Here is a 144,179-nt window from a genome sequence, read left to right on the forward strand (position 1 = left end):
CAGGCTCTGGCTAGGCCATTCAAGGACATTTAGAGACTTGTCCCGAAGCCCATCCTGCATTGTCTTGGCTGTGTGCTTAGGCTCGTTGTCCTATTGAAAAGTCAACCTTCGCCCCAGTCTGAGGTCCTGAGCGCTCTGGAGCAGGTTTTCATCAAGGATCTCTCTGTACTTTGCTCCGTCCATCTTTCCTTTGATCCTGACTAGTCTCCCAGTCCCTGCCGCTGAAAAACAACCCAACAGCATGATTTTGCCATCAGCATACTTCACCATAGGGATGGTGCCAGGTTTCCTTCAGACGTGACGCTTGGCATTCAGGCCAAAGAGTTCAATCTTGGTTTCATCAGACCAGAGAATCTTGTTTCTCATGGTCTGAGAGTCTTTAGGTGCCTTTAGGCAAACTCCAAGCGGACTGTCATGTGCCTTTTACTGAGGAGTGGCTTCCGTCTGGCCACTCTACCATAAAGACCTGATTGATTAGTGGAGTGCTGCAGAGATTCTTGTCCTTCTGGAAGTTTCTCCTATCTCCACAGAGGAACTCTCGAACTCTGTCAGAGTGACCATTGGGTTCTTGGTCAAATCAAATCAAATTTGTCACATACACATGGTTAGCAGATGTTAATGCGTGTGTAGCGAAATGCTTGTGCTTCTAGATCCGACCATGCAGTAATATCTAACAAGTAATCTAACAATTTCACAACAACTACCTTATACACACAAGTGTAAAGGAATGAATAAGAATATGTACATAAAGATTAATGAATGAGCGATGGCCGAACGACATAGGCAAGATGCAGTAGATGGTATAGAGTACAGTATATACATATGAGATGAGTGATGTAGGGTATGTTTAAAGTGGCTAGTGATACATTTATTAAATCCATTTTTCATTATTAAAGTGGCTAGAGATGAGTCAGTATGTTGGCAGCAGACACTCAAAGTTAGTGGTGGCTGTTTAACAGTCTGATGGCCTTGAGATAGAAGCTGTTTTTCAGTCTCACGGTCCCCGCTTTGAGGCACCTGTACTGACCTCACCTTCTGGATGATAGCAGGGTGAACAGGCAGTGGCTCGGGTGGTTGTTATCCTTGATGATCTTTTTGGCCTTCCTGTGAAATCGGGTGCTGTAGGTGTCCTGGAGGGCAGGTAGTTTGCCCCCGGTGATGCGTTGTGCAGACCTCACTACCCTCTGGAGAGCCTTACGGTTGTAAGCGGAGCAGTTGCTGTACCAGGCGGTGATACAGCCCGACAGGATGCTCTCGATTGTGCATCTGTAAAAAAACAAGCCAAATTTCTTCAGCCTCCTGAGGTTGAAGAGGCGCTGTTGCGCCTTCTTCACCATGCTGTCTGTGTGGGTGGACCATTTCAGTTTGTCCATGATGTGTACGCCGAGGAACTTTCCACCTTCTCCACTACTGTCCCGTCGATGTTGATAGGGGGCTGCTCCCTCTGCTGGTTCCTGAAGTCCACAATCATCTCCTTTGTTTTGTTGACATTGAGTATGAGGTTATTTTCCTGACATCACACTCCGAGGGCCCTCACCTCCTCCTTGTAGGCCGTCTCAGCGTTGTTGGTAATCAAGCCTACCACTGTAGTGCTGTCTGCAAACTTGATGATTGAGTTGGAGGCATGCATGGCCACGCAGTCATGGGTGAACAGGGAGTACAGGAGAGGGCTGAGAACGCACCCTTGTGGGGCCCCAGTGTTGAGGATCAGCGGGGTGGAGATGTTGTTTCCTACCATCACCACCTGGGGGCGGCCTTAATGACGAGTTTGGAGGGTACTATGGTGTTAAATGCTGAGCTGTAGTCGATGAACAGCATTCTTACATAGGTATTCCTCTTGTCCAGATGGGTTAGAGAAGTGTGCAGTGTGATTGCGATTGCGTCGTCTGTGGATCTATTGGGGTGGTAAGCAAATTGGAGTGGGTCTAGGGTGTCAGGTAGGGTGGAGGTTATATGGTCCTTGACTAGTCTCTCAAAGCACTTCATGATGACGGAAGTGAGTGCTACGGGGCGATAGTCATTTAGCTCAGTTACCTTAGCTTTCTTGGGAACAGGAACAATGGTGCCCCTCTTGAAGCATGTGGGAACAGCAGACTGGGATAAGGAAATCTTGAAGCGTGGAATCCGATTGGTCAGACCAGCGTTGAACAGAAATGAGCACGGGCGCTTCCTGTTAAAGTTTCTGTCTGTAGGCTGGGAGCAACAAAATGGAGTCGTGGTCAGATTTTCCAAAAGGAGGGCGGAGTCACCTCCCTGACCAAGGCCCTTCTCCCCCAATTGCTCAGTTTGGCCGGGCGGCCAGCTCTAGTGTTGGTGGTTCCAAACTTCTTCCATTTAAGAATGATGGAGGCCACTGTGTTCTTGGGGACCTTCAATGCTACAGAAATGTTTTGGTTACCCTTCCCCAGATCTGTGCCTCAACACAATCCTGTCTTGGAGCTCAATGGAAAATTCCTTCGACCTCATGGCTTTGTTTCTGCTCTGACATGCACTGTCAACTATGGGACCTTATATAGGCAGGTGTGTGCCTTTTCAAATCATGTCCAATCAATTGAATTTACCACAGGTGGACTCCAATCAAGTTGTAGAAACATCTCAAGGATGATCAATGGAAACAGGATGCATCTGACCTCAATTGTGTGTCTCATAGCAAAAGGTCTGAATACTTATACGTAAATAAGGTATTTATATTTTTATCTGTAAAACATTTGCAAAAATTTCTAAAAACCTGTTTTCGCTTTGTCATTAGGAGGTATTATGTGTAGATTTATTTATTACATTTTAGAATAATGGTAACAAAATGTGGGGGAAAATCTAGGGGTCCGAATACTTTCCGAAGGCACAGTATATATATATATATATATATATATATATATATATATATATATATATATATATATGTATATATGTATATATATATATGTATACAATTATACTGTATGTATGTGTGTGTGTATATTGATTTTAAAATATATAAATAAAAAAGTGGGATGCTAAAACATTTTCAGTGTAAACTTAAACTACTAAAAAAAAAAATATTATAACATAACACAACATAAACCATGGGAATTGCAGGAAATTAGCTCTGAAACTGCAATTTTTCTCTCAGCCCCATGACAAAATGTGTAAAATTGCAGGAAATTTGCTTTAAAACAGGGCCTCCAAAACTGTGCCATTGGCCACGTCTACTATCATCCTAGGCGAAACACTGTTCTGAGTATTTTGGTTAGCAATTTTAATCTCATTTTCAATTACCTATTTTGCCCCATTAATTTAATCTAGCCTGTCGGCCTACTCATGGAATTGAAGGCCTACTTCCAAGAACCTATGCCAGTCCCAAGACGGACGAAAAGGAGATGGCCACGGGTCAACAACAAGATACGTAGCAACTGTATGATTTTCAGGCATTCATAACAAATGGAATGTACTGTACAGTTGAAGTCGGAAGTTTACATACACTTAGGTTGGAGTCATTAAAACTAGTTTTTCAACCACTCCACAAATTTCCTGTTAACAAACTATAGTTTTAACAAGTCGGTTAGAACATCTACTTTGTGCATGACAGAAGTAATTTTTCCAACAATTGTTTACAGACAGATTATTTCACTTATAATTCACTGTATCACAATTCCAGTGGGTCAGAAGTTTACATACAGTAAGTTGACTGTGCCTTTAAACAGCTTGGGAAATTCCAGAAAAGGATGTTAGAAGCTTCTGATAGGCTAATTGACATCATTTGAGTCAATTGGAGGTGTACCTGTGGATGTATTTCAAGGCCTACCTTCAAACTCAGTGCCTCTTCGCTTGCCATCATGGGAAAATCAAAAGAAATCAGCCAAGACCTCAGAAAAAGATTTGTGGACCTCCACAAGTCTGGTTCATCCTTGGGAGCAATTTCCAAACGCCTGAAGGTACCACGTTCATCTGTACAAACAATAGTACACAAGTATAAACACCATGGGACAACGCAGCCATCATACCGCTTAGGAGGGAGACGCGTTCTGTCTCCTAGAGATTATTGTACTTTGGTGCGAAAAGTGCAAATCAATCCCAGAACAGCACCAAAGGACCTTCTGAATATTCTGGAGGAAACAGGTACAAAAGTATCTATATTCACAGTAAAACGAGTCCTATATCGACATAACCTGAAAGGCCGCTCAGCAAGGAAGAAGCCACTGCTCCAAAACCGCCATAAAAAAGCCAGACCACGGTTTGCAAAAGATCGTACTTTTTGGAGAATTGTCCTCTGGCCTGACAAAACAAATAGAACTGTTTGGCCATAATAACCGTAGTTATGTTTGGAGGAAAAATGGGGACGCTTGCAAGCTGAAGAACACCATCCCAACCGTAAAGCACGGGGGTGGCAGCATCATGTTGTGGGGGTGCTTTGCTGCAGGAGGGACTGGTGCACTTCACAAAATAGATGGCATCATGAGGTTGGAAAATTATGTGGATATATTGAAGCAACATCTCAAGACATCAGTCAGGAAGTTAAAGCTTGGTCGTAAATGGGTCTTCCAAATGGACAATGACCCTAAGCATACTTCCAAAGTTGTAGCAAAATGGCTTAAGGACAACAAAGTCAAGGTATTGGAGTGGCTGTCACAAAGCCCTGACCTTAATCCTATTGAAAATGTGTGGGCAGAACTGAAGAAGCGTGTGTGAGTAAGGCCTACAAACCTGACTCAGTTACACCAGCTCTGTCAGGAGGCATGGGCTAAAATTCACCCAACTTATTGTGGGAAGCTTGTGGAAGGCTACCCGAAATGTTTGACCCAAGTTAAACAATTTAAAGGCAATGTTACCAAATACTAATTGAGTGTATGTAAACTTCTGACCCACTGGGAATGTGATGAAAGAAATAAAAGCTGAAATAAATAATTATCTCTACTATTATTCTGACATTTCACATTCTTAAAATAAAGTGGTGATCCTAACTGACCTAAAACAGAGAATTTTTACCAGGATTAAATGTCAGGAATTGTGAATCTGAGTTTAAATGTATTTGGCTAAGGTGTATGTTAACTTCCGACTTCAACTTTATATGGACTTAAAACAGTCTATACCAAAACTGTCTACCGATAATGACGATTGGTTGTATTTTGTCTGTGCTGTATACTTAATCATCTCATCAACATCTACCCTCCTTACATTGGAAGAGGAAAACGGCCTTGTAAGCCGTACGGCTACAGGTAAGTATTCCACTCCGGTAAAACAGCATAGCATTGCTACACACTCACTCCTTTCTAAAACGTTAATGACAGTTGCTACAGTTACCTACCATGCATGGCTCTTCCTCACAGGACCACTCGTCCAAGAGCAACGTTGATCGCCTTGTGACCAAAGACCGCCAGCGCCTGTCCATTCAGGTAAAACAACATTGCGATTGAAATTGCATGAACTTAGAAGGTAGACTGACACCATAAAACAGTGGGGAATTGGTCACAGAAAGGACTTGATCTCTCAACCTTTGTGGCAAAAGGTAACTGCAATGATCACTTAGCCATCCTAGAAATTGGCATGTTTTTAGGTTAAATGGGAATGTAGTTCCTCAACAGGTTAGATATCTGGGGTTGGGGGGTGTTTAAAGCCACCGTACAATATCTTTATTTCTGGGTGCCTAACAGACTCATTCGGTCACATTTTCAAAAAATGTGGTATGGCTTGGTCAAGACCGAACATCCAACCTTCAAAACAGAAACTCTTACCACAAAACTATAGGGTAGGCTCAATATATGGGAGCAATATCAAAGTACAGGTTAGCTGTCTTCTCTTTTTCATTATTCACCTCCTGCATTTGTCTTTCTGTTCCACTGTCTGTTTCTTAGTGATCTGCCTGCCTTCATGTTAACACTAGGGCTATAAGCCTTCTGACCTGGATATCTGTTGTGATCTGCCTTCATGTTAACACTACGGCTATAAGACTCCTTCTGACCTGGGAATGTGTTGTGCTTACTGGGAGACAACGCAGCTGGAGACAACACAGATGGACAAGGCGGGGACATCAGAAATCAAGTCAGAGGACAAGTAGGTGGGGAGAAAAAAAGCTACATCTATCCAAATGCAAAAAAAAATGACTGAAGATGAGTCTCTGCTCTCAATGCTCTGCTATGCTCTAAGACACACAGCCAATATAGCTCTAAGTGATTTATTGGACATTATACATCTCCATTGTACAGAGGGGACAAAAGATGTCCCCAACAATCTTTTGACTGTAATGATATTTTTGAAATGCAGTACTTTTGTCCAACATGCCAGTATTTCTTTGGCAGTGAAGTGCCAGATCATTGCACATCATGTGGTTGCCTCCCTGGGGACATACCATCTCTTGTCAAGAGTGGATCAGTGTTCATTAAATTATCAGTCAAAACTAAAGGAAAAGTTATCAGACTCCAAATTCTGTGAAGCATTAGAACATAAGTGTTCTAGGTCCAAGGGCAGCCCAGATAGTACAAGGAACATTTATGATGGTGCATTATACAAGTCAATACATGGCCTTAATGGCACTGATTTAATTAACCTTTAACTCTCACGGAATGTTCAAGTTCAAATAGTCAAGTCCTCTCCCTTACAAGTCACAGATAATGAACTTCCCCCGAACCTAAGAGTGAAGCACATCATTCCTGTGGGGCCAAAGAGCCCAGGAATGAATTATTTCCTTTGTTCAAGATTGTGTTACGCTTGAGGGTGAGGGCTTGACATGCCAGTTGAGAGGGACACCCACAAATGTGTGTGTTGTACAGTTTATTATGTATTTGCTCGCTGGAAAAGTACAGGATATCTGTCACGTTGGTATGAATGATTCGGGAGACAGGCGCAGGAATGCATCATCTTTTTTTAAATTACACCCAAATTACGGCGTGCCGTGTAATGGCACGGGGACGAAGACCAAACAAACACGTACACAAAACATAGGGTTGAAACACAAACAAAAGAGCGAGGAGTACCTCGAATAAGTACACACGCGCATAATGATTAACACATGGGACGAGACCCGTAATCATCTGCACAATCCACAAGGGCACGAAAGCCCAAACCACACAGCACAGGTACTCACACGCACCAACAGACATTGTAACAATAATCGACCGCCCAATGGAAACCAAAGGGCACACTTATACAAGTACTAATCAGTGGGAATAGAGGACAGGTGTGCGTAATGAAAGTTCTGGAGGGATCCATGACAATATCAAACAATGCAATGGTGAACAACTGGTGCTATCACAAAGGAGAAGTGGTAGAAAAGGGAAATGGGTTCAATAGAGTGTATATGCTTGAGAGAGCCAGAGCCACTCACAAACACTGAACAGCGCAGAGAGGTTGACCACGTGGTAGAGTGCACCCATCTCCATTAATGTTCATTACTGTTTTCAACATGATTGCAGGGTTTGCTTTTGATTACATGCATGGCATCTTACTTGGCAAATGACTACATTGTGGTTTGAGTCCAAATATCACCCTGAGTCCTTCTACCTTGGAAGAGAAATCGAGTGAGTAAACAAAAGGATGCTTGCCATAAAAACCATGATTAATGTGACAAGACCACCATGCTCAATTCATTTACAAAAATATTTGAAAGCCACAGAGTTCTGACACTTCCTGCTATTCTATAGCCTCCCCTGTTTAAATGGGATTTTACAGGCAATACTTCCACCATTTACTGCTACTGGTGCCTCGCCTGGTTCACCAACTACTTCTCAGATAGAGTTCCGTGTGTCAAATCAGAGGGCCTGTTGTCCGGACCTCTGGCAGTCTCTATGGGAGTACCACAGGGTTCAATTCTCGGGCTGACTCTTTTCTCTGTATATATCCTTGATCCACCTCTAGGCAGACAACACCATTCGGTATACATCCGGCCCTTCTTTGGACACTGTGTTAACAAACCTCCAAACGAGCTTCAATGCCATACAACACTCCTTCCGTGGCCTCCAACTGCTCTTTAGTAAAACTAAATGCATGCTCTTCGACCGATCGCTGCCCGCACCCGCCCGCCCGACTAGCATCACTACTGTGGAGAGTTCTGACTTGGAATATGTGGACAATTACAAATACCTAGGTGTCTGGCTAGACTGTAAACTCTCCTTCCAGACTCATATTAAGCATCTCTAATCCAAAATTAAATCTAGAATCGGCTTCATATTTTGCAACAAAGCCTCCTTCACTCACGCTGCCAAACACACTCTCGTAAAACTGACTATCCTACCGATCCTCGACTTCGGCGATGTCATTTACAAAATAGCCTCCAACACTCTACTCAGCAAACTGGATGCAGTCTATCACAGTGCCAACCGTTTTGTCACCAAAGCCCCATATACCACCCACCACTGCGACCTGTATGCTCTCGTCGGCTGGCCCTCGCTACATATTCGTCGCCAGACCCACTGGCTCCAGGTCATCTATAAGTCTTTGCTAGGTAAAGCTCCACCTTATCTCAGCTCACTGGTCACCATAACAACACCCACCCGTAGCATGCGCTCCAGCAGGTATATCTCACTGGTCATCCACAAAGCCAACACCTCATTTGGCCGCCTTTCCTTCCAGTTCTCTGCTGCCAATGACTGGAAGAAATTGCAAAAATGTTGTTGGAGAGTTATATCTCCCTCACTAACTTTAAGCACCAGCTGTCAGAGCAGCTTACCGATCGCTGCAACTGTACACAGCCCATCTGTAAATAGCTCATCCAACTACCTACCTCATCCCCATTGTCACGGGAGACTAGGTGCGTGAGGAAGAATCAGGCGCAGAGAGCATAAGTTCCACAGGAAGAAGTGCACTTTAATAACGCACCAAAAAACACTGCCCACAACACAGGGCGCGGAAAAAATGTGGACCAACCCAAACACACAGGGTACCAGGTCCGGGAGCACGAACACCAAATATCATACACACGTAACATAAAAATAATCCCGCACAAAACAAGGGCGGGTAGCCTAGCTATAAATAAGGAAGCCCATCAAGCAAAACCAAAAGACACAGGTGCAACTAATAAGACAAAACAAACAGAAAACGAAAAAGGGATCGGTGGCGGCTAGTAGGCCGGTGACGACGACCACCGAGCACCGCCCGAACAGGCAGGGGAGCCAACTTCGGCTGATGTCGTGACACCCATATTGTTTTTATTTACTTTTTCCTCTTTTGCACACCAGTATTTCTACTTGCACATCATCTGCACATCTATCACTCCGGTGTTAATTTGCTAAATTGTAATTACTTCGCTACTATGGCCTATTTATTGCCTTACCTCCTTACTCCATTTGCACACACTGTAAAAAGCCCACTTGTGCTTTCTCCCGATCACTTTCCTTGTATTCCCACGACTATGATGGTCAAGTGGTTTAAGCGTTGGAATTGAAATCCAATGTAGTCTTCCCGTGCAGTTTTTAACCCTACTTACAGCGCAATGATAAAATAGTCCTTTAAATATTTGAACTATGTCCTCTGAATTGAAATTGTCCTTATTTTATGGGCTCGTCCAATGATTGAAGTGCTTAGAAAAAGGTTTATTTTAGTTCGCTTGAAAATTATTTAAATTATGCTTTTGAATTGGGATACTGTAGTTTTTGTGTGAGCTAATTCAGCAAGCTGTGATGGCTGAGTGGTTAAGTCCAGTGGTGTCACACCGCGCCGGTTCAAACCCTGTGTGCATCTTCCTTTACAAACAGTTCAAATAGGCTATGCAGTACAGATACTCTTATTTTTGTAGTGGTCAAGCTGAGTTAACCGACTGGTTAATAATACCTTGGACTTGAAATCCAATTAGGTCCCCCTGTGCATATTTGAATCTTATTCTCAGGACATAGCCCACTTTTACTTTCTCTGCACATTGTTTTTTGACTTGAACATTAAACTGGCCAACCTTCACAGCTTTGGAAAGGATCGAAATGATTTGGCACACTTGTCCCAATTGCAATGTCTCACCTGAGCCCCACCACAACTCTTGCTATGTCTTGTCCATTTGTCGACCAGTATACCATCAACATGAGAAGCTTTGGAACGGATCTCTCTCCATGCTCACTCCACGTGGACTTCTTTTGTACTCCGGATAGAAAAGGCACGAGAGAATAGGCAGTTGATAGCTTCAACTAGATGCTCTTTTCACCTGTTGCTGGCTTAGACTCAGGTCTCTCGATATAAGTGATGCAGGCCATGTGAGTAATGTGTAAAAACAACACTGCAAATCAAATTCAAATTACTACCCTTGACTCCATAAAAATTGTACCCATAAGTTGATTCAAGAAATAATAAAAATAGACTAGAGACATTTAATATCCTTCACATGGTCCTATTAATTATAAACTTCTCCGTAATTATCAGTATTACAAATTACCTTCAAATCATCATCCAACCATCTCTCAGCTTTCCAGTGAGGGCTATCAAACCACACTAGAAATTCAGGGCAGAGGTCATTCTAACCTTTCAAAGAAATGTTTATGTTTTTACATGTATTTATGTGACCTTTATTTAACTAGGCAAGTCAGTTAAGAACAAATTCTTATTTACAATGACGGCCTACCAAAAGGCAAAAGGCATCCTGGGATTAAAAATATAAAATAAAGACAATATAAATATAAAACAAAACACACATCACAACAAGAGACAACACAACACTACATAAAGAGAGACCCAAGACAATAACATAGCAAGGCAGCAACACATGACCACACAGCATAGTAGCAACACAACATGGTAGCAGCACAAAACATGGTACAAACATTAATGGGCACAGACAACAGCACAAAGGGCAGAAGGTAGAGACAACAATACATCACACAAAGCAGCCACAACTGTCAGTAAGAGTGTCCATGATTGAGTCTTTGAATGAAGAGATTAAGATAAAACTGTCCAGTTTGAGTGTTTGTTGCAGCTCGTTCCAGTCGCTAGCTGCAGCGAACTGAAAAGAGGAGCGACCCAGGGATGTGTGTGCTATGGGGACCTTTAACAGAATGTGACTGGCAGAAAGGATGTTGTATGTAGAGGATGAGGGCTGCAGTAGATATCTCAGATAGGGGGGAGTGAGGCCTAAGAGCATTTTATAAATAAGCATCAACCAGTGGGTATAGAGTGCAGTGATGTGTCCTATAAGGAACATTGGTGACAAATCTGATGGCAAAATGGTAAATAACATCTAGCCGCTCGAGAGCACCGTTACCTGCCGATCTATAATGTATGTCTCCGTAACCTAGCATGGGTCGGATGGTCACCTGAATCAGGGTTAGTTTGGCAGCTGGGGTGAAAGAGGAGTGATTACGATAGAGGAAACCAAGTCTAGATTTAACTTTAGCCTGCAGGTTTGATATGTGCTGAGAGAAGGACAGTGAACCATCTAGCCATACTCCCAAGTACTTGTATGAGGTGACTACCTCAAGCTCTAAACCCTCAGAGGTAGTAATAACACCTGTGGGAGGAGGGGCATTACTTCTTACCAAACCACATGATCTTTGTTTTGGAGGTGTTCAGAACAAGGTTAAGGGTAGAGAAAGCTTGTTGGACACTAAGAAAGCTTTGTTGTAGAGCATTTAACACCAAATCCGGGGAGGGCCAGCTGAGTATAAGACTGTGTCATCTGCATATAAATGGATGAGACAGCTTCCTACTTCTGAGCTATGTTGTTAATGTAAATTGAGAAGAGTGTGGGGCCTAGGATCGAACCTTGGGGTACTCCCTTGGTGAAAGGCAGTGGCTGAGACAGCAGATTTTCTGACTTTATACACTGCACTCTTTGAGAGAAGTAGTTAACAAACCAGCCCAAAGACCCCTCAGAGACACCAATACTTCTTAGCCGGAATGGAAGAATGGAATGGTCTACAGTATTAAAAGCTTTGGCCAAGTCAATAAAAATAGAAGCGCAATATTGCTTAGAATCAAGGGTAATGGTGACATAATTGAGGACCTTTAACTTCTTTAACTTCTTAGGCTAATGCGATTAGCATGAGTTGTAAGTAACAAGAACATTTCCCAGGACATAGACATATCTGATATTGGCAGAACTCCTAAATAATTTTTTATCTAACTGCACTGTCCAATTTACATTAGATAGTAAAGAGAAAGAATACCATGCTATTGTTTGAGGAGAGTGCACAATTTTGAACACGAAAAGTTATTAATAAACAAATTAGGCAAATTTGGGCAGTCTTGATACAACATTTTGAACAGAAATGAAATGGTTCATTGGATCAGTCTAAACCTTTGCAAATACACTGCTGCCATCTACTGGCCAAAATCTAAATTGCACCTGGGCTGGAATAATACATTATGGCCTTTCTCTTGCATTTCAAAGATGATGGTCCAAAAAAATACAAAAGAACGGTTGGTTAAGGTTGCAGTTCTTTCTCTATTAGACAAATTATTTTAAAACAGTCAAACATTTCATACATTAATACACTTACATTAAGTTTCTTCAGTACATTTCTTATCAAAATAATTCACATGTTTAATTAAATGTGTGTGCCCCTTTAAGATACCTCACTAGTCTACATCTCTGTTTCCTTAAACTCAGAAATCCCTCTACAATCTCTACCTCTGTCTTTCCGTCTAACATTACTATACCAGGTGAATTATTTTTCTTCTTCATTATAGTCAAAACAAACATAACTTCTGTTCACAGGAAGGCCACTTTAATTACTATGTTCTCTCTTGTTTCGCTGGTTGTACTTTCCCATATGATGCCTTGTGACCCTGCTCTACCACATAGTTTACTAATGTGGTGATGTTTGGCATACGAGTGAATTTGTCTTTTTACGCCGCCAAATTCACTACATCTTGTATCAACACAGAACCCTCAAATGTACATCTTTAGCGATTGTTTAAATGTGGCGTGATACAACGTTTGACTATTTGTAAACATAATTCGTGCTCTCTGTAATATTTTACCTAATACCCACTGTCCTTGATTCTGACAAAGATTATTCCCAAAATCTGCCAAGGGGCATCGTTGATCCAAGCTTTCTGATTCATAACGCATAATACTTTTCTTGCCTCACAAAGGCAGTCAATCATTCAAGCTAACTGGCTAAAGTTGGCTAGCTAACTGGCTAACGCTACTTCCAGACACAAGAGACACGAGAACACATCTTTACTCTGCATTCTACTCATCCAGCAGAGCTGGTTAGAATTTTTAGCATGTTATTCAAAGTGTTGGTGACTAACTTTGCTGCTGGCAATAATTTATATTACATTATTTTCCATAACTACTCGTCTGAATGTACCAGAGTGCCGAATAACTGATGAATTTACCAACGCTCAACACCCATTGAAATTCGAACAAATGGCCAGAGCGAATTTACAAAGCACCCCATTTAACAATGTCGCACAACGACTATACCATTTAGCTAAGCTAAGAATGACGTGAATAGTCAAGTCGATATGAACGTTAGGTAGTTGGACAGCAAAGTTAAATATATTATCAAGTTCGATGCAATGATATGCTATGCGGTTCATAAGGATACCGCAACCAAAAATATGTCATAATTAGTTAAAACAAAGAATTTGTATCTACTGTACATACTCAAATTACTTTTAACAAATAGTTAGTTAGTGAGATTACGCTGAGTACATCTACTAATCTTTATTTTATCGGTTTTATCTTTTATGTCATTGTGCAAAGTCACAATTATATCCCTGAATTCGCTATTAGATTGGAATTTTCCTATCAGCGAGGAGATGCTGCCGAATTATATCCATGATTTTATTTGCTTTTCCCATATTCGAGTCAAATTGGTAGAATGCTCATGCGCTTCTTTTAGTATGCTCTTCTTTTAGTATGCGCTTCTATTAGTGCCTCTATGGCTTTGCTGTAGTTTACCTCTTCTTGTAACATCTGCTTCCAACTCACACCCTCAAACACATAGATCCCCTGAACACAGCTCACTTTCCATGCTCACACTCTCAAACACCTAGATCCCCTGAACGCAGCTCACTCTCCAGATCCCAATCACCTGAATTCTAATCGCCTGTTCACATACCTGTATTTCATTATCACACACTACTTAGTTCAGTTCTTTGCACCCCATCACTGTGAGGTATTGTTTGTTTTGTGACACACGTCTTTCAGAGCGCTGGTTTTCCCGTGATGTACTCCTGTGTAGGATAGTTTTTTCCTGCCTCACTAATGACGCCTTTTGCCTATTCCCTGCCTGTACTTTAGCCTATCGGATTTCCTGTTATCTACCTATTGCTTGATCTCCCGGACTACGTTGCTAGCCTTTTCCCTGCCTGTACTGTTGCCCTTTTGGACCCCCCTGTGTATGACCTTCTGCCTGCCCCTGTGGTCCTTTGCAATAAACACCTGCTGCGCCCTGCGTTTGAAACCAGCTCTCTGTCTCCCCTCGTGTTCATTATACTTCTGTGATGGTTATTTATGTTCCTCTCTGCACGTGGTTTTAATATATGCCATATCTTTTTTCTGAGACTATAACTCAGTCATATAATGCTTAACATTAACAAATGATCCATAAAGAGAACATTCTGAACCATTCTGAATACTTTGTACACCCGTTTTGTACGTCTACGTATGGGTGCACAAGTTTATATATTATCACTATCAAATTTCTAATAAACGATTATACACATACCATTTATAAAAAAATATATATCTTCACAGAATCCATGTATAACGTAGGAAATCTTAGGTACTCACATTAATTAATCACTCCGTGTGCGTTTCCAACGACTCTCCGCTGCTACAAAGTGTCAGCTGTGCCTCCATGCTCCCAACGGAAACCCGGACGGGTCATAGGAATAATGCTCCACATGTATCCTCAATGCTTCTTTAGACTTCCAAAAATTATAGATTTGCCTGCTACTTTCTGAAAACAACATCAAGCTCTCAATACCACCCCCGTGATATTCTGATGGGCAGTGATGGACGGAACCCCACGATAATGCGACATATCTAAACCTATTATCCGAATTGTAAATAATCCTTACATTTCTATATCTCATTATCCAAAACTTCAGTTTAACCCTTATTTCCACACTCACACAACTCTCATTCACATTCACACAGTACTGTTCCCAAAACATGAATGTTCCCAAAACAAAAAATGTATTGTTTTCTACATTTTTATAACCTGCGGGAATATTTTCTAATTTCTATCTCAAGGTTAGTTCCTTGCATAACACAACTCATACATTTTACATTTGGTACAGGATCTCATAACCTTAAAACGGTAGTAACTTCACAATTTATTTCTAAAATGGGGTTTGGTTTAAAACAATTACATTTGCACCTTATTATTTTTATACTATATCATTATAATGCATTGTCTCTTATTTCTATAGCGCTTTTCTCAAACCACACAGGCCTGTTGCTTTAAGGTCTTAAAGTAGCTCAAACAGATTATAGTTTCATCCAGTTCACACAGATTCTGGATGCTAATGTTAATTAATCTTAACTAGTTCACACAGATTTTAGTTTTAATCCAGATCACACAGATCTGAGCTTTAATCCAGTTTACACAGATTCTGGATGTTAACGTCAGATGGCAGCTCCCTCAGAACTCCATTTTCAAAAAATAAATAAAGAATAATTGTTTCCAAGAAATGTCAGTCTCGCCCTATTTATCTGTCTCAGTTTGGAACACCGTAACCACCCGCATGACACCCTCCTTCAGATCTTAGGCAGGTCCATGGCTTCTCCTTCAGTGGAGAGCGGGTTTCCCTTGAGCCAGTTGGTGTGGCCCCCGTGAAACCAAGGTCCTCAGGAGCAGTCAGTATATGGAGATTGGTGTCCAAATCTGGGTCGCCAAATAGAGAGGACAATCTATGAGTAGGGTGACTGGTGTCTTTGACAATTTTTAGGGCCTTCCTCTGACACCGCCTGGTATAGAGGTCCTGGATGGCAGGAAGCTTGGCCCCAGTGATGTACTAGGCCGTTCACACTACCCTCTGTGGTGCCTTGCGGTCGGAGGCCGAGCAGTTCCCATACCAGGCAGTGATGCAACCAGTCAGGATGCTCTCGATTGTGCAGCTGTAGAACCTTTTGAGGATCTGAGGACTCATGCCAAATCTTTTCAGTCTCCAGCGAGGGAATAGGTTTTGTTGTGCCCTCTTCACGACTGTCTTGGTGTGCTTGGACCATGTTAGTTTGTTGGTGATGTGGACACCAAGGAACTAGAAGCTCTCAACCTGCTCCACTGCAGCCCCGTCAATGAGAATGGGGGCGTGCTCGGTCCTCTTTTTCCTGTAATCCACAATCATCTCCTTAGTCTTGGTTACGTTGAGGGAGAGGTTGTTGTCCTGGCACCACGCGGCCAAGTCTCTGACCTCCTCCCTATAGGTTGTCTAGTCGTTGTTGGTGATCAGGCCTACCACTGTTGTGGCAAACTTAATGATGGTGTTGGAGTCGTGCCTGGCCATGCAATCATGAATGAACAGGAAGTACAGGAGGGGACTGAGCACACACCCTTGTGCTGAGAATCAGCTTGGCGGATGTGTTACCTATTCTTACCACCTGGGTGCGGTCCGTCAGGAAGTCCAGGATCCAGTTGCAGAGGGAGGTGTTTAGTCCCAGGGTCCTTAGATTATTGATGAGCTTTGAGGGCACTATGGTGTTGAACGCTGAGCTGTAGTCAATGAATAGCATTCTCACATAGGTGTTCCTTTTGTCAAGGTGGGAAAGGGCAGTGTGGAGTGCAATAGAGATTGCATCATCTGTTGATCTGTTGGGGCGGTATGCAAATTGGAGTGGGTCTAGGGTTTCTGGCATAATTCTGTTGATGTGAGCCATGACCAGCCTTTCAAAGCACTTCATGGCTACAGACGTGAGTGCTACGGGTCGGTAGTTACCTTAGTGTTCTTGGGCACAGGCACTATGGTGGTGTGCTTGAAACATGTTGCTATGAGGTTGAAAATTTCAGTGAAGACACTTGCCAGTTGGTCAGCGCATGCTCGCAGTACACGTCCTGGTAATCCGTCTGGCCCTGCGGCCTTGTGAATGTTGACCTGTTTAAAGTCTTACTCACATCGGCTGTGGAGAGCGTGATCACAGTCTTCCAGAACAGCTGGTGCTCTCATGCATGTTTCAGTGTTATTTGCCTCGAAGCGAGCATAGAAGTAGTTTAGCTCGTCTGTTAGGCTTGTGTCACTAGGCAGCTCTCAGCTGTGCTTCCCTTTGTAGTCTGTAATGGTTTTTAACCTTTCTCGCCCAGGGGTTCCACAAGCGGAACACCCACAACATTCCGCTGAAAAGGCAGCATGCGAAATAAAAAAAATAAAAATCAGAAATATGTAACTTTCACACATTAACAAGTCCAATACAGCAAATGAAAGATAAACATCTTGTTAATCTACCCATCGTGTTCGATTTTTAAAATGTTTTACAGCGAAACACAACATATATTTATGTTAGATCGCCACCAAATCCAAAAAACACACAGCCATTTTTCCCAGCCAAAGATAGTCACACAAAAGTAGAAATAGATATAAAATTAATCACTAACCTTTGATAATCTTCATCAGATGACACTCATAGGACATCATGTTACACAATACATTTATGTTTTGTTCGATAATGTGCATATTTATATCCACAAATCTCGGTTTACATTGGCGCCATGTTCAGAAATGCCTCCAAAATATCCGGAGTAATTACAGAGAGCCACGTCAAATAACAGAAATACTCATCATAAACTTTGATGAAAGATACATGTTTTACATATAATTAAAGATACACTTGTTCTTAATGCAACCGCTGTGTCAGATTTTTTTTAAACTTTAGTAAAAAGCACACAATGCAATAATCTGAGACGGCGTTCAGATTTAACAAAATTTCTCCGCCATGTTGGAGTCAACAGAAATACGAAATTACATCATAATTATTCCCTTACCTTTGATTATCTTCATTATCATTATCTTCAGCATTATCCATATCAAGTGCCCAATGATATGTTACAAACAAAGACTGGTTTGTCAAATCGCTGTGAGCAGGGTTCGAACCTGCGCGGGGAGACCCCATTGGATTTCGAGTCCAACGCCTTAAACTCTCGGCCATCACAGCTTCTTCTGTTACGTACAAAGCCTTAACCAGTCTGCTATTTCGTTCTGACCATTTTACCTCTAAAATGACCAGATTATCGCTACTGAAGAGCCTACTTGAAATGTTTGTTATGGAAGATATATTCTGAGCACTTGAATCAAAGGACAAGTCCACGGTTTAAGGACATTATCCATATCAAGTCCCCAATGACATGTTACAAATAAAGACTGGATCGTCAAAGCGCTGCGCTCAGGGTTCAAACCTGCGCTGGGAGAACCCATTGGATTTCGCGTCCAACGCTTTAACCACTCTGCAATCAAAGCTTGCTGAGGTAGATCACACAAGGACAAAAGTATCCAAATTCAACTGCCTAAATGAAATATTTTTCAAGCAAAGTAAAATAAGCTATTTTCTGAGCACTTCAATCGTTGGACGAGCCCACAAAATAAGGACAATTTAACTTCTCTAGGGTAGGGGGCAGCATTAGGAATTTTGGATGAAATGCATGCCCAAATTAAACTGCCTGCTTCTCAGGCCCAGAAGATATGATATGCATATAACTGGTAGATTTGGATAGGAGACACTCTAAAGTTTCCAAAACTGTAAGAATAGTGTCTGTGAGTATAACAGAACTGATTTGGCAGGCGAAAACCTGAGAAAAATCCATTCAGGAAGTCGTTTTTTTGTTGTTTTGGAGTTTTCTATTCAATGCCATTACAGTATCCATTGACTTAGGACTCAAATTGCAGTTTCTATGCCTTCCACTAGATGTCAACAGTCTTTAGAAATTGTTTCAGGCTTGTATTCTGAAAAATTAGGAAGTAAGAGCAGTTTGAACGAGTGGACCCTAAAGTGTCACAGAGCTTTTTCATGCGCGAGACCCAGAGAGTGCGGTTCTTGTTTACCTTTTAAATTGACGACGTTATTGTCCGGTTGAAATATTATCGATTATTTAGGCTAAAAACAACCTGAGGATTGAATATATACATCGTTTGACATGTTTCTATGAACTTTACGGATACAATTTGGATTTGTTTGTCTTCCTGTTTTGACTGCATTTGAGCCTGTGGATTACTGAAGAAAACGCGCGAACAAAAGTGAGGTTTTTGTATATAAAGAGACTTTATCGAACAAAACGAACATTTATTGAGTAAATGAATGTCTGCTGAGTGCAACCATATGAAGATCATCAAAGGTAAGGGATTAATTTTATCTCTATTTCTGACTTGTGTAACTGTTCTACTTGGCTGGTTACTGTTTGTAATGATTAGTCTAGTGGGCTATGTTCTCAAATAATCGTAAGGTATGCTTTCGCCGTAAAGCATTTTTTAAATCTGACACCGTGGTTGGATTCACAAGAAGTTCATCTTTAAACCTATGTAAAATATGTTTTGTTTTCTGAATTTTTATAATGAGTATTTCTGTATTTGAATTTGGCGCCCAGCAGTTTGAAGAGGTGGGACGCTAACGTCTCACGTACCCAAGGAGATAGATCCAATTATTAAAGGTCTACTTTACCATCGCCCTGTAAGCAGAGTTGAAAACTGTACAGGGAGAACAAATTGGATTTCAATTCCAATGCTTAAACCACTTGGCCATCGCAGCAGTAGGAATCTAAGGAAAGTGATGAGGAGAAAGCAGAAGTGGGCTATACGCTTCGAGCAAGGTAAGAACATGGGTGGGGAGACCCCATTGAAATTCAGGTCCAACGTCGAAAGAACTCGGCCATTGAATGCTGTTGGAATGCAAGTAAAGGGATTGGGATTTGGAAACAGACATCATTGGTGTAAAATGGTCAACTTGATGGCACGACATATTGATCTTGTTGCGCCAAGTAACCTCGGTCCTTTCCAAAGCTGTGAAGTTTGGAAGTTTAATGTGCAAGTCAAAAAACTATGTGCAGAGAAAGTACAAGTGAGTACAAGTACAAGTTATTCACTGAGAATAAGATTTTAAAAAGGACAATTCCATGTATTAAGGACATTATCCATATCAAGTCACCAAGTATATGTTAAAAATAAAGACAGGTTTGACATAGCGATGTGAGCAGGGTTCGAACCTGCGCGGGGAGACCCCATTGTATTACAAGACCAACGCCTTAACCACTCGTCCATCTCAGCTACTTCTTTTACTTACGATGCCTTACCCAGTCCGCTATCTCATTCTGACCATTTTACCTCTAAAATGACCAGATTATCGCTACTGAAGAGCCTACTTGAAATGTTTGTAATGGAAGATACATTCTGAGCACTTGAATCAAAGGACAAGTCCACGGTTTAAGGACATTATCCATATCAAGTCCCCAATGACATGTTACAAATAAAGACTGGATCGTCAAAGCGCTGTGTGCAGGGTTCAAACGTGCGCTGGGAGATCCCATTGAATTTCGAGTCCAACGCTTTAACCACTCGGCAATCAATGCTTTCTGAGGTGGATCACACAAGGACAAAAGTATCCAAATTCAACTGCCTAATTGAAATATTTTTCAAGCAAAGTAAAATAAGCTATTTTCTGAGCACTTCAATCGTTGGACGAGCCCATAAAGTAAGGACAATTTAACTTCTCTAGGGTAGGGGGCAGCATTAGGAATTTTGGATGAAATGCATGCCCAAATTAAACTGCTTGCTTCTCGGGCCCAGAAGATATGATATGAAAACTGTACAGGGAGAACAAATTGGATTTCAATTCCAATGCTTAAACCACTTGGCCATCGCAGCAGTAGGAATCTAAGGAAAGTGATGAGGAGAAAGCAGAAGTGGGCTATACGCTTCGAGCAAGGTAAGAACATGGGTGGGGAGACCCCATTGAAATTCAGGTCCAACGTCTAAAGCATTCGGCCATTGAATGCTGTTGGAATGCAAGTAAAGGGATTGGGATTTGGAAACAGACATCATTGGTGTAAAATGGTCAACTTGATGGCACGACATATTGATCTTGTTGCGCCAAGTAACCTCGGTCCTTTCCAAAGCTGTGAAGTTTGGAAGTTTAATGTGCAAGTCAAAAAACTATGTGCAGAGAAAGTACAAGTGAGTACAAGTACAAGTTATTCACTGAGAATAAGATTTTAAAAAGGACAATTCCATGTATTAAGGACATTATCCATATCAAGTCACCAAGTATATGTTAAAAATAAAGACAGGTTTGACATAGCGATGTGAGCAGGGTTCGAACCTGCGCGGGGAGACCCCATTGTATTGCAAGACCAACACCTTAACCACTCGGCCATCTCAGCTACTGCTTTTACTTACGATGCCTTACCCAGTCCGCTATCTCATTCTGACCATTTTACCTCTAAAATGACCAGATTATCGCTACTGAAGAGCCTACTTGAAATGTTTGTAATGGAAGATACATTCTGAGCACTTGAATCAAAGGACAAGTCCACGGTTTAAGGACATTATCCATATCAAGTCCCCAATGACATGTTACAAATAAAGACTGGATCGTCAAAGCGCTGTGAGCAGGGTTCGAACCTGCGCGGGGAGACCCCATTGGATTTCGAGTCCAACGCCTTAACCTCTCGGCCATCACAGCTTGCTATGTTAAATACACTATCTCATTCTGACCATTTTTCCTCTAAAAAGACCAGATTATCAATATAGAAGAGCCTACTTGAAATGTTTGTTATAGAAGATAAATTCTGAGCACTTGAATCAAAGGACATGTCCACGCATTATCCATATCAAGTGCCCAATGACATGTTACAAATAAAGACTGGATCGTCAAAGCGCTGCGCTCAGGGTTCAAACCTGCGCTGGGAGAACCCATTGGATTTCGCGTCCAACGCTTTAACCACTCTGCAATCAAAGCTTGCTGAGGTAGATCACACAAGGACAAAAGTATCCAAATTCAACTGCCTAATTGAAATATTTTTCAAGCAAAGTAAAATAAGCTATTTTCTGAGCACTTCAATCGTTGGACGAGCCCATAAAGTAAGGACAATTTAACTTCTCTAGGGTAGGGGGCAGCATTAGGAATTTTGGATGAAATGCATGCCCAAATTAAACTGCCTGCTTCTCGGGCCCAGAAGATATGATATGAAAACTGTACAGGGAGAACAAATTGGATTTCAATTCCAATGCTTAAACCACTTGGCCATCGCAGCAGTAGGAATCTAAGGAAAGTGATGAGGAGAAAGCAGAAGTGGGCTATACGCTTCGAGCAAGGTAAGAACATGGGTGGGGAGACCCCATTGAAATTCAGGTCCAACGTCGAAAGAACTCGGCCATTGAATGCTGTTGGAATGCAAGTAAAGGGATTGGGATTTGGAAACAGACATCATTGGTGTAAAATGGTCAACTTGATGGCACGACATATTGATCTTGTTGCGCCAAGTAACCTCGGTCCTTTCCAAAGCTGTGAAGTTTGGAAGTTTAATGTGCAAGTCAAAAAACTATGTGCAGAGAAAGTACAAGTGAGTACAAGTACAAGTTATTCACTGAGAATAAGATTTTAAAAAGGACAATTCCATGTATTAAGGACATTATCCATATCAAGTCACCAAGTATATGTTAAAAATAAAGACAGGTTTGCCATAGCGCTGTGAGCAGGGTTCGAACCTGCGCGGGGAGACCCCATTGGATTTCAAGTCCAACGCCTTAACCACTCGGCCATCACAGCTACTTCTGTTACCTACGACGCCTTACCCAGTCCGCTATCTCATTCTGACCATTTTACCTCTAAAATGACCAGATTAGCCTACTTGAAATGTTTGTAATGGAGGATATATTCTGAGCACTTGAATCAAAGGACAAGTCCACGGTTTAAGGACATTATCCATATCAAGTCCCCAATGACATGTTACAAATAAAGACTGGATCGTCAAAGTGCTGTGTGCAGGGTTCAAACGTGCGCTGGGAGATCCCATTGAATTTCGAGTCCAACGCTTTAACCACTCGGCAATCAAAGCTTTCTGAGGTGGATCACACAAGGACAAAAGTATCCAAATTCAACTGCCTAATTGAAATATTTTTCAAGCAAAGTAAAATAAGCTATTTTCTGAGCACTTCAATCGTTGGGCGAGCCCATAAAGTAAGGACAATTTAACTTCTCTAGGGTAGGGGGCAGCATTAGGAATTTTGGATGAAATGCATTCCCAAATTAAACTGCCTGCTTCTCGGGCCCAGAAGATATGATATGAAAACTGTACAGGGAGAACAAATTGGATTTCAATTCCAATGCTTAACCTGTTATGGCTGCAAGGGGCAGTATTGAGAAGCCAGTTAAATCGTGCCCATTTCAAACGGCCTCGTACTCAATTCTTGCTCGTACAATATGCATATTATTATTACTATTGGATAGAAAACACTCTCTAGTTTCTAAAACCGTTTGAATTATTTCTCTGAGTGAAACAGAACTCATTCTGCAGCACATTTCCTGACCAGGAAGTGGAATGTCAGAAATCGATGCTCTGTTCAACTTCCTGCCTATACATGGGCATGATACGTAAGAGTCTACGTACACTTCATACACCTTCCCCTGGTTGTCAAGAGGCGGTGAGAGAAGAAATTTCGTGTTTATCTTGGTCTGAGGTGGAATTAAAGCTCTTTGTATGACGTGACCGTCCATTTCCTGTTTCTGGAGCGCGCGAAAGGGGACATGGATTTGCCTTCTGTTTAGCTGTCGTTATGGACGACTAACATCTCCGGTTTAGATTTTATTTGATACATGTGACCATATCATCGTAAAGTATGTTTTTTCAATATAGTTTAATCAGATTATTGAAATTTTTTCGGGAGTTTTGCCGTGTTCCGTTCTCTGACTTTGTTGACGTTGGAGAGATCCGTGCCACTTGGCAAGTGCCCATGCTAAATCAAGAGGGAAATTTGCCATTCCAGATCCAAACAACGACTGTTCTGGACAAAGGACACCTTGTCCAACATTCTGACGGAAGATCACCAAAAGTAAGAAACATTTTATGATGCTATTTCTAATATCTGTCGTGCATGTGAACTGGTCGTCGGCGCCCAAGTGTTTCTGGCTATTGTGGCTACGCTAATATAACGCTATATTGTGTTTTCGCTGTAAAACACTTGATAAATCGGAAATATTGTCTGGAATCACAAGATGCCTGTCTTTCAATTGCTGTACACTATGTATTTTTCAGAAATGTTTTATGATGAGTATTTAGATATTTGGCGTTGGTGTCTGTAATTTTTCTGTCTGCTTTCGGTGCAATTTCTGACTGTAGCTGCAATGTAAACTATGATTTATACCTGAAATATGCACATTTTTCTAACAAAACATATGCTATACAATAAATATGTTATCAGACTGTCATCTGATGAAGTTGTTTCTTGGTTAGTGGCTATTTATATCTTTATTTGGTCGAATTTGTGATAGCTACTGATGGAGTAAAAAACTGATGGAGTAAGAAAAGTGGTGTCTTTTGCTAACGTGGTTAGCTAATAGATTTACATATTTTGTCTTCCCTGTAAAACATTTTAAAAATCGGACATGTTGGCTTGATTCACAAAATGTGTACCTTTCATATGCTGTATTGGACTTGTTAATGTGTGAAAGTTAAATATTTAAAAAAATATATCTTTTGAATTTCGCGCCCTGCACTTGAGCTGGATGTTGTCATAAGTGTACCGACGTCGGGCTGCAGCCAAAACTGGTTAAACCACTTGGCCATCGCAGCAGTAGGAATCTAAGGAACGTGATGAGGAGAAAGCAGAAGTGGGCTATACGCTTCGAGCAAGGTAAGAACATGGGTGGGGAGACCCCATTGAAATTCAGGTCCAACGTCGAAAGAACTCGGCCATTGAATGCTGTTGGAATGCAAGTAAAGGGATTGGGATTTGGAAACAGACATCATTGGTGTAAAATGGGCAACTTGATGGCACGACATATTGATCTTGTTGCGCCAAGTAACCTCGGTCCTTTCCAAAGCTGTGAAGTTTGGAAGTTTAATGTGCAAGTCAAAAAACTATGTGCAGAGAAAGTACAAGTGAGTACAAGTACAAGTTATTCACTGAGAATAAGATTTTAAAAAGGACAATTCCATGTATTAAGGACATTATCCATATCAAGTCACCAAGTATATGTTAAAAATAAAGACAGGTTTGCCATAGCGCTGTGAGCAGGGTTCGAACCTGCGCGGGGAGACCCAATTGGATTTCAAGTCCAACGCCTTAACCACTCGGCCATCGCAGCTACTTCTGTTATCTACGACGCCTTACCCAGTCCGCTATCTCATTTTGACCATTTTACCTCTAAAATGACCAGATTAGCCTACTTGAAATGTTTGTAATGGAGGATATATTCTGAGCACTTGAATCAAAGGACAAGTCCACGGTTTAAGGACATTATCCATATCAAGTCCCCAATGACATGTTACAAATAAAGACTGGATCGTCAAAGTGCTGTGTGCAGGGTTCAAACGTGCGCTGGGAGATCCCATTGAATTTCGAGTCCAACGCTTTAACCACTCGGCAATCAAAGCTTTCTGAGGTGGATCACACAAGGACAAAAGTATCCAAATTCAACTGCCTAATTGAAATATTTTTCAAGCAAAGTAAAATAAGCTATTTTCTGAGCACTTCAATCGTTGGGCGAGCCCATAAAGTAAGGACAATTTAACTTCTCTAGGGTAGGGGGCAGCATTAGGAATTTTGGATGAAATGCATGCCCAAATTAAACTGCCTGCTTCTCGGGCCCAGAAGATATGATATGAAAACTGTACAGGGAGAACAAATTGGATTTCAATTCCAATGCTTAACCTGTTATGGCTGCAAGGGGCAGTATTGAGTAGCCAGTTAAATCGTGCCCATTTCAAACGGCCTCGTACTCAATTCTTGCTCGTACAATATGCATATTATTATTACTATTGGATAGAAAACACTCTCTAGTTTCTAAAACCGTTTGAATTATTTCTCTGAGTGAAACAGAACTCATTCTGCAGCACATTTCCTGACCAGGAAGTGGAATGTCAGAAATCGATGCTCTGTTCAACTTCCTGCCTATACATGGGCATGATACGTAAGAGTCTACGTACACTTCATACACCTTCCCCTGGTTGTCAAGAGGCGGTGAGAAGAAATTTCGTGTTTATCTTGGTCTGAGGTGGAATTAAAGCTCTTTGTATGACGTGACCGTCCATTTCCTGTTTCTGGAGCGCGCGAAAGGGGACATGGATTTGCCTTCTGTTTAGCTGTCGTTATGGACGACTAACATCTCCGGTTTAGATTTTATTTGATACATGTGACCATATCATCGTAAAGTATGTTTTTTCAATATAGTTTAATCAGATTATTGAAATTTTTTCGGGAGTTTTGCCGTGTTCCGTTCTCTGACTTTGTTGACGTTGGAGAGATCCGTGCCACTTGGCAAGTGCCCATGCTAAATCAAGAGGGAAATTTGCCATTCCAGATCCAAACAACGACTGTTCTGGACAAAGGACACCTTGTCCAACATTCTGACGGAAGATCACCAAAAGTAAGAAACATTTTATGATGCTATTTCTAATATCTGTCGTGCATGTGAACTGGTCGTCGGCGCCCAAGTGTTTCTGGCTATTGTGGCTACGCTAATATAACGCTATATTGTGTTTTCGCTGTAAAACACTTGATAAATCGGAAATATTGTCTGGAATCACAAGATGCCTGTCTTTCAATTGCTGTACACTATGTATTTTTCAGAAATGTTTTATGATGAGTATTTAGATATTTGGCGTTGGTGTCTGTAATTTTTCTGTCTGCTTTCGGTGCAATTTCTGACTGTAGCTGCAATGTAAACTATGATTTATACCTGAAATATGCACATTTTTCTAACAAAACATATGCTATACAATAAATATGTTATCAGACTGTCATCTGATTAAGTTGTTTCTTGGTTAGTGGCTATTTATATCTTTATTTGGTCGAATTTGTGATAGCTACTGATGGAGTAAAAAACTGATGGAGTAAGAAAAGTGGTGTCTTTTGTTAACGTGGTTAGCTAATAGATTTACATATTTTGTCTTCCCTGTAAAACATTTTAAAAATCGGACATGTTGGCTTGATTCACAAAATGTGTACCTTTCATATGCTGTATTGGACTTGTTAATGTGTGAAAGTTAAATATTTAAAAATATATATCTTTTGAATTTCGCGCCCTGCACTTGAGCTGGATGTTGTCATAAGTGTACCGACGTCGGGCTGCAGCCAAAACTGGTTAAACCACTTGGCCATCGCAGCAGTAGGAATCTAAGGAACGTGATGAGGAGAAAGCAGAAGTGGGCTATACGCTTCGAGCAAGGTAAGAACATGGGTGGGGAGACCCCATTGAAATTCAGGTCCAACGTCGAAAGAACTCGGCCATTGAATGCTGTTGGAATGCAAGTAAAGGGATTGGGATTTGGAAACAGACATCATTGGTGTAAAATGGTCAACTTGATGGCACGACATATTGATCTTGTTGCGCCAAGTAACCTCGGTCCTTTCCAAAGCTGTGAAGTTTGGAAGTTTAATGTGCAAGTCAAAAAACTATGTGCAGAGAAAGTACAAGTGAGTACAAGTACAAGTTATTCACTGAGAATAAGATTTTAAAAAGGACAATTCCATGTATTAAGGACATTATCCATATCAAGTCACCAAGTATATGTTAAAAATAAAGACAGGTTTGCCATAGCACTGTGAGCAGGGTTCGAACCTGCGCGGGGAGACCCCATTGGATTTCAAGTCTAACGCCTTAACCACTCGGCCATCGCAGCAAATTCTGTTACCTACGACGCCTTACCCAGTCCGCTATCTCATTCTGACCATTTTACCTCTAAAATGACCAGATTATCGCTACTGACGAGCCTACTTGAAATGTTTGTAATGGAAGATATATTCTGAGCACTTGAATCAAAGGACAAGTCCACGGTTTAAGGACATTATCCATATCAAGTCCCCAATGACATGTTACAAATAAAGACTGGATCGTCAAAGCGCTGTGTGCAGGGTTCAAACGTTCGCCGGGAGATCCCATTGAATTTAGAGTCCAACGCTTTAACCACTCGGCAATCAAAGCTTTCTGAGGTGGATCGCACAAGGACAAAAGTATCCAAATTCAACTGCCTAATTGAAATATTTTTCAAGCAAAATAAAATAAGCTATTTTCTGAGCACTTCAATCGTTGGACGAGCCCATAAAGTAAGGACAATTTAACTTCTCTAGGGTAGGGGGCAGCATTAGGAATTTTGGATGAAATGCATGCCCAAATTAAACTGCCTGCTTCTCGGGCCCAGAAGATATGATATGAAAACTGTACAGGGAGAACAAATTGGATTTCAATTCCAATGATTAAACCACTTGGCCATTGCAGCAGTAGGAATCTAAGGAAAGTGATGAGGAGAAACGAGCAAGGTAAGAACATGGGTGGGGAGACCCCATTGAAATGCAGGTCCAACGTCTAAAGCATTCAGCCATTGAATGCTGTTGGAATGCAAGTAAAGGGATTGGGATTTGGAAACAGACATCATTGGTGTAAAATGGTCAACTTGATGGCACGACATATTGATCTTGTTGCGCCAAGTAACCTCGGTCCTTTCCAAAGCTGTGAAGTTTGGAAGTTTAATGTGCAAGTCAAAAAACTATGTGCAGAGAAAGTACAAGTGAGTACAAGTACAAGTTATTCACTGAGAATAAGATTTTAAAAAGGACAATTCCATGTATTAAGGACATTATCCATATCAAGTCACCAAGTATATGTTAAAAATAAAGACAGGTTTGCCATAGCACTGTGAGCAGGGTTCGAACCTGCGCGGGGAGACCCCATTGGATTTCAAGTCTAACGCCTTAACCACTCGGCCATCGCAGCAAATTCTGTTACCTACGACGCCTTACCCAGTCCGCTATCTCATTCTGACCATTTTACCTCTAAAATGACCAGATTATCGCTACTGACGAGCCTACTTGAAATGTTTGTAATGGAAGATATATTCTGAGCACTTGAATCAAAGGACAAGTCCACGGTTTAAGGACATTATCCATATCAAGTCCCCAATGACATGTTACAAATAAAGACTGGATCGTCAAAGCGCTGTGTGCAGGGTTCAAACGTGCGCTGGGAGATCCCATTGAATTTCGAGTCCAACGCTTTAACCACTCGGCAATCAAAGCTTTCTGAGGTGGATCACACAAGGACAAAAGTATCCAAATTCAACTGCCTAATTGAAATATTTTTCAAGCAAAGTAAAATAAGCTATTTTCTGAGCACTTCAATCGTTGGACGAGCCCATAAAGTAAGGACAATTTAACTTCTCTAGGGTAGGGGGCAGCATTAGGAATTTTGGATGAAATGCATGCCCAAATTAAACTGCCTGCTTCTCGGGCCCAGAAGATATGATATGAAAACTGTACAGGGAGAACAAATTGGATTTCAATTCCAATGCTTAAACCACTTGGCCATCGCAGCAGTAGGAATCTAAGGAAAGTGATGAGGAGAAACGAGCAAGGTAAGAACATGGGTGGGGAGACCCCATTGAAATTCAGGTCCAACGTCTAAAGCATTCAGCCATTGAATGCTGTTGGAATGCAAGTAAAGGGATTGGGATTTGGAAACAGACATCATTGGTGTAAAATGGTCAACTTGATGGCACGACATATTGATCTTGTTGCGCCAAGTAACCTCGGTCCTTTCCAAAGCTGTGAAGTTTGGAAGTTTAATGTGCAAGTCAAAAAACTATGTGCAGAGAAAGTACAAGTGAGTACAAGTACAAGTTATTCACTGAGAATAAGATTTTAAAAAGGACAATTCCATGTATTAAGGACATTATCCATATCAAGTCACCAAGTATATGTTAAAAATAAAGACAGGTTTGCCATAGCACTGGGAGCAGGGTTCGAACCTGCACGGGGAGACCCCATTGGATTTCAAGTCTAACGCCTTAACCACTCGGCCATCGCAGCAAATTCTGTTACCTACGACGCCTTACCCAGTCCGCTATCTCATTCTGACCATTTTACCTCTAAAATGACCAGATTATCGCTACTGACGAGCCTACTTGAAATGTTTGTAATGGAAGATATATTCTGAGCACTTGAATCAAAGGACAAGTCCACGGTTTAAGGACATTATCCATATCAAGTCCCCAATGACATGTTACAAATAAAGACTGGATCGTCAAAGCGCTGTGTGCAGGTTTCAAACGTGCGCTGGGAGATCCCATTGAATTTCGAGTCCAACGCTTTAACCACTCGGCAATCAAAGCTTTCTGAGGTGGATCACACAAGGACAAAAGTATCCAAATTCAACTGCCTAATTGAAATATTTTTCAAGCAAAGTAAAATAAGCTATTTTCTGAGCACTTCAATCGTTGGACGAGCCCATAAAGTAAGGACAATTTAACTTCTCTAGGGTAGGGGGCAGCATTAGGAATTTTGGATGAAATGCATGCCCAAATTAAACTGCCTGCTTCTCGGGCCCAGAAGATATGATATGAAAACTGTACAGGGAGAACAAATTGGATTTCAATTCCAATGCTTAAACCACTTGGCCATCGCAGCAGTAGGAATCTAAGGAAAGTGATGAGGAGAAACGAGCAAGGTAAGAACATGGGTGGGGAGACCCCATTGAAATTCAGGTCCAACGTCTAAAGCATTCAGCCATTGAATGCTGTTGGAATGCAAGTAAAGGGATTGGGATTTGGAAACAGACATCATTGGTGTAAAATGGTCAACTTGATGGCACGACATATTGATCTTGTTGCGCCAAGTAACCTCGGTCCTTTCCAAAGCTGTGAAGTTTGGAAGTTTAATGTGCAAGTCAAAAAACTATGTGCAGAGAAAGTACAAGTGAGTACAAGTACAAGTTATTCACTGAGAATAAGATTTTAAAAAGGACAATTCCATGTATTAAGGACATTATCCATATCAAGTCACCAAGTATATGTTAAAAATAAAGACAGGTTTGCCATAGCACTGTGAGCAGGGTTCGAACCTGCACGGGGAGACCCCATTGGATTTCAAGTCTAACGCCTTAACCACTCGGCCATCGCAGCAAATTCTGTTACCTACGACGCCTTACCCAGTCCGCTATCTCATTCTGACCATTTTACCTCTAAAATGACCAGATTATCGCTACTGACGAGCCTACTTGAAATGTTTGTAATGGAAGATATATTCTGAGCACTTGAATCAAAGGACAAGTCCACGGTTTAAGGACATTATCCATATCAAGTCCCCAATGACATGTTACAAATAAAGACTGGATCGTCAAAGCGCTGTGTGCAGGGTTCAAACGTGCGCTGGGAGATCCCATTGAATTTCGAGTCCAACGCTTTAACCACTCGGCAATCAAAGCTTTCTGAGGTGGATCACACAAGGACAAAAGTATCCAAATTCAACTGCCTAATTGAAATATTTTTCAAGCAAAGTAAAATAAGCTATTTTCTGAGCACTTCAATCGTTGGACGAGCCCATAAAGTAAGGACAATTTAACTTCTCTAGGGTAGTGGGCAGCATTAGGAATTTTGGATGAAATGCATGCCCAAATTAAACTGCCTGCTTCTCGGGCCCAGAAGATATGATATGAAAACTGTACAGGGAGAACAAATTGGATTTCAATTCCAATGCTTAAACCACTTGGCCATCGCAGCAGTAGGAATCTAAGGAAAGTGATGAGGAGAAAGCAGAAGTGGGCTATACGCTTCGAGCAAGGTAAGAACATGGGTGGGGAGACCCCATTGAAATTCAGGTCCAACGTCTAAAGAACTCGGCCATTGAATGCTGTTGGAATGCAAGTAAAGGGATTGGGATTTGGAAACAGACATCATTGGTGTAAAATGGTCAACTTGATGGCACGACATATTGATCTTGTTGCGCCAAGTAACCTCGGTCCTTTCCAAAGCTGTGAAGTTTGGAAGTTTAATGTGCAAGTCAAAAAACTATGTGCAGAGAAAGTACAAGTGAGTACAAGTACAAGTTATTCACTGAGAATAAGATTTTAAAAAGAGCAGGGAGACCCAATTGGGTTTCAAGTCTGAGGACTTAACCACCTGGCTCTCAGTATTTCCATCGTAAATCTAACACAAACAACAGTATCTGTACTGAAGAGACTATTTGAACTGTTTGTCAAAGCAGAATATATTCTGAGCACCTGAGTCACTGGACAATTCCATGTATTAAGGACATTATCCATATCAAGTCACCAAGTATATGTGAAAAATTACAACAGGTTTGAAATTGCGCTGTGAGGAGGGTTCGAACCTGCGCGGGGAGACTCCATTGGATTTCAAGTCCAACGCCTTAACCACTCAGCCATCGCAGCTTGCAATGTTAAATACACTATCTCGTTCTGACCATTTTTCCTCTAAAAAGACCAGATTATCACTATAGAAGAGCCTACTTGAAATGTTTGTTATAGAAGATCAATTCTGAGCTTGGATCATTTACCAGTCATTGTTTCGCAGCCTTGAAATGTGTGGATAGAGTCCAGGAGCCAAGATGATTTGGATGGACTCAATCATTCCTGTAGAGTATCTTCTGTTTCCCGAAGGTGTCAAAGTTATCAATAAAAGTGACTCCAGCAGAGCTACAGTAGTCTTTTAGCCAGATGTGTCATGCCAGCAGTCTGCTGAATCTTTCACACCCGCGGCCCAACGATGGTACTGGACCTGAAATTATTGGCCATTTTTGCAGTCTTTTAATGATAAAATCAGTTCTTTAAAATCCATTTTCAAATGTTCCGAGCTAGCTCTCCTGATGTCGTTTGTCCCCACATGGACTACGACAGTGTCAGCTCCCGGCATCTGTGGTAGAACAGTTGGAAGCAACCTTGTTATGTCCTGTACTCATGCTCCTGGATAGCACAGGGTTTTCGCCTTGGGGCCCGAGATGTTTCTCACCATAGAGCTGCCTATGATGACAGCTGGTGATGTTGAATGGGCCGGTCTCTCAAGCAGCCTCACAGTCTGTTGAGCTCCGAGGATCTGAACCCGAGGTAGAAGCCACCGGAGAGGGAGACAGAATCGAGGACGAAGACACAGGTACCTCCGCATCCGATCTTGATTGGGAAGCCACCACTATAAATAAGGAATTGTATGGGCTACATTTATGAGAATAAGACATGTATTTACTTACCTTATCAATCTTGAAGACGCTACACTCATGTATCACTCAAAGTATTGTGAGTGAGTGCATCTTTCCAGGGTGTTGATGCATCCTCCTGCCAATACAGCCTTTTCCAATACCACGGGTAGGTTTTGCTCTGATGTCAAATCAACTCATATTGTTGCAAGCTAGCTACCTTAGCTGTTGTGCTAGCCAACATGCTACTGATCCGTGACACTAGCATATTGACATGCATATAGGTATTAAAAGACAGCAACATATTCACCTAAAATTATAAATGTTTAGGCAAATCCTTAGTTAACTAGCCACCTATCACATGAATTGTGCAAAAATATTATAGCTAACATTAGTTTGCTAAGCGCTAGCCAGTCAGTCAGTGGCGCTGACAGAATGAAACTGGTATCAACAAAATGTGTTTCATTCTATCCCATAAAACATGTACATTGCTAACTTGGCATCATTTAGCTAATAACATGTTAAAGTTTATTAGGAGGTTTAAATAATAAGTTAGACACTCACTGGACAACTGTAGATAGCTTGGTTTCCATTTTCCAAAATATGTTCTAATCCCCTTGATTGGTCATCAACGGTTACTGGTCTTGAAACTCATGTGTTCAGCATAAACTGCTTCTGGTAAATTGTTTGCCACTGGTGGCAGTACATATTATTGTTGCCAAAGGTCAAAGTTTCACCACTAGTGGCAAATGTTTGCAAACTTCTGGTGATATTTTGTGGCACACTATTTAGTTTGCAGCAAATTTGCCACAAACTTGTGGGAAGTTTGCAGCAACAAATACATCTTTGTAAGTTTAAACTGGCCAACTTTCCAACTTTGGATAGAACTGAGGTGATTTTGGACAATACGCTCAACAAGTGGTGCCATCTAGCACCAATGATGCCTGTGTTCAAATCGCATTCACTTTACTTGTGATATCTGAGATATTTAGTGGGTCTCCCCACACAGGTTAGAATCCTGTTCGCAGTGCTATGACAAAATAGTCCTTCAAATATTTGAACTACACTATATATACAAAAGTATGTGGATACCCCTTCAAATTTGTGGATTTGACTATTTCAGCCACACTGACAGGTTGCTGACAGGTGTATAAAATTAAGCACATAGCCATGCAATCTCCATCGACAAATGTTGGTTTACTGAATAGCTCAGTGACTTTCAACGTAGTACCGTCACAGGATGTCACCTTTCTAACAATTCAGTTCGTCAAATTTCTGCCCTGCTGCCAACTGTATGTCCTGTTATTGTGAAGTGGAAACATGTAGGAGCAACAATGCCTCAGCTGCGAAGTGGTAGGCAACACAAGATCACAGAATGGGACCGTCGAGTTCTGAAGCGCGTAGTGCATAAAAATTGTCTGTAACACCCACTACCGAGTTCCAAACTGCCTCTGGAAGCAATTTCAGGACAATAACTGTTTGTTGGGAGCTTCATGAAATGGGTTTCCATGGCCGAGCAGCTGCACACAAGCCTAAGATCACCATACACAATGCCAAGCAGCGGCTGGAGTGGTGTAAAGCTCACTGCCATTGGACTCTGGAGCAGTGGAAATTCATTCTCTGGAGTGATGAATCACGCTTTACCATCTGGCAGTCCAACGGACGAATCTGGGTTTGGCGGATGCCAGGAGAACTCTACTTGCCTGAATGCATAGTGCCATTTGTAAAGTTTGGTGGAGGAGGAATAATGATCTGTTTTTCATGGTTCGGGCCCCTTAGTTCCAGTGAAGATAAATCTTAACACTACAGCATAAAATGACATTCTAGACATTCAGTTATTGCAGCTTGTTTGATAAAAAGGTCACACGGCTGTGTTGGCTGAATGGTTAATGTGTTGGTCTTGAATCACAGCAAAATTGGAAACTTGACGGCATCACATGTTGAGCCTATCATTCCAAAATCTCTAAATTCTATCTAAAGCTGTGAAGGTTGGCCAGTTTAAACTTCCAGTCAAAAAACAAGGTGTGGGGAAGTGCTCAAAACTAATGCACTACTGCACATAATTCCTGCATTTTCTCAGACATTGACAGTGACTTCATATCTACAATTCTTTGGATCACAATGGGACACTTTTTTGGGTTTGAACTCTGTGTGAACTCAATGTGACCTTATCACAATCTCAGTGCCTTCACAACAGACCCCCTGGAACACACCTAGTGTCTTCCCGCATCCTATGCTTCTTACCCTTTGGCAGGTAGATCTATACCTTGGAGACTAAAAAACATTGCTACTGAAATGAAAACCAACTGCTCCCCCAGAATTACAACCATCTTCCACCACCTAGGGGAGACTCGCCTCAAGCTTCCTGAACTCCTGCGGAGACAAAGTGGCTGCATCTGGACACAAGCACTGCACCTTGGGTAACTCATCAAACCCTGCAAACTAGACAACTCAAATGTCAGCATGTCCGGCCAAGGATTGAGGTTAGGCCTGTCAGCAACCATTCATCTCCCCCTCAATCCCACCTCCTAAATAGCAACGCCAGTCATACAGTCGAAAACAGAATGGTATTATGTTCAGTTTGAGCAGTAAATACTATTACAAGACTAAATACATTTTGTTCTGTGGGAGTTATTATTTTGTTGACCTTTTTATGTATTATGAATCATCAGTTTAATGGTTTATGGTTTTTGTCATTGTAATTGTCATAACACACCAACATATCCCCAGTTCCTGTTGTATTAAATGCCATAATCCTAACTTTAATTAAATAGTTATGACTTAACCTGTTATGGCTGCAAGGGGCAGTATTGAGTAGCCAGTTAAATCGTGCCCATTTCAAACGGCCTCGTACTCAATTCTTGCTCGTACAATATGCATATTATTATTACTATTGGATAGAAAACACTCTCTAGTTTCTAAAACCGTTTGAATTATTTCTCTGAGTGAAACAGAACTCATTCTGCAGCACATTTCCTGACCAGGAAGTGGAATGTCAGAAATCGATGCTCTGTTCAACTTCCTGCCTATACATGGGCATGATACGTAAGAGTCTACGTACACTTCATACACCTTCCCCTGGTTGTCAAGAGGCGGTGAGAGAAGAAATTTCGTGTTTATCTTGGTCTGAGGTGGAATTAAAGCTCTTTGTATGACGTGACCGTCCATTTCCTGTTTCTGGAGCGCGCGAAAGGGGACATGGATTTGCCTTCTGTTTAGCTGTCGTTATGGACGACTAACATCTCCGGTTTAGATTTTATTTGATACATGTGACCATATCATCGTAAAGTATGTTTTTTCAATATAGTTTAATCAGATTATTGAAATTTTTTCGGGAGTTTTGCCGTGTTCCGTTCTCTGACTTTGTTGACGTTGGAGAGATCCGTGCCACTTGGCAAGTGCCCATGCTAAATCAAGAGGGAAATTTGCCATTCCAGATCCAAACAACGACTGTTCTGGACAAAGGACACCTTGTCCAACATTCTGACGGAAGATCACCAAAAGTAAGAAACATTTTATGATGCTATTTCTAATATCTGTCGTGCATGTGAACTGGTCGTCGGCGCCCAAGTGTTTCTGGCTATTGTGGCTACGCTAATATAACGCTATATTGTGTTTTCGCTGTAAAACACTTGATAAATCGGAAATATTGTCTGGAATCACAAGATGCCTGTCTTTCAATTGCTGTACACTATGTATTTTTCAGAAATGTTTTATGATGAGTATTTAGATATTTGGCGTTGGTGTCTGTAATTTTTCTGTCTGCTTTCGGTGCAATTTCTGACTGTAGCTGCAATGTAAACTATGATTTATACCTGAAATATGCACATTTTTCTAACAAAACATATGCTATACAATAAATATGTTATCAGACTGTCATCTGATGAAGTTGTTTCTTGGTTAGTGGCTATTTATATCTTTATTTGGTCGAATTTGTGATAGCTACTGATGGAGTAAAAAACTGATGGAGTAAGAAAAGTGGTGTCTTTTGTTAACGTGGTTAGCTAATAGATTTACATATTTTGTCTTCCCTGTAAAACATTTTAAAAATCGGACATGTTGGCTTGATTCACAAAATGTGTACCTTTCATATGCTGTATTGGACTTGTTAATGTGTGAAAGTTAAATATTTAAAAAAATATATCTTTTGAATTTCGCGCCCTGCACTTGAGCTGGATGTTGTCATAAGTGTACCGACGTCGGGCTGCAGCCAAAACTGGTTAAACCACTTGGCCATCGCAGCAGTAGGAATCTAAGGAACGTGATGAGGAGAAAGCAGAAGTGGGCTATACGCTTCGAGCAAGGTAAGAACATGGGTGGGGAGACCCCATTGAAATTCAGGTCCAACGTCGAAAGAACTCGGCCATTGAATGCTGTTGGAATGCAAGTAAAGGGATTGGGATTTGGAAACAGACATCATTGGTGTAAAATGGTCAACTTGATGGCACGACATATTGATCTTGTTGCGCCAAGTAACCTCGGTCCTTTCCAAAGCTGTGAAGTTTGGAAGTTTAATGTGCAAGTCAAAAAACTATGTGCAGAGAAAGTACAAGTGAGTACAAGTACAAGTTATTCACTGAGAATAAGATTTTAAAAAGGACAATTCCATGTATTAAGGACATTATCCATATCAAGTCACCAAGTATATGTTAAAAATAAAGACAGGTTTGCCATAGCGCTGTGAGCAGGGTTCGAACCTGCGCGGGGAGACCCCATTGGATTTCAAGTCCAACGCCTTAACCACTCGGCCATCACAGCTACTTCTGTTACCTACGACGCCTTACCCAGTCCGCTATCTCATTCTGACCATTTTACCTCTAAAATGACCAGATTAGCCTACTTGAAATGTTTGTAATGGAGGATATATTCTGAGCACTTGAATCAAAGGACAAGTCCACGGTTTAAGGACATTATCCATATCAAGTCCCCAATGACATGTTACAAATAAAGACTGGATCGTCAAAGTGCTGTGTGCAGGGTTCAAACGTGCGCTGGGAGATCCCATTGAATTTCGAGTCCAACGCTTTAACCACTCGGCAATCAAAGCTTTCTGAGGTGGATCACACAAGGACAAAAGTATCCAAATTCAACTGCCTAATTGAAATATTTTTCAAGCAAAGTAAAATAAGCTATTTTCTGAGCACTTCAATCGTTGGGCGAGCCCATAAAGTAAGGACAATTTAACTTCTCTAGGGTAGGGGGCAGCATTAGGAATTTTGGATGAAATGCATGCCCAAATTAAACTGCCTGCTTCTCGGGCCCAGAAGATATGATATGAAAACTGTACAGGGAGAACAAATTGGATTTCAATTCCAATGCTTAACCTGTTATGGCTGCAAGGGGCAGTATTGAGTAGCCAGTTAAATCGTGCCCATTTCAAACGGCCTCGTACTCAATTCTTGCTCGTACAATATGCATATTATTATTACTATTGGATAGAAAACACTCTCTAGTTTCTAAAACCGTTTGAATTATTTCTCTGAGTGAAACAGAACTCATTCTGCAGCACATTTCCTGACCAGGAAGTGGAATGTCAGAAATCGATGCTCTGTTCAACTTCCTGCCTATACATGGGCATGATACGTAAGAGTCTACGTACACTTCATACACCTTCCCCTGGTTGTCAAGAGGCGGTGAGAGAAGAAATTTCGTGTTTATCTTGGTCTGAGGTGGAATTAAAGCTCTTTGTATGACGTGACCGTCCATTTCCTGTTTCTGGAGCGCGCGAAAGGGGACATGGATTTGCCTTCTGTTTAGCTGTCGTTATGGACGACTAACATCTCCGGTTTAGATTTTATTTGATACATGTGACCATATCATCGTAAAGTATGTTTTTTCAATATAGTTTAATCAGATTATTGAAATTTTTTCGGGAGTTTTGCCGTGTTCCGTTCTCTGACTTTGTTGACGTTGGAGAGATCCGTGCCACTTGGCAAGTGCCCATGCTAAATCAAGAGGGAAATTTGCCATTCCAGATCCAAACAACGACTGTTCTGGACAAAGGACACCTTGTCCAACATTCTGACGGAAGATCACCAAAAGTAAGAAACATTTTATGATGCTATTTCTAATATCTGTCGTGCATGTGAACTGGTCGTCGGCGCCCAAGTGTTTCTGGCTATTGTGGCTACGCTAATATAACGCTATATTGTGTTTTCGCTGTAAAACACTTGATAAATCGGAAATATTGTCTGGAATCACAAGATGCCTGTCTTTCAATTGCTGTACACTATGTATTTTTCAGAAATGTTTTATGATGAGTATTTAGATATTTGGCGTTGGTGTCTGTAATTTTTCTGTCTGCTTTCGGTGCAATTTCTGACTGTAGCTGCAATGTAAACTATGATTTATACCTGAAATATGCACATTTTTCTAACAAATCATATGCTATACAATAAATATGTTATCAGACTGTCATCTGATGAAGTTGTTTCTTGGTTAGTGGCTATTTATATCTTTATTTGGTCGAATTTGTGATAGCTACTGATGGAGTAAAAAACTGATGGAGTAAGAAAAGTGGTGTCTTTTGTTAACGTGGTTAGCTAATAGATTTACATATTTTGTCTTCCCTGTAAAACATTTTAAAAATCGGACATGTTGGCTTGATTCACAAAATGTGTACCTTTCATATGCTGTATTGGACTTGTTAATGTGTGAAAGTTAAATATTTAAAAAAATATATCTTTTGAATTTCGCGCCCTGCACTTGAGCTGGATGTTGTCATAAGTGTACCGACGTCGGGCTGCAGCCAAAACTGGTTAAACCACTTGGCCATCGCAGCAGTAGGAATCTAAGGAACGTGATGAGGAGAAAGCAGAAGTGGGCTATACGCTTCGAGCAAGGTAAGAACATGGGTGGGGAGACCCCATTGAAATTCAGGTCCAACGTCGAAAGAACTCGGCCATTGAATGCTGTTGGAATGCAAGTAAAGGGATTGGGATTTGGAAACAGACATCATTGGTGTAAAATGGTCAACTTGATGGCACGACATATTGATCTTGTTGCGCCAAGTAACCTCGGTCCTTTCCAAAGCTGTGAAGTTTGGAAGTTTAATGTGCAAGTCAAAAAACTATGTGCAGAGAAAGTACAAGTGAGTACAAGTACAAGTTATTCACTGAGAATAAGATTTTAAAAAGGACAATTCCATGTATTAAGGACATTATCCATATCAAGTCACCAAGTATATGTTAAAAATAAAGACAGGTTTGCCATAGCGCTGTGAGCAGGGTTCGAACCTGCGCGGGGAGACCCCATTGGATTTCAAGTCCAACGCCTTAACCACTCGGCCATCACAGCTACTTCTGTTACCTACGACGCCTTACCCAGTCCGCTATCTCATTCTGACCATTTTACCTCTAAAATGACCAGATTAGCCTACTTGAAATGTTTGTAATGGAGGATATATTCTGAGCACTTGAATCAAAGGACAAGTCCACGGTTTAAGGACATTATCCATATCAAGTCCCCAATGACATGTTACAAATAAAGACTGGATCGTCAAAGTGCTGTGTGCAGGGTTCAAACGTGCGCTGGGAGATCCCATTGAATTTCGAGTCCAACGCTTTAACCACTCGGCAATCAAAGCTTTCTGAGGTGGATCACACAAGGACAAAAGTATCCAAATTCAACTGCCTAATTGAAATATTTTTCAAGCAAAGTAAAATAAGCTATTTTCTGAGCACTTCAATCGTTGGGCGAGCCCATAAAGTAAGGACAATTTAACTTCTCTAGGGTAGGGGGCAGCATTAGGAATTTTGGATGAAATGCATGCCCAAATTAAACTGCCTGCTTCTCGGGCCCAGAAGATATGATATGAAAACTGTACAGGGAGAACAAATTGGATTTCAATTCCAATGCTTAACCTGTTATGGCTGCAAGGGGCAGTATTGAGTAGCCAGTTAAATCGTGCCCATTTCAAACGGCCTCGTACTCAATTCTTGCTCGTACAATATGCATATTATTATTACTATTGGATAGAAAACACTCTCTAGTTTCTAAAACCGTTTGAATTATTTCTCTGAGTGAAACAGAACTCATTCTGCAGCACATTTCCTGACCAGGAAGTGGAATGTCAGAAATCGATGCTCTGTTCAACTTCCTGCCTATACATGGGCATGATACGTAAGAGTCTACGTACACTTCATACACCTTCCCCTGGTTGTCAAGAGGCGGTGAGAGAAGAAATTTCGTGTTTATCTTGGTCTGAGGTGGAATTAAAGCTCTTTGTATGACGTGACCGTCCATTTCCTGTTTCTGGAGCGCGCGAAAGGGGACATGGATTTGCCTTCTGTTTAGCTGTCGTTATGGACGACTAACATCTCCGGTTTAGATTTTATTTGATACATGTGACCATATCATCGTAAAGTATGTTTTTTCAATATAGTTTAATCAGATTATTGAAATTTTTTCGGGAGTTTTGCCGTGTTCCGTTCTCTGACTTTGTTGACGTTGGAGAGATCCGTGCCACTTGGCAAGTGCCCATGCTAAATCAAGAGGGAAATTTGCCATTCCAGATCCAAACAACGACTGTTCTGGACAAAGGACACCTTGTCCAACATTCTGACGGAAGATCACCAAAAGTAAGAAACATTTTATGATGCTATTTCTAATATCTGTCGTGCATGTGAACTGGTCGTCGGCGCCCAAGTGTTTCTGGCTATTGTGGCTACGCTAATATAACGCTATATTGTGTTTTCGCTGTAAAACACTTGATAAATCGGAAATATTGTCTGGAATCACAAGATGCCTGTCTTTCAATTGCTGTACACTATGTATTTTTCAGAAATGTTTTATGATGAGTATTTAGATATTTGGCGTTGGTGTCTGTAATTTTTCTGTCTGCTTTCGGTGCAATTTCTGACTGTAGCTGCAATGTAAACTATGATTTATACCTGAAATATGCACATTTTTCTAACAAAACATATGCTATACAATAAATATGTTATCAGACTGTCATCTGATGAAGTTGTTTCTTGGTTAGTGGCTATTTATATCTTTATTTGGTCGAATTTGTGATAGCTACTGATGGAGTAAAAAACTGATGGAGTAAGAAAAGTGGTGTCTTTTGTTAACGTGGTTAGCTAATAGATTTACATATTTTGTCTTCCCTGTAAAACATTTTAAAAATCGGACATGTTGGCTTGATTCACAAAATGTGTACCTTTCATATGCTGTATTGGACTTGTTAATGTGTGAAAGTTAAATATTTAAAAAAATATATCTTTTGAATTTCGCGCCCTGCACTTGAGCTGGATGTTGTCATAAGTGTACCGACGTCGGGCTGCAGCCAAAACTGGTTAAACCACTTGGCCATCGCAGCAGTAGGAATCTAAGGAACGTGATGAGGAGAAAGCAGAAGTGGGCTATACGCTTCGAGCAAGGTAAGAACATGGGTGGGGAGACCCCATTGAAATTCAGGTCCAACGTCGAAAGAACTCGGCCATTGAATGCTGTTGGAATGCAAGTAAAGGGATTGGGATTTGGAAACAGACATCATTGGTGTAAAATGGTCAACTTGATGGCACGACATATTGATCTTGTTGCGCCAAGTAACCTCGGTCCTTTCCAAAGCTGTGAAGTTTGGAAGTTTAATGTGCAAGTCAAAAAACTATGTGCAGAGAAAGTACAAGTGAGTACAAGTACAAGTTATTCACTGAGAATAAGATTTTAAAAAGGACAATTCCATGTATTAAGGACATTATCCATATCAAGTCACCAAGTATATGTTAAAAATAAAGACAGGTTTGCCATAGCGCTGTGAGCAGGGTTCGAACCTGCGCGGGGAGACCCCATTGGATTTCAAGTCCAACGCCTTAACCACTCGGCCATCACAGCTACTTCTGTTACCTACGACGCCTTACCCAGTCCGCTATCTCATTCTGACCATTTTACCTCTAAAATGACCAGATTAGCCTACTTGAAATGTTTGTAATGGAGGATATATTCTGAGCACTTGAATCAAAGGACAAGTCCACGGTTTAAGGACATTATCCATATCAAGTCCCCAATGACATGTTACAAATAAAGACTGGATCGTCAAAGTGCTGTGTGCAGGGTTCAAACGTGCGCTGGGAGATCCCATTGAATTTCGAGTCCAACGCTTTAACCACTCGGCAATCAAAGCTTTCTGAGGTGGATCACACAAGGACAAAAGTATCCAAATTCAACTGCCTAATTGAAATATTTTTCAAGCAAAGTAAAATAAGCTATTTTCTGAGCACTTCAATCGTTGGGCGAGCCCATAAAGTAAGGACAATTTAACTTCTCTAGGGTAGGGGGCAGCATTAGGAATTTTGGATGAAATGCATGCCCAAATTAAACTGCCTGCTTCTCGGGCCCAGAAGATATGATATGAAAACTGTACAGGGAGAACAAATTGGATTTCAATTCCAATGCTTAACCTGTTATGGCTGCAAGGGGCAGTATTGAGTAGCCAGTTAAATCGTGCCCATTTCAAACGGCCTCGTACTCAATTCTTGCTCGTACAATATGCATATTATTATTACTATTGGATAGAAAACACTCTCTAGTTTCTAAAACCGTTTGAATTATTTCTCTGAGTGAAACAGAACTCATTCTGCAGCACATTTCCTGACCAGGAAGTGGAATGTCAGAAATCGATGCTCTGTTCAACTTCCTGCCTATACATGGGCATGATACGTAAGAGTCTACGTACACTTCATACACCTTCCCCTGGTTGTCAAGAGGCGGTGAGAGAAGAAATTTCGTGTTTATCTTGGTCTGAGGTGGAATTAAAGCTCTTTGTATGACGTGACCGTCCATTTCCTGTTTCTGGAGCGCGCGAAAGGGGACATGGATTTGCCTTCTGTTTAGCTGTCGTTATGGACGACTAACATCTCCGGTTTAGATTTTATTTGATACATGTGACCATATCATCGTAAAGTATGTTTTTTCAATATAGTTTAATCAGATTATTGAAATTTTTTCGGGAGTTTTGCCGTGTTCCGTTCTCTGACTTTGTTGACGTTGGAGAGATCCGTGCCACTTGGCAAGTGCCCATGCTAAATCAAGAGGGAAATTTGCCATTCCAGATCCAAACAACGACTGTTCTGGACAAAGGACACCTTGTCCAACATTCTGACGGAAGATCACCAAAAGTAAGAAACATTTTATGATGCTATTTCTAATATCTGTCGTGCATGTGAACTGGTCGTCGGCGCCCAAGTGTTTCTGGCTATTGTGGCTACGCTAATATAACGCTATATTGTGTTTTCGCTGTAAAACACTTGATAAATCGGAAATATTGTCTGGAATCACAAGATGCCTGTCTTTCAATTGCTGTACACTATGTATTTTTCAGAAATGTTTTATGATGAGTATTTAGATATTTGGCGTTGGTGTCTGTAATTTTTCTGTCTGCTTTCGGTGCAATTTCTGACTGTAGCTGCAATGTAAACTATGATTTATACCTGAAATATGCACATTTTTCTAACAAAACATATGCTATACAATAAATATGTTATCAGACTGTCATCTGATGAAGTTGTTTCTTGGTTAGTGGCTATTTATATCTTTATTTGGTCGAATTTGTGATAGCTACTGATGGAGTAAAAAACTGATGGAGTAAGAAAAGTGGTGTCTTTTGTTAACGTGGTTAGCTAATAGATTTACATATTTTGTCTTCCCTGTAAAACATTTTAAAAATCGGACATGTTGGCTTGATTCACAAAATGTGTACCTTTCATATGCTGTATTGGACTTGTTAATGTGTGAAAGTTAAATATTTAAAAAAATATATCTTTTGAATTTCGCGCCCTGCACTTGAGCTGGATGTTGTCATAAGTGTACCGACGTCGGGCTGCAGCCAAAACTGGTTAAACCACTTGGCCATCGCAGCAGTAGGAATCTAAGGAACGTGATGAGGAGAAAGCAGAAGTGGGCTATACGCTTCGAGCAAGGTAAGAACATGGGTGGGGAGACCCCATTGAAATTCAGGTCCAACGTCGAAAGAACTCGGCCATTGAATGCTGTTGGAATGCAAGTAAAGGGATTGGGATTTGGAAACAGACATCATTGGTGTAAAATGGTCAACTTGATGGCACGACATATTGATCTTGTTGCGCCAAGTAACCTCGGTCCTTTCCAAAGCTGTGAAGTTTGGAAGTTTAATGTGCAAGTCAAAAAACTATGTGCAGAGAAAGTACAAGTGAGTACAAGTACAAGTTATTCACTGAGAATAAGATTTTAAAAAGGACAATTCCATGTATTAAGGACATTATCCATATCAAGTCACCAAGTATATGTTAAAAATAAAGACAGGTTTGCCATAGCGCTGTGAGCAGGGTTCGAACCTGCGCGGGGAGACCCCATTGGATTTCAAGTCCAACGCCTTAACCACTCGGCCATCACAGCTACTTCTGTTACCTACGACGCCTTACCCAGTCCGCTATCTCATTCTGACCATTTTACCTCTAAAATGACCAGATTAGCCTACTTGAAATGTTTGTAATGGAGGATATATTCTGAGCACTTGAATCAAAGGACAAGTCCACGGTTTAAGGACATTATCCATATCAAGTCCCCAATGACATGTTACAAATAAAGACTGGATCGTCAAAGTGCTGTGTGCAGGGTTCAAACGTGCGCTGGGAGATCCCATTGAATTTCGAGTCCAACGCTTTAACCACTCGGCAATCAAAGCTTTCTGAGGTGGATCACACAAGGACAAAAGTATCCAAATTCAACTGCCTAATTGAAATATTTTTCAAGCAAAGTAAAATAAGCTATTTTCTGAGCACTTCAATCGTTGGGCGAGCCCATAAAGTAAGGACAATTTAACTTCTCTAGGGTAGGGGGCAGCATTAGGAATTTTGGATGAAATGCATGCCCAAATTAAACTGCCTGCTTCTCGGGCCCAGAAGATATGATATGAAAACTGTACAGGGAGAACAAATTGGATTTCAATTCCAATGCTTAACCTGTTATGGCTGCAAGGGGCAGTATTGAGTAGCCAGTTAAATCGTGCCCATTTCAAACGGCCTCGTACTCAATTCTTGCTCGTACAATATGCATATTATTATTACTATTGGATAGAAAACACTCTCTAGTTTCTAAAACCGTTTGAATTATTTCTCTGAGTGAAACAGAACTCATTCTGCAGCACATTTCCTGACCAGGAAGTGGAATGTCAGAAATCGATGCTCTGTTCAACTTCCTGCCTATACATGGGCATGATACGTAAGAGTCTACGTACACTTCATACACCTTCCCCTGGTTGTCAAGAGGCGGTGAGAGAAGAAATTTCGTGTTTATCTTGGTCTGAGGTGGAATTAAAGCTCTTTGTATGACGTGACCGTCCATTTCCTGTTTCTGGAGCGCGCGAAAGGGGACATGGATTTGCCTTCTGTTTAGCTGTCGTTATGGACGACTAACATCTCCGGTTTAGATTTTATTTGATACATGTGACCATATCATCGTAAAGTATGTTTTTTCAATATAGTTTAATCAGATTATTGAAATTTTTTCGGGAGTTTTGCCGTGTTCCGTTCTCTGACTTTGTTGACGTTGGAGAGATCCGTGCCACTTGGCAAGTGCCCATGCTAAATCAAGAGGGAAATTTGCCATTCCAGATCCAAACAACGACTGTTCTGGACAAAGGACACCTTGTCCAACATTCTGACGGAAGATCACCAAAAGTAAGAAACATTTTATGATGCTATTTCTAATATCTGTCGTGCATGTGAACTGGTCGTCGGCGCCCAAGTGTTTCTGGCTATTGTGGCTACGCTAATATAACGCTATATTGTGTTTTCGCTGTAAAACACTTGATAAATCGGAAATATTGTCTGGAATCACAAGATGCCTGTCTTTCAATTGCTGTACACTATGTATTTTTCAGAAATGTTTTATGATGAGTATTTAGATATTTGGCGTTGGTGTCTGTAATTTTTCTGTCTGCTTTCGGTGCAATTTCTGACTGTAGCTGCAATGTAAACTATGATTTATACCTGAAATATGCACATTTTTCTAACAAAACATATGCTATACAATAAATATGTTATCAGACTGTCATCTGATGAAGTTGTTTCTTGGTTAGTGGCTATTTATATCTTTATTTGGTCGAATTTGTGATAGCTACTGATGGAGTAAAAAACTGATGGAGTAAGAAAAGTGGTGTCTTTTGTTAACGTGGTTAGCTAATAGATTTACATATTTTGTCTTCCCTGTAAAACATTTTAAAAATCGGACATGTTGGCTTGATTCACAAAATGTGTACCTTTCATATGCTGTATTGGACTTGTTAATGTGTGAAAGTTAAATATTTAAAAAAATATATCTTTTGAATTTCGCGCCCTGCACTTGAGCTGGATGTTGTCATAAGTGTACCGACGTCGGGCTGCAGCCAAAACTGGTTAAACCACTTGGCCATCGCAGCAGTAGGAATCTAAGGAACGTGATGAGGAGAAAGCAGAAGTGGGCTATACGCTTCGAGCAAGGTAAGAACATGGGTGGGGAGACCCCATTGAAATTCAGGTCCAACGTCGAAAGAACTCGGCCATTGAATGCTGTTGGAATGCAAGTAAAGGGATTGGGATTTGGAAACAGACATCATTGGTGTAAAATGGTCAACTTGATGGCACGACATATTGATCTTGTTGCGCCAAGTAACCTCGGTCCTTTCCAAAGCTGTGAAGTTTGGAAGTTTAATGTGCAAGTCAAAAAACTATGTGCAGAGAAAGTACAAGTGAGTACAAGTACAAGTTATTCACTGAGAATAAGATTTTAAAAAGGACAATTCCATGTATTAAGGACATTATCCATATCAAGTCACCAAGTATATGTTAAAAATAAAGACAGGTTTGCCATAGCGCTGTGAGCAGGGTTCGAACCTGCGCGGGGAGACCCCATTGGATTTCAAGTCCAACGCCTTAACCACTCGGCCATCACAGCTACTTCTGTTACCTACGACGCCTTACCCAGTCCGCTATCTCATTCTGACCATTTTACCTCTAAAATGACCAGATTAGCCTACTTGAAATGTTTGTAATGGAGGATATATTCTGAGCACTTGAATCAAAGGACAAGTCCACGGTTTAAGGACATTATCCATATCAAGTCCCCAATGACATGTTACAAATAAAGACTGGATCGTCAAAGTGCTGTGTGCAGGGTTCAAACGTGCGCTGGGAGATCCCATTGAATTTCGAGTCCAACGCTTTAACCACTCGGCAATCAAAGCTTTCTGAGGTGGATCACACAAGGACAAAAGTATCCAAATTCAACTGCCTAATTGAAATATTTTTCAAGCAAAGTAAAATAAGCTATTTTCTGAGCACTTCAATCGTTGGGCGAGCCCATAAAGTAAGGACAATTTAACTTCTCTAGGGTAGGGGGCAGCATTAGGAATTTTGGATGAAATGCATGCCCAAATTAAACTGCCTGCTTCTCGGGCCCAGAAGATATGATATGAAAACTGTACAGGGAGAACAAATTGGATTTCAATTCCAATGCTTAACCTGTTATGGCTGCAAGGGGCAGTATTGAGTAGCCAGTTAAATCGTGCCCATTTCAAACGGCCTCGTACTCAATTCTTGCTCGTACAATATGCATATTATTATTACTATTGGATAGAAAACACTCTCTAGTTTCTAAAACCGTTTGAATTATTTCTCTGAGTGAAACAGAACTCATTCTGCAGCACATTTCCTGACCAGGAAGTGGAATGTCAGAAATCGATGCTCTGTTCAACTTCCTGCCTATACATGGGCATGATACGTAAGAGTCTACGTACACTTCATACACCTTCCCCTGGTTGTCAAGAGGCGGTGAGAGAAGAAATTTCGTGTTTATCTTGGTCTGAGGTGGAATTAAAGCTCTTTCTATGACGTGACCGTCCATTTCCTGTTTCTGGAGCGCGCGAAAGGGGACATGGATTTGCCTTCTGTTTAGCTGTCGTTATGGACGACTAACATCTCCGGTTTAGATTTTATTTGATACATGTGACCATATCATCGTAAAGTATGTTTTTTCAATATAGTTTAATCAGATTATTGAAATTTTTTCGGGAGTTTTGCCGTGTTCCGTTCTCTGACTTTGTTGACGTTGGAGAGATCCGTGCCACTTGGCAAGTGCCCATGCTAAATCAAGAGGGAAATTTGCCATTCCAGATCCAAACAACGACTGTTCTGGACAAAGGACACCTTGTCCAACATTCTGACGGAAGATCACCAAAAGTAAGAAACATTTTATGATGCTATTTCTAATATCTGTCGTGCATGTGAACTGGTCGTCGGCGCCCAAGTGTTTCTGGCTATTGTGGCTACGCTAATATAACGCTATATTGTGTTTTCGCTGTAAAACACTTGATAAATCGGAAATATTGTCTGGAATCACAAGATGCCTGTCTTTCAATTGCTGTACACTATGTATTTTTCAGAAATGTTTTATGATGAGTATTTAGATATTTGGCGTTGGTGTCTGTAATTTTTCTGTCTGCTTTCGGTGCAATTTCTGACTGTAGCTGCAATGTAAACTATGATTTATACCTGAAATATGCACATTTTTCTAACAAAACATATGCTATACAATAAATATGTTATCAGACTGTCATCTGATGAAGTTGTTTCTTGGTTAGTGGCTATTTATATCTTTATTTGGTCGAATTTGTGATAGCTACTGATGGAGTAAAAAACTGATGGAGTAAGAAAAGTGGTGTCTTTTGTTAACGTGGTTAGCTAATAGATTTACATATTTTGTCTTCCCTGTAAAACATTTTAAAAATCGGACATGTTGGCTTGATTCACAAAATGTGTACCTTTCATATGCTGTATTGGACTTGTTAATGTGTGAAAGTTAAATATTTAAAAAAATATATCTTTTGAATTTCGCGCCCTGCACTTGAGCTGGATGTTGTCATAAGTGTACCGACGTCGGGCTGCAGCCAAAACTGGTTAAACCACTTGGCCATCGCAGCAGTAGGAATCTAAGGAACGTGATGAGGAGAAAGCAGAAGTGGGCTATACGCTTCGAGCAAGGTAAGAACATGGGTGGGGAGACCCCATTGAAATTCAGGTCCAACGTCGAAAGAACTCGGCCATTGAATGCTGTTGGAATGCAAGTAAAGGGATTGGGATTTGGAAACAGACATCATTGGTGTAAAATGGTCAACTTGATGGCACGACATATTGATCTTGTTGCGCCAAGTAACCTCGGTCCTTTCCAAAGCTGTGAAGTTTGGAAGTTTAATGTGCAAGTCAAAAAACTATGTGCAGAGAAAGTACAAGTGAGTACAAGTACAAGTTATTCACTGAGAATAAGATTTTAAAAAGGACAATTCCATGTATTAAGGACATTATCCATATCAAGTCACCAAGTATATGTTAAAAATAAAGACAGGTTTGCCATAGCGCTGTGAGCAGGGTTCGAACCTGCGCGGGGAGACCCCATTGGATTTCAAGTCCAACGCCTTAACCACTCGGCCATCACAGCTACTTCTGTTACCTACGACGCCTTACCCAGTCCGCTATCTCATTCTGACCATTTTACCTCTAAAATGACCAGATTAGCCTACTTGAAATGTTTGTAATGGAGGATATATTCTGAGCACTTGAATCAAAGGACAAGTCCACGGTTTAAGGACATTATCCATATCAAGTCCCCAATGACATGTTACAAATAAAGACTGGATCGTCAAAGTGCTGTGTGCAGGGTTCAAACGTGCGCTGGGAGATCCCATTGAATTTCGAGTCCAACGCTTTAACCACTCGGCAATCAAAGCTTTCTGAGGTGGATCACACAAGGACAAAAGTATCCAAATTCAACTGCCTAATTGAAATATTTTTCAAGCAAAGTAAAATAAGCTATTTTCTGAGCACTTCAATCGTTGGGCGAGCCCATAAAGTAAGGACAATTTAACTTCTCTAGGGTAGGGGGCAGCATTAGGAATTTTGGATGAAATGCATGCCCAAATTAAACTGCCTGCTTCTCGGGCCCAGAAGATATGATATGAAAACTGTACAGGGAGAACAAATTGGATTTCAATTCCAATGCTTAACCTGTTATGGCTGCAAGGGGCAGTATTGAGTAGCCAGTTAAATCGTGCCCATTTCAAACGGCCTCGTACTCAATTCTTGCTCGTACAATATGCATATTATTATTACTATTGGATAGAAAACACTCTCTAGTTTCTAAAACCGTTTGAATTATTTCTCTGAGTGAAACAGAACTCATTCTGCAGCACATTTCCTGACCAGGAAGTGGAATGTCAGAAATCGATGCTCTGTTCAACTTCCTGCCTATACATGGGCATGATACGTAAGAGTCTACGTACACTTCATACACCTTCCCCTGGTTGTCAAGAGGCGGTGAGAGAAGAAATTTCGTGTTTATCTTGGTCTGAGGTGGAATTAAAGCTCTTTGTATGACGTGACCGTCCATTTCCTGTTTCTGGAGCGCGCGAAAGGGGACATGGATTTGCCTTCTGTTTAGCTGTCGTTATGGACGACTAACATCTCCGGTTTAGATTTTATTTGATACATGTGACCATATCATCGTAAAGTATGTTTTTTCAATATAGTTTAATCAGATTATTGAAATTTTTTCGGGAGTTTTGCCGTGTTCCGTTCTCTGACTTTGTTGACGTTGGAGAGATCCGTGCCACTTGGCAAGTGCCCATGCTAAATCAAGAGGGAAATTTGCCATTCCAGATCCAAACAACGACTGTTCTGGACAAAGGACACCTTGTCCAACATTCTGACGGAAGATCACCAAAAGTAAGAAACATTTTATGATGCTATTTCTAATATCTGTCGTGCATGTGAACTGGTCGTCGGCGCCCAAGTGTTTCTGGCTATTGTGGCTACGCTAATATAACGCTATATTGTGTTTTCGCTGTAAAACACTTGATAAATCGGAAATATTGTCTGGAATCACAAGATGCCTGTCTTTCAATTGCTGTACACTATGTATTTTTCAGAAATGTTTTATGATGAGTATTTAGATATTTGGCGTTGGTGTCTGTAATTTTTCTGTCTGCTTTCGGTGCAATTTCTGACTGTAGCTGCAATGTAAACTATGATTTATACCTGAAATATGCACATTTTTCTAACAAAACATATGCTATACAATAAATATGTTATCAGACTGTCATCTGATGAAGTTGTTTCTTGGTTAGTGGCTATTTATATCTTTATTTGGTCGAATTTGTGATAGCTACTGATGGAGTAAAAAACTGATGGAGTAAGAAAAGTGGTGTCTTTTGTTAACGTGGTTAGCTAATAGATTTACATATTTTGTCTTCCCTGTAAAACATTTTAAAAATCGGACATGTTGGCTTGATTCACAAAATGTGTACCTTTCATATGCTGTATTGGACTTGTTAATGTGTGAAAGTTAAATATTTAAAAAAATATATCTTTTGAATTTCGCGCCCTGCACTTGAGCTGGATGTTGTCATAAGTGTACCGACGTCGGGCTGCAGCCAAAACTGGTTAAACCACTTGGCCATCGCAGCAGTAGGAATCTAAGGAACGTGATGAGGAGAAAGCAGAAGTGGGCTATACGCTTCGAGCAAGGTAAGAACATGGGTGGGGAGACCCCATTGAAATTCAGGTCCAACGTCGAAAGAACTCGGCCATTGAATGCTGTTGGAATGCAAGTAAAGGGATTGGGATTTGGAAACAGACATCATTGGTGTAAAATGGTCAACTTGATGGCACGACATATTGATCTTGTTGCGCCAAGTAACCTCGGTCCTTTCCAAAGCTGTGAAGTTTGGAAGTTTAATGTGCAAGTCAAAAAACTATGTGCAGAGAAAGTACAAGTGAGTACAAGTACAAGTTATTCACTGAGAATAAGATTTTAAAAAGGACAATTCCATGTATTAAGGACATTATCCATATCAAGTCACCAAGTATATGTTAAAAATAAAGACAGGTTTGCCATAGCGCTGTGAGCAGGGTTCGAACCTGCGCGGGGAGACCCCATTGGATTTCAAGTCCAACGCCTTAACCACTCGGCCATCACAGCTACTTCTGTTACCTACGACGCCTTACCCAGTCCGCTATCTCATTCTGACCATTTTACCTCTAAAATGACCAGATTAGCCTACTTGAAATGTTTGTAATGGAGGATATATTCTGAGCACTTGAATCAAAGGACAAGTCCACGGTTTAAGGACATTATCCATATCAAGTCCCCAATGACATGTTACAAATAAAGACTGGATCGTCAAAGTGCTGTGTGCAGGGTTCAAACGTGCGCTGGGAGATCCCATTGAATTTCGAGTCCAACGCTTTAACCACTCGGCAATCAAAGCTTTCTGAGGTGGATCACACAAGGACAAAAGTATCCAAATTCAACTGCCTAATTGAAATATTTTTCAAGCAAAGTAAAATAAGCTATTTTCTGAGCACTTCAATCGTTGGGCGAGCCCATAAAGTAAGGACAATTTAACTTCTCTAGGGTAGGGGGCAGCATTAGGAATTTTGGATGAAATGCATGCCCAAATTAAACTGCCTGCTTCTCGGGCCCAGAAGATATGATATGAAAACTGTACAGGGAGAACAAATTGGATTTCAATTCCAATGCTTAACCTGTTATGGCTGCAAGGGGCAGTATTGAGTAGCCAGTTAAATCGTGCCCATTTCAAACGGCCTCGTACTCAATTCTTGCTCGTACAATATGCATATTATTATTACTATTGGATAGAAAACACTCTCTAGTTTCTAAAACCGTTTGAATTATTTCTCTGAGTGAAACAGAACTCATTCTGCAGCACATTTCCTGACCAGGAAGTGGAATGTCAGAAATCGATGCTCTGTTCAACTTCCTGCCTATACATGGGCATGATACGTAAGAGTCTACGTACACTTCATACACCTTCCCCTGGTTGTCAAGAGGCGGTGAGAGAAGAAATTTCGTGTTTATCTTGGTCTGAGGTGGAATTAAAGCTCTTTGTATGACGTGACCGTCCATTTCCTGTTTCTGGAGCGCGCGAAAGGGGACATGGATTTGCCTTCTGTTTAGCTGTCGTTATGGACGACTAACATCTCCGGTTTAGATTTTATTTGATACATGTGACCATATCATCGTAAAGTATGTTTTTTCAATATAGTTTAATCAGATTATTGAAATTTTTTCGGGAGTTTTGCCGTGTTCCGTTCTCTGACTTTGTTGACGTTGGAGAGATCCGTGCCACTTGGCAAGTGCCCATGCTAAATCAAGAGGGAAATTTGCCATTCCAGATCCAAACAACGACTGTTCTGGACAAAGGACACCTTGTCCAACATTCTGACGGAAGATCACCAAAAGTAAGAAACATTTTATGATGCTATTTCTAATATCTGTCGTGCATGTGAACTGGTCGTCGGCGCCCAAGTGTTTCTGGCTATTGTGGCTACGCTAATATAACGCTATATTGTGTTTTCGCTGTAAAACACTTGATAAATCGGAAATATTGTCTGGAATCACAAGATGCCTGTCTTTCAATTGCTGTACACTATGTATTTTTCAGAAATGTTTTATGATGAGTATTTAGATATTTGGCGTTGGTGTCTGTAATTTTTCTGTCTGCTTTCGGTGCAATTTCTGACTGTAGCTGCAATGTAAACTATGATTTATACCTGAAATATGCACATTTTTCTAACAAAACATATGCTATACAATAAATATGTTATCAGACTGTCATCTGATGAAGTTGTTTCTTGGTTAGTGGCTATTTATATCTTTATTTGGTCGAATTTGTGATAGCTACTGATGGAGTAAAAAACTGATGGAGTAAGAAAAGTGGTGTCTTTTGTTAACGTGGTTAGCTAATAGATTTACATATTTTGTCTTCCCTGTAAAACATTTTAAAAATCGGACATGTTGGCTTGATTCACAAAATGTGTACCTTTCATATGCTGTATTGGACTTGTTAATGTGTGAAAGTTAAATATTTAAAAAAATATATCTTTTGAATTTCGCGCCCTGCACTTGAGCTGGATGTTGTCATAAGTGTACCGACGTCGGGCTGCAGCCAAAACTGGTTAAACCACTTGGCCATCGCAGCAGTAGGAATCTAAGGAACGTGATGAGGAGAAAGCAGAAGTGGGCAGAAGCTATGGAAGCTATGGCAAACAGAAGTTTACATTGCAGCTACAGTCAGAAATTGCACCGAAAGCAGACAGAAAAATTACAGACACCAACGCCAAATATCTAAATACTCATCATAAAACATTTCTGAAAAATACATAGTGTACAGCAATTGAAAGACAGGCATCTTGTGATTCCAGACAATATTTCCGATTTATCAAGTGTTTTACAGCGAAAACACAATATAGCGTTATATTAGCGTAGCCACAATAGCCAGAAACACTTGGGCGCCGACGACCAGTTCACATGCACGACAGATATTAGAAATAGCATCATAAAATGTTTCTTACTTTTGGTGATCTTCCGTCAGAATGTTGGACAAGGTGTCCTTTGTCCAGAACAGTCGTTGTTTGGATCTGGAATGGCAAATTTCCCTCTTGATTTAGCATGGGCACTTGCCAAGTGGCACGGATCTCTCCAACGTCAACAAAGTCAGAGAACGGAACACGGCAAAACTCCCGAAAAAATTTCAATAATCTGAATAAACTATATTGAAAAAACATACTTTACGATGATATGGTCACATGTATCAAATAAAATCTAAACCGGAGATGTTAGTCGTCCATAACGACAGCTAAACAGAAGGCAAATCCATGTCCCCTTTCGCGCGCTCCAGAAACAGGAAATGGACGGTCACGTCATACAAAGAGCTTTAATTCCACCTCAGACCAAGATAAACACGAAATTTCTTCTCTCACCGCCTCTTGACAACCAGGGGAAGGTGTATGAAGTGTACGTAGACTCTTACGTATCATGCCCATGTATAGGCAGGAAGTTGAACAGAGCATCGATTTCTGACATTCCACTTCCTGGTCAGGAAATGTGCTGCAGAATGAGTTCTGTTTCACTCAGAGAAATAATTCAAACGGTTTTAGAAACTAGAGAGTGTTTTCTATCCAATAGTAATAATAATATGCATATTGTACGAGCAAGAATTGAGTACGAGGCCGTTTGAAATGGGCACGATTTAACTGGCTACTCAATACTGCCCCTTGCAGCCATAACAGGTTAAGTCATAACTATTTAATTAAAGTTAGGATTATGGCATTTAATACAACAGGAACTGGGGATATGTTGGTGTGTTATGACAATTACAATGACAAAAACCATAAACCATTAAACTGATGATTCATAATACATAAAAAGGTCAACAAAATAATAACTCCCACAGAACAAAATGTATTTAGTCTTGTAATAGTATTTACTGCTCAAACTGAACATAATACCATTCTGTTTTCGACTGTATGACTGGCGTTGCTATTTAGGAGGTGGGATTGAGGGGGAGATGAATGGTTGCTGACAGGCCTAACCTCAATCCTTGGCCGGACATGCTGACATTTGAGTTGTCTAGTTTGCAGGGTTTGATGAGTTACCCAAGGTGCAGTGCTTGTGTCCAGATGCAGCCACTTTGTCTCCGCAGGAGTTCAGGAAGCTTGAGGCGAGTCTCCCCTAGGTGGTGGAAGATGGTTGTAATTCTGGGGGAGCAGTTGGTTTTCATTTCAGTAGCAATGTTTTTTAGTCTCCAAGGTATAGATCTACCTGCCAAAGGGTAAGAAGCATAGGATGCGGGAAGACACTAGGTGTGTTCCAGGGGGTCTGTTGTGAAGGCACTGAGATTGTGATAAGGTCACATTGAGTTCACACAGAGTTCAAACCCAAAAAAGTGTCCCATTGTGATCCAAAGAATTGTAGATATGAAGTCACTGTCAATGTCTGAGAAAATGCAGGAATTATGTGCAGTAGTGCATTAGTTTTGAGCACTTCCCCACACCTTGTTTTTTGACTGGAAGTTTAAACTGGCCAACCTTCACAGCTTTAGATAGAATTTAGAGATTTTGGAATGATAGGCTCAACATGTGATGCCGTCAAGTTTCCAATTTTGCTGTGATTCAAGACCAACACATTAACCATTCAGCCAACACAGCCGTGTGACCTTTTTATCAAACAAGCTGCAATAACTGAATGTCTAGAATGTCATTTTATGCTGTAGTGTTAAGATTTATCTTCACTGGAACTAAGGGGCCCGAACCATGAAAAACAGATCATTATTCCTCCTCCACCAAACTTTACAAATGGCACTATGCATTCAGGCAAGTAGAGTTCTCCTGGCATCCGCCAAACCCAGATTCGTCCGTTGGACTGCCAGATGGTAAAGCGTGATTCATCACTCCAGAGAATGAATTTCCACTGCTCCAGAGTCCAATGGCAGTGAGCTTTACACCACTCCAGCCGCTGCTTGGCATTGTGTATGGTGATCTTATGCTTGTGTGCAGCTGCTCGGCCATGGAAACCCATTTCATGAAGCTCCCAACAAACAGTTATTGTCCTGAAATTGCTTCCAGAGGCAGTTTGGAACTCGGTAGTGGGTGTTACAGACAATTTTTATGCACTACGCGCTTCAGAACTCGACGGTCCCATTCTGTGATCTTGTGTTGCCTACCACTTCGCAGCTGAGGCATTGTTGCTCCTACATGTTTCCACTTCACAATAACAGGACATACAGTTGGCAGCAGGGCAGAAATTTGACGAACTGAATTGTTAGAAAGGTGACATCCTGTGACGGTACTACGTTGAAAGTCACTGAGCTATTCAGTAAACCAACATTTGTCGATGGAGATTGCATGGCTATGTGCTTAATTTTATACACCTGTCAGCAACCTGTCAGTGTGGCTGAAATAGTCAAATCCACAAATTTGAAGGGGTATCCACATACTTTTGTATATATAGTGTAGTTCAAATATTTGAAGGACTATTTTGTCATAGCACTGCGAACAGGATTCTAACCTGTGTGGGGAGACCCACTAAATATCTCAGATATCACAAGTAAAGTGAATGCGATTTGAACACAGGCATCATTGGTGCTAGATGGCACCACTTGTTGAGCGTATTGTCCAAAATCACCTCAGTTCTATCCAAAGTTGGAAAGTTGGCCAGTTTAAACTTACAAAGATGTATTTGTTGCTGCAAACTTCCCACAAGTTTGTGGCAAATTTGCTGCAAACTAAATAGTGTGCCACAAAATATCACCAGAAGTTTGCAAACATTTGCCACTAGTGGTGAAACTTTGACCTTTGGCAACAATAATATGTACTGCCACCAGTGGCAAACAATTTACCAGAAGCAGTTTATGCTGAACACATGAGTTTCAAGACCAGTAACCGTTGATGACCAATCAAGGGGATTAGAACATATTTTGGAAAATGGAAACCAAGCTATCTACAGTTGTCCAGTGAGTGTCTAACTTATTATTTAAACCTCCTAATAAACTTTAACATGTTATTAGCTAAATGATGCCAAGTTAGCAATGTACATGTTTTATGGGATAGAATGAAACACATTTTGTTGATACCAGTTTCATTCTGTCAGCGCCACTGACTGACTGGCTAGCGCTTAGCAAACTAATGTTAGCTATAATATTTTTGCACAATTCATGTGATAGGTGGCTAGTTAACTAAGGATTTGCCTAAACATTTATAATTTTAGGTGAATATGTTGCTGTCTTTTAATACCTATATGCATGTCAATATGCTAGTGTCACGGATCAGTAGCATGTTGGCTAGCACAACAGCTAAGGTAGCTAGCTTGCAACAATATGAGTTGATTTGACATCAGAGCAAAACCTACCCGTGGTATTGGAAAAGGCTGTATTGGCAGGAGGATGCATCAACACCCTGGAAAGATGCACTCACTCACAATACTTTGAGTGATACATGAGTGTAGCGTCTTCAAGATTGATAAGGTAAGTAAATACATGTCTTATTCTCATAAATGTAGCCCATACAATTCCTTATTTATAGTGGTGGCTTCCCAATCAAGATCGGATGCGGAGGTACCTGTGTCTTCGTCCTCGATTCTGTCTCCCTCTCCGGTGGCTTCTACCTCGGGTTCAGATCCTCGGAGCTCAACAGACTGTGAGGCTGCTTGAGAGACCGGCCCATTCAACATCACCAGCTGTCATCATAGGCAGCTCTATGGTGAGAAACATCTCGGGCCCCAAGGCGAAAACCCTGTGCTATCCAGGAGCATGAGTACAGGACATAACAAGGTTGCTTCCAACTGTTCTACCACAGATGCCGGGAGCTGACACTGTCGTAGTCCATGTGGGGACAAACGACATCAGGAGAGCTAGCTCGGAACATTTGAAAATGGATTTTAAAGAACTGATTTTATCATTAAAAGACTGCAAAAATGGCCAATAATTTCAGGTCCAGTACCATCGTTGGGCCGCGGGTGTGAAAGATTCAGCAGACTGCTGGCATGACACATCTGGCTAAAAGACTACTGTAGCTCTGCTGGAGTCACTTTTATTGATAACTTTGACACCTTCGGGAAACAGAAGATACTCTACAGGAATGATTGAGTCCATCCAAATCATCTTGGCTCCTGGACTCTATCCACACATTTCAAGGCTGCGAAACAATGACTGGTAAATGATCCAAGCTCAGAATTGATCTTCTATAACAAACATTTCAAGTAGGCTCTTCTATAGTGATAATCTGGTCTTTTTAGAGGAAAAATGGTCAGAACGAGATAGTGTATTTAACATTGCAAGCTGCGATGGCTGAGTGGTTAAGGCGTTGGACTTGAAATCCAATGGAGTCTCCCCGCGCAGGTTCGAACCCTCCTCACAGCGCAATTTCAAACCTGTTGTAATTTTTCACATATACTTGGTGACTTGATATGGATAATGTCCTTAATACATGGAATTGTCCAGTGACTCAGGTGCTCAGAATATATTCTGCTTTGACAAACAGTTCAAATAGTCTCTTCAGTACAGATACTGTTGTTTGTGTTAGATTTACGATGGAAATACTGAGAGCCAGGTGGTTAAGTCCTCAGACTTGAAACCCAATTGGGTCTCCCTGCTCTTTTTAAAATCTTATTCTCAGTGAATAACTTGTACTTGTACTCACTTGTACTTTCTCTGCACATAGTTTTTTGACTTGCACATTAAACTTCCAAACTTCACAGCTTTGGAAAGGACCGAGGTTACTTGGCGCAACAAGATCAATATGTCGTGCCATCAAGTTGACCATTTTACACCAATGATGTCTGTTTCCAAATCCCAATCCCTTTACTTGCATTCCAACAGCATTCAATGGCCGAGTTCTTTAGACGTTGGACCTGAATTTCAATGGGGTCTCCCCACCCATGTTCTTACCTTGCTCGAAGCGTATAGCCCACTTCTGCTTTCTCCTCATCACTTTCCTTAGATTCCTACTGCTGCGATGGCCAAGTGGTTTAAGCATTGGAATTGAAATCCAATTTGTTCTCCCTGTACAGTTTTCATATCATATCTTCTGGGCCCGAGAAGCAGGCAGTTTAATTTGGGCATGCATTTCATCCAAAATTCCTAATGCTGCCCCCTACCCTAGAGAAGTTAAATTGTCCTTACTTTATGGGCTCGTCCAACGATTGAAGTGCTCAGAAAATAGCTTATTTTACTTTGCTTGAAAAATATTTCAATTAGGCAGTTGAATTTGGATACTTTTGTCCTTGTGTGATCCACCTCAGAAAGCTTTGATTGCCGAGTGGTTAAAGCGTTGGACTCGAAATTCAATGGGATCTCCCAGCGCACGTTTGAACCCTGCACACAGCGCTTTGACGATCCAGTCTTTATTTGTAACATGTCATTGGGGACTTGATATGGATAATGTCCTTAAACCGTGGACTTGTCCTTTGATTCAAGTGCTCAGAATATATCTTCCATTACAAACATTTCAAGTAGGCTCGTCAGTAGCGATAATCTGGTCATTTTAGAGGTAAAATGGTCAGAATGAGATAGCGGACTGGGTAAGGCGTCGTAGGTAACAGAATTTGCTGCGATGGCCGAGTGGTTAAGGCGTTAGACTTGAAATCCAATGGGGTCTCCCCGTGCAGGTTCGAACCCTGCTCACAGTGCTATGGCAAACCTGTCTTTATTTTTAACATATACTTGGTGACTTGATATGGATAATGTCCTTAATACATGGAATTGTCCTTTTTAAAATCTTATTCTCAGTGAATAACTTGTACTTGTACTCACTTGTACTTTCTCTGCACATAGTTTTTTGACTTGCACATTAAACTTCCAAACTTCACAGCTTTGGAAAGGACCGAGGTTACTTGGCGCAACAAGATCAATATGTCGTGCCATCAAGTTGACCATTTTACACCAATGATGTCTGTTTCCAAATCCCAATCCCTTTACTTGCATTCCAACAGCATTCAATGGCCGAGTTCTTTAGACGTTGGACCTGAATTTCAATGGGGTCTCCCCACCCATGTTCTTACCTTGCTCGAAGCGTATAGCCCACTTCTGCTTTCTCCTCATCACTTTCCTTAGATTCCTACTGCTGCGATGGCCAAGTGGTTTAAGCATTGGAATTGAAATCCAATTTGTTCTCCCTGTACAGTTTTCATATCATATCTTCTGGGCCCGAGAAGCAGGCAGTTTAATTTGGGCATGCATTTCATCCAAAATTCCTAATGCTGCCCCCTACCCTAGAGAAGTTAAATTGTCCTTACTTTATGGGCTCGTCCAACGATTGAAGTGCTCAGAAAATAGCTTATTTTACTTTGCTTGAAAAATATTTCAATTAGGCAGTTGAATTTGGATACTTTTGTCCTTGTGTGATCCACCTCAGAAAGCTTTGATTGCCGAGTGGTTAAAGCGTTGGACTCGAAATTCAATGGGATCTCCCAGCGCACGTTTGAACCCTGCACACAGCGCTTTGACGATCCAGTCTTTATTTGTAACATGTCATTGGGGACTTGATATGGATAATGTCCTTAAACCGTGGACTTGTCCTTTGATTCAAGTGCTCAGAATATATCTTCCATTACAAACATTTCAAGTAGGCTCGTCAGTAGCGATAATCTGGTCATTTTAGAGGTAAAATGGTCAGAATGAGATAGCGGACTGGGTAAGGCGTCGTAGGTAACAGAATTTGCTGCGATGGCCGAGTGGTTAAGGCGTTAGACTTGAAATCCAATGGGGTCTCCCCGTGCAGGTTCGAACCCTGCTCACAGTGCTATGGCAAACCTGTCTTTATTTTTAACATATACTTGGTGACTTGATATGGATAATGTCCTTAATACATGGAATTGTCCTTTTTAAAATCTTATTCTCAGTGAATAACTTGTACTTGTACTCACTTGTACTTTCTCTGCACATAGTTTTTTGACTTGCACATTAAACTTCCAAACTTCACAGCTTTGGAAAGGACCGAGGTTACTTGGCGCAACAAGATCAATATGTCGTGCCATCAAGTTGACCATTTTACACCAATGATGTCTGTTTCCAAATCCCAATCCCTTTACTTGCATTCCAACAGCATTCAATGGCTGAATGCTTTAGACGTTGGACCTGAATTTCAATGGGGTCTCCCCACCCATGTTCTTACCTTGCTCGTTTCTCCTCATCACTTTCCTTAGATTCCTACTGCTGCGATGGCCAAGTGGTTTAAGCATTGGAATTGAAATCCAATTTGTTCTCCCTGTACAGTTTTCATATCATATCTTCTGGGCCCGAGAAGCAGGCAGTTTAATTTGGGCATGCATTTCATCCAAAATTCCTAATGCTGCCCCCTACCCTAGAGAAGTTAAATTGTCCTTACTTTATGGGCTCGTCCAACGATTGAAGTGCTCAGAAAATAGCTTATTTTACTTTGCTTGAAAAATATTTCAATTAGGCAGTTGAATTTGGATACTTTTGTCCTTGTGTGATCCACCTCAGAAAGCTTTGATTGCCGAGTGGTTAAAGCGTTGGACTCGAAATTCAATGGGATCTCCCAGCGCACGTTTGAACCCTGCACACAGCGCTTTGACGATCCAGTCTTTATTTGTAACATGTCATTGGGGACTTGATATGGATAATGTCCTTAAACCGTGGACTTGTCCTTTGATTCAAGTGCTCAGAATATATCTTCCATTACAAACATTTCAAGTAGGCTCGTCAGTAGCGATAATCTGGTCATTTTAGAGGTAAAATGGTCAGAATGAGATAGCGGACTGGGTAAGGCGTCGTAGGTAACAGAATTTGCTGCGATGGCCGAGTGGTTAAGGCGTTAGACTTGAAATCCAATGGGGTCTCCCCGTGCAGGTTCGAACCCTGCTCACAGTGCTATGGCAAACCTGTCTTTATTTTTAACATATACTTGGTGACTTGATATGGATAATGTCCTTAATACATGGAATTGTCCTTTTTAAAATCTTATTCTCAGTGAATAACTTGTACTTGTACTCACTTGTACTTTCTCTGCACATAGTTTTTTGACTTGCACATTAAACTTCCAAACTTCACAGCTTTGGAAAGGACCGAGGTTACTTGGCGCAACAAGATCAATATGTCGTGCCATCAAGTTGACCATTTTACACCAATGATGTCTGTTTCCAAATCCCAATCCCTTTACTTGCATTCCAACAGCATTCAATGGCTGAATGCTTTAGACGTTGGACCTGAATTTCAATGGGGTCTCCCCACCCATGTTCTTACCTTGCTCGTTTCTCCTCATCACTTTCCTTAGATTCCTACTGCTGCGATGGCCAAGTGGTTTAAGCATTGGAATTGAAATCCAATTTGTTCTCCCTGTACAGTTTTCATATCATATCTTCTGGGCCCGAGAAGCAGGCAGTTTAATTTGGGCATGCATTTCATCCAAAATTCCTAATGCTGCCCCCTACCCTAGAGAAGTTAAATTGTCCTTACTTTATGGGCTCGTCCAACGATTGAAGTGCTCAGAAAATAGCTTATTTTACTTTGCTTGAAAAATATTTCAATTAGGCAGTTGAATTTGGATACTTTTGTCCTTGTGTGATCCACCTCAGAAAGCTTTGATTGCCGAGTGGTTAAAGCGTTGGACTCGAAATTCAATGGGATCTCCCAGCGCACGTTTGAACCCTGCACACAGCGCTTTGACGATCCAGTCTTTATTTGTAACATGTCATTGGGGACTTGATATGGATAATGTCCTTAAACCGTGGACTTGTCCTTTGATTCAAGTGCTCAGAATATATCTTCCATTACAAACATTTCAAGTAGGCTCGTCAGTAGCGATAATCTGGTCATTTTAGAGGTAAAATGGTCAGAATGAGATAGCGGACTGGGTAAGGCGTCGTAGGTAACAGAATTTGCTGCGATGGCCGAGTGGTTAAGGCGTTAGACTTGAAATCCAATGGGGTCTCCCCGTGCAGGTTCGAACCCTGCTCACAGTGCTATGGCAAACCTGTCTTTATTTTTAACATATACTTGGTGACTTGATATGGATAATGTCCTTAATACATGGAATTGTCCTTTTTAAAATCTTATTCTCAGTGAATAACTTGTACTTGTACTCACTTGTACTTTCTCTGCACATAGTTTTTTGACTTGCACATTAAACTTCCAAACTTCACAGCTTTGGAAAGGACCGAGGTTACTTGGCGCAACAAGATCAATATGTCGTGCCATCAAGTTGACCATTTTACACCAATGATGTCTGTTTCCAAATCCCAATCCCTTTACTTGCATTCCAACAGCATTCAATGGCTGAATGCTTTAGACGTTGGACCTGAATTTCAATGGGGTCTCCCCACCCATGTTCTTACCTTGCTCGTTTCTCCTCATCACTTTCCTTAGATTCCTACTGCTGCGATGGCCAAGTGGTTTAAGCATTGGAATTGAAATCCAATTTGTTCTCCCTGTACAGTTTTCATATCATATCTTCTGGGCCCGAGAAGCAGGCAGTTTAATTTGGGCATGCATTTCATCCAAAATTCCTAATGCTGCCCCCTACCCTAGAGAAGTTAAATTGTCCTTACTTTATGGGCTCGTCCAACGATTGAAGTGCTCAGAAAATAGCTTATTTTACTTTGCTTGAAAAATATTTCAATTAGGCAGTTGAATTTGGATACTTTTGTCCTTGTGTGATCCACCTCAGAAAGCTTTGATTGCCGAGTGGTTAAAGCGTTGGACTCGAAATTCAATGGGATCTCCCAGCGCACGTTTGAACCCTGCACACAGCGCTTTGACGATCCAGTCTTTATTTGTAACATGTCATTGGGGACTTGATATGGATAATGTCCTTAAACCGTGGACTTGTCCTTTGATTCAAGTGCTCAGAATATATCTTCCATTACAAACATTTCAAGTAGGCTCGTCAGTAGCGATAATCTGGTCATTTTAGAGGTAAAATGGTCAGAATGAGATAGCGGACTGGGTAAGGCGTCGTAGGTAACAGAATTTGCTGCGATGGCCGAGTGGTTAAGGCGTTAGACTTGAAATCCAATGGGGTCTCCCCGTGCAGGTTCGAACCCTGCTCACAGTGCTATGGCAAACCTGTCTTTATTTTTAACATATACTTGGTGACTTGATATGGATAATGTCCTTAATACATGGAATTGTCCTTTTTAAAATCTTATTCTCAGTGAATAACTTGTACTTGTACTCACTTGTACTTTCTCTGCACATAGTTTTTTGACTTGCACATTAAACTTCCAAACTTCACAGCTTTGGAAAGGACCGAGGTTACTTGGCGCAACAAGATCAATATGTCGTGCCATCAAGTTGACCATTTTACACCAATGATGTCTGTTTCCAAATCCCAATCCCTTTACTTGCATTCCAACAGCATTCAATGGCTGAATGCTTTAGACGTTGGACCTGAATTTCAATGGGGTCTCCCCACCCATGTTCTTACCTTGCTCGTTTCTCCTCATCACTTTCCTTAGATTCCTACTGCTGCGATGGCCAAGTGGTTTAAGCATTGGAATTGAAATCCAATTTGTTCTCCCTGTACAGTTTTCATATCATATCTTCTGGGCCCGAGAAGCAGGCAGTTTAATTTGGGCATGCATTTCATCCAAAATTCCTAATGCTGCCCCCTACCCTAGAGAAGTTAAATTGTCCTTACTTTATGGGCTCGTCCAACGATTGAAGTGCTCAGAAAATAGCTTATTTTACTTTGCTTGAAAAATATTTCAATTAGGCAGTTGAATTTGGATACTTTTGTCCTTGTGTGATCCACCTCAGAAAGCTTTGATTGCCGAGTGGTTAAAGCGTTGGACTCGAAATTCAATGGGATCTCCCAGCGCACGTTTGAAACCTGCACACAGCGCTTTGACGATCCAGTCTTTATTTGTAACATGTCATTGGGGACTTGATATGGATAATGTCCTTAAACCGTGGACTTGTCCTTTGATTCAAGTGCTCAGAATATATCTTCCATTACAAACATTTCAAGTAGGCTCGTCAGTAGCGATAATCTGGTCATTTTAGAGGTAAAATGGTCAGAATGAGATAGCGGACTGGGTAAGGCGTCGTAGGTAACAGAATTTGCTGCGATGGCCGAGTGGTTAAGGCGTTAGACTTGAAATCCAATGGGGTCTCCCCGTGTAGGTTCGAACCCTGCTCCCAGTGCTATGGCAAACCTGTCTTTATTTTTAACATATACTTGGTGACTTGATATGGATAATGTCCTTAATACATGGAATTGTCCTTTTTAAAATCTTATTCTCAGTGAATAACTTGTACTTGTACTCACTTGTACTTTCTCTGCACATAGTTTTTTGACTTGCACATTAAACTTCCAAACTTCACAGCTTTGGAAAGGACCGAGGTTACTTGGCGCAACAAGATCAATATGTCGTGCCATCAAGTTGACCATTTTACACCAATGATGTCTGTTTCCAAATCCCAATCCCTTTACTTGCATTCCAACAGCATTCAATGGCTGAATGCTTTAGACGTTGGACCTGAATTTCAATGGGGTCTCCCCACCCATGTTCTTACCTTGCTCGTTTCTCCTCATCACTTTCCTTAGATTCCTACTGCTGCGATGGCCAAGTGGTTTAAGCATTGGAATTGAAATCCAATTTGTTCTCCCTGTACAGTTTTCATATCATATCTTCTGGGCCCGAGAAGCAGGCAGTTTAATTTGGGCATGCATTTCATCCAAAATTCCTAATGCTGCCCCCTACCCTAGAGAAGTTAAATTGTCCTTACTTTATGGGCTCGTCCAACGATTGAAGTGCTCAGAAAATAGCTTATTTTACTTTGCTTGAAAAATATTTCAATTAGGCAGTTGAATTTGGATACTTTTGTCCTTGTGTGATCCACCTCAGAAAGCTTTGATTGCCGAGTGGTTAAAGCGTTGGACTCGAAATTCAATGGGATCTCCCAGCGCACGTTTGAACCCTGCACACAGCGCTTTGACGATCCAGTCTTTATTTGTAACATGTCATTGGGGACTTGATATGGATAATGTCCTTAAACCGTGGACTTGTCCTTTGATTCAAGTGCTCAGAATATATCTTCCATTACAAACATTTCAAGTAGGCTCGTCAGTAGCGATAATCTGGTCATTTTAGAGGTAAAATGGTCAGAATGAGATAGCGGACTGGGTAAGGCGTCGTAGGTAACAGAATTTGCTGCGATGGCCGAGTGGTTAAGGCGTTAGACTTGAAATCCAATGGGGTCTCCCCGTGCAGGTTCGAACCCTGCTCACAGTGCTATGGCAAACCTGTCTTTATTTTTAACATATACTTGGTGACTTGATATGGATAATGTCCTTAATACATGGAATTGTCCTTTTTAAAATCTTATTCTCAGTGAATAACTTGTACTTGTACTCACTTGTACTTTCTCTGCACATAGTTTTTTGACTTGCACATTAAACTTCCAAACTTCACAGCTTTGGAAAGGACCGAGGTTACTTGGCGCAACAAGATCAATATGTCGTGCCATCAAGTTGACCATTTTACACCAATGATGTCTGTTTCCAAATCCCAATCCCTTTACTTGCATTCCAACAGCATTCAATGGCTGAATGCTTTAGACGTTGGACCTGCATTTCAATGGGGTCTCCCCACCCATGTTCTTACCTTGCTCGTTTCTCCTCATCACTTTCCTTAGATTCCTACTGCTGCAATGGCCAAGTGGTTTAATCATTGGAATTGAAATCCAATTTGTTCTCCCTGTACAGTTTTCATATCATATCTTCTGGGCCCGAGAAGCAGGCAGTTTAATTTGGGCATGCATTTCATCCAAAATTCCTAATGCTGCCCCCTACCCTAGAGAAGTTAAATTGTCCTTACTTTATGGGCTCGTCCAACGATTGAAGTGCTCAGAAAATAGCTTATTTTATTTTGCTTGAAAAATATTTCAATTAGGCAGTTGAATTTGGATACTTTTGTCCTTGTGCGATCCACCTCAGAAAGCTTTGATTGCCGAGTGGTTAAAGCGTTGGACTCTAAATTCAATGGGATCTCCCGGCGAACGTTTGAACCCTGCACACAGCGCTTTGACGATCCAGTCTTTATTTGTAACATGTCATTGGGGACTTGATATGGATAATGTCCTTAAACCGTGGACTTGTCCTTTGATTCAAGTGCTCAGAATATATCCTCCATTACAAACATTTCAAGTAGGCTAATCTGGTCATTTTAGAGGTAAAATGGTCAAAATGAGATAGCGGACTGGGTAAGGCGTCGTAGATAACAGAAGTAGCTGCGATGGCCGAGTGGTTAAGGCGTTGGACTTGAAATCCAATTGGGTCTCCCCGCGCAGGTTCGAACCCTGCTCACAGCGCTATGGCAAACCTGTCTTTATTTTTAACATATACTTGGTGACTTGATATGGATAATGTCCTTAATACATGGAATTGTCCTTTTTAAAATCTTATTCTCAGTGAATAACTTGTACTTGTACTCACTTGTACTTTCTCTGCACATAGTTTTTTGACTTGCACATTAAACTTCCAAACTTCACAGCTTTGGAAAGGACCGAGGTTACTTGGCGCAACAAGATCAATATGTCGTGCCATCAAGTTGACCATTTTACACCAATGATGTCTGTTTCCAAATCCCAATCCCTTTACTTGCATTCCAACAGCATTCAATGGCCGAGTTCTTTCGACGTTGGACCTGAATTTCAATGGGGTCTCCCCACCCATGTTCTTACCTTGCTCGAAGCGTATAGCCCACTTCTGCTTTCTCCTCATCACGTTCCTTAGATTCCTACTGCTGCGATGGCCAAGTGGTTTAACCAGTTTTGGCTGCAGCCCGACGTCGGTACACTTATGACAACATCCAGCTCAAGTGCAGGGCGCGAAATTCAAAAGATATATTTTTTTAAATATTTAACTTTCACACATTAACAAGTCCAATACAGCATATGAAAGGTACACATTTTGTGAATCAAGCCAACATGTCCGATTTTTAAAATGTTTTACAGGGAAGACAAAATATGTAAATCTATTAGCTAACCACGTTAACAAAAGACACCACTTTTCTTACTCCATCAGTTTTTTACTCCATCAGTAGCTATCACAAATTCGACCAAATAAAGATATAAATAGCCACTAACCAAGAAACAACTTCATCAGATGACAGTCTGATAACATATTTATTGTATAGCATATGTTTTGTTAGAAAAATGTGCATATTTCAGGTATAAATCATAGTTTACATTGCAGCTACAGTCAGAAATTGCACCGAAAGCAGACAGAAAAATTACAGATACCAACGCCAAATATCTAAATACTCATCATAAAACATTTCTGAAAAATACATAGTGTACAGCAATTGAAAGACAGGCATCTTGTGATTCCAGACAATATTTCCGATTTATCAAGTGTTTTACAGCGAAAACACAATATAGCGTTATATTAGCGTAGCCACAATAGCCAGAAACACTTGGGCGCCGACGACCAGTTCACATGCACGACAGATATTAGAAATAGCATCATAAAATGTTTCTTACTTTTGGTGATCTTCCGTCAGAATGTTGGACAAGGTGTCCTTTGTCCAGAACAGTCGTTGTTTGGATCTGGAATGGCAAATTTCCCTCTTGATTTAGCATGGGCACTTGCCAAGTGGCACGGATCTCTCCAACGTCAACAAAGTCAGAGAACGGAACACGGCAAAACTCCCGAAAAAATTTCAATAATCTGATTAAACTATATTGAAAAAACATACTTTACGATGATATGGTCACATGTATCAAATAAAATCTAAACCGGAGATGTTAGTCGTCCATAACGACAGCTAAACAGAAGGCAAATCCATGTCCCCTTTCGCGCGCTCCAGAAACAGGAAATGGACGGTCACGTCATACAAAGAGCTTTAATTCCACCTCAGACCAAGATAAACACGAAATTTCTTCTCTCACCGCCTCTTGACAACCAGGGGAAGGTGTATGAAGTGTACGTAGACTCTTACGTATCATGCCCATGTATAGGCAGGAAGTTGAACAGAGCATCGATTTCTGACATTCCACTTCCTGGTCAGGAAATGTGCTGCAGAATGAGTTCTGTTTCACTCAGAGAAATAATTCAAACGGTTTTAGAAACTAGAGAGTGTTTTCTATCCAATAGTAATAATAATATGCATATTGTACGAGCAAGAATTGAGTACGAGGCCGTTTGAAATGGGCACGATTTAACTGGCTACTCAATACTGCCCCTTGCAGCCATAACAGGTTAAGCATTGGAATTGAAATCCAATTTGTTCTCCCTGTACAGTTTTCATATCATATCTTCTGGGCCCGAGAAGCAGGCAGTTTAATTTGGGCATGCATTTCATCCAAAATTCCTAATGCTGCCCCCTACCCTAGAGAAGTTAATTGTCCTTACTTTATGGGCTCGCCCAACGATTGAAGTGCTCAGAAAATAGCTTATTTTACTTTGCTTGAAAAATATTTCAATTAGGCAGTTGAATTTGGATACTTTTGTCCTTGTGTGATCCACCTCAGAAAGCTTTGATTGCCGAGTGGTTAAAGCGTTGGACTCGAAATTCAATGGGATCTCCCAGCGCACGTTTGAACCCTGCACACAGCACTTTGACGATCCAGTCTTTATTTGTAACATGTCATTGGGGACTTGATATGGATAATGTCCTTAAACCGTGGACTTGTCCTTTGATTCAAGTGCTCAGAATATATCCTCCATTACAAACATTTCAAGTAGGCTAATCTGGTCATTTTAGAGGTAAAATGGTCAGAATGAGATAGCGGACTGGGTAAGGCGTCGTAGGTAACAGAAGTAGCTGTGATGGCCGAGTGGTTAAGGCGTTGGACTTGAAATCCAATGGGGTCTCCCCGCGCAGGTTCGAACCCTGCTCACAGCGCTATGGCAAACCTGTCTTTATTTTTAACATATACTTGGTGACTTGATATGGATAATGTCCTTAATACATGGAATTGTCCTTTTTAAAATCTTATTCTCAGTGAATAACTTGTACTTGTACTCACTTGTACTTTCTCTGCACATAGTTTTTTGACTTGCACATTAAACTTCCAAACTTCACAGCTTTGGAAAGGACCGAGGTTACTTGGCGCAACAAGATCAATATGTCGTGCCATCAAGTTGACCATTTTACACCAATGATGTCTGTTTCCAAATCCCAATCCCTTTACTTGCATTCCAACAGCATTCAATGGCTGAATGCTTTAGACGTTGGACCTGAATTTCAATGGGGTCTCCCCACCCATGTTCTTACCTTGCTCGTTTCTCCTCATCACTTTCCTTAGATTCCTACTGCTGCGATGGCCAAGTGGTTTAAGCATTGGAATTGAAATCCAATTTGTTCTCCCTGTACAGTTTTCATATCATATCTTCTGGGCCCGAGAAGCAGGCAGTTTAATTTGGGCATGCATTTCATCCAAAATTCCTAATGCTGCCCCCTACCCTAGAGAAGTTAAATTGTCCTTACTTTATGGGCTCGTCCAACGATTGAAGTGCTCAGAAAATAGCTTATTTTACTTTGCTTGAAAAATATTTCAATTAGGCAGTTGAATTTGGATACTTTTGTCCTTGTGTGATCCACCTCAGAAAGCTTTGATTGCCGAGTGGTTAAAGCGTTGGACTCGAAATTCAATGGGATCTCCCAGCGCACGTTTGAAACCTGCACACAGAGCTTTGACGATCCAGTCTTTATTTGTAACATGTCATTGGGGACTTGATATGGATAATGTCCTTAAACCGTGGACTTGTCCTTTGATTCAAGTGCTCAGAATATATCTTCCATTACAAACATTTCAAGTAGGCTCGTCAGTAGCGATAATCTGGTCATTTTAGAGGTAAAATGGTCAGAATGAGATAGCGGACTGGGTAAGGCGTCGTAGGTAACAGAATTTGCTGCGATGGCCGAGTGGTTAAGGCGTTAGACTTGAAATCCAATGGGGTCTCCCCGTGCAGGTTCGAACCCTGCTCACAGTGCTATGGCAAACCTGTCTTTATTTTTAACATATACTTGGTGACTTGATATGGATAATGTCCTTAATACATGGAATTGTCCTTTTTAAAATCTTATTCTCAGTGAATAACTTGTACTTGTACTCACTTGTACTTTCTCTGCACATAGTTTTTTGACTTGCACATTAAACTTCCAAACTTCACAGCTTTGGAAAGGACCGAGGTTACTTGGCGCAACAAGATCAATATGTCGTGCCATCAAGTTGCCCATTTTACACCAATGATGTCTGTTTCCAAATCCCAATCCCTTTACTTGCATTCCAACAGCATTCAATGGCTGAATGCTTTAGACGTTGGACCTGAATTTCAATGGGGTCTCCCCACCCATGTTCTTACCTTGCTCGAAGCATATAGCCCACTTCTGCTTTCTCCTCATCACTTTCCTTAGATTCCTACTGCTGCAATGGCCAAGTGGTTTAATCATTGGAATTGAAATCCAATTTGTTCTCCCTGTACAGTTTTCATATCATATCTTCTGGGCCCGAGAAGCAGGCAGTTTAATTTGGGCATGCATTTCATCCAAAATTCCTAATGCTGCCCCCTACCCTAGAGAAGTTAAATTGTCCTTACTTTATGGGCTCGTCCAACGATTGAAGTGCTCAGAAAATAGCTTATTTTATTTTGCTTGAAAAATATTTCAATTAGGCAGTTGAATTTGGATACTTTTGTCCTTGTGCGATCCACCTCAGAAAGCTTTGATTGCCGAGTGGTTAAAGCGTTGGACTCTAAATTCAATGGGATCTCCCGGCGAACGTTTGAACCCTGCACACAGCGCTTTGACGATCCAGTCTTTATTTGTAACATGTCATTGGGGACTTGATATGGATAATGTCCTTAAACCGTGGACTTGTCCTTTGATTCAAGTGCTCAGAATATATCCTCCATTACAAACATTTCAAGTAGGCTAATCTGGTCATTTTAGAGGTAAAATGGTCAAAATGAGATAGCGGACTGGGTAAGGCGTCGTAGATAACAGAAGTAGCTGCGATGGCCGAGTGGTTAAGGCGTTGGACTTGAAATCCAATTGGGTCTCCCCGCGCAGGTTCGAACCCTGCTCACAGCGCTATGGCAAACCTGTCTTTATTCTTAACATATACTTGGTGACTTGATATGGATAATGTCCTTAATACATGGAATTGTCCTTTTTAAAAACTTATTCTCAGTGAATAACTTGTACTTGTACTCACTTGTACTTTCTCTGCACATAGTTTTTTGACTTGCACATTAAACTTCCAAACTTCACAGCTTTGGAAAGGACCGAGGTTACTTGGCGCAACAAGATCAATATGTCGTGCCATCAAGTTGCCCATTTTACACCAATGATGTCTGTTTCCAAATCCCAATCCCTTTACTTGCATTCCAACAGCATTCAATGGCCGAGTTCTTTCGACGTTGGACCTGAATTTCAATGGGGTCTCCCCACCCATGTTCTTACCTTGCTCGAAGCGTATAGCCCACTTCTGCTTTCTCCTCATCACGTTCCTTAGATTCCTACTGCTGCGATGGCCAAGTGGTTTAACCAGTTTTGGCTGCAGCCCGACGTCGGTACACTTATGACAACATCCAGCTCAAGTGCAGGGCGCGAAATTCAAAAGATATATTTTTTTAAATATTTAACTTTCACACATTAACAAGTCCAATACAGCATATGAAAGGTACACATTTTGTGAATCAAGCCAACATGTCCGATTTTTAAAATGTTTTACAGGGAAGACAAAATATGTAAATCTATTAGCTAACCACGTTAGCAAAAGACACCACTTTTCTTACTCCATCAGTTTTTTACTCCATCAGTAGCTATCACAAATTCGACCAAATAAAGATATAAATAGCCACTAACCAAGAAACAACTTCATCAGATGACAGTCTGATAACATATTTATTGTATAGCATATGTTTTGTTAGAAAAATGTGCATATTTCAGGTATAAATCATAGTTTACATTGCAGCTACAGTCAGAAATTGCACCGAAAGCAGACAGAAAAATTACAGACACCAACGCCAAATATCTAAATACTCATCATAAAACATTTCTGAAAAATACATAGTGTACAGCAATTGAAAGACAGGCATCTTGTGATTCCAGACAATATTTCCGATTTATCAAGTGTTTTACAGCGAAAACACAATATAGCGTTATATTAGCGTAGCCACAATAGCCAGAAACACTTGGGCGCCGACGACCAGTTCACATGCACGACAGATATTAGAAATAGCATCATAAAATGTTTCTTACTTTTGGTGATCTTCCGTCAGAATGTTGGACAAGGTGTCCTTTGTCCAGAACAGTCGTTGTTTGGATCTGGAATGGCAAATTTCCCTCTTGATTTAGCATGGGCACTTGCCAAGTGGCACGGATCTCTCCAACGTCAACAAAGTCAGAGAACGGAACACGGCAAAACTCCCGAAAAAATTTCAATAATCTGATTAAACTATATTGAAAAAACATACTTTACGATGATATGGTCACATGTATCAAATAAAATCTAAACCGGAGATGTTAGTCGTCCATAACGACAGCTAAACAGAAGGCAAATCCATGTCCCCTTTCGCGCGCTCCAGAAACAGGAAATGGACGGTCACGTCATACAAAGAGCTTTAATTCCACCTCAGACCAAGATAAACACGAAATTTCTTCTCTCACCGCCTCTTGACAACCAGGGGAAGGTGTATGAAGTGTACGTAGACTCTTACGTATCATGCCCATGTATAGGCAGGAAGTTGAACAGAGCATCGATTTCTGACATTCCACTTCCTGGTCAGGAAATGTGCTGCAGAATGAGTTCTGTTTCACTCAGAGAAATAATTCAAACGGTTTTAGAAACTAGAGAGTGTTTTCTATCCAATAGTAATAATAATATGCATATTGTACGAGCAAGAATTGAGTACGAGGCCGTTTGAAATGGGCACGATTTAACTGGCTACTCAATACTGCCCCTTGCAGCCATAACAGGTTAACATATCAGAGGTACAGTATTTCTTTACTTAAACTCAGCCTCCCCTAACCGGAGAATGTACTGAACTCACACTATGGATATGCAAAGTACAAGGTAAGCAGCTTTAAAAAATAATAATAATTTCAAAGTGCTAGGGATACAGTTTTGCACAGTTTTATGATGGATGTTTTTAATGTTTCACTGATGATAAGAGGCAAAGGGAAATCATGTCTTAGTCTTCACAGGAACCCAAGCAATTATTTCTGCAATATGATGATAGCCCGTATGATGGGCAGGGTGTGAAATGAAATCATTAGAAGCCATAGTCCCCACTGTGCACTCAAAGACTTGCTGGAGACAGACAATTCATAATTATTCCACTCCAACCTCTGTCGCAACTCTCGTTGAAACATGTTAGTACTTGTATTCATTAAATGAAATACTGAAGTAGTGTTTGAACTGGTATTGTGGGATTACTATTCTGCCCTACCAAGCAAAAAAGACAGTAACTGCTCGTAGCATAGAACTGAGAAAAATGGCTTTTATTTTCCTCGGTTTCACAGTAACTTTATGCAGTTACTGCTAACATGACCCACATTTTCTCCAAAACGCAATACAATAGAGGCAGGATACTTGTCCACATGATTTGACATGTATTTAATGTAGCACAAATGACATTAACCAAGCCTTTTTGCTTAGTAGGGCAGTATTGCTGTGCTAGTTGTGTGATAATACTGGTGATTGTAGTAGTAGTAGTAGGTAAAACTACGTAGCGTGGTAGTAATTATGAAAAATATTGGAAGAGTATCTGTGTAGTAAATTTACCTCATCCACAGGAGAAAATCTGTGAAGTAAAGACAGAGATAATAAACTCTTCCTATGCACATGTTCAACTCAAAGTGCAGCAATCCCCAAAGTAGCTTCACTTTTAAAATCAGTCGGAGCAACAGTCGTAAATTCGTAACTGGGTCATTGTGAGTTTTTGTTTGGTGGGCACTTCATCACTCTGTGGGGAGCGTGTCAATGATGACCATAGGGCCTGCGTCACATGATTTACAAGGATGATAGCGGTGCATGTGATAATACAAATAATACCGTTTTATTGGACATTTAAGTAGGTCAACCTGAACAGAGTTATTCCGTGTCAGACAAAAATGGGGGCCTTCGGAGAGCACAAACAAACACACTCATCCATCAAACCCATTCACCCTGAAGTTGAGCCGCTGTCTTCCGCTGTGGAGATATAATTTAGGTGCGGAAATGGCTATTGACATGGCATGAATGCATTTTAATCCAATTCAACTTTTCACTGTGAGTTTGAAGGTGCAGATGTCGGATCTTAACTTGACCACTTTTTTGTTGCGTAGAATTTTCCTGATGCATCAAGAAATTCAAATGAGCCTTGTGATTAACCAAAAATGTGCCCGTTTTCTTTCTTTCCGTTCGGGGGCAATTGAGTCATTGGGATCAGGGCTCGCTATCTTAAAATAATGTTCTCTCTCGCTCGCTCAAACGCTATAGACCAAGGTCCTATTACTGCAACATTCAAATGTAAAAATAATTATCTGAAATTCATCCATACACATCAACAACCATCGTTATATATAAAGTTGAAGTCGATAGTTTACATACACCTTAGCCAAATACATGTAAACTCATTTTTAAACTACATTTAAACTACGTTTTTCACAATTCCTGACATTTAATCCTAGTAAAGAATTCCCTGTCTTAGGTCAGTCAGGATCATCACTTTATTTTAAGAATGTGAAATGTCAGAATAATAGTAGAGAGAATGATTTATTTCAGCTTTTATTTCTTTCATCACATTCCCAGTGGGTCAGAAGTTTACATACACTCAATTAGTATTTGGTAGCATTGCCTTTAAATTGTTTAACTTGGATCAAACGTTTCGGGTAGCCTTCCACAAGCTTCCCACAATAAGTTGGGTGAGTTTTGGCCCATTCTTCCTGACAGAACTGGTGTAACCGAGTCAGGTTTGTAGGCCTCCTTGCTCGCACACGCTTTTTCAGTTCTGCCCACAAATTTTCTATAGGATTGAGGTCAGGGCTTTGTGATGGCCACTCCAATACCTTGACTTTGTTGTCCTTAAGCCATTTGGAAGTATGCTTGGGGTCATTGTCCATTTGGAAGACCTATTTGCGACCAAGCTTTAACTTCCTGACTGATGTCTTGAGATGTTGCTTCAATATATCCACATCATTTTCCTCCCTCATGATGCCATCTATTTTGTGAAGTGCACCTGTCCCTCCTGCAGCAAAGCACCTACACAACATGATGCTGCCACCCCCATGCTTCACGGTTGGGATAGTGTTCTTTGGCTTGCAAGCCTCCCCCTTTTTCCTCCAACCATAACGATGGTCATTATAGCCAAACAGTTCTATTTTGTTTCATCAGACCAGAGGGCATTTCTCCAAAAAGTACAATCTTTGTCCTGATGTGCAGTTGCAAACCGTAGTCTGGCTTTTTATGGTGGTTTTGGAGCAGTGGCTTCTTCCTTGCTGAGTGGCCATTCAGGTTATGTCGATATAGGACTCTTTTTTACTGTGGATATAGATACCTTTGTACCTATTTCCTCCAGCATCTTCACAAGGTCCTTTGCTGTTGTTTCTGGGATTGATTTGCACTTTTCGCACCCAAGTACGTTCATCTCTAGGAGACAGAACGCGTCTCCTTCCTGAGCGGTATAACGGCTGCGTGGTCCCATGGTGTTTATACTTGCGTACTATTGTTTGTACAGATGAACGTGGGAACCTTCAGGCGTTTGGAAATTACTCCCAAGGATGATCCAGACGTGTGGAGGTCTACAATTTTTGGCTGATTTCTTTTGATTTTCCCATGATGTCAAGATAGGCCTTGAAATACATCCTCAAGTACACCTCCAATTGACAAAAAAAAATCAGAATGAACAGGTAAGTGTTCCAACAGTCGAACAATAAAAACCAACATTTCACTATCAGTCATGGTAATAGTATGCAAATCTGACACATTTCACCATAGAATGAAAGGGACGTCAAAAGTACATTTTTTGTTGTTGAATTTTAGCTAATCCGAACCCTTTTCCTAACCTTAACTTATTCTTCCTGACTTAATTCTCCTAACCGGCTACGAAAAACAATTTTTGACAAAAGCTGTATCCCTTCTTGACAAAACCAGATTTACATTCCATCCTCCTTCTCTTCTGAACCTCTCCTTTCCACTTTGAAGGGTGTTTTCTTTTCTTAGCTGCCCACTCCCCCTCAGTTGTGTAGCTACAAGCTGTAAATAAAAAGAGACACACACAATTTTTTTGTTGATTTTTAGTATGTGGCACAAAAAGCTTACTGAGATTATACACTGACTGTATGACAGATGTACTTATAGGCCTTGTCATAAAAACAGAATAACATTTAGACACACACATCCAGAACGAGAGAGAGCAATGGAATGGGAGGATGCTGCACTGGACTGACCGGTTGATTTAGCTAACGTTAGCTAGCTATATAGTTGACACTGCAGCTACTTAGATAGCTTATCCAGCCTATCTAGTGGCAATATAATGTGATAGCTAGTTAGCTATTGCCACACACATCTGATTAATATATTCACTCTTTATGCCAATGGCAAGGTGGCTAGTTGGCCAACAAACAGAAATCATATGGGGAGCTAAAAACAGGAATATTTCTTAGGCTTGTGCTCGGCCATGGAAACCCATTTCATGAAGATCTGGACAAACAGTTATTGTGCTGATGTTGCTTCCAGAGGTAGTTTGGAACTCGGTAGTGAGTGTTACAACTGAGGACTTTTTACGGGCTACGCACTTCAGCACTCGGCAGTGCCGTTCTGTGAGCTTGTCTGGCCTACCACTTCGCGGCTGAGCCGTTGCTGCTCCTAGACGTTTCCACTTTACAATAACAGCACTTACAGTTGACCGGGGCAGCTCTAGCAGATCAGATTGCAGCCCAAATAAAGTAACACAGACACATCTCAACATCAACTGTTGAAAGGAGACTGTGTGAATCAGGCCTTCATGGTCGAATTGCTGCAAAGAAACCACTACTAAAGGACACCAATAAGAAGAAGGGACTTGCTTGGGCCAATGGACATTAGACCAGTGGAAATCTGTCCTTTGGTCTGATGAGTCCAAATGTGAGATTTTTGGTTCCAACCGCCGTGTCTTTGTGAGACGCAGAGTAGGTGAATGGATGATCTCCACATGAGTGGTTCTCACCGTGAAGCATTTGAGGAGATGATGTGTGGGTGCTTTGCTGGTGACAATGTCTGTGATTTATTTAGAATTCAAGGCACACTTAACCAGCATGGCTACCACAGCATTCTGCAGCGTTACTCCATCCCATCTGGTTTGCGCTTATGTAACTGATGTGAAATGGCTAGCTAGTTATCGGTGGTGAGCGCTAATAGCGTTTTAATCGGTGACGTCACTTGCTCTGAGACCTTGAAGTAGTTGTTCCCCTTGCTCTGCAAGGGCCGTGGCTTTTGTGGTGCGATGGGTAATGATGCTTTGTGGGTGACAGTTGTTGATGTGTTCAAAGGGTCCCTGGTTCGGGGCGAGGAGCGGGAGGGAAGCTATACTGTTACATTGATGCTGTTGACCTGGATCACTGGTTGCTGTGGAAAAGGAGGAGGTCAAAAGGGGATGAGTGTAACCGATGTGAAATGGCTAGCTAGTTAGCGGTGGTGCGCGCTAATAGCCTTTCAATCGGCGACGTCACTCGCTCTGAGACCTTGAAGTAGTTGTTCCCCTTGCTCTGCAAGGGCTGTGGCTTTTGTGGCGCGATGGGTAACGATGCTTCGTGGGTGTCAGTTGTTGATGTGTGCAGAGGGTCCCTGGTTCATGCCCAGTTAGGGGCGAGGAGAGGGACAGAAGCTATACTGTTACACTTAGTGGGAGAACATTTTGGTGTTTTTAAACTTCTGACTGGTACTGTACATTGGCATAAAAAAATTGCATAAAATTGTCCATAAACTCTTGAGCTGTTCAAGCTAGACACACCAAACCAACTTTCAAATGTTCAAGCAATCATAACTTCAAATTCTTAAAAACATTTTTTATCCACTATAACTATATAAATAAATTGCAAAAATTTGCATAAATTAACTCACTAACAAACGTTCACATGTTCAGGCAAACCCAACTTCAAATTCTTAAAAACTTGTATCAACTATAACTCTGTATTGCATAAATTAGCATAAAATAACCCACCAACAGTAACTCTTGAACCGTTCAAGCTTGAGACACCAAACCAACTGTCACATGTTCAGGCTATCCTATCTTATCATATCCAATCAACCAATCAATCAATCTTTCCATCTACATCTACATACTATTTAAACTATAACCAGTACCATTACTAGTGTAGTCACTACCACAACAATAATTTATTTCGCAAACCATAAATACTTTAAAACAAGCTAGCAATCACACCATATTTTCTTCAGGAAATGTACTTTTCCTAGTTTCCAATGACTTTCTTATCTGCCTTAAAGGCAGTGTGCCAGCCCAAGACAGAAAGTAGAATTGTTCAGACATAACAACACAATGATAACCCTAAATTACAATGCATGAGATTGTTGTGTGATGTGCCCCTCACTGTTTGATTGCTAAAGAGGGTCCTCAACATCAAAACGACAACTTATGTGAGAGAGACCTGTGGTTGAGAATAACTAAATCTCAAGAGTCCCTTGTACTAGTTATGTAGTGCACTACTTTTGACCAGGGACAATAAAGCTCTGGTCATAAATTGTGCCCTACATAGGGAATAGGGTGCCATTTTGGTGCCAAAGTCTCTGCAATAGTGTGTGTTTTCATCTGTTTATGTTTGAATCATTTTAATTTAGATTTTTAAGGTTAATCACATTACAATGGTTTTGAGATGCAAAGATGATATTGTAATATTTGTATGTATATATTTTTTTCTTCTTCAGGGTTTTGGAAATTCTCCCTTTTTCATATCAGGCGACCCCACATGGGGCCACTTCCCCTAGTTTGGGAACCGCTGGTTTAGGCTGGCATTCTGTAGGTTGTTTGGAAGGTAAGCAAAGATACTGTATAACTTGGCATTGTACATAGATTGTATAGGCCTACAGTGACAGAAACAAAGGAGTGTGCTCTTAGGAATACTTGTCAGTATTACAAATATCCACTGAGAAACAATTGGAAACCCTTGCTACTCAGTCGACGCACTTTCCACACCGTCAATTATTTATTCATACCATGGGGCAGCCTACATATTTCAGGTTCAGCAAGAATTGTTTCGCAAATCGAAGGAGACATATTCTATTTCCACCCCTGAGTCCCCCACAACACATTAATTTTATTTTGTGGCAAGGCTCCTAGGCTTCTGCAGTGATAAATCTAATTAACACTCGGAGCAAATGTCCGCAACCATTTTTCCCGCGGTTAAACTTGCACTCTGACAGGACATCCGCCTGAACACGGCGACTCGTGGTTTTGAATTAGTACTCTCCAGCCAGTGAATCAGGGGGTTAGGTGAGGAAGCTAATGAGGTGGAATGGGAGATGTGATTATATGTATAATTCACTCACCGTTATGGGCAGTAACTCGGGGCGTTGTGTATGAGTGATGCATGGGCGAGAAACAGGCAGGGGACAGCTCTCTTTATGGAACCAAAATCTAAGTAGTCAAATACATAGGACCAGGTAGCTATGGTAGACATAATGCAAAATCTAAGTAGTCAAATACATAGGACCAGGTAGCTATGGTAGACATAATGCAAAATCTAAGTAGTCAAATACATAGGACCAGGTAGCTATGGTAGACATAATGCAAAATCTAAGTAGTCAAATACATAGGACCAGGTAGCTATGGTAGACATAATGCAAAATCTAAGTAGTCAAATACATAGGACCAGGTAGCTATGGTAGACATAATGCAAAATCTAAGTAGTCAAATACATAGGACCAGGTAGCTATGGTAGACATAATGCATCTGTATCAGATAAGTCTGTTAAATCTATTAGGGCCTGTTTCACAGACACAGATAAAGCCTAGTCCTGTACTAAAATGTTATTTCATTGGTGAATCTCAATTGAAATAGCTGTTTAGTCTATTACTAATAATTTAAGGGGGTGCTTATATTGATCCTGTTACAAACTTGTACAAGAGTGTAATGGAAATGTGTTTCTTGCATAACCCAACTCCGCCTGAGACACCCACAGGGAGGGAGGTCACCGATGTCCAGCGCCCCTGGAGCGCCGTGCTCAAGGGCGCAGCAAGAGATTTTTCAACTGTTCAGCTCCAGGATTCAAACCAGTGACCTGTTGGTTACTGGCCCAAAGCTCGAGGCTTAATCTGTGTGCAGGGTAACCGGGAGTTTTAATGATGTATTATTAAAACTAGTTGGGAATAAAGACAGGAGGCAGGGAAAAAAATTTAGCAATGAAATCTTAATTATGAGGGCATTGTTTCATTTACATTACTCTATACGGGACTTAATCAAGATGAGTGGCAGTCACTTGAAGGCCCTAGTTCATACTGAAGTGTTGGGCGGAATTTGTCACCTTTCTTAGAAATTCATTTTTCTTTCCATTTCATTCCATTGCAGTACTTTCTCCAACATTGATGTCTCTTTGTCCTGCAGCGAAATGTAATCCCGATTTCAGGCGACAGCCATCATGTCAGTTATTACACTCAAGTCTGGAGGTAATTCATTATTTTGGAGCGGGTAATCGATTCCTGATGAAAGGAGAGATTGAACAGATACTGTAGCCTCCCTCCTGCCTTCTTTTGGATTGACATTCTTTACTTCCCATTCAGAACGGGCTAACTTTGGCTAAGCCATTAGCTCTAAATTAAATAGTAGCATGTCCCAGTCCCGAAGCCAGCCCGATAAACCCAAAGAGCCTTTTAGCTTGTGCTCGTTGGCATTGTACCATAACAATACAGTGCTGCTTTCCACTGAATATCCCTTGGTGTCTGAGTGAACACTATCAGAACAAAAAATCATTTTATCAAGACAATATCTATTGTGTAATGGGAATTGTAGCAGACTGCAGATTATTTTTCTTGGAGTGTATTTCTACTAAAATCTGCTTATCAAATGCCTTTGTTGACACTGCCTGTTCTTTATTAGGGCTATCCTACAGCCGGTGACTATAGGAAGTATATTCTTTGTATATAACTTTTTTGTAGAAAAGGTAAATATTTCAAGTAAAGGGCTATGCCACATTTCCATCTAGATGCTTTAGTAAAATAAGCTGTAGCTGGAGGTTGCCTTTGTGCTCCTGACTGGCCCAGTGGTCTAAGGCACTGTATCACAGTGCTAGAGGCTACAGACACCCTGGTTCAAATCCAGGCTCTATCTCAACCGACAGTATTTGGGGAGTCTCATAGGGTGCTGTGTAATTGGTCAACTGTCAACTGGGTTTGGCTGGTGTAGGCTGTCATTGAAAATAAGAGTTCTTTCTTAACTTACTTCTGTTTTAAAAAAAATAATAATAATCATTTCAGCAAAGGATTGCCAGAGAGAATTCAAAAGCTTTTCTAACTGCCATTATAAACTGGGTGGTTCGAGGCCTGAATTCTGATTGGCTGACATATACAGTATATCACAAAAGTGAGTACACCCCTCACATTTTTGTAAATATTTGAGTATATATTTTCATGTAACAACACTGAAGAAATGACACTTTGCTACAATGTAAAGTAGTGAGTGTACAGATTGTATAACAGTGTAAATTTGCTGTCCCCTCAAAATAACTCAACACACAGCCATTAATGTCTAAACCGCTGGCAACAAAAGTGAGTACACCCCTAAGTGAAAATGTCCAAATTGGGCCCAATTAGCCATTTTCCCTCCCCGGTGTCATGTGACTCGTTAGTGTTACAAGGTCTCAGGTGTGAATGGGGAGCAGGTGTGTTAAATTTGGTGTCATCGCTCTCACACTCCCTCATACTGACTGGAAGTTCAACATGGCACCTCATGGCAAAGAACTCTGAGGATCTGAAAAAAAGAATTGTTGCTCTACATAAAGATGGCCTGGGCTATAAGAAGATTGCCAAGACCCTGAAACTGAGCTGCAGCACGGTGGCCAAGACCATACAGCGGTTTAACTGGACAGGTTCCACTCAGAACAGGCCTCGCCATGGTCGACCAAAGAAGTTGAGTGCACGTGCTCAGCGTCATATCCAGAGGTTGTCTTTGGGAAATAGACATATGAGTGCTGCCAGCATTGCTGCAGAGGTTGAAGGAGTGGGGGGGGTCAGCCTGTCAGTGCTCAGACCATACGCCGTACACTGTATCAAATTGGTCTGCATCGCTGTCGTCCCAGAAGGAAGCCTCTTCTAAAGATGATGCACAAGAAAGCCCGCAAACAGTTTGCTGAAGACAAGCAGACTAAGGACATGGATTACTGGAACCATGTCCTGTGGTCTGATGAGACCAAGATAAACTTATTTGGTTCAGATGGTGTCAAGCGTGTGTGGCGGCAACCAGGTGAGGAGTACAAAGACAAGTGTGTCTTGCCTACAGTCAAGCATAGTGGTGGGAGTGTCATGGTCTGGGGCTGCATGAGGGGGCTGCCGGCACTGGGGAGCTACAGTTCATTGAGGGAACCATGAATGCCAACATGTACTGTGACATACTGAAGCAGAGCATGATCCCCTCCCTTCGGAGACTGGGCCGCATGGCAGTATTCCAACATGATAACGACCCCAAACACACCTCCAAGACGACCACTGCCTTGCTAAAGAAGCTGAGGGTAAAGGTGATGGACTGGCCAAGCATGTCTCCAGACCTAAACCCTATTGAGCACCTGTGGGGCATCCTCAAACGGAAGGTGGAGGAGTGCAAGGTCTCTAACATCCACCAGCTCCGTGATGTCATCATGGAGGAGTGGAAGAGGACTCCAGTGGCAACCTGTGAAGCTCTGGTGAACTCCATGCCCAAGAGGGTTAAGACAGTGCTGGAAAATGATGGTGGCCACACAAAATATTGACACTTTGGGCCCAATTTGGACATTTTCACTTAGGGGTGTACTCACTTTTGTTGCCAGCGGTTTAGACATTAATGGCTGTGTGTTGAGTTATTTTGAGGGGACAGCAAATTTACACTGTTATACAAGCTGTACACTCACTACTTTACATTGTAGCAAAGTGTCATTTCTTCAGTGTTGTCACATGAAAAGATACACTCAAATATTTACAAAAATGTGAGGGGTGTACTCACTTTTGTGATATACTGTACATTTGTATTGCTCTAATTACATTGGTAACCAGTTTATAATAGCAATAAGGCACCTCGTGGGTGTGGAGTATATGGCCAATATACCACGGCTAAGGGTTTTGCGTCGTGCCTAAGAACAGCCCTTAGCCATGGTATATTGGCCATATACCACACCCCCTCGGGCCTTATTGCTTAATAACAGCACACAAATGAGACTTAACATTTCCAAAGATAGAGGAGGGGAAATATGAATTGGGTTGATATGTGAGAGCGTGAATGAATGCTTGGTTTCATTGATAAGAGACAGCGCTGAAAGTGGCCTTCAGCAGTCCTGTTTAACCTACTAAAAATAAGCTGACGTTAAGCATTCGAAATCTTACCCCCCCCTCCCACAAAAAAAAAATCCCATCACCTAATGCTTGGCAAATTCGGAAGCATGTTGTGGTCAAAATCGAACACCTTCTGATGGAGTTATCTATCTGGAAATTTGTTTTTTATGGACTAAATTAGGTCTCTACTTTTGAAAAGATCTATTTGGGGCAGTCCTGAGTTAATAAGGTTGATGTCTGCGCCCCCGAGGAAAATCTAATTAGCATAATTAGTTTTAAAAAATCCCCATAAAAGTCTGTCAGTTTAAGTTAGAGATATCTGTTTCTCTGCACTAGATGCATCTCAATCCAACGCATCCGTCTATGTCGCACTTCCACATCTGTGGTGAAAGGTCAAAGCTAGAACGGTGTTTGTCAGACCATGAGACATCTGTGGTGAAAGGTCAGAGCTAGAGAGGTGTTTGTCAGACCATGAGACATCTGTGGTGAGAGGTGAAGAGCTAGAGAGGTGTTTGTCAGACCATGAGACATCTGTGGTGAAATGTCAAAGCTAGAGCGGTGTTTGTCAGACCATGAGACATCTCAAAAATTGGTCTTCTCACGAAAACGTCTGTAGTGTCCAAACGGGTTTGGCCTAAAATGGATGAGACTCTTACGAACATGATGGTCTTCTCCGTTTTACTCTACAACCCCTACAAGCGTCTTGGACTCGTCTGTAGTCAGTGCAGCCCATCTGCCAACTTCTGTCTGTAGCGTCCGAACAGTTTGAGCTGCACACTAATATGACCCCCCTCTGACTCTCACGAACATGTACAGTGCATTCGGAAAGTATTCCGACCCCTTGACTTTTTCCACATTTTGTTACGTTACAGCCTTATTCTTAAATGTATTCATTTTCCCCCCCCCCCTGATAAATCTACACACAATACCCCATAATGACGAAGCAAAAACAGGTTTTTATGAAATTTTACAAATTTATAAAACAAAAAAAACTGAAATATTACATTTACATAAGTATTCAAACTCTTTACTCAGTACTTTGTTGAAGCACCTTTGGCAGCGATTACAGTTAGAGTCTTCTTGGGTACAGTATAAACTTGCCACAAGCTTGCCACACCTGTATTTGGGGAGTTTCTCCCATTCTTCTCTGCAGATCCTCTCAAGCTCTGTCAGGTTTGATGTGGAGCGTCGCTGCACAGCTATTTTCAGGTCTCTCCAGAGATGTTCGATCGGGTTCAAGTCCGGGCTCTGGCTTTGCTCCGATCTTCTTTCCCTCGATCCTGACTAGTCTCGCAGTCCCTGCTGCTGAAAAACATCCCCACAGCATGATGCTGCCACCACCATGCTTCACCATAGGGATGGTGACGGGTTTCTTCCAGATGTGACGCTTGGCATTCAGGCCAGAGAATCTTGTTTCTCCTGGTCTGAGAGTCTTTAGGTGAAGTGGGCTGTCATGTGCCTTTTACTGAGGAGTGGCTTCCGTCTGACCACTATACCATAAAGGCCTGATTGGTGGAGTGCGTGAGTTTACATGTCAACAAAATAACAAATGTTTTCTGATCTTTTTCAGATATAGCAGAGACGCTTCAGAACAAACTTCCTTTTGATATTTTCGGGGGATTATTTGTTGTTCCATGTAGTGAATATGTTTCTTCAATGTGTTTGTATGGGCTAATAGCAGTAAGGATTATCTGTTGTTCCATGTAGTGAATCTGTTTCTTCAATGTGTTTGTATTGGCTAATAGCAGTAAGGATTATCTGTTGTTCCATGTAGTGAATCTGTTTCTTCAATGTGTTTGTATGGGCTAATAGCAGTAAGGATTATTTGTTGTTCCATGTAGTGAATCTGTTTCTTCAATGTGTTTGTATGGGCTAATAGCAGTAAGGATTATCTGTTGTTCCATGTAGTGAATCTGTTTCTTCAATATGTTTGTATGGGCTAATAGCAATAAGGATTATCTGTTGTTCCATGTAGTGAATATGTTTCTTCAATATGTTTGTATTGGCTAATAGCAGTAAGGATTATCTGTTGTTCCATGTAGTGAATCTGTTTCTTCAATATGTTTGTATGGGCTAATAGCAATAAGGATTATCTGTTGTTCCATGTAGTGAATATGTTTCTTCAATATGTTTGTATGGGCTAATAGCAGTAAGGATTATCTGTTGTTCCATGTAGTGAATCTGTTTCTTCAATATGTTTGTATGGGGTAATAGCAGTAAGGCAAAATAAAAATGTTAATCAAATAATTTCGTTATATATATTTTTTTTATACTTCAAGGGTTCTTCAAATAGCAAAATGATCCTTGGTATGACTTAGTAGAACTTAGTAGAACCCCCAACCCCGGCTTAGACTCTTATGGGTTAACATGTTCTCATCATTTATCCTCTTACTCGGTAAACAAATAGCAACAATACAGAGTACATCTTATTCAGACAGACGATTTGTAAGATTCTGGCTAATCTTAGGTTAGTTTCATTGATCAGAAGTTGCACATTCAATGATGTCTCTCTCACATTTCCAGTAGAGGAGTTCTCACTTCCTGGCAGTGGGATTTAATACTATACCAGATATAAAACATTTGCATATTTGTTATTTATTTATTTATTTTGTTGTAGAGTAGGTTGACTAAAGTCAGTGGAATAGATATTGAATCCAATCCCCTAAGATACTGAACACAATGCCCTAAGATACTGAACACAATGCCCTAAGATACTAAACACAATGCCCTAAGATACTAAACACAATGCCCTAAGATACTGAACACAATGCCCTAAGATACTGAACACAATGCCCTAAGATACTAAACACAATGCCCTAAGATACTAAACACAATGCCCTAAGATACTGAACACAATGCCCTAAGATACTGAACACAATGCCCTAAGATACTAAACACAATGCCCTAAGATACTGAACACAATGCCCTAAGATACTGAACACAATGCACTAAGATACTAAACACAATGCCCTAAGATACTAAACACAATGCCCTAAGATACTGAACACAATGCCCTAAGATACTGAACACAATGCCCTAAGATACTGAACACAATCCCCTAAGATACTGAACACAATGCCCTAAGATAGTGAACACAATGCCCTAAGATACTGAACACAATGCCCTAAGATACTGAACACAATGCCCTAAGATAGTAAACACAATGCCCTAAGATACTGAACACAATGCCCTAAGATACTGAACACAATGCCCTAAGATAGTGAACACAATGCCCTAAGATACTAAACACAATGCCCTAAGATACTGAACACAATGCCCTAAGATACTGAACACAATGCCCTAAGATAGTGAACACAATGCCCTAAGATACTAAACACAATGCCCTAAGATACTAAACACAATGCCCTAAGATACTGAACACAATGCCCTAAGATACTGAACACAATGCCCTAAGATACTGAACACAATGCCCTAAGATACTGAACACAATGCCCTAAGATAGTGAACACAATGCCCTAAGATACTGAACACAATGCCCTAAGATACTAAACACAATGCCCTAAGATACTGAACACAATGCCCTAAGATACTGAACACAATGCCCTAAGATACTGAACACAATGCCCTAAGATACTGAACACAATGCCCTAAGATACTGAACACAATGCCCTAAGATAGTGAACACAATGCCCTAAGATACTAAACACAATGCCCTAAGATACTGAACACAATGCCCTAAGATACTAAACACAATGCCCTAAGATACTGAACACAATGCCCTAAGATACTGAACACAATGCCCTAAGATACTGAACACAATGCCCTAAGATATTAAACACAATGCCCTAAGATACTGAACACAATGCCCTAAGATACTAAACACAATGCCCTAAGATACTGAACACAATGCCCTAAGATAGTGAACACAATGCCCTAAGATATTAAACACAATGCCCTAAGATAGTGAACACAATGCCCTAAAGTATTTCGCACAGTTAGTCCTTCTCTATGTGTAGTTCCCAATCGCTATTTTATAGCATTTTTATTTATCATTTAGATTTTTTCTACCATAAGTATATTATTAGTATTATTATTAGTATTATTATTAGTATTATTATTAGTAGTATTATTAGTATATTATTAGTATTATTATTAGTATTATTATTAGTATATTATTAGTATTATTATTAGTATTATTGTTATACGACACATTTGTATACTATACCTCAGATGGAGAGCATTAAACAATGAACCATCACAAAAAGGTACAAGATAACAAATATACTTGTTAATTATGGCTAAAAATGAATATCCCATTCTGAAATTATGCTATATATGTTCAACTTGTAATTTACCCTCACAAGTGATTCATAATGATAGGAAAGCAGAATTGATATATGGACCACTTTTGACTTCACAGTGTTGCTTTGCCAAAATGTTGTCAAACTGATATTGATGGCAAAGGTGCCTGTGTGATTTGCAGGGTACAGCTAGTAAATGTGCCTGTGTGATTTGCAGGGTACAGCCATCATGGTATGTCTCTGTACACACTGTATACAGTAAATGTATTCTACTGTCGGTATCAGTTTAAAGTTAGTATAAATGTATTGTGCCTATTGTAGTTATATATTCTCAAAACCAATACCACATTTATAGTAAGAGTAGTGCTTCTAATGTCAAAACCAATACCACATTTATAGTAAGAGTAGTGCTTCTAATGTCATAATTGCGTTGTTAATTAAAGGTAGACTCAGCAATATGACGTAACCATACCAAGCCTGGCAACATCCAACAGAAAAAAATGGTACGACACAAATGTGGCTAACAATGTCTGTGACTCCCTATTTCCTACAAAGTGCACAACTTTTGACCGGAGTTTACATTTTAACATTTGCATTTTAGTCATTTGGCAGACGCTCAAATCCAGAGCGACTAACGGTAGAGTTCATACAATTTCGTACTTTTATTTTTTGTTCCGTACATGTCCCTCCCGTACAGAACCCATATGGCTCAGTTTAAAAATAGTGCAATATATAGTGAATAGGATGCCGTCGGGGACGCAGCCATTGTTTTCTACCGACAGCCATTGTTTTCTACCGACAGCCATTGTTTTCTACCCACAGCCATTGTTTTCTACCCACAGCCATTGTTTTCTACCGACAGCCATTGTTTTCTACCGACAGCCATTGTTTTCTACCCACAGCCATTGTTTTCTACCCACAGCCATTGTTTTCTACCGACAGCCATTGTTTTCTACCCACAGCCATTGTTTTCTACCCACAGCCATTGTTTTCTACCCACAGCCATTGTTTTCTACCCACAGCCATTGTTTTCTACCCACAGCCATTGTTTTCTACCGACAGCCATTGTTTTCTACCCACAGCCATTGTTTTCTACCCACAGCCATTGTTTTCGGGTCCTTTTTACCTAATGAGCTTCTAGGGCTTCTAGTATTATGAATAATGGATAACGTACCATGTTCTATTTGTCTTTCTCTCTGAGGGACGCATAGCTAATTTAATTACTTTTTGAAGAGACCGGACCCAAAGTAAATACAATTACATTTCATAAAACACCCTGAATACTAAGACTGTCACGGCATCTGGCGATCTAATCTGTAACACCGTGGTCTGTGCTTTGAGTGATATTAAAGGCCTTGTGGTCGAACAGTGAGTAGAATGGTGGCTCCTGTAGGTGATCTTGGCTGTGTGCGAGTGACCTACAGTAGCTGCATGACCCATTTGTACCAAGGCAAATAGAAACGCGTCACATCCATCTTTGGTCCAGCATATATTTTATCAACCGACTGTCACCTTAAAGTGACCGTTGCTCAGGCTCTCTCTTCATCAATATGTTGACTACATACCAAATAGCACCCTATTCCCTATGTGGTGCACTACTTTTGACCAGTGCCCTATGAGCTCTGGTCAAAAGTAGTGCGCTACATAGGGAATAAGGTACTATTTGGGACGCAAAAAACCCTGCGACAGCCAGGAATAGAGCTTTTACTCCCAATGTGAAGTCATTCTGAGAGAGTTGTCAGAAGAGCTATAATTTGTAATAAGTCCGGTTACACAACAGGAATTCTTTATTAAAAGGTTAACAAATTCAATAACGCAAATGTCGAGTTTACAATTTACCAATGTGAGCAAATCGTTTTAAATTAAAAGACTATAAAAGTACCATTAAATGACCTGTTCTTGTGGGCGATGTTTATAGTGATGTATCGGTGTCAGTATGACGCTACAGATAAAATAGCTTAATGCTCTGAAGATAGTAGTACAGCTTCAGATCTACAGAAAGATGACGTCACTACATCGAAGATTACGGATGTACTGACAAGATGTCTCTCCGCCCCAACAATAGAAGTTGTTTGTCCACAAAGCGGCACGGCGGGGGCTGTCTATCTCACGCCCTAATCCTTTCTTTGGATTGGTGGATACATATCATTATTGTAATCATTTAAAAAAATAATATTCTATGACGGTTGTTGACATCAACCGCCGGTATTAAATGGGAGAGAGATGCTATGCTACTAGCCTCATGTCATGAATATGCATAGCCGCCTCGAGACAACGCCCATATAAAGTGTTTTTTCTCAAAGTTGCCGGGATGTCACATGTCCTACTTATTTTTTAATTTTTTTTAACTTGTCAAGTCAGTTAAGAACAAATTTGTATTTGCAATGACGGCCTACCCAGGCAAAACCCTAACCCGGACGACGCTGGTCCAATTGTGTACCACCCTATGGGACTCCCAATCACAGCCGGTTGTGATACAGCCCGGAATCGAACCACTGAGATGCAGTGCCTTAGACCGCTGCGCCACTCAGGAGCCAGTATAGCAGTACACTTGTAACAATTTAAGCATTCTATTACAGTTTTTTCCAACTGCTTACACACGTTTTCAAAACTGTCTCCTGTTTTCAAAACTCTACACACAATTCCCAAAACTGCACACACAAAATGCAAAATGCCTCACATCTCCTTCAAAATGTAACACTGCATTCAAAATGCCATAAACACATGTCAGAATGAAGCATTTGCATCAAATGACAAACACTGCTTTCATAATAGTACATTTTTGGATATACCATGTAAACACTGTTGTTCTAAATCTAAAGCTCTTTCATAGGCTTATATCTACATTTCAATACAATATTCTACAGTGAAAGTAATCTGCTGAGAGGGGTAACAAGTACACTGTAAACACCAATGCAATGTAGAAACAGAAAATATTTATTAGGCCAAACATTACTGTTGTATACAGTAGCATACAACAAAACCATAAACATATGTAAACCAAAAGTATATTCTTTAGAATACAGTAAAGAACACAATTGTGTGTGTGGGGTCCCGGGGGGGCAGTCCAGGAATTGGTGGGGGGGGGGGGGGGGGGGGGGGCAGTCACCAGTGCTAAGCTACGCTTCATCTCTTCTCCGGCCTGGGTCTGGCCACAATACTTCGTCCACATCACAAGATACGTTTTCTCTTGCCAAACATCGAGGGAAGTATCTCCTAGCATGGCGTATCCAACCTTGGACAGAGGCAACCTCTATGTCCCCACATGCGTCCTCCATTGCCTGGAGAAGCGGCATGCGGGCATAGGGTTGGCGATCATACACTTTCCAGCGCCAGGCTGAGAAGAATTCCTCTATGGGATTTAGAAAAGGTGAATATGGGGGTAGGTACAAAACTACAAATTGTGGATGGGTGGCAAACCAGTTTTGGACCAGAACAGCCCGGTGAAAACTAACATTGTCCCATAAAACCACAAATTTAGCAGGCTCCTGATCTGGATCAGGGACAAGCATTGTGTAAATTGCATCCAGAAAAGTGAGCATATGGCCGGTGTTGTACGGACCCAGTGTGGCATTGTGATGGAGGACCCCGTTTTGAGTGATGGCAGCACACATAGTTATATTACCCCCACGCGGTCCAGGGACATTGGTAATTGCCCTCTGTCCTATTACATTTCTTCCGCGGCGCCTGGTTTTGGTGAGGTTGAAGCCAACCGCATCCACATAAATAAATTCATGGCGAATTACATGGGCATCCAGCTCCAATACTCTCTGTAACAGACAAAAGGATATACAGATGAGTAAATATGGTATGTCTGAAGTACTGGAAGTAGTGTTGCATACGTACCTCTACAAAGTCATGTCGCATATTCTGGACTCTGTCAGAGTTTCTCTCAAATGGCACCTTGTAAAGTTGTTTCATCGTCACTCGGTGCCGTTGGAGGATGCGTTGTATGGTCGACAGGCTTACAGCATTGATGTTGTTAAATATGGTGTCATTATTCAAGATATGCTCTCTTATCTCTCGAATCCTAATTGCATTGTTGGCCAAAAACATATTTATAATTGCAGTCTCTTGTACATCTGTAAACAAGCGTCCTCGTCCTCCATGATGTCTTTGCTTTTCCACTCTGTACAGAATTCAAACACAGTATGTGTTCAGCATAGGAACTGTAAACAATGTACAAAAAAATGTAGTACAGCATGATAACCAACCTCATTCATTCAATGCAGTGCAGTAAATGGATGGCTTAGAGTTACAAATGTTTATGCAATACTATGCAGTCATACGTATTTTACAGTACATTACTGTAATGCTAAAATAGTCATTAGATAGTTGCATACCTGTTCTCACTTCTGAAGGTTTGAATTATGGACGCCACTGTAAATCGACTCAAGTTGGCCTGGACTCTCAGTCCAGCCTCTCTCATGGTCAAACCGTGGTTGATCACATGATCAACAAGTGTTGCCCTAATTTCATCAGAGATGGCTCTCCTTCTCTTCTTTGCCCTCGTCCTCTTCTTCCTCTTCCTCTCCCTCCTACTCCTCTTGCTCTCTGTCCATTGTTGGCATCCATTGTTCAAAACAGGTAATCTGACCTTTGACCTATGTATAGGCCTATACTACAGTAAAGCAGGTTAGTGATCAGTTAAGCTATTAGTGTTTGCACATGTGAGGAGTGTGTGTGTGACCTGGTGAATAAGTGTAGCATTTTGATTGGTTGTGTTTGGAAAAGGAAAGCAAGTCACTTCCTGTTAGATTTTTGTGTTTTAGGTAGAGAATTGTGTGTAGTGTTTTGAAAAAAGTGTTTTATGCAATTGACAACTGAGTCAAAGGCTGAGAAATAGCTTATGGTTTTGGATATTTGGTGTGTAGTTTTGCACTTTGAGTGAGAGGTTTCAAAAATCGTGTGACATGAAAAGACTTTGTGTGTAAGCAGTTGGGAAAAAAATTGTAAATCAAATAAACCTCACGTAGCAAATTAAACAATCATTTTTTTTGTAGTTATTGACCTCTGTACAAAAACTCCTTCCTTGGTGGAAGATACAACAACAGCGAAAAACACCTGCTGGATGGAGTTGGGCCTCTCTCTTCCTCTTCCTCTCCGACCACATGATGCTTTGCTATCCTGCCAACGTCTGTCACTACACAACCAATCAAATGTATTTATAAAGCCCTTTTTACATCAGCCGATGTCACAAAGTGCTATACAGAAACCCAGCCTAAAACCCCCAACAGCAAGCAATGCATATGTAGAAGCACGGTGGTTAGGAAAAACTCCATAGAAAGTCGGGAACCTAGGAAGAAACGTAGAGAGGAACCAGGCTCTGAGTCTTCTTCTAGCTGTGACGGGTGGAGATTATAACAGTACATGGCCAAGATGTTCAAACGTTCACAGATGACCAGCAGGGTCAAATGATAATAATCACAGTGGTTGTAGAGGAAGCAACAGGTCAGCACCTCAGGAGTTGTCAGTTGGCTTTTTATAGCCGAGCATTCAGAGTTAGAGACAGCAGGTGCGGTAGAGAGCGAGAGTTGAAAACAGCAGGTCCGGGACAAGGTAGCACGTCCGGTGAACAGGTCAGGGTTCCATAGCCGCAGGCAGAACAGTTGAAACTAGAGCAGCAGCACGACCAGGTGGACTGGGGACAGCAAGGAGTCATCAGGCCCTAGGGCTCAGGTCCTCCGAGAGAGAGAAAGGTAAAGAGAGAGAGGGAGAATTAGAGGGAGCATACATAAATTCACACAGGACACCGGATAAGACAGGAGAATCACTTCCCCAAGTCAATGCAGTGCAACAGCACTCTGTGTGAACCTTCATGGTTGTATCTATGCTAGTACTACAAGTATTTTGCCTTGTTTTTTGTTTTTTTGCGCAGCACATGCAGGCGGCGAGGTGAAGGGAGCTCATTTGAATTTGAACCCAAGCCAGGGGGAATTTGATGGGCAGAGACATCCAAACACACTAATGCAGTGTGATAGGTGAGCTCCCAGCAAGATGGGATATGAAGTGGCGTATAAATAACTTATGAGCTCACAGACGCCCAGAGTCTCTCCTATCTTGACATGCACCGGAGCGAACTTCTAATACATATTCCCACATATATTCAGACCACGTATTTAAACAAACAGAAAACCACTACGCTGTGTTAGTAGTGCTAATTCACATTCAGTGAGTTTTTTTGACGTAAGTCTGCATTTCTAAATACATTGGTGTCAACTTCTTGTATTGTACATTCTCTGGCAACACATGGTCTACACGTGATCTCTGTGTGGTTGTCTGGCTACTCATTGTCTCCATGTGATCTCTGTGTTGTTCTCTGGCTATTCATCTCTTCCCCTCCTCTCTCTTTCTCTTGCCCTCCTCTCTCTTTCTAGGGCTGCCCTCCTCTCTCTTTCTAGGGCTTCCCCTCCTCTCTCTTTCTAGGGCTTCCCCTCCTCTCTCTTTCTAGGGCTTCCCCACTCTCTGGCTAACAGTGGCAATCAAAGACTGAGCTCATAGATGTCAAATAAACCATATGATCTGAACAGAATGGATGAAGATAATTCTCTGAAGAGAATGCATGAAACGGGAAGCCCTAGAAAGAGAGAGGAGGGGAAGAGACAGAAAGAGAGAGGAGAGGAAGAGATGGGAGAGATATAGAGCAAGGGACAAGGTGAGTGCGGTATGAGAAAACACACAGGGACACACAGGAAAGAGACAAATCTGTAAGAGGGAGGGACAGAGAGAGAATAAAAGGATGGCGAGAATAAAATAGAGTGTGTGAGAGAGAGAGAGAGAGAGAGAGAGAGACAGAGAGAGAGAGAGAGAGACAAAGAGAGAGAGAGAGACAAAGAGAGAGAGAGAGACAAAGAGAGAGAGAGAGACAAAGAGAGAGAGACAAAGAGAGAGAGAGAGAGAGAGAGAGAGAGAGAGAGAGAGAGACAAAGAGAGAGAGAGACAAAGAGAGACAAAGAAAGACAAAGAAAGACAAAGAAAGACAAAGAAAGACAAAGAAAGACAAAGAAAGACAAAGAGACAGAGAGAGAGAGACAAAGAGACAACGAGAGACAAAGAAAGACAAAGAGAGACAAAGAAAGACAAAGAAAGACAAAGAGAGAGAGAGAGACAAAGAGAGAGAGAGAGACAAAGAGACAAAGAGAGAGAGACAAAGAAAGACAAAGAGAGACAAAGAAAGACAAAGAAAGACAAAGAAAGACAGTGTGAGAGAGAGACAAAGAAAGACAAAGAAAGACAAAGAGAGAGAGAGAGACAAAGAAAGACAAAGAGAGAGAGAGACAAAGAGAGAGAGACAAAGAGAGAGAGACAGCGAAAGAGACAAAGAGAGAGAGAGAGAGAGAAAGAGACAAAGAGAGAGAGAGAGAGAAAGAGACAAAGAGACAAAGAGAGAGAGACAAAGAGAGACAAAGAAAGACAAAGAAAGACAAAGAAAGACAAAGAAAGACAGTGTGAGAGAGAGACAAAGAAAGACAAAGAAAGACAAAGAGAGAGAGAGAGAGACAAAGAAAGACAAAGAGAGAGAGAGACAAAGAGAGAGAGACAGAGAAAGAGACAAAGAGAGAGAGAGAGAGAAAGAGACAAAGAGAGAGAGAGAGAGAAAGAGACAAAGAGACAAAGAGAGAGAGACAAAGAGAGACAAAGAAAGACAAAGAAAGACAAAGAAAGACAGTGTGAGAGAGAGACAAAGAAAGACAAAGAAAGACAAAGAGAGAGAGAGAGAGACAAAGAAAGACAAAGAGAGAGAGAGAGAGAGAGAGAGAGAGAGAGAGAGAGAGAGAGAGAGAGAGAGAGAGAGAGAGAGAGAGAGAGAGAGAAAGAGAGAAAGAGAGACAGAGAGAGAGAGAGAATGACTCTAAAGGACTTGTCAATTCGTAGACAAACACCCCACTCCGCACTGGACAGAGGACCACCCAGAGACACTCACCAGACCATCACACCACCAATGAGCCCCAGGCCCCCTCAATGCCACACCAGACCCAGCGCACCCCCAGGCCCCACCTACCACCACAGCATCATCACCTCCATTGGTGCAGCCAGACTGGACCGGGCCCAGCTTACTACCCCACACCAGACCACCACTTCTACCAGACCAGAGAGGCAGCCCCCCCCGGCCCAGACCTTGCCCCCCTCCACTCCATGGAGCCCAAAAGCAGGACCAGCGCAGCTACGCAGAGAACCTCAGAGGACAGAACTCTGCAGGATTTTTTTTTTAAATGCCTATACAAATTGGGCTAAAACTAATTGAACGTGTCATTGAACCAAATGCACTTCATGGCAGGTGTTTGGTCCACTTGCAAAACAGGATTTCACCCAATGGGACAAACACCCCATTGAAACCCTGCATGCAAAGTTCTGAAAGATTCCCCTACGTACAGAGGAAAACTACAAAGAATGCATAGAGTGGCAGAATTAGGCCTATATTCACTAATAATAAAAACTCAAAAAAGTGCAATTACGTTTTGGAAACATAAATACAGTGACCCCCTCTCATATCATTACCAAGTCCTGCAATGCCAAGAGCTGATCAAAGAAAAGAGTCCCCTCATCCAGCTGGTCCTGGGGCTGAGTTCACTAACCTGTTCTACTAACACACTGAAGCCTAACACACAGAACATTCAATCAATCAGAATAAACCAAATTACAACACAGTTAAACAAAACTATATTACCTATTGGGAAGCACAAGCACAAAGCAAAATGCAGTGCTAGCTGGCCCTAAATCGACAGTACACCAATGGCAAACTATTTGACCATGGTTACATGGTTACCAAGACCTTAGAAAAACCTTGACAAAGTACAGGCTCAGTGAGCAGAGCCTTGCCAGGAAAACCTGGCTCCCTGTAGAGGCTGTGCAACCACTGCACCAAGCAGAACCCGAGACAGAGCTGCATTTCCTGACAAGATGTCAAAATAAAAAACAATTAAGAGAGTGTAATTTTCCCAAGGTTTCAAAGAGGATAGGCTACCCGTCCTGTTGGGGGAGGACGCAGAGAGCTGTGGGTTGGCAGCGCACTACATTGCTGCCTGCCATAAGATGAGGGACAGTGTCTGACAGACCAACCAACCTGCACATGTCCTCTATGCCATTGTTATTGTTCAATGTATGGTTATTTTTACCCTTGATTGTTGTTGTTACTGATTGACCAATTGACAAACGTGTTTATTATAATAAGAGAGAGAGTGAGACAGAGAGAGAGAGAGAGAGAGAGAGAGAGAGAGAGAGAGAGAGAGAGAGAGAGAGAGAGAGAGAGAGAGAGAGAGAGAGAGAGAGAGAGAGAGAGAGAGAGAGAGAGAGAGAGAGAGAGAGAGAGAGAGAGAGAGAGAGACAGAAAGAGACAAAGAGAGAGAGAGAGAGAGAGAGAGAGAGAGAGAGAGACAAAGAAGGACAGAAAGAGACAAAGAGAGAGACACAGAAAGAGAGAGACAGGGAGATGGAGAGACAGACACAGAAAGAGAGAGAGAGGCGGGGGGAGATTGGAAATAAGTCTGGAGAAGCAGGGAAAGAAGGATGAGAAGAATGAAAGAAAGAGAGAGAAAAAGAGGGAGAATTGGATGATGATGGCCACAGGGCCCCCAGCAGAGATCAGTAGCTTTTCATGCTTCATTAGTTTTCAGACCATTATGAGGAATATTTGTCATACGCTCTCTACTCCTGGTTACTTTACAAGCCACCTGATAAAAATAAGTATCTGACTTCAACATGGAACTAATCCTGGTTGATATTCAGTTGGATAATTTAATAAGTAGGCTTTGATGTTACCAATGGCAACTGTGTGGACCCTCTGGCATTACTGCATAGTTCAGAGATGGAAGGCTTCGACATGGGTCGTAGTCACACAATGACAGGAAGGATATTATGGTTTCTCTAAGGAAAGGCGTCATTTCTTTAATAAATCCATGTCACAAAGGGACTGAGCTTTTCTGGTCATTGTGTGTGTGCGTGTGTGTGCGTGTGTGTATACATGTGTGTCCCTTATAGAAAATTATAATCTTGTCTTTTCACATGTAAATAAATATGTTCACGTGTGAAATGTCAAAAGACAACATTGCCACAAACTCCTACATGAAGCAACGACCAGGAATCAAAACACAGCTCATGTTTTTAATAATCTAAAAGCCTCTTGTTACTGTCTCCCTGCATGTTTAGCAAATTCATCCACCAAATAAAACATCATGACATATCATTTGCTTCTGTCCCCATTGATCTATATGATGTAGTGGGACATACTGTAGATGAAGAGACATACTTTGTTCATAGACACATGTACGAGCAGCAATATAACATTTATAACAGTCATAACAGTTATTTATAATTTAATTTATTTTCCCTCTGAGTAGGCTACCACTGCATATTAGAATTGGCATTGTTATACGTCGCTCTGGATAAGAGCATTTGCTAAATGACTGAAATGTCAATGTAATGAGCATGTATAACATTTCTAAGCAACGATGTTCAGGAGTGAGCTTAAACAACACCTAGCTATCCCATGAAGACATTTGAAACTCTTGGTGTAATATTCCTACGAAAGAGATCACGTCTCAGGGACATCTTAGGGACTGATATTCCATCACGTCTCAGGGACATCTTAGAGACTGATATTCCGTTACATCTCAGGGACATCTTAGAGACAGATATTCCATCACGTCTCAGGGACATCTTAGGGACTGATATTCCGTCACGTCTCAGGGACATCTTAGAGACAGATGTTCCATGTCAGGAATTGAGTGTTTGACAGCTCGAAAATAAGTAGTAATAAAATAGTAATTTTTCTCTTTTTACCTCACCAATTTCGTGGTAACCAATTGGTAGTAGTTACAGTCTTGTCTCAACGCTGCAACTCCCGTAAGGACTCGGGAGAGGCGAAGGTCGAGAGCCATGCGTCCTCCAAAACACAACCCAACCAAGCCGCACTGCTTCTTGATACAATGCCCATACAACCCGGAAGACAGCCGCACCAACGTGTCAGAGGAAACTCTGTCCACCTGGCGACCTGGTCAGCTTGCAAAGCGCCCTGCACACCACAGGAGTCGCTAGTGCACGATGAGACAAGGATGCCGACCTAACCCTCCCTAACGCGGACGACGTTGGGCCAATTGTGCGCCGCCAAATTGGCCTCCCGGTCACGGCCGGCTGCGATAGAGCCTGGACTCGAACCCAGAATCTCTCGTGAGTTTTTCTCTACTTCTCTATGTATACTTTATGAAGATGAGGTTTCTAAATGTATTCACACAGGGACAGGCAACTTTGGTGTGGTTTGGGGCCAAACAAAAATGTCACTTGATGGATCTGGCAAATTCTGAGCCACGCACGTGCACATCATGTATTCAGGTAAACCAAAGTACCATGTAACATGTGATATTATCCTATGTAAACATCCTACAGTCCCATTTCCCCCCACAGGGCCCCATAGAGACACATTTCCCCCGGTAGAGCCCCATTTCCCTCCCATAGAGCCCCATAGAACCGCCTGGAGCTACATTTCCCCCCAAAGAGCCCTATAGACTCACATTTACCCCCATGGAGCCCCATAGAGACACATTTCCCCCGGTAGAGCCCCATTTCCCTTCCATAGAGCCCCATAGAACCGCCTGGAGCTACATTTCCCCCCAAAGAGCCCCATAGAGACACATTTCCCCCCCATATAGCCCCATTTCCCCCCATGGAGCCTCATAGAGTCCCATTTCCCCCCTAGAGTCCCATTTCCCCCCATAGAGTCCCATTTCCCCCCATGGAGTCCCATTTCTGCCCATAGAGCCCCATAGAGTCCCATTCCCCCTAGTGTCCAAATTTTCCCCCATAGAGTCCCATTTCCCCCCCTAGAGTCCCATTTCCACCCATAGAGCCCCATTTCCCCCCATAGAGTCCAATTTCTACCCATAGAGTCCCATTCCCCCCTAGAGTCCCATTTCTCCCCATAGAGTCCCATTTCCCCCCATAGAGTCTCATTTCCCCCATAGAGTCCCACAGAGCCCCCTAGAGTTCCATTTCCCCCCATAGAGCCCCATTTCCCCCCATAGAGGTCCACCGAGCCCCATAGAGTCCCATTTCCCCCCATATAGTCCCATTTCCCCTAATAGAGCACAATTGAGCTCCATTTTCCCCAATAAACCCACATAGAGCCCTATTGTCTCTGAGTTCAAGTTCATGTACAGTTGTACCTCCTCCTTTCCCATAGTGACGGAAAATAATAAGTGAAAGTATGACAGAAAGAGAGAGAGGGTGAGAAAGAGTAACCAATGTTACTCACAACATTCCCTCTTCGAGTCGCTCTTACTTTTATTATGTGGGTCATATTATGGGGGTTTGGATTGAAGTTGGTTTGGGGCAACAGGGGATGAATTACGTGAGCGTTTCAGGGGTCAGGGTTGTGGTGATTATGGGGCGAGAGGTAATCCATGTTCTGAGGACCAGATTTGGGTGTGGGGAACAGATACCCCCTTTATCCAATGTGAAAGTGGTAGAGATGAAATGTGCTGACAGAGGCAAGTCACATAGAGGGCGCGTGTCTTCCTAATAACTGTGTGCTGAGCACAACGGGCCCCCTCTCTCTCTCTCTCTCTCTCTCTCTGTCTCTCTTATATTGAGGTTGCTTTCAATCTCTCCCTTGTTCAGCAGTGTAGTGTGTTGGGTTAGATTGGACTACATTTCCCAGATGACACCGCTTCTGGTGTAATTAATTCAGCTCATGTTGAGAATGTTTGAACATGTCTTTTATTAAACCTTTATTTTACTAGGCAAGTCAGTTAAGAACAAATTATTATTTACAATGACGGCGGGTTAACTGCCTTGTTCAGGGGTAGAACGACAGCTCAGGTATTTGATCTAGCAACCTTTCGGTTACTGGCCCAAAGCTCTAACCACTAGGCTACCTGCCGCTCCCAAATATGCTAACAGACAGAGCTAGTAGGTCAATGTTACAGGGTGGTAACAGACAGGGGTGGAAGGTCAATGTTACAGGGTGGTAACAGACAGGGGTGGTAGGTCAATGTTAGAGGGTGGTAACAGACAGGGGTGGTAGGTCAATGTTACAGGGTGGAAGGTCAATGTTACAGGGTGGTAACAGACAGGGGTGGTAGGTCAATGTTACAGGGTGGTAACAGACAGGGCTAGAAGGTCAATGTTACAGGGTGGTAGGTCAATGTTACAGGGTGGTAACAGACAGGGGTGGTAGGTCAATGTTACAGGGTGGTAACAGACAGGGGTGGAAGGTCAATGTTACAGGGTGGTAACAGACAGGGGTGGAAGGTCAATGTTACAGGGTGGTAACAGACAGGGCTAGTAGGTCAATGTTACAGGGTGGTAGGTCAATGTTACATGGTGGTAAGTCAATGTTACAGGGTGGTAACAGACACTGCTAGTAGGTCAATGTTACAGGGTGGAAGGTCAATGTTACAGGGTGGTAACAGACAGGGCTAGAAGGTCAATGTTACAGGGTGGTAGGTCAATGTTACAGGGTGGTAACAGACAGGGGTGGAAGGTCAATGTTACAGGGTGGTAACAGACAGGGGTGGAAGGTCAATGTTACAGGGTGGTAGGTCAATGTTACAGGGTGGTAACAGACAGGGGTGGAAGGTCAATGTTACAGGGTGGTAACAGACAGGGGTGGAAGGTCAATGTTACAGGGTGGTAGGTCAATGTTACAGGGTGGTAACAGACAGGGGTGGAAGGTCAATGTTACAGGGTGGTAGGTCAATGTTACAGGGTGGTAACAGACAGGGGTGGAAGGTCAATGTTACAGGGTGGTAACAGACAGGGGTGGAAGGTCAATGTTACAGGGTGGTAGGTCAATGTTACAGGGTGGTAACAGACAGGGGTGGAAGGTCAATGTTACAGGGTGGTAGGTCAATGTTACAGGGTGGTAACGCTGACCAACTGGCAAGTGTCTTCACTGACATTTTCAACCTCTCCCTGTCTGAGTCTCTAATTTCAACATGTTTCAAGCAGACCACCATAGTCCCTGTGCCCAAGAACACTAAGGTAACCTGCTTAAATGACTACCGTAGCACTCATTCCTGTAGCCATGAAATGCTTTGAAAGGTTGGTCATTGTTCACATCAACACCATTATCCTAGAAACCCTAGACCCACTCCAATGTGCATACCGCACCAACAGATCCACACCTGGACAAAAGGAACACCTATGTGAGAATGCTATTCATTGACTACAGCTCAGCGTTCAACACCATAGTGCCCTCAAAACTCATCACTAAGCTAAGGACCCTAGGACTAAACACCTCCCTCTGCAACTGGATCCTGGACTTCCTGATGGGCGGCCCCCAGGTGGTAAGGGTAGGTAAGAACACATCCGCCACGGTGATCCTCAACATGGGGGCCCCTCAGGGGTGCGTGCTCAGTCCCCTCCTGTACTCCCTGTTCACTCATGACTGCACGGCCACGCACGACTCCAACACCATCATTAAGTTTGCTGATGACACAACAGTGATGAGTCAGCCTATAGGGAGGAGGTCAGAGACCTGACCCTATGGTGCCAGGACAACAACCTCTCCCTCAACGTGATCAAGACAAAAGAGATGATTGTGGACTACAGCGAAAGGAGCAACGAGCACGCCCCCATTCTCATCGACGGGGCTACAGGGGAGCAGGTTGAGAGCTTCAAGTTCCTTGGTGTCCACATCACCAACACACTATCATGGTCCAAGCACACCAAGACCGTCGTGAAGAGGGCACAACAAAACCTATTCCCCTTCAGGAGACTGAAAAGATTTGGCATGGATCTTCAGATCCTCAAAAGGTTTTACAGCTGCACCATCGAGAGCATCCTGACTGGTTGCATCACTGCCTGGTATGGCAACTGCTCAGTCTCCGACTGCAAGGCAGAGGGTAGTGCGTATGGCCCAGTACATCACAGGGGCCAAGCTTCCTGCCATCCAGGACCTCTATATCAGACGGTGTCAGAGGAAGGCCCTAAAAATTGTCAAATACTCCAGCCACCCTAGTCATACACTGTTCTCTCAGCGCCAAGTCTAGGTCCAAGAGGCTTCTAAACAGCTTCTACCCCCAAGCCATTAGACTCCTGAACCGGTAAACAAATGGCTACCCAGACTATTTGCATTGCCCCCCCCCCCCCCCCCCCCCTTCTACGCTGCTGCTACTCTCTGTTATTATCTATGCATAGTCACTTTAATAACTCTACCTACATGTACATATTACCTCAATTACCTCGACACCGGTGTCCCCGCACATTGACTCTGTACCGGTACCCCCTGTATATAGCCCCGCTATTGTTATTTACTGCTGCTCTTTAATTACATGTTATTCTTATCTCTTACCTTTTTTAGGTACTTTCTTAAAACTGTGTTGTTGGTTAAGGGCTTAAGGGCTTGTAAGTAAGCATTTCACTGTACGGTCTACACCTGTTGAATTTGGCGCATGTGACAAATAACATTTGATTTGATTTGATGTAACTGTTTGTTACATGCAATATGCTTTGTGGACTTCTCCGGTGTTGTGATGAAACAAAGGTGTGGTTGAATTTATTCTGCCACTGTCTTCTTAACGTCTCGGCCTTAGGCCTATATATCACAGTGTCAAGGCATATGAACTAACAGGTTACAGAGCAAACAACGCAATTATCACAACACATAGACTGTAATATGGCTTTTATTTCTGGATTGGCTTCCCGGTGATTTTATCAACTGGAAATTTGTCAATTTTTGTGGGAAGCCTGGCTTCACTTGTCATCCATCCACTGCGAGGGATTGATTCTGTAAAATGGAGTATGGCTCTGTGTTTATCCACTGGTGTTTGTGTGAGGCATACTCTCACTTCTGATGGATCTACAGTGCTCTCAAGGCCCACATTGGGAACGTGATGGACACAACATTATTTTAGTGTAGTTCAGGGAGGGGGGATAACCATAATGTGGTCTGAGACCCTTACACTCTTAGAACATTTTTTTAATATCTTGAACATAAAAGGGTTATTCGGCTGTCTCAATAGAGCCAAGTAGAACCCCTTTGGGTTCCAGGTAAAACCCTTTCCACAGAGGGTTCTACATGGAGCCCAAAAGGGTTCTACCTGGAACCCAAAAGGGTTCTACCTGGAATCAAAAAGGGTTTTCCTATGGGGACAGCCGAAGAATCCTTTAAGAACCCTTTTCTTCTAAGAGTGTAGTAACTTGACCCAGTAAATGATCAAATCAGTTTAATGGAATTTTAAATTGAATCCATGTCTGATGTGAATACATTAGAAAACCCATTAGAAAAGCCTGTTCTATTCCAGTCTGAGTCTTACATTGAGATATACAGTGCCTTCGGAAAGTATTCAGACCCCTTGACTTTTTTCAAAAACATTTACGTTACAGCCTTATTCTAAAAAATTTTTTTTAAACAAATCTCAACAATCTACACACAATGCCCCATCATGACAAAGCGAAACCTGGTTCTTAGAAATGTTTGCTAGTTTATTAAAAATAAGAAACTGAAATATCACATTTACATAATTATTCAGACCCTTTACTCAGTACTTTGTTGAAGCACCTTTGGCAGTGATTACAGCCTTGAGTCTTCTTGGGCATGTTGCTACAAGCTTGGCACACCTGTATTTGTGGAGTTTCTCCCATTCCTCTCTGCAGATCCACTCAAGATCTGTCAGGTTGGATGGGGAGAGTTGCTGCACAGCTATTTTCAGGTCTCTCCAGAGATGTTCGATCGGGTTCAAGTCTGGACAGTGGGTGGGCCACTCAAGGGCATTTAGAGAATTTTCCTGCTTTGTCTTGGCTGTGTGCTTAGGGTCGTTGTCCTGTTGGAAGGTGAACCTTCGCCCCAGTCTGAGGTCCTGAGCAGTCTGAAGCAGGTTTTCATCAAGGATCTCTCTGTACTTTGCTCCGTTCCAAGTAGAACCCTTTTGGGTTCCAGGCAAAACCCTTTCCACAGTGTTCTACATGGGACCCATATGTGGTAGTATATTCAATACCACTGTATTGAATATATTAACACTGTATTGAATAAGCCACGGGATTCAATAGAGCAACATGTCTGTCTGTGCTCAGCCACACAGGGCTAGACATTAGAAAAAAGGGGAATTGAACACAGTTCGCTGGGTAATAGGTAAACTTTATTCATCAAAGTCAGTGGCGTAGGTAAATTAATCAAAGATAAGTTATTCTTTGCATGAATGCGAAAACCACAGCATAGTGGACATTGGACACTGCAAATGCAACACCCGACACAGAGAATACATCACGGGGAAATGGCTTCAGTTGAAACTGCTATTTCACATTTTTAAATTACATTTTTAGCAGACGCTCTTATCCAGAGTAGTAGTTACCATTTTCTAGAGAAGTAGTTTACATTTCATTTATCCTTTTGGATTTATATTTATTTTCACATTGGTCTAAATTAGTGATTAGGTCAAATTTGTTGGAACTGTTTCTGGAGTAAAATAGTTAAAAAGGCAGCTCTGAAATTACTATGGCTATTATTTTTCAGAGTAATTTTCAATTAAAGATCATAAAAAGGCACAAAGACAACGTACTGATGTACTGATGTACTGATGTGTGTTGATATTAGTTTTTTGCTTTATCTGTGGGTTCTCTTGTGTTGTGTCGCCATCTACTGGTACATGGAAACAACTGTACATTCAAAGCAGAAACAGTTACGTTATCGTGTACAGTATGTATGTATATATGTATGTACAGTGCATTAGGAAAGTATTCAGACCCCTTCCTTTTTTCCACATTTTGTTACGTTACAGCCTTATTCAAAAATGTATTAAATGTATTGTTTTCCTCATCAATCTACACAAAATGCCCCATAATGACAAAGCTAGAACAGGTTTTTAGAATTGTTTTGCAAATTTATATAAATAAAAAAGAATACCTTATTGACATAAGTATTCAGACCATTTGCTATGAGACTCGAAATTGAGGTCAGATGCATCCTGTTTCCATTGATCATCCTTGAGATGTTTCTACAACTTGATTGGAGTCCACCTGTAGAAAAATCAATTGATTGAACATGATTTGGAATGGCACACATATAAGGTCTCACAGTTGACAGCATGTCAGAGCAAAAACCAAGCCATGAGGTTGAAGCAATTATCCGTAAAGCTCCGAGACAGGATTCTGTCGAGGAACAGATCTGGGGAAGGGTACCAAAACATGTCTGTAGCATTGAAGGTCCCCAAAAACATAGTGGCCTCTATCATTCTTAAATGGAAGAAGTTTGGAACCACCAAGACTTGTCCTAGAGCTGGCCGCCCGACCAAACTGAGCAATTGGGGAGAAGAGCCTTGGTCAGGGGCGTGACCAATAACCTGACGGTCACTCTGACAGAGCTCCAGAGTTCCTCTGTGGAGATGGGAGAAACTTCCAGAAGGACAACCATCTCTGCAGCACTCCACCAATGAGACGTTTATGGTAGAGTGGCCAGACGGAAGCCACTCCTCAGTAAAAGGCACATGACAGCCCGCTTGGAGTTTGCCAAAAGTTACCTAAAGGACTCTCAGACCATGAGAAACAAGATTCTCTGGTCTGATGAAACCCAGACTGAACTCTTTGGCCTGAACGCCAAGCGTCACGTCTGGAGGAAACCTGGCACCATCCCTACTCTGAAGCATGGTGGTGGCAGCATCATGCTCTGGGGATGTTTTTCAGCAGCAGGGACTGGGAGACTAGTCAGGATCGAGGGAAAGATGAATGGAGCAAAGTACAGAGAGATCCTTGATGAACACGCCCAAGAAGACTCAATGCTGTAATCGCTGCCACCATCGTGCTTCAACAAAGTACTGAGTAAAGGGTCTGAATACTTATGTAAATGTGAAATTTCCTTGTCTTTAAAATATATATATATATATAGATTTGCAAAATGTGTCATTATGGGGTATTTTGTGTAGAACGATGAGGTGGAAAAACAATTTATTCCATTTTAGAATAAGGCTGTAACGTAACAAAATGTGGGAAAAGTCAAGGGGTCTGACTACTTTCTGAGTGCACTGTATGCATGCATGCATGCATGTATGTATGTATGTATGTATGTATGTATGTATGTATGTATGTATGTATGTATGTATGTATGTATGTATGTATGTATGTATGTATGTATAGCATGTATGTTTGTGATTGTTATGATTGTTAGGTAGAATAGGGAATCGTGTTAGATTAGATAAGTACAACTCAACTTAAATTATCATAAATAAAATAAAAAAATAAAAAATAAAAAAACAAGGACATACAATACTGCAATGTTTGTGAATAAGCATTTATAAATTGATAATAATGTATAAGGCATATTCAGGAGATTTGCTAAACTTGGTGCACTCAAGAGACTTTGTTAACAAACGCTGTATAGCTTCAAATCATGTTTTTGTTTTTTATAAGAAATGTTGCTCTCGTGGTGTCAATACAAATATAGAAGTGTTATTAAGAAATTAATTTGCTCTATCGTTTCCATTGTATTGGGTGCTCATTCACTGATGATATCAAATCATTGCATCCTTCAGCCACATTTACAAAACAATTGAGCCTTTCAAGTAGGTGGCATGTGGACTTACGGTTAAGAGTGTTGGGCTAGTAATCAAGAAAGAGTGGCTGGTTTTAATCCCCGAGCCGACTTGGTGGAAAATCTGTCAATGTGCCCTTGAGCAAGGCCCTTAAACCTACGTGCTCCTCCTGTAAAGTTCCTCTGGAGAAGAATGACTGAAAATGTGTTTTTATTTAAATGTGACACATGGAGCTTTGTACATATAGCAATTCATAATGTGTACACTAGATGGACATGTTGCTCTTTTCTAGAGCTATAACGTTTCAAGAATACTATAAGCAGCTGTTAACTTCCTAATACACTTTGCTGTCAATCACCCATTCTTCCAGAAACTCGTATCCAACTACATGGCTGAATGTCCAGTTGTACCCTATATGTACAGTGTTAATATCATGACAGAGTTACCATACTGGTGACCTCGGAACAGCAAGCTGCAATAAACCACATGCGCAAACCTCCAGATCTTTGCTGGTTTTGTAATAATTTCCAGCTCTAAATAAAAGTGTCTTCCATCACGATTCCTCCTCGATGAGTTTGCTGGCAAACGCTCCACTTCTCCTACCTTCCTCCTGCTACAAGTTCCTGAGGCTTTTTTATTACGAAAACACATATAGACTGCTTTATAAATAAGCCACTCCCCTCTTAAAGCTGCAATACATAACTATTTGGGCAAGCCTCAAATACACATAGAAATATGTGTTATAGATCTGTCATTCTCATTGAAAGCAAGTCTAAGAAGTGGCAGATCTGTTTTACGTGTGCTATTTCTATGCTTTCCGTTCTTAAGTTTCGTTTTTGCCTCGTTTACTTTCGGTTTTGTACACAAGCTTCAAACAGCTGAAAAGACAAATATTTTGGGTTATGGAAAATGTATTTCACAGCGGTTTAGATGGTACAATGATTCTCTACACTATACTTGCTTGTTTTGTCACGTAAACTAAAATTAGGCAAACCAGGAAATGGCGCAGAGATTTCTGCATAGTGCACCTTTAAGTTTAATGCTGCAAGATTTTACCTGTAATTGCTTTCTGCATTTGAACCCTTAGGAAAAAATATTGCAGTCAGAGTGAAGTATAACTGCAGTTAGAGTGCAGTATAACTGCAGTCAGAGTGAAGTATAACTGCAGTCAGAGTGAAGTATAACTGCAGTTAGAGTGAAGTATAACTGCAGTTAGAGTGCAGTATAACTGCAGTCAGAGTGAAGTATAACTGCAGTTAGAGTGAAGTATAACTGCAGTCAGAGTGAAGTATAACTGCAGTCAGAGTGCAGTATAACTGCAGTCAGAGTGAAGTATAACTGCAGTTAGAGTGCAGTATAACTGCAGTCAGAGTGAAGTATAACTGCAGTTAGAGTGCAGTATAACTGCAGTCAGAGTGAAGTATAACTGCAGTCAGAGTGAAGTATAACTGCAGTCAGAGTGCAGTATAACTGCAGTTAGAGTGCAGTATAACTGCAGTCAGAGTGAAGTATAACTGCAGTTAGAGTGCAGTATAACTGCAGTCAGAGTGAAGTATAACTGCAGTTAGAGTGCAGTATAACTGCAGTCAGAGTGAAGTATAACTGCAGTTAGAGTGCAGTATAACTGCAGTCAGAGTGAAGTATAACTGCAGTTAGAGTGCAGTATAACTGCAGTTAGAGTGAAGTATAACTGCAGTTAGAGTGCAGTATAACTGCAGTCAGAGTGAAGTATAACTGCAGTCAGAGTGAAGTATAACTGCAGTTAGAGTGCAGTATAACTGCAGTCAGAGTGCAGTATAACTGCAGTTAGAGTGCAGTATAACTGCAGTCAGAGTGAAGTATAACTGCAGTTAGAGTGAAGTATAACTGCAGTTAGAGTGCAGTATAACTGCAGTTAGAGTGAAGTATAACTGCAGTTAGAGTGCAGTATAACTGCAGTCAGAGTGAAGTATAACTGCAGTCAGAGTGAAGTATAACTGCAGTCAGAGTGAAGTATAACTGCAGTCAGAGTGAAGTATAACTGCAGTTAGAGTGCAGTATAACTGCAGTCAGAGTGAAGTATAACTGCAGTCAGAGTGAAGTATAACTGCAGTCAGAGTGCAGTATAACTGCAGTCAGAGTGAAGTATAACTGCAGTCAGAGTGCAGTATAACTGCAGTTAGAGTGCAGTATAACTGCAGTCAGAGTGAAGTATAACTGCAGTTAGAGTGCAGTATAACTGCAGTCAGAGTGAAGTATAACTGCAGTTAGAGTGCAGTATAACTGCAGTCAGAGTGAAGTATAACTGCAGTTAGAGTGAAGTATAACTGCAGTTAGAGTGCAGTATAACTGCAGTACGCTACAAATACTGCATCCAAAATACTTTTTTTTTGACTGCAGTACTTTTGAGAGGTCACTGCAGTTATTCTGCAATTACTGCGTCCAGAATACCACAGTCGACTGCAGTTACTGTGCTTTTATTGCAATTTCCAAACTGCAATCATTTTTTTGTAAGGGACGAAAGCAGCAGGTGACGATACCGTAGATGCATTATGCATGTAGTTCCACATTAAGCTGCACTCAAGCTATGAGCCTACAGTACATCTACAGCTTTCAGAAAGATGTCTAAAGCACCTTACAAACACAATCCAACACATTCTACAAAGGCATCACCTTTCTGAAGAACTGTATTAGATTATTTTAAAAGTCTTGTTACTTTGTGATAATCCTCTTTTGAATTGTCGTGACATCATAGCATGAAGCACAAACACAAATTGTATTGGAATAAAGTGACTTTTAAAATGTCTGATGAAGACAGTCTTCGGGAAAATGATATTTAATGTCCTATGCGCAGTGCAGTGTTTCGGACATGACTTACATGACAGTAAAAAATATATATATATAATTTCTCAATTTACAAGATTGCGTATTTTGCATGTTTCAAAAAGTTTGCTATAACTGTATTCACATCCTGGCTAAGAAAATGTTTTTCTTCGACAAAATGCCCCAGAAGCCTGCTGGGTTGTTGTATACCCCAATGCTCTGACAAAAGTACTGCACTGAATTTACAAGCAGGGTTTTACCCCTTACCACTGAAAAAAAAACTGTTTTGCAATTAACTATAAATAAGAGTGGTGTTTGAAATCAAGTGATTGACAATAGTTTAAAAAAGCTTTATGATATACTGTAACAAAATATGTAAATAACACCGTTAAATCCAATCTACTATTCCAATTACTTTAAAGGGATATTTCACCCCCTAAAAAATATATGTTTTAAATTATTATCGACTGAATGCACCACTATTACAATTGTTAGTGTTTTTCTTGGTATTTTATCAGCATCCCCATTAGTTGTTGCGATAGCAGCAGCTACTCTTCCTGGGGTCCCACACAAAACATGAAACATGATAGAGAACATTAATAGACAAGAACAGCTCAAGGACAGAACAGCATACATTTACAAGAAAAAATATAACTAGAAGGTTCTGTACTGACTCAATGCTGAGAAAAAATATAACTAGAATGTTCTGTACTGACTCAATGCTGAGAAAAAATATAACTAAAAGGTTCTGTACTGAGTCAATACTGAGAAAAAATATCAATTAGAGACCTACTATTCTAGGCCTACATGTATCGTTTCAATGTTGATCATTTACATTTACAGTCAGTAGCATCTATCAGTACATTCACACAACATAATTAGGTCAAATAAGGGAGAGGCGTTCTGTGAGGTGTTGCTTTATCTGGGGGGGGTTTCAAGCCAGGTTTGCTGCTCACTTGAGCTATTTGAGATGGAAGCGATCATGGTTCTATATAATAATGTATGTTTCCTTGAATTCGTTCTGGATTTGGGGACTGTGAAAAGACCCCTGGCGTCATGTCTGGTGGGGTAAGTGTGTGTGTCAGTGCTGTGTGTAAGTTGACCTAGCAAACAATTTGGTATTTTCAACACATTAATGTTTCTTAAAAATAAAAAAAAAGAAGCGATGCAGTCAGTCTCTCCTCTATTTTTAGCCAAGAATGGCATGCAAAATATTGATATTAGCCCTCTGATTACAGTGAAGAGCAAGATGTGTCGCTCTGTTCTGGGCCAGCTGCAGTTTTTATAGGTCCTTAATTGCAGCACTTAACCATATACAATCATCAAGACAATATAAAACTAGAGCCTGCAGGACTTGCTTTGTGGAGTGTGGTGTCAAAAATGCAGAGCAACTCTAAATGATTTGTACCAAATACAATGCTCTTAGTTTTAGAGATGTTCAGGACCAGTTTATTACTAGCCACACATTCTAAAACAAACTGCAACAGTTTGTTTAGGGTTGCAGAGATTTCACTAGCTGTGGTTGCTGATTTGTTCCATGTTGAATCAACAATTCATGTCCCCCTAGCATTGCTACATGCTCCAAAAATGCTAGCCAGGAGATTCTGGGCGTGGCTAAATAACCAGCCAACAAACTTCAAAACTGTTTGGATGAAAAGACATCACGTTAGTCAGACAAATCATACACTTCAAAAAAGTGTTAAGGAGCACATCACTCTGTTCTATTTTATACATCCCAGTCTATAAACAAGGACTGGACAATTAAAAATAACATAATAGTGGAATGTGCAAAATATAGAGCAACAAAGTATACATGTCAACAAACCAAAAGTACGGTGTCCATCGTAGGACATCATACAGCAGCTATTAACTTAAGTACCTTGAGTACCCAAGCCTCTCCATAACCGTTAAGCATGTGTCCTCTATCATTCTGATCTCGTGGATGGGCATTTTTTCTCTCCACACATTGATGCTGACTGGCGATATGTCTCCCTCATACACCAGGTTGTACAGGTTGGTGGAGGTGGCGAACATGAGCTGGTTGAGGGCAGCTGGGGCCACGGGAACCCCGAGAAACGTGTGTATCTTTCCTGCTGTCTCCTCGGGATATTGCACAATGTCCTCAAATCTCACATGGAGGTAAGAGGCGGTGAGGTCGCCGTTGACCCGGAGTGCCGTGGTTGTGTGGGCCAGCCACAGATGGGCCAGTAGCAGCACCGGCTCCATCTCTGGATCAGAGAGGACGCTGTGCAATGTCAAGAATTCCTGGGTGAACCCTAGTGTACACTTGCTTCTCCCGCCGTTCCTCTCTTGCTTAAAAATTGCGGCGACATGTTTTTGCACATTCTTGCGAGAATAGAGGCTTGGCTCGCTGTTGTAGAGCATAAGGTAAATCCAAGCGCGAGGATCTCGCACAACGTGCACCGCCCGAAATGAGTGACCGACCACCTCTCGGAAAAACGGGAGTTTCAGGGTCCAGCTCCCGCTGCTCAGGCTGAGGACAGGGCGGGCATTAGGGTACCTCTCCATGTGCCGCCTTAGCTCCCGAACATACTCCCCATCTCTATCTGAACTCCCCCTCGGTTTCGTAGACCCTGACTGCCTACGAATTGGCTTCCTCCTCTTGCCAGAAAGCTCCACCCCAATCTCATTCCAGCTGCCCTCGTTGTGCAACTGAATGTTCTGCAGGTGAAGTCTAGGGTTAGAGACCAAGGAATGGAACCAGCCCTGGATGGCCTTGTAGTGACCTCTTTCCGCATCTAGTCTGGACCACACGCAGGCGTCCACCAGGGGGTCAAAGTTGAACTCAGTGTCCGGGATGACTAAGTCCTCTGTGGGGACTTGGAGATAAACAAAGTCAGAGCTGTTATAGAAAAGGGGCTTGAGAACTTCAGCCCCAGACCCTGGCAGGGATGTAACCACGACTGTGGGGAGAGGGTTTGGGGGCAGATTGGACACTGATTGGACACAGACAAGCCAATCACAGCTATTGGAGACAAACAGAAACTCAACGACCCACAGCAGGAGAACAAACGTTAAAGTATAGCGCATGATCTTGCGGAAGCAGAAATAAAACGTGCGTTGCAGGATTAAAAACCCAATGGCGAGACACAGTGTCAGCCCTCCCACTATATTAACCATAAACCCAAAGTCATAGACTGGATTCACAGTGTTTTGTTCAGACACTGTTTGAACTCCAAGACCAAAGTGGATTATCTGATGTCTGCTTTGCATCTTTGCATATCCCCCAAAGCCCAAGTAGCTATATCTGGCACCAATGTCATTGTAGTTTGTTACGATGGACACAATGGATTCTGTGCCGTTGACGACAACAGAGAGGCGTACTCCATTTTTACTATTGTCGATGAATCTGCAGTTGGAGATTTTGACATTGGGACTGTGCATCAAATAGGCCACTCTGGTGACCGTGCCCTCCATTGGAAAGGTCACGTTGACAAACTGGGTCCATCGTTTCTTAAACTCAGCAGCCTGCTCTGCCTCCTGAATTCTCGCCACTGGACTAGTCCCCTGACTGTCAAACCAGAACATTTGGTAGTGAGCATCCCAAACGTCCATCAGTGCCCCATTGTACCTGTCTAAAGCCCTGTGAGGGACATATTTAAAATCAATGTCCAAGTTGTGAAAGAAAGCACTCAGAGCACTCAACGGAGACTCCTTGCTTTTTTCCACATGGTCGAACACCAGCAGAGTCTGAGAGTTGAGCAAGACAAGGGCACGATATACGCTCTTCAGCCCCATCACAGAGGAGTAGGCTGACACCGCTTCTCCGCTAACGAACAGAGAATCCCCGTGGGATGCAGCTACAATGACCTCACCGGCTGTGTTGCCGACCTCAGGCTCTGCCCACCGCAGCCATTTGCCGCACTCTCCAAGCTGGCCCTCCCAGGGCTGATTGCACTGGCTTGTGGGAGACGGGGCGAACGTCAAGACATTGTTGAGGTAGCTGTATTTGGGGCCGTACAGTGCCTCTGAAACAAATACCTGTCCATTAGGGGCAAAGGTGAAGGAGTTCTGGTCTGGGTGCTCATGGCCCGGATTGAAATTGCTCCAGCCCTCCAGCCAGGAGTAGGGCTTGGAATGGATGATATCATACACCGCCCTACCGCCCAGCTTCCCCGATTTGAAGGAGACAAAAGTGTTGCCTTGACCGTATGATAAACCAGCCCCGTAAGTCACCACACCCCAGTTTGAGAACATGTGCAGTAGTGCTTTGCCAAACCCGGCTGGTGGTTGCTTGGAGAGCTCACTGTCATACCACAGGAACTCAGTGTGTAAGGTGGCCCAGCGCTGGGCTGCCGACTGCTCCATGGGGCCATCTTTGGGACGATGTTTCCAGATCTGCTGGGCCAGCCAGTTTCCGGTGCCGTCCCGGAGCACAAATGCATCGAGGAACACCAGCTGACTCTCCGGTCCATAGAACCAGTTGTAGTTGGAGTCAGCGATGCCCACTGTCCTCTGGAAACCTGGCAGAAGTGTGGAGTGGTAGAACCAGAAGTGCGCCCGTAACCAGTTGTTCTGGGTGTTGTCGATGTCGAAGTGGCGACGCGCCAGGAAAACATACTGAGTGATGGACTTTGCGGTGTAGCTCCCATAGGCCACACCCTCGTCTAGCGAGCCATCCACTACATGACTGAGGAGGAACATGGTCTTTTCCATGTAGTTAACGGCCACCTGCTTCCACATCATTGTCTCCGGGTCACTGTGTGCTCCCACCACGAGGGCGCCGGTCAGGATGGCTAAGATGTTGGTAGTCTGATGATTCTGTAAAAACTGCTTCCCCCATCCCCTGTGTTTGGAGAGTTCGTACAGCTCCTCTGTGGCGGCACGTATTTTCTTCATGTAGCGTGCCCTTCGCGGTGTGTCCAGGAGAGGGTAGATGAAGTCATAGGCTGTGGAAAATCCTGTGAGGGAGTGAGCCATGGGAACCTCGTCATTGGGAGCGTTGGTCACCGTCCAGTTAGGGTACACTGCCATCTGGTCCATGTATCTCATTAAGAATTGATGGGCAGCTGTATCTTTGGGGCAGAGCAAACAGTACAGAGCGAGAGAGGGAAGATTGTTGCCGTAAATTTCATTCCATTTGCTGGAAAATTCCTCATGCTTCACCGGGGGTAGATAGAGTGCAGTATTGGCGAGCATAGTCCCAACAGCAAGCCGGATAACTTTAAAAATATGTCTGTGCGTCGTGGCAGATCTCTGCTGCAGTAAACGTATGTCCACCTGGTGAAAATACAGGTTAGGGTGAAGGTTCACCGGCCAATTTTCCGGATGCTCGTTGATGCTTCCCTCTCCTTGAAATGTGATTTTCTCCAACTCATTATCAATATTATTTTTGCCTAAAACATCAGTAATTCCTGAGAAGTAAACTACAACGGCCAAGAGTGATATTAAAACCACAGACCGTCCTGCGCATTTTCCAGCCATGATTCAAAAACCAGATGTGTTTTTATTTTATTTTCCCTTTTTAAACTATTTTCTAAGTCTAATCTGAATCACTGTTTGTCTTTTCCAAGTTACTACTCCCCTGCTATCCGTCGCATCTCCGTTGCAGTTCATCTTGGGTTACATTCCATTCCTTCACTCTTTCCCATGTGTTCTGTTACTGGGGGGAAAAAGATAGTTTGTTCTTAGTTTTTGGGGATGAGAAATTCTGTCATAGTAACATCAACCGTAACGTGCGTCAGCTAACTTAGTAGACGAAAAGGGACATCAAGCTGATAGAGAGAAAGAAAGTCCGTTTGACTATTAAATCCACAGGAATGTAAAACAGTGCTTGATATTGCTTGGATGAAGAATCATTTGAACATAACTGCATGTGTCTCTTGAGCTATCAACACAGCTCTGTTACCGTCCTTCCCGTCATCATCAAGAAAGTACTACAATACGTTATCCAGAGAGCCTTTATAAGAAATGATAAGTACTTCCATGATTGCAGTCCATCTCCATACAGATTGATAAATCCAAGCTTTAGTTCTTCTTGCTTCAATGAAACACGTCTGCAAACTAAAGGATGTTGAAATGGAACCTGCAGCAGATGTGGCAGCAGATGTGCAATGTAGTCATGTATTGCTTGGAAACGATTCCTTCAACATAACTCCACATTTACGGCAATAATTTGTCGAGAGAAGAGAACGTTTAAAAGAATGTGAGACAACGTGAGACAACCCTCCTGCATTGTGCTGAGCTCTGCTCTTAATTATTCACACAGATAAGATCACTTCAACTGAGCCAACAATTCTACATTCATCATCCATTAGCTAACTCACAAGATTGGAATGCTGGCATCTTTCCATGCTCCCCCAGACCCCAGAACGTCATGCCTAATGTGGTGTCATATTACAATGCAATGAAACTGTGAGACTTCATATTAACATCTCCCACAGAACTCTGAAGTTCAAAGGTGTACTGTCTGAGAGGTGGCAGGTCTCTGTTCATGTCAGTACCCAGAACAGCAATGCTTCATGATAATCTCCAGTGGTGTAAAAATACTTGAAAAGTACTACTTAAGTAGTTTTTTGGGGTATCTGTACTTGACTTTACTATTTATATTTTTGCCAACTTTTACTTTTACTTCACTACATTCCTAAAGAAAATAATGTACTTTTTACTCCATACATTTTCCCTGACACCCAAAAGTACTCGTTACATTTTGACAGGAAAATGGTCCAATTCACACACTTATCAAAAGAACATCCCTGGTCATCCCTACTGCCTCTGATCTGAAGGACTCTAAACACAAATGCTTCATTTGTAAATTATGTCTGAGTGTTTGAGTGTCCCCTGGCTATCTGTCAATAAAAATACAAAATTAAATTGTGCCATCTGGTTTGCTTAATATAAGGAATTTTAAATGGTTTATACTTTTACTTTTTCTACTTAAGTACATTTGAGCAATTTCAAGTATTTTCAAAACCAAATACTTTTAGACTTTTACTCAAGTTGTATTTTACTGGGTGACTTTCCCTTTTACTTGAGTAATTATCTATTAAGGTATCTTTCCTTTTGATATTTCACTCTGATATTTCTTGTGGCCCCTGGTAGTTCGTTTTTGCATATTATCCCACAAGTAGTAGTACATATTTGAATGCAAAAGTACATGTCGTTTCTTAGTTGAAAGTGTGACTATTTTTAGCATCGTGAAGAATAATGTATAGCCATTTTCAGATATTTTGGTAAATTACCTTTTATTGTTTAAAGAAGTGAAGAAAGAGATTAGTGTTTTCAACAAGAAAACCTTTGATAATCTTTAGTGTGAAACGTGAAACAAAAACAGGCATCAGTGTAAAATAATCCCAGGAATCAGTAACGTTTTCTTTAAGTGTTTATTGCAACAAGATACATTCTGAGACATTATGCATTAGATCCCTTAGATCAGAGGAAAACACACTGAGAGGTCCCTGTACAGTCAGTACATAAAGGGCCACATTCTGACCTGAGATACACAAACCACAACGTTCAATGAAAGAAGCTGAAGTGGTTAAATGGAAGGATGAATAAATGTTGGATGGAAAGATGGGTGAATGTTGGATGGAAGGATGAATGAATGTTGGATGGAAGGATGAATGTTGGATGGAAGGATGAATGAATGTTGGATGGAAGGATGAGTGGATGATGAATGGAAGGATTAATGAATGTTGGATGGAAGGATGAATGTTGGATGGAAGGATGAATGAATGTTGGATGGAAGGATGAGTGAATGTTGGATGGAAGGATGAGTGAATGTTGGATGGAAGGATGAGTGAATGTTGGATGGAAGGATGAGTGAATGTTGGATGGAAGGATGAGTGAATGTTGGATGGAAGGATGAGTGAATGTTGAATGGAAGGATGAGTGAATGTTGGATGGAAGGATGAATGAATGTTGGATGGAAGGATGAATGAAACTAAGTACTTTTAAAAACAAAAATTGTTTAAAAATTATCAAAGGTTCAATATCTCGTCAAATTCGTGTTCAGGGAATGTCGAGGTATAGAAAGTCAGAAGTGTTACTGCTGTAGATACATTCATACAGTGTTTCACAGCGCTTTAATGATGATCCTAAAACAATAACACCATAGTAGAACCAATAAGAACATTTCAACTGTAAACCCCTCCTGGTTGTAACTCGCTGTGAGGAAAATTCCAGTTTACATAAATACATACATACATCCCTACAAATTCTCTTCTACAAAACTGAATTGATATTAATAATATTTTTTTTTAAAGAAAACATTTATAAGATATAAAATAAAACAAATAAAAGAGTTTGTAGTGAAGGGGCAAAACCCCAATAATTTCTCAGAAAAGGATCCATGATGTAGAAATTAAAGAAGGGGCACAACTTTGGTTTTAGAAGTGGGGGAGACAAATATATATATAATTTTTTTTTATCCAGTCGAATAAACTGTCCAAACATCCTTCCCGACCACTTGGAGGCATCCGCATGGTCCTGAAGCACACTGTTGCCTTGTTTTCTATCACATTCAAAATACTTTTTGTTGTTATTGATTTTTTAAATTTAACCAGGCAAGTCAGTTAAGAACACATTCTAATTTACAATGATGTCCTACCCTGGGCCAATTTTGCGCTGCACTATGGGACATCTAGTCACGACCAGATGTGATGCAGCCTGGATTCAAACCAGGTATTGCAGTGACGCCTCTTGCACTGAGATGCAGTGCCTTAGACCGCTGCGCCACTTGGGTGGCCTGACACATATAGATAAAAAAAAATAATAATAAAAAATAATAACAATAATAATAGATATATATACATTACTTGTGAAAAATTACTTGTGTCATGCACAAAGTAGATGTCCTAACCGACTTGCCAAAACTATAGTTTGTTAACAAGACATTTGTGGAGTGGTTTAAAAACGAGTTTTAATGACTCCAACCTAAATGTATGTAAACTTACGACTTCAACTGTATATAATGTTTCATTTCAGAATGTGGGGGGGACATGTCCCCCTGTCCCCAACGAAAGTTGCGCCCCTGAAATAAAGTACCGCTGAACATACTAAGGTAACCACTCAACCTGAATCACGAATTAACCTCCTCCCCTAGGCACTCCCTAGGCACACCACCCAGCCTATCAGAAGGCAATTCAAGTCATTACAATATTGCTTAAACCAGGGATGGGCAACTGGCAGCCCACGTGCCGCCCCTCTTTTGCATGTTATTGGATTTTATTTTTCTATTATTTATTTTTAGGGGGGGGGGGGGGGTCTCAGTCAGGGTCTCAACTTCCTGTTGCGAGTTAGAATAGTATAATACACAAGGTGTAATTTCTAAACTTGGTTGTGCATCATCAGTTTTCAATCACTGATAGTCAATCAATTAGATTGCACAGTAAGTTACTTTAGCGGCCAGCTATCTAAAATTGTTACCATGGTTGAAATACCAGCTGTGGAGCCCCCGTTTATTTTGTTAGGATGTCTCACTCAGATATCATATTAAAAACTGAAAATATTTCTCTACACCCTATGGCAAAATGTGTAGCATTGCAAGAAATGAGTTGCAAAAAGCACATTTTCCTCTCCGCACCATGGCAAAATGTGTAGAATTGCATGGGATTTTTTTGAAAATTGCTAAATCTTCTTTCCGCCACATGGCAAAATGTGTAGAATTGTATAAAACTTGCTTTAAACTGCAACATTTTCTCTACACCCCATGGCAAAAGGTGTAGCATTGCTCAAATTGTACTCTAAAACGTAAATACATTATTCCCACTGTCAAGAGGGGGCCACTAAATTGTTTTGCTCGTAATGTGGGGGGTGGTACGCAAACCCGCAACCAACTGTGACCCCTCATGATGAGCTCAGATTTTTTTGTTGCCCCCACCCCCCATCAAAGTTGCCCATCCCTGGCTTAAACCTTGCCAAATCTCTTAGATTCTCTTAGATCTACAAGGGCTATAACAGAGCAAAACTAAACGTTTTTGGGCCACAAACCCCATTTTGATATCTGAAAATTCTCGCAACGCCAACCATGTGAAAACAATTCTGAATGAACAGCCAATGTTTACTTTCTTATTTGGAGTTATGACAGTCAATTAGAAAACATTCTAACAGTATTTCTGATTATCTTCTCAACTCACCATCACATCGTAGGCCTACTGTTAATGTGGGGCTATGACAGTCAATTGCAAATGAGTCTGACATAATGTCTCTTACCTCACCACCACTAATGAGATGGGTGTGGCTTGATGCATGTCGCGTCAGAGCTTCTCAGAGTCAGGGGGCGTGGTCATAAGTGTGCACCTCATCTCTGCTGTCGTATCCAACCTGGATGGACATTTGGTTTTAATGTAGACGAGAGCACTGGACCTAGCTTCCCACAGCTATGAGCTGGCGAAAGGTGCCATGAGTATTATGGTGCTTTCAGGACGTCTGGGAACTCTGAAAAATACGAGGTCAAATCATGACGTTAGTGATCTTTAGGTCGGAAAGTCAGAGCTATAGAAAGAGGCCCGAGATCCCAAGTTGGAATTCCGAGTTGACTGACCGTTCAAAACAATTTTTTCCCCAGTCTGAGCTCGTTTTTTTCAGAAGTTCCCAGTTATCGTGAACGCACTGAAGTCGGAATTCTGAGATTTACGAGTTCCCAGCTGTTTTGAATGTGGCATTAATGCTCAGATGGAGACAGCAGGGTATTCCCTTTGAGTCAGGAACCAAAACTCCTCCGTAGTGACCTGTGCATGCGTTGTCTGCAGTATTCGGTCACATGACAGCTCGATCAGCTGTTCAATTTCACTTACTGACATGTCAACTGAGCCAGGGTCACAGTTAAACAGATTGGGAAGTAGATCCCAAAGTGTTCTTCCAAGCGTTGCAGGTGAACAGTCATCACTCGTATGGGACAATTACTGATGCTATTTTTTGTTGGAAACAAGCACATCTGAGAGAAGGGGGAATGGTTCGCTTTTGAAAGAATTTCCGATAAGAATTCTTTCCTCTGAATCCACTGATTCGGTCACTCATCTGTAGAATACTTATTTAGATGTAATCTTTATTTATCTAGGTAGTCCCTTTGAGGTCAGAATACCTATTTTATTAGGGAAACCTGGCTAAGAGGGCAGCTCAATAGAAAAAGGTCAGAAGGTCAGCTGTCCGTTTCATACTTAATCTACCTTCTTTTCTGCAGTATTTTTCATTTTCGTCTTCTTGTCTCTCCCGGGACCTTTGAGTTGGTTTGGTTCCTCCCTCTCTCCAGTGATTGGTTCCTCATCCTTCATTCCTGATCTCACCATATGGCAGGTCTTGTACAGGACGTAACAGAAGGTACTCCCCACAAAGCCAAAAACAAAGACGAGGAAGATGCCCAGAAGGGGTGCTTTGGTAAATATAATCTGAGGAGGAAGAGAGAGAGAGAGCGAGAGAGAGAGCGAGAGCGAGAGAGAGAGCGAGAGAGAGAGCGAGAGAGAGAGCGAGAGAGAGAGAGCGAGAGAGAGAGCGAGAGAGAGGTGAAATACCAGTGTGCAATCCCAGCACCAAGATTTGTGACCTTTTATTTTAACTATTTGCACACCGTTACAACACTGTGTATAGACATAATATGACGTTTGAAATGTAACGTGCACTGTTCATTTTTTATTGTTTATTTCACAAACATATGTTTCTCATGTCAATAAAGCCCCTTGAATTGATTTGAGAGGGGGAGAGAGAGGGAGAGGGGGGGGGGGGGGGAGAGAGAGCAAACCGAACATTGAATACTATACATTGGTCAGGGGCGAAGGCAAAGCCGTACTTTGAGATACAAAAAAAAAAAAAATGCATTCCACAATAATAATGAAAAATAGTATGTTAAAGCAAAAGTGTAAGCATTTCTTGAGTGTCAACATGTTCTGTGACTTACCGTAACAGTCATTTTGGTGTTGAACGCCATCCTTATAAAGCGGTGATAGAATCCATTCCCCCCCCGGGACTAATGAAACAAGATGAACGTTGGCTATTATAAAGCAAGACATGGACTACTCAACTGTTGTTAGGTGAAACACAATGTTTCACTGGACACTTACGCATTGCATCAGACGTATCATATTGGAACATTCTCTGGATTTGAAACCTTTGAATGTTTGTTTGAGCCTCCCTAAAAAAACAGGGCCTGCTTTTTTTGGAACTATTCCAATGGTTCTATTGTGCCAGGTAAATTATATTAAAAAAAAATATTTCAAATACTATTTTAGCTCAGGTCAGACTTAAGCTCAGGTTTAGTTAGACTGACCTTAATCCGGCCCTTCAACACGCCATCGATGAACTTCAACAGCTGGTCCTTTGTCTCCACTTTGTTGGGCGGCAAGAAATATCCATCGTTAGACAAGTTGAGCACGATGATAAAGGGCATGGACACTTCCCTGGCAACACACACACACACACACACACACACACACACACACACACACACACACACACACACACACACACACACACACACACACACACACACACACACACACACACACACACACACACACACACACACACACACACACACACACATTGGGTTCTTAGGGTTAGTTGTCAACACGCCATGCGTACTGAAGGTACTACTAGGCTGGCCAGGTCCTGGAGAACCATATTTTTCGCCAGAAATAAAGATCCTATTTACACTTAACTCAACATTTGCGTATATTATTAATTGTACGCCAATGGCAGATTTGTGCCAAAACCTCTGGCTACTTCTAACAATTAAAGAAGGGGAGAATAGAGAAATGATCACTCACTCCATTATGAGGCCATTGATGTACTCGTTTCCTTCCATATGTCCAAACTGGAATTCTCTTGAGAACACCAGGATCATGTTCATTAGGGTACAACGTAGCAAAACATGTTACAAAAGAAAACAAAAAATGAGAATTTCTTATTGGACAAGTTCAGATATTACCTGTACCGTTTCACTCTGTTTCAAACCAACTCACTTGCTATAGAAGTCCTTGTATTCACTGGCCACTCTTTTCACCATGGTCTTGTAACTGAGTAGGGTGTAGTATTTGATTAATAAGGATAGACTATTAGTATAATGTTTTGAGGACAATATTTGCCACAGGAACAACAGTTGATTTGTAAGGGTGAACTTGGCCATATACAAACTTGAGATCTACAGTAAATGTGTAACTTAAAATGTAGTACAGATATGAGGTAAATGTGTAATTCAGGTGAACTACCCCTAACATTATATTGGGTTAAAAGAGATACTCCTACCGGATACTCTCCTTAGTAGGGGTTTTCTCCTCCACTACAGCCAGAACCACCAGCTTGTCTATAGTGAGGAACGCACATAAAACACCAACACATTTCTTATGGTGAGGAACGCACATAAAACACCAAAACATTTGTTACGGTGAGGAACGCACATAAAACACCAAAACATTTATTATGGTGAGGAGCGCACATAAAACACCAAAACATTTATTATGGTGAGGAACGCACATAAAACACCAACACATTTATTATGGTGAGGAGCGCACATAAAACACCAAAACATTTATTATGGTGAGGAGCGCACATAAAACACCAAAACATTTATTATGGTGAGGAACGCACATAAAACACCAACACATTTATTATGGTGAGGAACGCACATAAAACACCAAAACATTTATTATGGTGAGGAACGCACATAAAACACCAACACATTTGTTACGGTGAGGAACGCACATAAAACACCAAAACATTTATTATGGTGAGGAACGCACATAAAACACCAAAACATTTATTATGGTGAGGAACGCACATAAAACACCAACACATGTCTTACGGTGAGGAACGCACATAAAACACCAACACATTTCCAGACACGGAGGAACACTCATTTAACATCACTTCATACGCCTCATTCACAGATACTTTTATTTCAGCTTGACTCATTAAAGCCACACTCTGTAAGAATGTATTACCAATGTAATGCACTAGTCATACACTCACTGAATATTGGACACTGTTGCCTGCCACCTTGTGGTAGACAAGTAGACATACAGAGACATCTATTCTATAATACTTCTAATTCCTGAAAAGTTATTTACTTGTAAAGCAAGTAAACTCTACCAAGTTCGCAGTGTTTGTGTCTGTGGCACGCGTGTGTGTGCGTGTGTGTGTGTGCGCGTGTCTGTGGCATGCGTGCGTGTCCATGAGAGAGTGTAACAAACCTGTATCTCCCATTGCATACAAGGTGTAGCTGTCAATCGGGAGGTAATTGAGGAATCGTTCTCTATTGATCCACGACGTGAGGTCCCCATCCTGTTGTTCTAAAAGACAAGAGAAAGAATATACAGTATAACAGAGAGTTTCTAGTCTGAGAAAACTAATGTTAACTAGAGAGTGAATAAACAACACGAAAATACACGTTAAAAAAAACGCTATTTATTGATCAAACAACAGCCGAGGTATAGATAGCTTTCGTGACGTTGTCAGTCGAACCTATGTGCGCGCATCCATGGGGCAGAAGTCCATATGTTGTTGTGAATCTGGACAAGAAACTGCCAGGTGGGGGAATCATGACTCGTTTCAGCTACTTTCATCTTGTTCTTGATACCATGTCCTGTTTTGAGACGTTTTGACTGATTTCATGTCAATGCTAATATGGCAAATCTAGCTAAACAACAACTGTAACGATGTATTTGAGAGACAACAAGTGCTCATTGTACAAATGTATTTATGTTTTCAATAAATATCGGAGACTAAATATAGTTTACATGTTGTCAACAATCTAAGCCAACCCCGTCTGTTTTGCACGTGTCGGTTTTGTTGCTAAGCAACCAACCGGTCTACAATGAACCATTTTATTTGTGAACAATCCCTTCAACAAAGTTGTAGATGACTATGTACTAGGGCTGCGGTCCAATTCTATACCCTTCTTACTCACACACTTTCCTTCATGGATTTAAAATGATTAGATTGAGGTAAGGAATATGGTGAAAACCCTCCGGCCATGGTTGCACCAATCCAATGCTTTTAAATGCATGCGAATGAGTGGTCTGGGTGAAGGGAAAAGAATCACAAGCGAAAAACTCATTAATATATTATAAACTGGGTGGTTCGAGCCCTGAATGCTGATTGGCTGAACGCCGTGGTATACCACGGGTATGACCAAATATTTATTGTTACTGCTCTAATTACGTTGGTAACCAGTTTATAATAGCAATAAAGCACCTCTGGGGTTTGTGGTATATGGCCAATATACTCCGCGTTGCGTCGTGTGTAAGAACAGCCCTTAGCCGTGGTATATTGGCCATATACCACACCTCCTCGGGCCTTATTGCTTAAATATACTTCAAATACGAGGTGTACTTTTCCAGTATATCTTTAAGTATACTATACATATACTATAATTTCACTTAAATTTCATACGCTTTCACTGTAATCTTGTATATTCGTTCAAAATAAACTTGGAGTGGTTTTTAAGTTGAAGCATACTTTTTTTCTGAAATTCTGTTCGTGATCAAGTACACTATAAGTATTCCCTGCGTGTACAAAACATTAAGAATACCTTGCTAATATTGAGTTATTTAATTGCATATTACAATACATTTTTTTTTGCTAATTTATCACCGTAATGTAAACAACAAAAGTGTGAAATGACACTGGTGCACAGTTATCAATTATTTTATTTAGAAATTGCCACTCCAGCCACAACTACTTTGTGAGTGGCCTGTTGTAACCGTGGTTACGAGGAGGTCTTGTTCAATCAATGTAACCTTAATGTTGCTAATTACAATAGCCAATGTGGTTACTGAATAAAAGTATACTTGTAACACATTAAAACTACACTTTCTTCATAACGAATATAGAAACAATATTTCAAATACTATTTAATTGATCATGCCAGTATACTAATAATATAATGATGTTGATTGACCATCTACATCAATCTTACATTTATAGTGAATTATCATTTTTGTATATTACTAATTTATGAGAAATATACATAAAACATATCAAAAGTTTATTCAAATAATATTTGTTTTGCTCTGTATCAAATATACTAAGAATGTACTTAAGTACAAAAAAAGTGTCCCAATTGAGATAATTTAAAATACATTTAATATACTCAAATGCTAATAAAACACTTATAAGGTGTACATTAAACATATTAAATATATTTACATTTGTTCCAATTTAGATCATTTTAAATATACAAACAAATATGTATCACTGACATACTTCTATAAATTACAAATATATGAATAAAGTATTTTTTCCCGCTTGGGACTGTAATTCAACTATGGTCTCTTACCATCATAAAGGAAGTAAGTGCCATCCTTGAACACTGCCACAGCCGGGTATTCCTCGAGAGTAACCGTCTGAGAATGACCAGAAAAGAGAAACAATACCTCATTCACTTTTGGGAAGATATGATTAAAGCACAATGTCAAGGCACCTGGAGGCAGCGGTTCAATCCCCCATTCCACCACTCACTTTCTGCCCTGTATTGTTTATCTACCCATATTCTCCTATACCTGTCAATAAAACTACAAAATACCCTAATACAGGGTTTCCCAAACTCGGTCCTGGGGTCACGTATTGGAAACCCTGCCCTTGTGTGTATGTATATATATATATACAGTACCAGTCAAAAGTTTGGACAGACCTACTGATTTCAGGGTTATTCTTTATTTTTTCTATTTTCTACATTGTAGAATAATAGTGAAGACATCAAAACTATGAAATAACACATATGGAATCATGTAGCAACCAAAAAAGTCTTAAACAAATCAAAATATATTTTATCTTTCAGATTCTTCAAAGTAGCCAGCCTTTGCCTTGATGACAGCTTTGCACACTCTTGGCAATGTATAAAATAGAAAAAATAAAAAGAACCTTGAATGAGTAGGTGTGTCCAAACTTTTGACTGGTACTGTACCTGTATATACTTCCTTTCCAAAATGTACCTTGGGTAAAATGTTCCTTGCAGCAGAGAAGAAGTAAGTATGAACAATCATTTCCTTGGCTACAGATATGTACTTCTCCTAGGGGGGGGTAGAAAAGGAAGAAACCTCAGACAGGCTATATGACAAAGAAACCACAATAATAATTTGATGTGTGTCCGTGCGTTCGTGTGTGTGCCTGTGTCTGTGTGTGCTTGTGTGTTTAATGCGCAGGTGTACACATTACCTTCAAGTCTGACGGCCCACCAAAGTAGACAAAGAGAACGTCATGTCTACTCATAACATTCTGAAACACCTGCTGGCTTGGCAGTGATCTCACCAGAGGTCTGAAACAAAGCAGGGATAGGGAGAGAGATGGAGGGAGAGGGACTGATGGTTGGAGTGAGAGACTGATGGGCGCAGACAGTATATCATAAAGTAACTGTTCAGTATTTTTTTAAAAGCTCATAATCTGTCAACTCATACCCAAATCATGTTTACAAACTTCTGGTCAGATTTACAAACGTTCAAGGGTAAGACCATGACAAAGTGTAAATAAAGACAATTTCATGGTGAACATTCTTTTGGTTTCATTTCACCCTGAAAAGAATTGGTGCAAACTTTTCACATGCTAACATGCTGACCAGACCGGACACGTCGCGTGCGCAAGCGTCGCAAAATAAATTTAGAAATCCATGTTATTCAATTATTGCACCCACACTGCTCGCGAGCGTCTACGTTACCAAGGGCTAAAATAGAAATCATTCCTATTTCTGACGCAGATCGCGCTGAAAGTCCTACCTCTCCCATCTCCTCATTGGTTTATAGAAGCAGGTACCCACGTGCCATCTCCTCATTGGTTATACCCACGTGGGTGATTGAAAGACGAACTGTTTTGCCTGTAGTCGTGGTAATACTATGAAAGTTTAGATGTGATCACCATATAAGTTCAACGATGAAAAAGCCTGGAAGGAGGAGAGATGACTAGAAACGATTCGGTTGACCGTTTTATGTGTGGATTAATTGTCGGAGTAGAGGACATTGTGCAGTTCAGGTAAAATAACAACTCAATGTTTATATCCCAGGACAAATTAGCTAGCAACAGCAAGCTAGCTAAATAGGACAAATTAGCTAGCAAGTGCAAGCTAACTAGCTAAATTGCCATACATGTTTAATGCTTTTCGACCTGTCCCCAAATGAATGTCATTGGTTCAGAGTTTGTTTTGATATTTTAACCTGCGTGTAACGTTTCTCGTGTGCTGAAGGAAGAGTGGACCAAGGTGCAGCGTTTAAAGTGTTCATGATTTAATCCAAAAAAACAAATCGAACAAAAACAACAAACAGGAGAACGAAAGCGAAACAGTTCTGTCTGGTGCAGACACAAAAACAGAAAACAACTACCCACAAAACACAGGTGGGATAAGGCTACCTAAGTATGGTTCTCAATCAGAGACAACGATAGACAGCTGCCTCTGATTGAGAACCACACCCGGCCAAACACAAAGAAATAGAAAGCATAGAAAAATGGACATAGAATGCCCACCCAAATCCCACCCTGACCAAACCAAAATGCATGTCGTGATCACGTTTGGTGTAGGGGGACAAAATAAATGTATGCACGATAGCGCACGATGGCGCACGTGCGCAGCCGGTTTGGGTTCCGTGTTAGTCAATCCTGCCCTTACTGTTGACGCTCGGAACTCCGGAATTCCATGACGGTCATTCAGACCGTTGATATTTCAATTTGTGTAAATATTCCATAATACATAATAAATTGCTTAATGAATGCATTTGTTATGTTAAAATAAGTAATATGAAATCTCAGGACACCAAATGTAAATTGTAATCAGTCAGAAAATGTAGGCTATTGATTTATCCAAAAGCCACCCAGCTAGCACAGTGGATCTGGGCCGATTCCGGCTGAGAGTCAGACTCGTACAACGCCATGTGGCCCGAGTCTGGGCCGCCTTCGGCAGTATTACTTATGGCTAGGATGCGGGGATTGAGCTCGGGCCGATTCCGGTGTGAGTTATCTGGCCCAAATGTATTACTTGGGGCTCGGGCCGATTCCGGTGAGAGTTATCTGGCCCAAATGTATTACTTGGGGCTCGGGCTGATTCTGGTGAGAGTTATCTGGCCCAAATGTATTACTTGGGGCTTTGGCCAATTGGGGCTACTCTCTGGCAGATTATTACACGGGCTGCTTTATATAATTAACATTTCGTTATTAATTTTTTCCATATTATCTCATTGTTTCTGTGATCAAAATATACAATTAACATTTAAATGAAATTCTTTAAGTGCCCTGTGTAGTATTTTAATATTTTGATACTGTGTGCAAGGCAATCGATAAGCATTGAAAACTTTGTGGATGGAGCCTCCCGAGTGGCGCAGCGGTCTAACATGCTGACCACATAGCTCGCATCGCAAAATAAATGTACACATCCATGTCATTGCACCCACACCGTTCGCGCGCGCCAACGAGCGTCTGCATTGACAAGCGCTAAAATAGAAGTCAGTTCTATTTGTGACGCTGAATGCGGTGCAAGTCCTCCCATCTCCTCATTGGTTTATAGAAGCAGATACTCACGTTCCATCTCCTCATTGGTTATACCCACGTGGGTTATTGAAAGATGAACTGAGGTCGGTCGGTCGTGGAAATACTATGAAAGTTAGATGCCAATCTCCATATAAAGTGCAAAGAAGAAAACGCCTGGAAGGAGGAGAGATGACTATATTGACTATAATTGTCGGAGTAGAGGACCTTGTGCATTTCAGGTAAAATAACAACTCAACATTTATATCCCAGGACAAATAAATAGGACAAATTATCTAGCAACTGTAAACTAGCTAGCTAAATTGCCTTAAATGTTTAATGCTTTTCGACCTGTCCCCAAATTAATATAATTAGTTTAGAGTTTGTTTTGATATTTCAACCTGCGTGTCGTGATCGCGTTTGGTGTGGGGGGGCAAAATCAATTTGTGCACGATGGCTCACGATGGTGCACGTGCGGGTCCGGTCTGCGTTGCTACGGATGCTGGTTTGAGACCCGTGCCGACCGCAACCGGGAGACCCATGAGGTGAGGCACAGTTGGCCCAGCGTCGTCCGAGTTAGGGAAGGGTTTGGCCGGCCGGGATGTCCTTGTCCCATCACCGTTGTAGCAACTCCTGTGGCGGGCCAGCCGCATGCAAGCAGATACTCTATGATGCCATCCCCAGTCTTACCCAGATACTCTATGATGCCATCCACAGTCTTACCCAGATACTCTATGATGCCATCCACAGTCTTACCCAGATACTCTATGATGCCATCCACAGTCGTACCCAGATACTCTATGATGCCATCCCCAGTCTTACCCAGATACTCTATGATGCCATCCACAGTCTTACCCAGATACTGTATGATGCCATCCACAGTCTTACCCAGATACTGTATGATGCCATCCACAGTCTTACCCAGATACTCTATGATGCCATCCACAGTCTTACCCAGATACTCTATGATGCCATCCACAGTCTTACCCAGATACTCTATGATGCCATCCCCAGTCTTACCCAGATACTCTATGATGCCATCCACAGTCTTACCCAGATACTCTATGATGCCATCCACAGTCTTACCCAGATACTCTATGATGCCATCCACAGTCTTACCCAGATACTCTATGATGCCATCCACAGTCTTACCCAGATACTCTATGATGCCATCCACAGTCTTACCCAGATACTCTATGATGCCATCCACAGTCTTACCCAGATACTCTATGATGCTATCCTCAGTCTTACCCAGATACTCTATGATGCCATCCGCAGTCTTACCCAGATACTCTATGATGCCATCCCCAGTCTTACCCAGATACTCTATGATGCCATCCCCAGTCTTACCCAGATACTCTGTCTGCAAACTCCAAGATGCCATCTTTGGTTCTAGGACCTCTGTAGGTGTATTTCAAGTCATCCTTCAACCTATCCAACAGAGATAGGTTTGTTATAATAACAAGAAGAACTGGTTTGTGTGTTCCGTAGGGCACATTTCAGTTCCACATCTACATTTACCATCAATGTTTTAGAAAATACAGCAGAGAAGTACACAACTCACAACTTTATAGCGGGATAGTCAGTAACTCGAAACTCTTTTGCGAAACCTGAAACACAAATGTAAAAGATATGTCAAAAAATATTCCTGCTGTCAATTTCAGCACTGCTGAATGATCCAATGTAAATCCTGCTGTTATATCTTCCCAGATATACACTGAGCGTAAAAAACATTAAAAACACCTTCCTAATATTGACTCCCCCCCCCCCCCCTTTTGGGTGCTGGACCATTATCGATACACACAGGAAAATGTTGAGCGTGAAAAACCCTGCAGCGTTGCAGTTCTGGCACGTATTACCATACCCTGTTCAAAGGCACTTAAATCTTTTGTCTTTCCCATTCACCCTCTGAATGGCACACATTCCATGTCTCAATTGTCTCAAAGCTTAAAAATGATTCTTTCAACTGTCTCCTCCCCTTCATCTACACTGATTGAAGTGGATTTAACAAGTGACATCAATAAGTGATCATAGATTTTCACCTGGATTCACCTGGTCAGTCTATGTCATGGAAAGAGCAGGTGTTCTTAATGTTTTGTGCACTCAGTTTGTCACATATACGCTATGAAAAGTGACGTGGCATTACGTCGTTCTTCCAGGGTCAGTTCCCTAATCTTTTGAACGGGCTTGACAATTATATCATCACGTTCATGAAAACGTGGTCATTTAAGATATACAAATATATATTTGTGTTTGTGGATTAATTTACTTCTGACAGATGCCTTTTTTGAAGTTTTTGCATTATAGACCATTACACTATGTGTTTTTTCCCCCAATTGAAGATAATTTAAAAAGCTTACAAAAGTTTTTTGTAAACTAGGCTACATCATAGAAAATGCTGCATCACTTTCATGGCGTATTACAAATATGAGTTACCTGCCCATCTTCATAATGCCATCGTTAAGTTTTATATGACTAAATAACTTAAACATTTTGATATAGTTAAGTCCATGTACAGGTAAGAGAAATGGCTGACCGGTTAAGGCCGACATGGTGGATGGAGAGATGATTCTTTAACATTTAATCCCTCTACTGAAAAGTAGCCTCAGAGAGAGAGAGAGAGAGAGAGAGAGAGAGAGAGAGAGAGAGAGAATAGCTAACTTGCATACAGGACCAGATAATAGGGGATTTGAAGATGTAATAACTCACTACGCTGTTATCCCATCTGGTTGGTATGGCTTACCATATGTTGCACAAAACACACGTATCTACACACACGCTGTGGAATTTGCTGCAGGGCTTTTAAATCTTCACTAAGCCTATTACTGCCGAACAGACTGGCCTAATTCTGGACCTGTGTGCCTAAGTTTGACTAGGCTGGTTGCCTTATTGCACATTTGGCAAAGCCTTACTCTATGACGAACATAAGAAGAAACCTTTTTCAGAGACCCTTTATATCATTGTATATAGTATGGGGCTAAGTGACAATGATGTGGGATTGCGGTTTATTTACCTCGGCCTTAAGAATAACTACACAGCCTATGAAAAAATGTGGTATACAGATTATTATACTATTCACTCAACCCAACTAGCTGGGTCAAAACAACCCAGTGTGTGTTCTGTCCAGTATTTACCCAGCGCTGGGTTAACAAAGAACTGATTTATTTATTTATTTTAACCCAGTATTATTTGGAGTGTAGTCCTCTATTTTTCAATACACTATTCCACTTCCTGTTTTAAAGCTTCTTTCTCATAAATATAATACTTATTATAATACCTGCTTCCACCAGGCAGTCATTGCTGTAAATCTGTTTGTGTTCATGTCATATTGACGTCGTACTGTTTCTTTTTTTTTTTTTTTTTTACTGTTATGTACTTTTGTTCCGTCTTATGTTTCGTCTTGTTCTATCTTTTAACTTAACGTGCCAATTAGATCTTTGGACTCACTGGTGTGGATGTCTGCGTCGACCTTGCCCACGTTGACTGGAGATCCTATATTTTTCAGCTCCGCCCCGATTTCATACCACACTGGGTCCAACTGCTTGCAATAGGTACACCAGGGTGCGTAGAACTGACACGAATCAAAATGGAGCATAATCACCGTAATGTAATGCATTTCTATCACTGCTCTCCAATATAACATATTTGAAACAAAAACACACACAATATACAAGATAAAAGGTCACATTAACTATGAAAACCAATATGTGATGCTACACATCAAAATTTCACTAGGCTGGTGTTCCAGTCTGTTTGTGCTTTAGCCCAGGGTTTCCCAAACTCGGTTCTCGAAGCCAGCAGAACTCGGTTCTGGGCCTGGCAGAACTCGATTCTGGGCCCGGCAGAACTCGGTCCTGGGCCCAGCAGAACTCGATCCTTGGGCCAGCGGAACTCGGTCATGGGGCCAGCGGAACTCGGTCCTGGGCCATGGGGCCAGCAGAACTCGGTCCTGGGCCATGGGGCCAGCGGAACTCGGTCCTGGGGCCAGCAGAACTCGATCCTTGGGCCAGCGGAACTCGGTCATGGGGCCAGCGGAACTCGGTCCTGGGCCATGGGGCCAGCAGAACTCGGTCCTGGGCCATGGGGCCAGCGGAACTCGGTCCTGGGGCCAGCAGAACTCGGTCATGGGGCCAGCAGAACTCGGTCATGGGGCCAGCAGAACTCGGTCCTGGGGACCACACATTTAGTTTTTTGACCTAGCATTACTCAGCTGATTGTGCGTGTGTGTGTGTGTGTGTGTGTGTGTGTGTGTGTGTGTGTGTGTGTGTGTGTGTGTGTGCGTGCGTGCGTGCGTGCGTGCGTGCGTGCGTGCGTGCGTGCGTGCGTGTGTGCGCGCGCACCTGCGTGACACCACACTAGAGTGATGAACATGTATTTAAATTTGCCCTCTTGCATTCTCTTGATGTGGGCCTAACTTACACATTGCTTCTTCACACAATCATTATAAGGGCCTTTCTTCTTATAAAATCACAGACATACTTACTCCTATCAGCCATATCTCATCAGGCTTTCTTGTGTGTTTAAACCTGCAAATTAGTAAGAGAAATCAACAACCATTGGTAAATCTATACAATGGAAATGTATTTTATTTGGAACTTTTCACAATCCTTAATAGGTTGCCTACTGGTATGTCATGAAAATGGATGGACAGAAGATGGCAGTAGTTATTAAGGTTGTGTGGAATGAAAGGGTCTATTTTGGTATTCCGTTAATCCGTGGATTTTGTGCTGTTGTTTTGTTTTATGGCATTCACAGGCTTAATATGCAAAATGTACAGTAGCCTTTCAGTAGTATTATCAAAGCAATTAATCTAGCGACGTCTTTCGAATGAATAGAAATAACTTACGTGTCATCGAGCTCTTCAACGAAGGCTGATACCGTAGCTATACTAAACAAAACTGTCAGAGAAAGTAGAGGCATACAAAGGAAACATGAGTATAAGGACGCAACTGACACAATCAAAGTGGACACATTAAAACAGACTATCATTGCTCGTTAAAGAACATTAAACTATTAACCGGACCAACATGAGAAATTCGAGTTCAAATTACACTATAATCAACAGTGCCATCAAAAATGTGTATTGACCTTATTTAATAGCCTACCTGTGCACACGACAATGAACTTTTTATTCGCCATCATTTTCCCCAATGATTTATCCAATAGTCAATCAATCCACCAATTCACGCGTGTGACGCTGCTCTAACTCGGTGTTTCTCGGTTTCTATGCAGCAGCTAAGAACTTTAAGCAATAAGACCACGAGGTTTTCAAAGTAAAAGCCATAGAGATCTTATTAATGAAGGTTAATGTTTATTCTAATATTATATTTATAATTCTATGATAAATTACCCTTTTAAAATAGAAAGTTATTGGATGAGGGAATCGAACTCGAATGTATAAGACCTGTGTATCGGGTATGACATGACATAAGCTGCAAGAATGGAATTTTAGGCTATGGTAGATGTTAACATTTGTATCGTTGGGTCCACTCATGCATGGTAAACCGGCTTAGAGAGCGGCAATGGCTTTCACACCAAGACTTACTTGTAATGTGATGTAGGCCTACAGTAAGTGGGTGCAAAAACGAACTGTTGTACAACCTTGCCACCCTGCTGCATTTGGATATGGAGCTGTGACACAAAGAATGATACGTTTTCTCTCTTTATTGAAATGTAGGCATTGTAATTTATTTGAAATAGCTTTCTGAAAACTACCATTGAAATAAAACAAAACATATTTAAAAGAACACATACTTTTTCAATAAATATTTAGATTCAAAACATTTTATAGCAGTCTAATGTTCACCACACAATTACAGAAAAAAATATACATTTGACATGCGCTCTAAATCACCGGCTCCGTCATCCTCATGTTGTGCATCATGGGTAACGCTCTGGTCATCTACGCCTTCTGGCACAGCCGTATTTGGTTTAAATATACTTAAATATCAAAAGTAAATGTAATTGCTAAAATATACTTAAGTATCAAAAGTATAAATAATTTAAAATAAATATTATGAAGCAAACCAGATGACACAATTATTATTATTATTATTATTATATATATTTTTTCATGTATTGATAGCCAGGTGCGCATTCCAATTTACAAATGAAGCACGTGTGTTTAGTGAGTCCCCAGATCAGAGGCAGTAAAGATGACCAGGGATGTTCTGCTAAGCATTCAAAATGTAAGGAGGACTTTCGGGTGTCAGGGAAAATGTATGGAGTAAAAAGTATATTATTTTGTTTAGGAATATAGTGAAGTAAAAGTACAAATTGTCAAAAATAAAAATAGTAAAGTACAGATACCCCCCAAAAAACGACTTAAGTAGTACTTTAAAGTATTTTTACTTAAGTACTTTACACCACAGAATTTAGGCTTTTAGTTTAATGACAAAACTAGCAATGATAAAATATGCAAATTGTTAAGAAAACACCTAAAAATACAATTTATTTTACAATCATCATTCTGGATGTTTGTTATATTAGAAATACAGTCCATGGGCCTATAAGAAATACAGAATAACTTAGTTAAACCTGTGGTAAAATATAGTATTTATTTATTTAACCTTTATTTAAATCAGGAAGTCCCTTGAGAGGAATACTCTCTTTCAGTGGAGACTTTGCCAAGACAGCAGCTTTACAAATGCCTAAAAGTGACATATTAAAAACAGGCAATACAACAAGCAATATATATATCTACACAATACATAATGCAAATGCTATAGGCTACTATTAATGCTTGAAAATCAGCATGTATCAATCTCAGTAAACATTTCTTCAGGTTAGAGCCTGCACGTGGCCAGGTGAGTGAATAAGAACAAAGGCTCACCTGGCCACGTGATCTGTCCCCTCCTCATTCCCTTCCCTTTCACCTGTATTGATTTGGGAAAGACTTGACAGGGGAAAACAATATGCTGGAAGATCCTCATTGTCTGGCTTTCATCCGAAACAGTTCTTTTCAGATCAATGCAATGAGAGGAGGTGAGGAGAAGATAAACTTGTTAGACAATTGAAAAAGAGCCTAAATTCAGTTACCAGGAAGCAGGACATCTTTACCATCAGATTGAAAACGAGCCGAAGATCAGTTAACACGGAGCAGGAGTGTACCGAGTAGTCGGACAAAACGAGTATCGTAACGAATATGGGCAATTTTCTGGAAACGATTATGAGCCGAGTATTTTTTGTAATTAACCATGATCGGGAAAAAAAAACATTTTTGGGCGTCGGGACGGATATTTTTCATGTCAATGAGTCAAAAGAGGTGCTACATGGTCTAAATAACTCAACTGGCTAGTTTGCCTGTCTATCAAGGGAAGGGCGGGTTGTACTTTGATCCTGCTACTCTGATTGGATAGAGTGAAGCTGTATTTCTCTGTCCACTCGCTTCAGAATTTCACCCGATCACTTTCACTTCTATTTTTTCGGTCTGCTGCTGCCTCCTGTTAGCCTGCTACTATGATAAATTAAATGGTAAGGACGTTTGCTATCAATCTATCAATGTGCATAATATCTAACAAGTTGGGGCGACAATATTGAAAAATATGAAACGTCGACGAGAATTCTGACTGATAGCAAACTTATCTGCCCGCTGCAAATTGAAGACAGACACAGGTCAAACACAGACACACTCCTCTGCAGCTCATAGTCTGAAGCTTGTATGGTCTATGAATGTGCAGGGAGATATTTTGTCAACATCTATTTAGGCATAAACGATTACTAATACGAGTATGGCCATGTCGGCACACCCCTAATCTTTACCATCAGATTGAAAAAGAGCCTAAATTCAGTTGCCAGGGAGCAGGAGATCTTTACCATCAGATGGGCCTGCATCGGGCACATCTCCTGCAAACACCATTAAGGTGCTTGACATGCTGCTAACCCTGAGGCTGTCAGACAACACTCCCACTTTCTGCCCGGCGACCACGCCTGCTGACTGCTGATTGGCGATGGTCGTATCTGTGGAGATCTCCGTGGAGACACGTCGGTCGAAGGGCAGTGAGTTAACGCTGGAGCTGTCGGCCTTGCTCTCCATCCAGCACGAGTCAGTGTCGGAGGCCGACGAGAGGCGGCTCTTGCCCCAGTGTTCGTTGGCACATGCCGCGACAACCATGCCCGTTCCCGCACCCACACCCATGGCTAGGGAGCACTGTCTCGTGAAGGTGGGCCATCGAGAGCCAAGGGAGGCACCACTGATGGAGCTGGAGGATGAAAGCAGGTCCTTGTCACCCACACGCAGCAGAGCGCATAGCATGGGCACGTAGCTGGCGTTTGCGATGCGGTACTTGGGGTGCGTGATGGCGTAGATGATGGGGTTGTGGATGGCCGAGGCCTTGGTGATGACGGCGGGCACTGAGTTCATGTAGGGCGTCAGCAGGTGGGCATAACCTGCCATGGCGACCAGCGCCACCAGCGAGTAGGGTGACCAAGACACGACGAAGAGTAGGATGACCACCAGTGCCACTTTGGACATGCGCCACTCACCGCGAAGCCGCTCGTACGCCTTGTACTTCTTGCCGCAGTCCAGCCACCGCACATCTCGGCCTGCCCGGCAGATGGTGCGGAAGATGGCTATGTAGCAGCCGCCGATCACCCCCAGTGGGATGAAGAAGACGAAGGTGATGAGGAGGATGGTGTAGGCACGCACCGATGGGTTGAAGGTGGTGTAGTCCAAGCTGTATGACGTCTGCAGGACCTCGGGCACATAGGCGCTCCAGCCAAAGAACGGCGGCAGGCTCCACCCCAGGCTCCAGACCCAACAGGCTATCAACATGACTATGGCCCGCCGCCGGCTCATGCTGGCCAGCGAGGCCAGCGGCCGGATGATGGCCAGGCAGCGGTCAATGGCGATGGCTGTCAGCGTCATCATGGAGCACATGCCGAAGAGGGCGCCACAGAACGCGTAGAGCTCACAGGCGCGCTCGCCAAACACCCAGCGGCGGTGCAGCGAGGCCACAAAGAAGACGGGGGACTGGGTAAGCGACATGAGGAAGTCAGCCACGGCCAGGTTGACCACAAACAGGTTGCCCGGTGTGTGGAGGGTGCGGCTGCGACAGAAGACATAGATGACCAGAGCATTACCCAGCACGCCCATGTTGCCCACCATGAGGATGACCGAGCCGATGATGTAGTGCGCGCTGACGGGAACATCCACGGTGGGGAAGGGATGCGGTGGCACCGGGTGGAAGGGCAGGTGGGTTGGCCCGTGGCCGAGCACATGATCAAGTTTATAGTTCCTGGAAGGGTTGAGTGGTGCGCCTTAAAAACCCTTGTGCAGTTGAGCTCCCCCGGTGAGCAAAAGGCCCCTTTTCTGGTCGAATGATTTTCCATCTCCAGACTTTTTCAGTGAACTATCCCAATAAAAGTTTCCTGCCTTTATCCGAAAAGGGTAGACAAAGTAGACAATGCAAAACAGTGATGATGATGTCCTTCCTGGACAAACAGTTTAGTTCAGTTTAGAGCAGTTTATCTCAATTAATTCAATTCAACCTCAAAGGGAATAAAATCATAAGTAAAGTCCTGCAGCTCATTTCTCAGTCAGCAAGTGAGCTCTGTGATTCCTCTTCCCTCCGCCTACTGCATACAGTACGGTCCCCAAACCCACATCAGCTCTATATATACTGATGGGAGATTTTCTAGACTGTTATTGACCAGACTCCAGACTGCTCTATTTTCAAACTCTGGTTGGCACTGGTTGTCTCGGTTGTGTTGTGTTGGTGGTGGCGATTCATCAATGAAAGAAAAACCTCATTGACATATTTAAAGGTATAGTTTACCCACATTACAAAATTACACATTACATTTCAAAAACCGATGCATGGTTGTGTTCTCTCCTTGTCCATAGTCTGCTTACAGGGTAAGAAAACAAATATGTAATTTGGGTGGACCATCCCTAATAAATGCAATATAACCCCATTCACACACAGCCATGGTCTGTTATGTACTGGCTTTTCTTCTAGTGATTAGTCAGTAGGCTTTTCCATTCCATTCATAAAGAAAAAGGAATGGTTCAGATACTGCATGAGATTAGATTTAAAAAAAATAGTATATGCATGATCTAATGCAAAAAAAAAATACACAAATAATACAGTATCTGATGAAATTGCTTAAGAAAGGGGCACAAGACAGGGATGTCCTCTCTCCCCCCTCATGTTTGCACTGGCAATTGAACCGCTTGCAGAAAGAATTAGACAGGACCCAAACGTAACAGGTATCAGTATTGGTAAACATGAATATAAGCTAAACTTATTCGCAGATGATCTCCTGATATACCTGACCAATACTGAAAACTCGCACCCCCATTGCTAAAAATAATTTCTGAATATTTTCACATGTGCTCCCTCTCCCTACCTCTAGGTCACCAGGCTGCTCATTATGGCGCACACCTGTCACCATCGTTACACACACCTGAGCGTCATCAGACTCAGCTGGACTCCATCACTTCCTTGATTACCTGCCCTATATTTGTCACTCCCTTTGGTTCCTTCCACAGGCGACATTGTTTATGTTTTCGTGTCATGGCTGTGTGTTGTTCACGTTTTCTTGTTTGTATTGTGTTACGTTTATTTATTAAAACACTCAGTCCCTGAACTTGCTTCCCGACTCTCAGCGCACTCGTTACTGAATACCCTAAAATCTTGAGGAGAAAAAAATCAAATCATGACAATAGGAAAAAGAAAAAGAATAACTCATGATCTACAGCAATCCTTTAAGTGGACCACGAACATATAAAATACTTAGGATGCTTAATAAGTGACAACAAAAAACAAATACATATAGATACTTTTATCCCATTACTCAACAATATGAAAGCAGATTTAATAAAATGGAACAATCTTCCCATGAATCTTACAGGTAGAATAAACAAACCTCTTCAGAATGGCATGGCTCCGAAGGTTTTTATATTTATTCTGGGTAATACCAATTACCCCATCCGAAGACATACTGTAAAAAAGTACACTCGGTCATAACAGACTTTATATGGGCAAATAAAACTCATAGAATAAAAAGGAAAGTTTTACATCTCCCTAAGTCTGAGGGGGGTTTTAACCTTCCAGACATGGAATTGTATCAACTCACCACTCAAGGCTTTTACTCGAGACATATAGTTAAATGCACTAAAGAGGAACAATGGATACATATTTGAAGATGCGAGTGCTCATCCTGAGAATCTTTTCACGTGTCTATTTTCAAAGGATAGCGCTAAGAACATTAATATACTCAGCAAAAAAAGAAACGTCCTCTCACTGTCAACTGCATTTATTTTCAGCAAACTTAACATGTGGAAATATTTGTATGAACATAACAAGATTCAACAACTGAGACATAAACTGAACAAGTTCCACAGACATGTGACTAACAGAAATTGAATAATGTGTCCCTGAACAAAGGGGGGTCAAAATCAAAAGTAACAGTCAGTATCTGGTGTGGCCACCAGCTGCATTAAGTACTGCAATGCATCTCCTCCTCATGGACTGCATCAGATTTGCCAGTTCTTGCTGTGAGATGTTACCCCACTCTTCCACCAAGGCACCTGCAAGTTCCTGGACATTTCTGGGAGGAATGGCCCTAGCCCTCGCCCTCATCCAACAGGTCCCGGACGTGCTCAATGGGATTGAGATCCGGGCTCTTCGCTGGCCATGGCAGAACACTGATATTCCTGTCTTGCAGGAAATCAGACACAGAATGAGCAGTATGGCTGGTGGCTTGTCATGCTGGAGGGTCATGTCAGGATGCGCCTGCAAGAAGGGTACCACATGAGGATGGCTTCCCTGTAACGCACAGCATTGAGATTGCCTGCAATGACAACAAGCTCAGTCCGATGATGCTGTGACACAGCGCCCCAGACCATGACGGACCCTCCACCTACAAATCGATCCCGCTCCAGAGTACAGGCCTCGGTGTTACGCTCATTCCTTTGACGATAAATGCGAATCAGACCATCACTCCTGGTGAGACAAAACCACGACTCGTCAGTGAAGAGCACTTTTTGCCAGTCCTGTCTGGTCCAGCAATGGTGGGTTTGTGCCCATAGGCAACGTTGTTGCTGGTGATGTCTGGTGAGGACCTGCCTTACAACAGGCCTACAAGCCCTCAGTCCAGCCTCTCTCAGCCTAAGTCTGAGTACTAATGGAGGGATTGTGCGTTCCTGGTATAAAGGCAGTTGTTGTTGCCATTCTGTACCTGTCCCGCAGGTGTGATGTTTAGATATACCGATCCTGCGAGGACATTGCAATTTATTGCCCTGGTCACATCTGCAGTCCTCATGGCTCCTTGCTGCATGCCTAAGGCACGTTCTCGCAGATGAGCAGGGACCCTGGGCATCTTTCTTTTGGTATTTTTCAGAGTCAGTAGAAAGACCTCTTTAGTGTCCTACGTTTTCATAACTGTGACCTTAATTGCCTACCGTCTGTAAGCTGTTAGTGTCTTAGCGACCGTTCCACAGGTGCATGTTCATTCATTGTTTATGGTTCATTGAACAAGCATGGGAAACATGTTGACACCCTTTACAATGCAGATCTG

At 41.5% G+C, this 144,179-nt stretch overlaps 3 protein-coding genes and 28 non-coding genes across 31 annotated transcripts; 12 read left to right on the plus strand and 19 right to left on the minus strand.

Annotated features, from left to right (window-relative positions):
* Nucleotides 1-17,913: 17,913 nt before the first annotated feature.
* trnas-cga lies at nucleotides 17,914-17,995 on the minus strand. The gene has a single exon. It is a non-coding gene; the product is annotated as a tRNA-Ser (tRNA).
* A 3,431-nt stretch (nucleotides 17,996-21,426) lies between these two features.
* trnas-cga lies at nucleotides 21,427-21,508 on the minus strand. Its single transcript has one exon. It is a non-coding gene; the product is annotated as a tRNA-Ser (tRNA).
* Nucleotides 21,509-22,512: 1,004 nt separating this feature from the next.
* Nucleotides 22,513-22,594, minus strand: trnas-uga. Its single transcript has one exon. It is a non-coding gene; the product is annotated as a tRNA-Ser (tRNA).
* A 2,456-nt stretch (nucleotides 22,595-25,050) lies between these two features.
* Nucleotides 25,051-25,132, minus strand: trnas-uga. Its single transcript has one exon. It is a non-coding gene; the product is annotated as a tRNA-Ser (tRNA).
* Nucleotides 25,133-27,586: 2,454 nt separating this feature from the next.
* Nucleotides 27,587-27,668, minus strand: trnas-uga. Its single transcript has one exon. It is a non-coding gene; the product is annotated as a tRNA-Ser (tRNA).
* Nucleotides 27,669-28,677: 1,009 nt separating this feature from the next.
* trnas-uga lies at nucleotides 28,678-28,759 on the minus strand. The gene has a single exon. It is a non-coding gene; the product is annotated as a tRNA-Ser (tRNA).
* Nucleotides 28,760-29,768: 1,009 nt separating this feature from the next.
* On the minus strand, nucleotides 29,769-29,850 carry trnas-uga. The gene has a single exon. It is a non-coding gene; the product is annotated as a tRNA-Ser (tRNA).
* A 1,009-nt stretch (nucleotides 29,851-30,859) lies between these two features.
* Nucleotides 30,860-30,941, minus strand: trnas-uga. The gene has a single exon. It is a non-coding gene; the product is annotated as a tRNA-Ser (tRNA).
* Nucleotides 30,942-32,127: 1,186 nt separating this feature from the next.
* trnas-uga lies at nucleotides 32,128-32,209 on the minus strand. The gene has a single exon. It is a non-coding gene; the product is annotated as a tRNA-Ser (tRNA).
* Nucleotides 32,210-37,643: 5,434 nt separating this feature from the next.
* On the minus strand, nucleotides 37,644-37,725 carry trnas-uga. Its single transcript has one exon. It is a non-coding gene; the product is annotated as a tRNA-Ser (tRNA).
* A 2,456-nt stretch (nucleotides 37,726-40,181) lies between these two features.
* On the minus strand, nucleotides 40,182-40,263 carry trnas-uga. The gene has a single exon. It is a non-coding gene; the product is annotated as a tRNA-Ser (tRNA).
* Nucleotides 40,264-42,719: 2,456 nt separating this feature from the next.
* Nucleotides 42,720-42,801, minus strand: trnas-uga. Its single transcript has one exon. It is a non-coding gene; the product is annotated as a tRNA-Ser (tRNA).
* A 2,456-nt stretch (nucleotides 42,802-45,257) lies between these two features.
* trnas-uga lies at nucleotides 45,258-45,339 on the minus strand. The gene has a single exon. It is a non-coding gene; the product is annotated as a tRNA-Ser (tRNA).
* Nucleotides 45,340-47,795: 2,456 nt separating this feature from the next.
* trnas-uga lies at nucleotides 47,796-47,877 on the minus strand. The gene has a single exon. It is a non-coding gene; the product is annotated as a tRNA-Ser (tRNA).
* A 2,456-nt stretch (nucleotides 47,878-50,333) lies between these two features.
* Nucleotides 50,334-50,415, minus strand: trnas-uga. The gene has a single exon. It is a non-coding gene; the product is annotated as a tRNA-Ser (tRNA).
* A 2,456-nt stretch (nucleotides 50,416-52,871) lies between these two features.
* On the minus strand, nucleotides 52,872-52,953 carry trnas-uga. The gene has a single exon. It is a non-coding gene; the product is annotated as a tRNA-Ser (tRNA).
* Nucleotides 52,954-59,610: 6,657 nt separating this feature from the next.
* trnas-uga lies at nucleotides 59,611-59,692 on the plus strand. The gene has a single exon. It is a non-coding gene; the product is annotated as a tRNA-Ser (tRNA).
* Nucleotides 59,693-60,878: 1,186 nt separating this feature from the next.
* trnas-uga lies at nucleotides 60,879-60,960 on the plus strand. Its single transcript has one exon. It is a non-coding gene; the product is annotated as a tRNA-Ser (tRNA).
* Nucleotides 60,961-61,990: 1,030 nt separating this feature from the next.
* trnas-uga lies at nucleotides 61,991-62,072 on the plus strand. Its single transcript has one exon. It is a non-coding gene; the product is annotated as a tRNA-Ser (tRNA).
* Nucleotides 62,073-63,081: 1,009 nt separating this feature from the next.
* trnas-uga lies at nucleotides 63,082-63,163 on the plus strand. Its single transcript has one exon. It is a non-coding gene; the product is annotated as a tRNA-Ser (tRNA).
* Nucleotides 63,164-64,172: 1,009 nt separating this feature from the next.
* On the plus strand, nucleotides 64,173-64,254 carry trnas-uga. Its single transcript has one exon. It is a non-coding gene; the product is annotated as a tRNA-Ser (tRNA).
* Nucleotides 64,255-65,263: 1,009 nt separating this feature from the next.
* trnas-uga lies at nucleotides 65,264-65,345 on the plus strand. The gene has a single exon. It is a non-coding gene; the product is annotated as a tRNA-Ser (tRNA).
* A 1,009-nt stretch (nucleotides 65,346-66,354) lies between these two features.
* On the plus strand, nucleotides 66,355-66,436 carry trnas-uga. Its single transcript has one exon. It is a non-coding gene; the product is annotated as a tRNA-Ser (tRNA).
* A 1,009-nt stretch (nucleotides 66,437-67,445) lies between these two features.
* Nucleotides 67,446-67,527, plus strand: trnas-uga. The gene has a single exon. It is a non-coding gene; the product is annotated as a tRNA-Ser (tRNA).
* A 996-nt stretch (nucleotides 67,528-68,523) lies between these two features.
* trnas-uga lies at nucleotides 68,524-68,605 on the plus strand. Its single transcript has one exon. It is a non-coding gene; the product is annotated as a tRNA-Ser (tRNA).
* Nucleotides 68,606-71,060: 2,455 nt separating this feature from the next.
* On the plus strand, nucleotides 71,061-71,142 carry trnas-uga. The gene has a single exon. It is a non-coding gene; the product is annotated as a tRNA-Ser (tRNA).
* A 1,009-nt stretch (nucleotides 71,143-72,151) lies between these two features.
* trnas-uga lies at nucleotides 72,152-72,233 on the plus strand. The gene has a single exon. It is a non-coding gene; the product is annotated as a tRNA-Ser (tRNA).
* A 1,017-nt stretch (nucleotides 72,234-73,250) lies between these two features.
* trnas-uga lies at nucleotides 73,251-73,332 on the plus strand. Its single transcript has one exon. It is a non-coding gene; the product is annotated as a tRNA-Ser (tRNA).
* A 40,448-nt stretch (nucleotides 73,333-113,780) lies between these two features.
* LOC120019927 (dermatan-sulfate epimerase-like protein) lies at nucleotides 113,781-117,704 on the minus strand. Its single transcript, XM_038963338.1, has one exon. It carries the CDS (start codon nucleotides 117,702-117,704, stop codon nucleotides 114,126-114,128), a length of 3,579 nt encoding a protein of 1,192 aa, XP_038819266.1. The 3' UTR covers nucleotides 113,781-114,125.
* Nucleotides 117,705-122,492: 4,788 nt separating this feature from the next.
* On the minus strand, nucleotides 122,493-136,796 carry LOC120019929 (protein disulfide-isomerase TMX3-like). Its single transcript, XM_038963339.1, has 16 exons — nucleotides 136,763-136,796; nucleotides 136,504-136,555; nucleotides 136,141-136,183; nucleotides 135,105-135,228; nucleotides 133,222-133,267; nucleotides 133,008-133,088; nucleotides 129,369-129,468; nucleotides 129,146-129,223; nucleotides 128,491-128,557; nucleotides 126,404-126,502; nucleotides 125,460-125,517; nucleotides 125,177-125,230; nucleotides 124,982-125,038; nucleotides 124,483-124,612; nucleotides 123,506-123,607; nucleotides 122,493-122,543 (listed from the first exon to the last, which is right to left on the minus strand). The coding sequence occupies exons 1-16, from the start codon at nucleotides 136,794-136,796 to the stop codon at nucleotides 122,493-122,495; spliced, it is 1,176 nt and encodes a 391-aa protein (XP_038819267.1).
* Nucleotides 136,797-139,443: 2,647 nt separating this feature from the next.
* On the minus strand, nucleotides 139,444-140,987 carry LOC120019930 (melanopsin-like). The gene is given in 2 exon segments (XM_038963340.1): nucleotides 139,444-140,898; nucleotides 140,901-140,987. Coding segments are annotated over 2 exon segments (1,542 nt in total).
* Between the last annotated feature and the right edge of the window lie 3,192 nt (nucleotides 140,988-144,179).

The sequence above is a fragment of the Salvelinus namaycush genome, chromosome 25, assembly GCF_016432855.1.
Source record: "Salvelinus namaycush isolate Seneca chromosome 25, SaNama_1.0, whole genome shotgun sequence".
In the NCBI taxonomy this organism is placed as follows: domain Eukaryota; kingdom Metazoa; phylum Chordata; class Actinopteri; order Salmoniformes; family Salmonidae; genus Salvelinus; species Salvelinus namaycush.

Coding starts and splice junctions, on each gene's coding strand:
- LOC120019929 (XM_038963339.1), bottom strand. CDS start 136,796: ATGGCGAATAAAAAGTTCATTGTCGTGTGCACAG. Junction 133,089..133,221: donor GACTATCCCGCTATAAAGTT/GTGAGTTGTGTA, acceptor TCTGTTGGATAG/GTTGAAGGATGACTTGAAAT. Junction 123,608..124,482: donor TGTTGAAGGGCCGGATTAAG/GTCAGTCTAACT, acceptor CTTCCTCCTCAG/ATTATATTTACCAAAGCACC.
- LOC120019927 (XM_038963338.1), bottom strand. CDS start 117,704: ATGGCTGGAAAATGCGCAGGACGGTCTGTGGTTTTAATATCACTCTTG.